Source organism: Spinacia oleracea, chromosome 3 (assembly GCF_020520425.1).
Source record: "Spinacia oleracea cultivar Varoflay chromosome 3, BTI_SOV_V1, whole genome shotgun sequence".
Classification (NCBI taxonomy): domain Eukaryota; kingdom Viridiplantae; phylum Streptophyta; class Magnoliopsida; order Caryophyllales; family Amaranthaceae; genus Spinacia; species Spinacia oleracea.
Window position 1 is genome coordinate 68,992,485 of NC_079489.1, and position 144,179 is coordinate 69,136,663.

Sequence of the window (144,179 nt, forward strand, 5' to 3'; positions counted from 1 at the left end):
TTAAATAAACTTTATCTATTAGGATTAGAATTTAATCATATGTCGAATCCCGATAGCTTTAAGATTCGTATAGCACGCACACGAGCATCGCACGAGCACCGTACACCCGCGCGCAGGCCTTGCGGCCCACGCAGAGCGCACAGCGCCTCGGCCAAGCTCGCTGCCTGTGATCCGCGCGCGCGCCCAAGGCCTTGGCTGGGCCTGGCCTTGCGCTGGGCCTGGTCGAGGCTTGGCGTGTGGTTTGTTGCGTGTGGCTTGCTAGGCGACGACCTGGCTTCGTGCTGGGCCTTCGTCTAGCGAGCCTCGTCCGATGCTAATTCGTACGATACGCTTCCAATTAAATTCCCGATTCCGGAATTCATTTCCGATACGAACAATATTTAATATTTCCGATTCCGGAATTAATTTCCGTTTCAAACAAATATTTAATATTTCCGTTTGCGGAATTATTTTCCGATTTCGATAATATTTCCGTTTCTGGCAATATTTCCGATTCCGGCAATATTTCCATTTCCAATAATATTTTCCGATACGTACCATGTTTCCGTTTCCGGCAACATCTACGACTTGGATAATATTTATATTTCCGATACGATCCATATTTCCGTTTCCGGCAACATCATCGTTTCCGGAGTATTCATTTCTTACTTTTGACGATCTCAGCTCCACTGAAACCAAGATCCGTCGATTCCGAATATCCATAGATGGAGTATTTAATGCCATTAAATACTTGATCCGTTTACGTACTATTTGTGTGACCCTACGGGTTCAGTCAAGAGTAAGTTGTGGATTAATATCATTAATTCCACTTGAACTGAGGCGGCCTCTAGCTAGGCATTCAGCTCACTTGATCTCACTGAATTATTAACTTGTTTAATTAATACTGAACCGCATTTATTAGACTTAACATTAAATGCATACTTGGACCAAGGGCATTATTTCCTTCAGTCTCCCACTTGTCCTTAGGGACAAGTGTGCATTTCCCAATTCCTTTGTCGCTTGATGCTTGCTCTTGAAGGTAAGAGTTGTCATCCTTATTACGTCCAGAGGTGTTTGTCGGTTTCAGAGTTCAACTGATCAAATAAACAGATCATCATAGCCTATGATTCATCTGAGCACGGCCATGCATTTTACAGTTTCTAGCTCTCCGAGTGGCCTTGTACAACTTTCAGCATCTCATCCCGATTTATGGGAGGACAATCCCAATCTTGCGATCTTGAGATTAGACTTTGTTTGATAGGTGATTACCTGAGCATTGCCTTTATATCCTCCTTTTACGGTGCGACGGTTGGTCAACGTCAAAGTAAGCAGTTCTCAAACTAGTAATCTCAAATCACTCAGGTATTGAGGATTTAGTGTCTAATAATTTTAATGAAATTTACTTATGACAGATTTTCATCTCTTAGAGAAAAGTTTCATAGGTCTATCCGATACTAGTCTTCCCAAAGTAAGTATCTATGCAAATGATTACGACATTGCCATGTCTACATAGTTCAAGAAACAGAACTACTAGTCATCTTGCATTCTAGTCGTCTAACGTTTTCTATGCGTCCATCTTTATAGAAAACTCCGACCAGGGACCATTTTCAAGTTTTTACATTCAAGTTCACTTGATAGACATTTCTTAGTCACAGGACTGGTCCTGACAGTCTATCTTGAATATTTCGTCAAATTGAAGGGACTCATCATTTAATAAACCACAAATTAAATGGAAAAATGAATTCTATTCATTTATTGTAAATGATTAACCAATAATGTTTTACAAAGAATTAACTCTAAAACTTTAAAACATTAAACAAGGACATCAAAGCCATTCTCCAATATGCTTGATTCCCATAGCTGCAGTGTGCGAGTTGTGCTTCGCTTGCGGCAGAGGTTTAGTAAATGGATTTGAGATATTGTCATCAGTTCCAATCTTGCTTATCTCGACTTCTTTTCTTTCAACGAACTCTCGTAGAAGGTGAAATCTACGAAGTACATGCTTGACTCTTTGGTGGTGTCTAGGCTCCTTTGCCTGTGCAATAGCTCCGTTATTATCACAATATAGGGCTATTGGTCCTTTAATGGAGGGGACTACACCAAGTTCACCTATGAACTTCCTTAGCCATATAGCTTCCTTTGCTGCTTCATGTGCAGCAATGTACTCCGCTTCAGTTGTAGAGTCCGCAATGGTACTTTGCTTAGCACTTTTCCAGCTTACTGCACCTCCGTTGAGGCAGAAGACAAACCCAGACTGTGATCTGAAATCATCTTTGTCGGTTTGGAAACTTGCGTCCGTATAGCCTTTAACAATTAATTCATCATCTCCACCATAGACCAGGAAGTCATCTTTGTGCCTTTTCAGGTACTTCAGAGTATTCTTGGCAGCAGTCCAATGTGCCTCTCCTGGGTCTGACTGGTATCTGCTCGTAGCACTGAGTGCGTACGCAACATCCGGGCGTGTACATATCATAGCATACATTATTGAACCAATCAACGATGCATATGGAATCCCATTCATTCGTCTACGCTCATCAAGTGTTTTTGGGCATTGAGTCTTGCTTATAGTCATTCCATGAGACATGGGTAGGTAGCCTCGCTTGTAGTCTTCCATCTTGAACCTTTCAAGCACCTTATTGATATAAGTGCTTTGACTAAGTCCAATCATCCTTTTAGATCTATCTCTGTAAATCTTGATTCCCAGTATGTACTGTGCTTCTACTAGATCCTTCATCGAAAAACATTTCCCAAGCCAAATCTTGACAGAGTTCAACATAGGAATGTCATTTTCGATAAGTAATATGTCGTCGACATATAGTACTAGAAAAGCAATTTTGCTCCCACTGACCTTCTTGTATACACAAGATTCGTCTGCGTTCTTGATGAAACCAAAGTCACTGACTGCTTCAATCCGTAGATTGATTTCTTAAGCTTGCATACCTTTTTAGCATTCTTTGGATCCTCAAAACCTTTTTAGCGGTTTTGACATCCATCTGCCATATTTCGTAATCGTAATATGCAGCGATTGCTAATATTATCCGAATAGACTTTAGCATTGCAACTGGTGAAAAGGTTTCATCGTAATCCACACCGTGGACTTACCTGTAACCTTTTGCAACCAATCTAGCTTTGAAAACTTCAAGTTTCCCATCCTTGTCCTTTTTCAGTTTGAAAACCCATTTGCTTCCTATGGCTTGGTAGCCATCTGGCAAATCGACCAAATCCCATACTTGGTTTTCTGACATGGAGTCTAATTCAGATTGCATGGCTTCTTGCCATTGCTTGGAGCTAGGGCTCGTCATAGCTTATTTATAAGTCGCAGGTTCATCACTTTCAAGTAATAGAACATCACAGCTCTCGTTCGTCAAAATACCTAAGTACCTTTCCGGTTGAGATCTATATCTCTGCGATCTACGCGGGGTTACATCTCTAGATTGTCCATGATTCTCACCAGATACTTCTAAAGATCTCTGAGTTTCATCCTGAATGTCATCTTGAGCATTCTTTAGAGTTTGTTGTTCGACTCGAATTTCTTCGAGGTCTACTTTTCTCCCACTTGTCATTTTGGAAATGTGATTCTTTTCCAAAAAGATACCATCTCGAGCAACAAACACCTTGTTCTCAGATGTATTGTAGAAGTAATACCCCTTTGTTTCCTTTGGATAGCCCACAAGGATACATTTGTCAGATTTTGGATGAAGTTTGTCTGAAATTAATCGTTTGACGTATACTTCACATCCCCAAATCTTAAGAAAAGACACATTTGGAGGCTTTCCAAACCATAATTTATATGGAGTCTTTTCAACAGCTTTAGACGGAGCTCTATTTATAGTGAGTGTAGCTGTATTTAGTGCATGTCCCCAAAATTCTATTGGAAGTTCGACCTGACCCATCATTGATCTAACCATGTCTAGCAAGGTTCTGTTCCTCCGTTCCGACACACCGTTCCATTGTGGTGTTCCACGAGGAGTCAATTCTGATAGAATTCCACATTCTTTCAGATGGTCATCAAATTCATAGCTCAGATATTCACCGCCTCTATCAGACCGCAGTGCCTTAATCTTCTTGCCTAATTGATTCTCTACTTCACTCTGAAATTCCTTGAATTTGTCAAAGGATTCAGACTTATGCTTCATTAGGTAGACATAACCATATCTATTGAAGTCATCAGTGAAAGTGATAAAGTAGCTGAAACCACCTCTAGCATTTGTAATCATTGGTCCACATACATCTGTATGGATTAAACCCAATAGTTCAGTTGCTCTTTCTCCAACTTTAGAGAAAGGTTGCTTTGTCATTTTTCCAAGTAAACATGATTCGCATTTACCATAATCCTCTAAGTCAAATGGTTCTAGAATTCCTTCCTTTTGAAGTCTTTCTATGCGTTTCAAGTTAATATGGCCTAATCGACAATGCCACAGATAGGTGAGATCTAAATCATCCTTTTTGGCCTTTTTGGTATTTATGTTATAAACTTGTTTGTCGTGATCTAATAAATAAAGTCCATTGACTAATCTAGCAGATCCATAAAACATCTCTTTAAAATAAAACGAACAACTATTGTCTTTTATTAAAAAGGAAAATCCCTTAGCATCTAAGCAAGAAACAGAAATGATGTTTTTAGTAAGACTTGGAACATGGAAACACTCTTCCAGTTCCAAAACTAGCCCAGAGGGCAACGACAAATAATAAGTTCCTACAAGTGGGAAATGGAGCACGGATTGCTGCATTATTATGAAAATAATAAGAGGTCTGCAATCCGTGCTCCATTTCCCACTCGTAGGTCGACTTCACCCTTTCTTAACCTTCTACTTCTTCTTATTCCCTGTGGATTGGAACATAAGTGTGAGCCACAACCTGTATCTAATACCCAAGAAGTTGAATTAGCAAGTATACAGTCTATAACGAAAATACCTGAAGATGGAACGACTGTTCCGTTCTTCTGATCTTCCTTTAGCTTCAAGCAATCTCTCTTCCAATGCCCCTTCTTCTTGCAATAGAAGCATTCAGATTTAGAAGTGGGTTGACTGACCTTCCTCTTTTCAGACTTGGCGCCAGTTTGCTTAGTTGGGCTGGCCTTGTTGCCACCTTTCTTAGCATTCCTCTTCTTTCCAGATTTCTTGAACTTGCCCCCACGCACCATAAGCACATCTTGCCTATCACTTTTGAGCGTCTTTTCAGCGGTCTTCAGCATACCGTGAAGCTCAGTGAGCGTTTTTTCCAGACTATTCATACTGTAGTTCAGCTTGAACTGATCATACCCGCTATGAAGAGAATGGAGGATGGTGTCTACAGCCATTTCCTGAGAGAACTGCTGATCCAGCCGACTCATATTCTCAATGAGTCCAATCATTTTTTATGGTGGATTTTAATCATGGATACCTAATTCGTACGCGCTTGGCTTGATTTTAATATGTGTGTTGGGCGCTTGGCTTGTTGGGCGCGGGCCTGGCTTCGTGCTGGGCCTTCGTCTAGCAAGTCTCGTCCGATGCTAATTCGTACAATGGGCTTCCGATTAAATTCCCGAATCCGGAATTCATTTCCCATACGAACAATATTTAACATTTCCGATTCCGGAATTAATTTCCGTTTCGAACAAATATTTAATATTTCCGTTACCGGAATTATTTTCCGATTTCGATAATATTTCCGATTCTGACAATATTTCCGTTTCCGGCAATATTTCCGATTCCGGCAATATTTCCATTTCCGATAATATTTTCCGATACGTACCATGTTTCCGTTTCTGGCAACATCTACGACTTGGATAATATTTATATTTCCGATACGATCCATATTTCCGTTTCCGGTAATATCATCGTTTCCGGAGTATTCATTTCTTGCCTTTGACGATCTCAGCTCCCACTGAAACCAAGATCCGTCGATTCCGAATATCCATAGATGGAGTATTTAATGCCATTAAATACTTGATCCGTTTAAGTACTATTTGTGTGACCCTACGGGTTCAGTCAAGAGTAAGCTGTGGATTAATATCATTAATTCCACTTGAACTGAAGCGGCCTCTAGCTAGGCATTTAGCTCACTTGATCTCACTGAATTATTAACTTGTTAATTAATACTAAACCGCATTTATTAGACTTAACATTAAATGCATACTTGGACCAAGGGCATTATTTCCTTCAGTCTCCCACTTGTCCTTAGGGACAAGTGTGCATTTCCTAATTCCTTTGTCGCTCGATGCTTGCTTTTGAACATAAGGTATTAGTTGTCATCCTTATTATGTCTAGAGGTATTTCTCGGTTTCAGAGTTCAACTTATCAAATAAACAGATAATCATAGCCTATGATTCATCTGAGCACGGCCATGCATTTTACAGTTTCTAGCTCTCCGAGTGGCCTTGTACAACTTTCAGCATCTCATCCCGATTTATGGGAGGACAATCCCAATCTTGCGATCTTGAGATTAGACTTCGTTTGATAGGTGATTACCTGAGCGTTGCCTTTATAGCCTCCTTTTACGGTGCGATGGTTGGTCAACGTCAAAGTAAGCAGTTCTCAAACAAGTAATCTCAAATCACTCAGGTATTGAGGATTTAGTGTCTAATAATTTTAATGAAATTTACTTATGACAGATTTTCATCTCTTACAGTAAAGTTTCATAGGTCTGTCCGATACTAGTCTTCCCAAAGTAAGTATCTATGCAAATGATTACGACATTGCCATGTCCACATAGTTCAAGAAACAGAACTACTAGTCATCTTGCATTCTAGTCGTCTAACGTTTTCTATGCGTCCATCTTTATAGAAAACTCCGACCAGGGACCATTCTCAATCTTTTGACATTCAAGTTCACTTGATAGACATTTCTTAGTCACAGGACTGGTCCTGACAGTCTATCTTGAATATGTCGTCAAATTGAAGGGACTCATCATTTAATACTAAACCAAGATTAAATGGAATATGAAAATACATTTCATATATGATAAATGTTCAACCCTAATGTTTTACAACGATGGGCCTCAAACCCATCTTTAAAACAGTTCATGGAATTCAAAGCTATGCTTGATTTCCAATGCTACAATGTGAGTCTTGCTTCTCACTTGTTGCATAGGTTTAGTTATCATGCTTTGCCAATCTTAATATCCTTTTCATCGAATGTTCTTCAAGATAGGATGATAAGATCTTTTGAGTATGTTTATTTTGTGATCTAGTCTTTCTTGCTACAATAGTGGTTCTACATATTTCGCAATGAAGAACCATCAAGTCAGCAGACATGTGATTCACCCAAGTTCAATGAAGAACTCTTAATGTAAACATCCCTGTTTTATTGCTTCTTAGGCAATAAGTACTTTTACTTCAACTGTTTGGGTTGCTTGTGATGCTTTGTTTGGATTTACTTATCCAAGCAGTTCACAAATATGTGGAAGACTTTCCAGCTGTATCTTAGAACATAGAAATTAATATTTAATTTCCCACGCAACAACTCATGGTCTCCAATCCATGTTGCCATTTCAAAACACGATGCTCTATAGCTCATCCTTGCCAATGGTTAACTCCAAAGGGATCTTGCTTGATCCTTTGCCAGTGTTTATGCGTGTAGCATCAACTATTTAGCATATCTTTATTTCCTTGAATCAAGAACTATTCCTATGTACCTTTTTAAGTACCATAAGTTTTTCTTGATCTCAATCTAGTTGATCTTCACTTAGATCAATAGAGATTGGTATATGTTCGTTATGCCTAAAGCGATACGATACATTTTTGGCGATCCTCATACTATATCATACATGATAAATTCTTTTGCAGAATTATTCTCAATTGAATTCTATTCATGTAACTTTAGCTCATTCAATTTCAGTAGATACTGAATCTAGCTAAATTCTTTGACATATAATATAGGTTTAAGAATCTCACTTGGATCCTTTGATGTTTAACTTAGTAAATTCTTATACATAGTTCAAACATTCTTTACTTAGATTTATTCATATGGATCGAATATCTCCAATGGAGTCTTTCGTGTTTGATTTAGTAAATGCCATTACTTAATCCAAAACAATATCATAAGATCTTTGTAAATAGATCTTAATACCCAGTATGTACTAAGTTTCGCCATGGTCCATCATTGATGAATAATTTCAAATCTAAGTCATTAGCATTTGAATGTTTTTTCACAATAGAGAGATATGTGTGCGATACACATAGGACCAATTAAGTTTTATGTACTCCCACTAAACTTCTTATATATCTATAAGAATCATGTACATTTTATGAAACTAAAATACTTATTAGCTTCACTAAAATACAATTCCAATTACTAATTTCTTGCTTAAATCTGTACTTAGATTTGATAAGCTAGCTTTCCTTTTCAAGCATTTATTTGGATCCACACATCCTATGACATGCCACGTACATAGTTTCTTCCAACATTTGATTGAGGAATACGTTTTGTCATCCAATTGCCATATGTACCAATATGCAATCATTGCTTAAATTATAGACTTGAGCATTACGATTATGCATGAGGTTTCAACACAATCCACGCCGTGAATTTGCTTGTAACTTTTAGCAACTAATCTAGCTTTGTGTGTGAACACAATTCCATGTTTGACGATTTTTATCTTTAAAACCAATTTGCAACCAATAGATGTAAATCATTCTTGCAAATCAACAAAATTTCAATTTTGTCATCAGAACGTTGAGTATGTTTTTATGGCATTTAACCAATTAAACATTAAGTCTATAATATATGGCCTCTAACCATTTTAGGGAATCTATATTTCGTCATAGCTTTCTTACAAGTCACATACTCATTATTTTCTTGATAATAGTTTGACTGTAAGTTGTAGGTTTCTTCACTATCTAATAGAAGAATCTCATAGTTTCAGTGACCTGAACTCTATGTCTACTTGGGTATAGAACATCAAACAATAGAAAATCAACAGGCACTTCGAGAGTCCTTTGAATATTCTGTTCTCCTTGATGCACTTGTAAAGTCTTCTAAGAGATGTCTTTTCTTTAAAGCCACTTCTAAAGTCCTTAAAGAATACGTGTTCGGATTTTCTAAAGAACTTCGAAAAGCCTCCGGAATGTCCGTTTATGTTTGTTGTTCGCCTTGATTACTTTCGAGGTCTATTTTCTCCCACTTGTCATTTTGGAAACGAATCTCCAAAAGGACATTATTTCGAGCAAACAAACATTATGTTCTCAAAAAATTCATGGTAGAAACAATACCCTTGTGTCTCATTTGAATAAATCACAATGAAACATATATCTATAGTTGGGCCTTAGTTTGTCGAATGACAAATACTAAGCTCCCACTGAGTTTAGGAACTCTTTAGATATATTATGAAAAGATATTCTGAAATTACTTTTCAATAGCTTTGACGAATTTGGTTTAGTTTGGTAGTAGTTGAGCATTTTGTTTTAGAATTTATAGGAAAAGTCATATGATTCATCATTGATCGAATCAAGTACTAATTGACTTTGATCATTCCAACTTAGATATTCCATATCTTATGGAGCTAGATCGTGAATACACAATCATTGATGATCATTTTTGGTCTCAAGTAATCATTAACATGATCTATCCTAGATCTTTATGATTTCTTACCAAGTGGATTTTATACTTCTAAATCTTTGAACTAGCCAAACAAATTCAAACTTATATCACTTTGAGTAAATAAATCCATATTAACTCAAATCCAGGTGAAATAATAAAGTCATAAAATCTTTCTTTAGCTTTGAACTCTATTGTCTAGGCGTTCTAACAATAGTTCATATCTTTTGTTACTTTCAACAAGTAAGACTAGCTTGTCTTGAATGATCTAGAAATCAATCAACTTTCAAAAGTCCATCGAAATAGAGCTTGTGAATGTTAACTTGTTGATATGGTCTAAGCATCAATGCCAAAGATTAGTGGAACACAAATCAAGAGATTGATTTGAACCCAGTAAAGGTTTTATTGTTAAAGAGTTGTTTGTTTTAATCAAGAAAATTGACCCAACCCGTAATTGACCATTTCATTCAAATAAACAAACAAACATTGTTTTTGTTTTTCTTGAATGTGAGTCTTTCTGTGTTTGAAAACAGAAATTTAGGTATGCTGATTATGGAACAAAATAGCCATTAAGTTCTAGCCTTTGAAAGGACTTAAAACAAACCAGATGACCCTACAACTAATGCAGCATTGCCATGCTTCATTTCCCACTTGTAGGTCATTAGTGTAGCCTAGCTTCCATTGTTTGAGTTATTACCGAAGTAAGAACCTCAAGCGGTATATGATACCAAGGAAGTTTGATTGCTAGGTCACTTCTCTTTAAACATAAACTTATAGGTAGAAACGGAATTGTAAATTCCTTTCATTTGTTCCTTTGTTTTCCTATTTCTTGTACCTTTTCTAATAGCCTTAAGAATTGAATTCCCTAGTGTTGACTTTTATACTTTGTTTAGACATGTCCACTGTCATTCCAACAAAGTTCTTACCATTTATGTTGAATATTTTTGTTTCAACTAGATGATCTTACCAGAAGCTTCTAAAGTTCTCTGAGCATCGATCTATTCGAATGTCTAGGGTCTAGACTCATTCGAGAATTAAATGGAAAAAGATTTTAGGTTGTTAACCATTGGTAAAGCTGTGCGTTTAAACTCAATGCTTTATGATCTCAAAACTACAGTGTATTTTGAATTCACAAGCACCAATCGGTTTGCCATTCGACTTTGATACTCGAAAACAACCATAAAAGTCGCTAAAAGAAACGTACATTTAAATTGCTCATTTTCTCTCATTTCCGTGAATTGTTCTTGGATTCATTACCAATCGAGGAAATTTACTGCTACCTTTCTAAAAGGATTTACTGCACTGCAAGATATTTAATTATAAACAATAATTAAAACATACATTGAAGCATGCAAAGTCTAAACATTTATCATGAGTAATAACTTGAAAATTAAAGCAATCATGCAATTTGAACACGTTATTGGCATTTTATTCGAATTTATTGTTCCGGCGGGTGTGAATAAAATGATTCCAAGACCCTAAAACCATTAAACAATTAAGCACATTATGTATTTAGACTCAATTCTAAAATCTTTTAGGTAAGCAAAAGCCTTTTGCTAATAGTCTAGAAACTACTCTTGGTTAATAGGTACGTCTAAGAACTTATTAGGTAAACCTATCAATTTTGCCACGACATAAAAGGACTCCTTACTTATATTGTTGAGTTTCACCAAAACTAACATGTACTCACAATTATTTGTGTACCTTACCCCTTTAGGATCAATAAGTAACACCTCGCTATGGCGGAAAGTTTGGAACTCAATCAATAAGTAAACTCAATTTTTAAAGTTTGGAACTTAAGGCTCTTACTATGTTGGTTAGATTTTAAGTGAACTAAAATCCTTAATCATGCAACATAATCAAGCCATAATCTCATGCATAATTAAGACATATTTAAAGCAATAAATAACTTAAAGCATGCATAAGATAAATGTGATCTAGTATGGCCCGACTTCATCTTGAAGCTTCAACTTCAAAGTCCGTCTTGAAAAATGGATTGGAAACTCTGTCTTGAATTTCACCACAGGAGGCGCCATTTTCTTCAAATAGGATAAGCTATAATTAAACTAATTACAACTATTTGATGGTACGCAGACCATATTTGAATTGAAAAACAAACTTTGGTGCATTAGACCAATTACATTCAAATTAATGGTACGCGGACCATATTTTCTATCCTATTTGGGCCATACTAGTCACTTTCAATAACCTGCAAAACAGTACAAACCCATTCATGATATAGCTGGTTAGTAAAACACATTGTTATGCATCACATCAATATTTGCAGCATTTAATCAAGGGCACCAATAATCTACCAATTATTCTGTCCTTATTAATTCTAATCAAGTTGTTTTAACCTTAAAGGATTTGTAGACCTAATCAAGAGTTTATGACTAAAAATTCTCCCACTTAAACCAATAACTTTATATGCTTTACTAATTTTAAACATAAAAATGTATTTCTAGTCTAACCGGAAACATACAAGTTTAATTAAAATTTAAAGCTCATATAAAATTATAATCGAATCCATTTAATTTATTTTCAGTTGAATTAAACGAATTTAAATTAATTCAATGTTTAATTTTAGTAAAATAATTAGTATAAATTAAAATTTATAATAATTATAATAATCAAAATTAAATCCCGAGAAAACAATTTAAATTATTAATTTTAAAATTAATTAAAATTATTTCCGAACTGAAAATTCAAAATTAAAAAACAAAACGTATCAATCGTCCAAGACGAGGAACTTGGGCTTGCGCCCAAGCCCCATCGAGCCACGAGGCAGCTACGCCCTGCTCGATCGATCGTTGCACGAGGCACACACAGCCATACGCCACACGCAACCACACGCCACACGCACACGCAGCCATCGCTGGCCACGCTGCGCGCAACCTCTGTGCTGTGTCGCGTCTGCTGCTGCTTTCCCTCGCGAGGCATCACTCGCTGCACGCGAGTCATCGCTCGCTGGCGCGAGGCAGTGCGCGCTGTGGCGCAACACGCTTGCTGCCCACACGCGACTGCTCGCAGTGCCTTGCCCATTGCCCACGCCCATCGCATAGCACACACGGCCAGCACCTTTGCCTCGCGCGCGCGCCATGCTATGTTGCTCGCTGCATTCCTACCGCACGGGCGACGAGCTCCCTTGCTCGTCGTCGCGTGCCCGCACTATACAACACCCCTTTAGGGTAACACGTAGCGTCCATTGCTTTGTGCGTGCAACATTTATGAGCGTTTTTCATAAAATTTAAAATTTTTAATTCAAAGTTAATGACAAATTAATAAATCATATTAATTTCATAATTTTAGGGCGTAAAATCGAAAATTTATTAATCAATTAATTTCCGATTAACTTGGATTCAAATCTAGGTCATAAAAATTTAAAATTTATCATAAGTTAACAATTTTTATGGTGGTTTTTAATCATGGATACCTAATTAAATCATTAATTAATTATGAAAATCAAATCAATTCTAAATTATTCGAATTTCAACAAATTAATCATAATTACAAATTAGGTTGTATAACTAACAAGTCTAGGCATTCAAATTTGTTAAACATATACAGTAGGTCAATCAAAACTTCAAGATTTATCAACAAGAATCGCAAATATTCAATTTAACATCTTAAATTTACAAACTTTTGCGTTCGAAAAACTAAAACCTTCGAAAAGTCATAGTTAGGCTTCGAATTTGGGAATTTCGTCAAAAGTTTAGAATGCCTTTTACATGCGGAATTGACACAAAAATCACTCGATTTGGATGAGTAACGAAGAAACTGCCGAAAAACTGCGTACATATAATTAAATAAACGCAATTTGCAATTAATTAACAATTACGAAAATTAATCACCCCTTTTAATTCTTTGCAAATTTGTAAAATTTAACCATGTTAAGCAATAATAGATTATGCAAATAATAAGAGGCTCGTGATACCACAGTTAGGTTATGATACATATGAACAACATAAATCATGCGGGAAAACCTTAATGCCAGGAATCATATTAATTGCACATAATCATATAATTAGTCTAGGATGCATACACTTTGTAGCGTGCCCTCCCTAGCTACGCCCGAACCGAACAAGAACAAGTCTTTAGGACTCCAAGTGTCGTCCCTCCGTAGAAAGTCCACAGCACGTCCGGATCCGCCTTAAGCTTGACCAACTAGAATCGCCCTTAAGGTTCTTAGAATTTTCGGCTATTAGGGTGCAAGTGTTTGGCTGATTTTTGCTTAAAAATCCTAGCTTTGAATACTTGAAATCTTCTATATAAATTTGTGCACCTAGGCACATATTTATAGAGTCATGGAAAAGGATTTAGAATCCTATTAGAATACCAATTAGTTTAATTAGAATCCCTTTAGAACTCTATTAAATAGATTCTATCTACTAGGATTATGATTTAATCATAAAACGAATTCCAATAGCTTTAGGATTCATATCGCACACAACCGCACACGAGCACGAGCACCACACAGCCCGCGCAAGCCTTGCGGCCCACGCGAGCTGCACAGCTCGCAGCCCATGAGTTTTGCTCGCAGCCCACGATGCGCGCGCGCCATGCCTTGCTGGGCCTGGCCTTGCGCTGGGCCTGGCGAGGCTTTGGCAGCGTGTGTGTTGGGCGCTTGGTTTGCTGGGCGCGGGCCTGGCTTCGTGCTGGGCCTTCGTCTAGCAAGTCTCGTCCGATGCTAATTCGTACGATGCGCTTCCGATTAAATTCCCGAATCCGGAATTCATTTCCGATACGAACAATATTTAACATTTCCGATTCCTGGATTAATTTCCGTTTCGAACAAATATTTAATATTTCCGTTATCGGAATTATTTTCCGATTCCGATAATATTTCCGATTCTGACAATATTTCCGTTTCCGGCAATATTTCCGATTCCGGCAATATTTCCATTTCCGATAATATTTTCCGATACGTACCATGTTTCCGTTTCCGGCAACATCTACGACTTGGATAATATTTATATTTCCGATACGATCCATATTTCCGTTTCCGGTAATATCATCGTTTCCGGAGTATTCATTTCTTGCCTTTGACGATCTCAGCTCCCACTGAAACCAAGATCCGTCGATTCCGAATATCCATAGATGGAGTATTTAATGCCATTAAATACTTGACCCGTTTACGTACTATTTGTGTGACCCTACGGGTTCAGTCAAGAGTAAGTTGTGGATTAATATCATTAATTCCACTTGAACTGAAGCGGCCTCTAGCTAGGCATTCAGCTCACTTGATCTCACTGAATTATTAACTTGTTAATTAATACTAAACCACATTTATTAGACTTAACATTAAATGCATACTTGGACCAAGGGCATTATTTCCTTCATGTGGACATGGCAATGTCGCAATCATTTGCATAAATACTTACTTGAGAAGATTAGTATCGGACAGACCTATGAAACTTTACTGTAAGAGATGAAAATCTGTCATAAGTAAATTTCATTACATTATTAGACACTAATCCTCAATACTTGAGTGATTTGAGATTACTTGTTTGAGAACTGGTTACTTTGACGTTGTCAAGCGTCGCACCGTAAAAGGAGACTATAACGGCAACACTCAGGTAATCACCTATATATCAAACGAAGTCTAACCTCAAGATCACAAGATTGGGATTGTCCTCCCATAAATCGGGATGAGATGCTGAAAGTTGTACAAGGCCACTCGGAGAGCTAGAAACCGAAAAATGCATGGCCGTGCACAGATGATACATAGGCTATGATTATCTGTTTATTTGATCAGGTTGAACTCTGAAACCGAGAAATACCTCTGGACATAATAAGGATGACTACTCTTACCTTATGTTCATGAGCAAGCATCACGCGACAAAGGAATTAGGCAATACATACTTGTCCCTAAGGACAAGTGGGAGACTGAAGGAAATAATGCCCTTGGTCCAAGTATGCATTCAATGCTAAAGTCTAATAAATGCGGTTCAGTATTAATTAATTAAACAAGTTAATAATTCAATGAGATCAAGTGAGCTGAATGCCTAGCTAAAGGCCGCTTCGGTTCAAGTGAAATTAATAATATTAATCCACAGCTTACTATTGACTGAACCCGTAGGGTCACACAAATAGTACGTGAACGGGTCAAGTATTTAAGTGAATTAAATACTCTATTTATGAACATTCGGAAACAACGGATCTCGGTTCCAGTGGTAGCTGAAAACGTCAAAAGGAAAAATAAAGAATGCTCCAGAAATGATGATATTGCCGGAAACGGAAATATGGATCATGATGGAAATATAAATATTATCCAAGTCGTAGATATTGCCGGAAACAGAAACATGGTACGTATTGGAAAATATTATCGGAAATAGAAATATTGCCGGAATCGGAAATATTGCCGGAAACGGAAATATTACCAGAATCGGAAATATTGTCGGAATCGGAAATATTAAATATTTGTTCGAATCGGTAATAAATTCCGGAATCGGAAATATTAAATATTTGTTCGAATCGGAAATGAATTCCGGAATCGGAAAACAAATCAGAAGCGCATCGTGCGAACAATCGACGAACGAGCTTGCAAAACGCAAGGCCCAACGCTAGCGCCAGGCCCAGCGCCCAGCAAGCCCACGCGCCAAAGCACCGAGAAAAGAGGCCGAGCAGCAGCAGCGCCCAAGTGGGCCGCATGCATGCTCCCAGCTCCTTTGGGCCAGCGAGCAAGCATCAACGCCACTTGTGGGCCTACGGGCTGCGCGTGGCTGCGGGATGTGTGAGCTACACGGCCATTACCTTGGCCGGTTAGGATTACTTCATTGTCAAGTAATTGTGTTTTCCTAATTCTATTCAAATTGGATATTTTAGTTAAAACTGAAATACTTAGGTATTTGATTAAACGTAAAATTCTAATGATATTATTTAACTAGAATCCTAATGGATTTAGTTATTCAAATCCTAGTAGAATTCTAACTCCGTTATTTCCACCCTATAAATATGTGGTTCACGATCACAATTTATAATGCAATTCATAAGTATTCCAATACATTAAGTTCAAGAGAGAATTTAATATTTGCCTAATTTTATTGTGAGTTTCCCGAGTGCACATAATACCTTAGAGAATATTCTAGTTGGTTGAATCTAAGGCGGATCTGAACGTGTTGTGGACTATCTACGGAGGGGCGACATTTGGAGTCCTAAACTTGTTCTTGTTCGGTTCGGGAGCAGCTAGGGAAGGCACGCATCACAATGTATGTATCCTAATTATGCTAATTTGACTATGTGGCAATTAATTTGGATTCCTGGCTTTATGGTTTTTTCGCATGAAATATATTGTTTATATTTTTCATAACCTAACAGAAATCACAATTAAGTAATTTAAGTAAACATAGGAAAAACAATTGCCTACCAAATAATTAAAAATTTACTAAAAAAGGAAAGGAGAGGTGAACTTTAATGCATTTATTTCTTTATTGGTGTTTTTATCGCAATTCCTATGTCCTTTGAGGGCTTAAGGGACTGGATATAACAATTAAGTTAACGACTTGAAGTCCTATGAGAAAACATCGAGTAATTGGCAGAAGGTGGAATCTTTTAAGGACAAAGGAAAATTCCCTCAAATGAAAGGTAATAATTCCTAATTGAAACGTGATTAATGGATAAAGGTGTTAGGTGTTAGGTGGAAGAAATCAACCCTAAAGGTACGCAATATAAAAAATCAAAAGTAACTTTTTTATGCTTTAACAAGTAAATTGAGGTGAAATCTTTAGTTTTAATGTGATTGATTTGATAAGGAATATTTTTGATGAACCTATTTTAGTATCTCTCTAATGGTTATGAACTGGAGTTTGGACTCTTTTGCATTTTTCTTGAAGCTTATTGTTATGGGGATGAACTTATGGTTGTACAGTCAAAGTAAATGGAATGTGCAGGTTTTTTTACAAGAGCATGAATGCATGATACACATTGCATGATCTTTATTTTCAAAATAAAATTATATTGTGCGCGCATTTCCCATTACCTTGGAACAACAACATTCAGAATAAGCTTATTACTATATTAAACAATTATACTTTGTTTCAAGCTGTTTTTTTTAGAGGATTTGTTTAAAAATTCAGAATGTCTTAGATAGCTAGCAATACCTTGGGAAATTTGGATATCACATAAGCTTTGAAGTTTGAACTCAGTTCTTAGGAACTTTGGATATCACATAATTTTATGAGCTTTATGCCTTTATCAACCATATGACCATATCACAAAATTTAGAGTTTGGTAAATAGTGTAACTAACAATGATAAGTTGTAGCTAGAACAACTTTACATGCTCATTTTATTTTGAATGATTAAAATTAAATAGTTCTCCTTTCCAAGGTTCTCGGCCTTTCAAGCGCCTAAAGCACCTCTTTAGGGAGACTTCGATGGCGTTATCCAGTCTCGTAGGTCTAATTAGTGATATGAACTCTTGACGAATCACCAAGAAATATTTTTCAAGTTTCTACTAAGTATGTGAATATGTTTGAAAGAACACTCCACTAGGGAAGATAAGTTATGGTGATCTTTCAAGTTTCAACCTAGGCTTCACCTGTTGTTTTCCACTTATGAGTTATGTGGTAAGAGTGTCTAACCTCAAAATGGAATTATGGATGAGTGTCTAGGATGATATTGCTATATTCATTCTCTACTTATCGCCTACCCACTTTATGTTCGTTAATTTTTCTGTGTGGTCTTCTAAGTAATAGTTAAAGAAGTATCACGGAGAAGAAATCAAACTTTTAGTTGTTCTTTTGAGTTCGGTCATCTAGAAATTGAATGAATTAGGTGATCTTGTACTTCTGTTGGCAATATTAATTAACATATTAATTAATAGCCACAAATATAAACAAAGTAAAAATTAAATATGAATGAAATATACACGGGAGTTTTGTGCTTATACACCAGGCTACACTTTCAAATAATAGTGAGTAGTAGGTCAAAAACAGTAAATTACGCTTATTACACAATACGCAAGTTGTAGACACCTAATATGTGTCTCCCCTTAGGGCCGATGACGATCCTAATCAACCTAATTTAAAGTTGGCGCAACTCCGAGCTGAAGCACCAATTGCAAAAATTCAATGAACTTGTTCCAATTTCAAAAATCCAAAGTCCAATTCCCAAGTCCGTTCCCATCCCGGAACTTGGTAAAAAAATCAATTCCAAACACAATCTCGCGAAAAGGAAACCACGATCAGTCTCTGAGGCACGTTTCCACTCAAAATTCCATTAAGAAAATAAAATTCGGGCGCCGACCCACAAAACCGAGCATCATGATTGCCAACCCACAAAACCGAGCAAAAATTAGAACAAATCAGCAAACTCGAGAAACAACTCAAAAGTGTTGCTTTCATGTACGAAATTTAAGGAGGATTGCTTAACCTCCAAGACAAATATAAACAAAAGTATGCTTGTCCTTTAAGGTCACATACGCGTTTAAAGGACAAGCGCATATGTCCTACTGACAGTAGGGATGGAGCCTGACGCCAAGTTGGTCTAGCGCCCAGCGGTGGTCCAGCGTCCGGCACTGTCCCTACTGGCAGTATTCCAACATTTTTCTATAAATAATCCACCTTTTCTGCAAAATAGAGGAGGAGAAAATCAGCAAAATAGTGCTGAAAGCTCTGCACAAATCCTCCCACAAAGTACAACTCCTCAAAATACGAATCTCTTCCAAAAATTCCATTAAAATTCAAGTTCTACAATTTAGCAATTGGAGTCCAAGCTCGGAATCCTCAACCTAGAAAATATAGGTAATCCCCAGGGTATAATATCTCAATCTATTCTTCTACCTTTCTGATTTCAAATTTACAAATTATCCACGGATGTTCATGTGAGTTCATACTCACATGAACTAGGAAATGCAATAAAAGAGTAATCTTTGAAGGGATTTCACTCTTGAAATTCCCTTCAAATGATCTTCCATACTCTCATTAATTTCAAGTTCAAATTTTAAATCTTTACTACTTATTTTCGAAAATAATGGTTAGTAAATGAGATTTCACTCTTGAAAACACTCTTAACAACAATCATCAAACAATTTTACAAAAATCCTAACTTTTGCAAATGTTTAAGGATGTTTGAAAAAGTGCAAACCCTTCTTCAATCTAGAACTTATGAACTTCAAAGTTTCATGTTCAATATTCAAGTTCAATATTCAATGTTAAAGGATGTTTAAATAATAGAAAACTCACTTTAAATTAGAACACTTTCAAGTCTTCGAGCATATTAAAGATGAGATTTTTCTAGAATGAATCTTCTGGTCTTTGAATATTTAGCCTCCTAACTTTAAGATTCAATATTCAAGATTTAATATTTTATTTCAAGTTCCAAAATCATTGATACTTTTAAATGAGTAACCTCATTTTAAAGTTAGATTCATACAAATTGGATTCAAGGGAAAACATGTCACACTAAACAAAGTTTTTCCCCTTTTAATTCAAGAACGCGCCTTTCAATTGTTTATTGCAATTTCGATTATTTATGCGCTCTAGCTTTCTTATTTAATTGCTTATTTTAATTTCGCACCTTTACAATTCACTAGTTGTTGGATCGTGCGCTAGCGCGCAAGACCCCCGAGATATAAAAAACTATACCCCGAGATGAATGCTTTGGTCCAATAATTTCTGATTATCCGCGGCACAAAACCACCAGATCAGAGAAAGAAAAGAATGGAATTAATAAAGTTTCAGGCCTTTGCTAATTTTTTTTAGAGGGAGACTAATATTAATATTTTTCTCCTATAACACCCCTTATGCCTACACTACACTTCCTAGTCTCTAAGATGTCTCTCACAACAGTCACAAGTTCAATAAACGGTAAACAAACAGTTCATCTTCAACCTGACAATCTGCAATCATTGATGTTGATGTTGATGCTGGAAATATCATTTAAAAAAGGAAACAATTCAACGGCAAGAAGCACAACATTAGTTGCTTGAAACATGTATAAAACTTGCTCATGGAAATTTTCTCTATACTCGACAAGATACATGTCACTCTGGAATTACAAGAGTAACCATTTATAAGCAAAAAGTACATTCAAGACAAGCATAAGAGGATTTTTCAGGATGAGACCATTGTGTTCGATGTCACCCTTTTGGCTACACCATTGGTAAATCTATTTGAAACCCTAAGAAGCTCCATTAGCGTTATGTAAAGTTGCCAATAACTGAAATTACCCTTATAATTAAAGGACTAATAGTGGTGGTGCCGATAGTAGATGCGGTGCTCGTGAGCTACATGATTGGAAGGGAAGATAACATATCCTCGGGGACTGCACCTAAAACACCCCTTGTGATAAGAATTTCCATCAATTGCCACCCAAAAGCCGAAATAAATTTACCAGAAAGTTCAATGCTCAGCAAGCGATAAAGATGATTCAAAAATGTAGAAATTACATATTAGATTAGAGTCTCACCTTTTCATTTGGGTAATGGTTAATAATGTGAGGCCTAGACCCCACATTGGTAGCACGGGGTCTCTTGGATTGAGGTTTAGTAACTTTAGCTGTTCGTATTTTATCTACTTTTGCCTTCTTGAGCCGGAGTACACGTTTTTCCTGTGTCTCCACGTGAAGTGTTCTTTCCACACATTTTATTATACCCTTTAGGGCACTGAGGTCTCGTTCATTCACATCGTTGTTCTGAACAAATGATACAACTTAGTAACTCATCAGGTAAAAGGGAAAATTGAGTTAAAAGTTTGCAGTAAAAGATTTTTATACTATCAAGTTTTGTGATCATATACCCTACATGCCTTCATCATATCTTAACATGCTCAGTTGACTTTTAGTTTTTCACCAGTGCATGGCTTAGTATGAGCCATTACAAGTGAAAGCCCACGGCAAAATGGATATATACAAGAGTACCCATGGAAAATCTAACTCTGATATGCATCAAAAAGTTCAAAGTTCATGCAATTATACGTGCTTGTAGTTAATCCATCCATATGTACTCCCTCTGTTTTTATATGATTTACACATGTACCCCACTTTTTATTAACCATAGCTAAACATAATGTAAACAACAGAATGAGATGAAAACCTGTTCATCGGGAGATGAAGGAGATACCTTTCCAGGTTTAGCTGGTAAAAGAACTTTTTCCGCTTCCTTCACATAGGATTGCAGTAGAGGCACAAGGGGAAATAGCTTCGTCTTCTTAAATTGAAAGGTCAAATTAACTGCATCAATTTGCCTGCCAATATTAATCAACACTTCAATTACACTTGTAGACTCTAACTTGAAATCAACAGCAGAACTACAAAGATAAAAGACTAAGGCTATTTGTTGACATACACTGTAAAACACATAAAAAGGAGATAAGATCACGAAGGTGATGCAAAGTGCAAGTTTACAATTACCAAAACAAATGCGCTTTTACAAGCCTTTGTAAGTTGGCTTGTAAGTTTCCTATACCATAACCAAGGAGCCAATATGTTCTCCCTGGTAACAAATGGCTAATGAATCTCTCTTTAAAAAAACAGTACTGGAAAAAATTCTAACCTAAGAGTGAGAAATGCCAGATCTTAGAATACATCGGGTAAGATTATGTTAAATCTAGAGTAAAGGGAATCTCTTAAGTTAGGTTAGTTTTAATTCTCAACTAAAGAGGTGTCCACAATTAAATAACAAAGCTAGACACCCCACTTATATCCTAGTTTTCTTACAGTAGAAAGTTCTACAGATATCTAATTTCAAGCACTATCTCAATAAAAGCAATTAACAATCCAACAGAAAAAGCGGAATTTCAATTACGCCCATGAGATAATCTTAAATGGATGGAAAAAAACATGCACAGAGTCATGCAAACGTAAGCCAAATGCAAGAACTCATTACCTAATCAGAGCAAGCAATAGTTCCTTGATCTGATGCTGATTCTGATACGAACTGTGAGGATACAATCAAAACCTCACGATAATCAGCAGTTACTTCAACCTCATTATTCAAAGATAGGTCATTCCCTTCATACCCATAAACCCTATTCAATTTCCACACTTAAAAAAAATCAAACATTAACTAGAAGTTTGAGCCTCTAAGGCTAATTAGTATGGAATATTACCTTCAAGCATCTTATCAAATGAATATACAATTTGATTGGGTTCCACGGTACCACTTTCATCAGCCGTTTCCCTGCCTTCTTTGGAAAGAAGTAACAATTAGAATCTAAATAATGCTCTGAAATTGCAGAAATTGAAACAAAGAATGGAAGAACGATAGTAAAACCCCTAGAAAATCAAAATTTAAATACTTATACCTAGAAATTTTAGAAATTGGAGAAGATAAGAATCTGAAGAAAAAAATCTCCTAGACTTAGAAAATTCAGAAATTGATAGAAGTTAGGAATCTGAAATACTTAAAACCCCTAAAAATCAAATTTAAAATACCAAGACCTAGAAAATGCAGAGATTGAGAGAATATAAGAACTTGAAACACCAAAAAAACACTAAAAAAATCGAACTTTTTGAGAATAAACTGACCGAAAGAAGCACCATCGTCGCTGATTTATCATCCTCTAGTGCTAAAAGTATTTCACAGTAGAATACCGTTGCAACCGAACAAACCCCTCCCTGAGCATGAGATATAAAATTATCCAAAATCATATTCAAGTTAAACCCCAAATTACCGGAAAGAAAACCCTAATCCAAAATTAAATTCATCGAAAATTTTCAATCACTAATTCAAGAATGGAACAACTTGTATAAATTCTACCAAAATAACAGAAAAAGAAGTGTGTAAAATTTGAAGAACTTACCTACACATGACATACAGTGAGAGGCTGAGAGCATAGATGTGAGAAGGAGAGAAGAAATCATAAAGAAACCCTAAATGGGGAGAGAGAAAGAAGTTCGTATGAGGAGGAACTAAGGGCATGATATTGGAGAGGATACATATATCCTCTCTTCTACTCTCTCTCCTCTTCTCCTTTTGACACATCATATTCTCTTTATTCCACGTCATTTTCCATTGTCTCCTTACTCTTCCTATTTCTATTTTTTTTTTCACACATCAAAGATGATCTCTCTTATTTCCTCTCTCCTACTTTACATACCCCACCACGTATTATATTTCTTATTAAAACATTTGATTTAAAAATAATGATAATTTCAAGTGTTTAAAAAATAAATTAGCCTAATTAATTATTTTTTCATTAATTGATAAAATAAATCGATTTGTAACCTTGGCAAAAATAAAATTTGTTAAAATAACATTAATAATAATTAAAAATATTACAATATAATGACAGTAATTAACTAACAATGACAAGAACAAACCCTAAGAATGACCATAATAAAAACATTACTACTAACATTAATCAATACAATACACTGACTGTAATTAAAAAACAGTGACAGTATATTAAAAAACAATGACAATGATAAACCCTAACAGTGACAATAAAATAAAAATTGCAGTTACTACTAATAATTCAAAGCAAAAACCTACTACTCAACACATCTCTTAGTTTCAGGTTCATCATGAAAAAGATGAGATGTATGAAATATGGTTAAAATTAGGTTCATTTTATATGTATAATCGTTGGTGCTTTTTTTTTACAAATAAGTTATCGTTTTTTATTTATTACTGTTATAAAATTATAACCGTATGTAAAATTTTTTAAAAGTACCCAATTATTAAGTGACATGTGGCTTAATATGTCCTCTCCCAAATACAATATATCCTCTTCACATGGAGGATATATTGCATTCCTCTAACAAGGTAGTATCCTCTCCTCCATTTCTACATCAAAGAGGATACTACTTTAGAGGAGAGAGAGTGAAGGGAGGATGATATATTCTCTCCAATGTTCATGTTCTGAGGAAGGCATCAGCGAAATAAGGAGAGGATAGAAAAAGGAAAACCCATAATGGCAAAATAGAGTTTTTATTGTTCTTAAGGAAAATGAAAAAAATAAAACATGAAGGAAAGTGAGGAGAATCTGGTTTTTCACTATTGTGTAAATAGTATACCTCCACTCCTTGCTTTTTAAAGGGCGTAGGATTCAAGTTTACACCTAGTCCATTCTTGGTGGTGTATGATTTTACTTTTATGCATCCTATACTATATGCTTATGATGATTTTCTTTACTTGTTTGTTGCTTTCATCACCTCAAATGTTGAACAACAACGTACAAAGTTTAATCACGCTTAAAGCAAAATAATTTTTGAACAACCAGCCCAGGTTCCCTAAATTTGATTAAAGCGAAGCGGTCACCAACATCTTAGTAAATTCAATGTTCTAAATGCATGCCAACCCAGCCTAAATTAGTATCATGCTAGGATTTTCTATACAAAAATGACCCTTGTCTTGGATTCTCCAAAGTTTGCGATCTTTCTAAATAAGTGCCTCGTTCCCGAATGCGGATCTCTATTTGGTTTTCGAAATCCAATGCCTTATCCGAGTCATGGTCTTTCAAACCGACCCTTAAAAAGTTTAGTGGCGACTCCGCCGAAATTCAATGTTCAAAGTCGTAGGGGCCCTACTCTCTATCTTGAATTTAATTTTTTAATGTTCAAAAACCGGTTAACGTCATTAGCATGAATCTTGAAATTGGCTTCCCTTGTTGGTTGGATTGTCAAAAAATCAAGACAACTCTCGTAGTCACATCTCTCGATAAAACGGTCTAAGTTTAGTGTGTTTAGCAAAAATCAATCGGATTTTGCCAAGCCTCTAAAACTTGTATTCAAAATACAAATATATAAGGTACGAAAAATTATCCCCCTACACAAGCCACATAATACTTTCAGTTCATATAATACTAGACTAAACTTGATCACTAACATATTGTGTAGTCATATCTTGTTGCAGCAAGCTCGACTTCATTTTATAACTTTTGTACAGTTGCTTTTGCTAGGTTATGAAAAATCTAATTGACATGCAGAAAAACCATAATTGCCAGAATCCATGTAAATCACATAATCAATTAGCATAATTTAGGAATACATACAATCTTTGATGCGTGCCTTCCCTTAGCTGCTCCTAAACCGAACAAGAACAAGTCAGGACTCCAAGTGTCGTCCCTCCGTAGATAGTCCAGAACAGGTTCGGATCCGCCTTAAATTTGACCAACTAGAATCTCAGTATAAGGTGTTTAGGATTTCGCGATCTGACTTTTAGGTGATTGTCAAAGTCACAATTCTCTCTGGAACTATATGACACACGTTTGAAATTGTGTGTATTGACATTGTGTATAAATATTTCACCATAAGGTTGTAACACCCCTACAATTCCCTTTTTCTAAAACAACCCTTTTATAAATATAACTATAGAGAATTATCAAGGCATTATCGCCCGTGTGAAAACGTACGGCTTATTCAGAATTTTGCAGCGGAAAACATAAAACTAACTTTTAGGTTCATAAATAATCGATTACATATTAAGTCCAAAACCAATTAACGGAAATAAGGAAATACGAATAGTACGACAACTTTCAAATATAAGTTAACAAACCAAATCACTTAATAAAACAAATATAACTACAAGCTCTCTAATCCTGATCCCAATGATGCATCATCTTCAAACCTGTAGATGGGCAATGCTTATTGATCCTTAGAGACTGCTCACCAAAGTTGGGTCATCACAGGATCAATAAGGCATAGCCATGATCAACACACACAAACAAAGCACGTAATTAGCAAAGCTGAGTACTACATACTAAATGCAATAATAACCCTAACATGATACTACCAAACGAATCATCCTAACATGATACTAATGAACATAAATAAGGGCAGACAAACATGATAATTTGACGACCATACTTGACTAGACTAGGCTAGACTTATAACAATAATATTATTTTAGTTGAAATAGACAATGGACCGAGTTTTCTAGCTAGAGGCTTCACTAAGGAAGACAAGGTACGGGCGCGACTCCGTAACCTCAGTGACCTGCGATATCGAGGAACGTTTGAATATAAATAGGACACGGTGATCAATCCGGTCCGAATTAAAGGCCATGGGCTACCACCATGAACCCCAACTCCTGTTTGTCCGTCACTTTAGACGTGCACAGTCTAAAGCTATTGCTACTCGGTTTCACTTTACATGATTTACAAATTGAAACTCTGTTATGACTTAACAATCACATAAGGCATACAAACCACATGTATTCACAACTGTTTTTATCTTGGAATTAAGTAAGTATCAAAAGGGATCAAACAAGACTCATTCCAATTAAATCCAACCTTTCCTTTAATACTGATTAACCCCTCTATATGGGTATAAGGTTTCAACTTACTAAACAAGGTCCTCGGCCCTCATAAAGTAGTGAAAAGCTAAAAGGGAACAACAATCAACTGATCTGAATCAATATATACAAAGTAATCTAGTGTTCCCAATCAAACATGTTTGCATCAATCATCCATACTAACATGTTATAATTCTCATTATGCAATATAGGTTCAATATGTCCATGCAACAGTATTAAACATGCAATTTCAACCTGACTAAGTTCGTCAATAATATCAACATCACCAAGTTCAACAATACTATCAACATAGCCAAGTTCAACAACAAATTCAACATGGTTTCAACAATTAGCACACATTCCAAGCACACAGGTATGTACGTACCTTGTGTAAACAAAATGCGAGACCACTTTAAAAATTCAAAAGTCGCCTAGAGAGAATTCTCCGCCTAAAACAACCAACAAATAATCCCAATCAATTTCTAATCATTGGCAACCATAATAAAGCATTCTAAATACATCCTAAACATATTTAGAACCTTCCCTAAAATCCAAACTTGAATGTTTGATTTCCTAGCATCATAATTATTGAATTAGTGATTGAAATTCGTTGAAAACTTTTTGCAAACATCGTACTTTAACTTCCAGCAATATAAATAATTTAAAACTTGCTCAAAATATATTCAACATCTTTAAAATCATAAAAATAATAACTTTAATAATATATAATCATTTTATTATGATTTAAAGCCATTAAAACCTTAAAAAAATCACACTTTAACACTTAAAGGCACTAATTTAAACAATACTTCGTATAATATAATCTGAAAATTAGTACTTTATTATATAATTCATATAATCTGAAATCTATAATTTAAATCATAAAAACTATAACTTTAATTCAATAAATCGGACACGTTCTTGGAATAGGTCACTCACTCACATCTTGAATCTTAGCAGGATCTACAGAGACTCCTTCTGGTCAACTTTCCCTTTTTATCGACCTCATTGCACCTTTCATTTATGTATAACTTTTCGGCACAACTCTTAGCTCTTTCACCAATTCATGTATTTCCTTTAATCTTTTCAAGACAACAAATGATTTTTAACGATCCTGGACCACTTTAATCTTCTCTTAAATTTATTCCTTTACGTAATGTAGTTCTCAATCAATTTAGTCATTCACTTTTCCGCCAGTGTCACTTATACCCACATGACTTCAAGATTTGTATACTTCATTCATATAAAACTAGATTCTTTCTAAGCGTCTCCAAAATAACTCTCAAGTGTTTACCATGCTCTTTCTCATTCCTTGCTATACGGTGTTTCAGATATAGGTGTCGTTTCAGGATTTAACTCTATAGTGAACTCAAATGCTCTAGTTGGTGACATACTGGCAATTCCACTCGGAAACACATCAATGAATTCATTCACACTGGGAACATCCTCGATCTTCACTCCAATTTATTTACTCCCAACTAGCACACTACAGAGAAATAGCTCACACTCTCTATTCATCCATTTCCTCACTCGCATTACAGAAATAACTAAAGGTTCTTGGTCTTCTCAAAACATCTACATGAGGTCAATTTCCCAACAAGGTTCCTTAAAATTACTCTCTAAATTTCACAGTCCATCTTAGCCTTGTAAAAACTTAGTCAATCCGTCCCTGGAATTACATCTCGATCCCTAAAATTAAACTTTTGTCAAATCAGAAGGGAAAACGCAATCTTTTGTCTTCAAAGGCAAGTTCTTAAATAATCTTATACACCTTATGGTTACACCGGTGGGCATAATAACAGGTAAATGAAACATTCAAAATCTACTAATTTCAGACTTTTAATAACAAATGACAAAATGAAAGAATAAGTTGCTACCGAATCAAATAATGTTTAACTAGCACAAAATTAATTAAAAAAAAAAGGTACCATGAACTACGTCTGCAGAACGTTCAGCTTCATTTCTACTCATCACGAATAGTTTGCCCGGAGCCTTATCCTGGTTGTTGTTATCATTTGCAGGCTTATTATAGTTCTCTTGATTGTTTTGTGCCCCTCCAGGCTTTGAATTTTGATCTCCAGACTGGTTAAACCTATCTTGGTTCCCACCTCCATTACTATTTTGTTCCTTTCTGTGCTTAGTGAAGCACGCAAACTCTCTATGCCCCCTTTTCTGACAATAGTGGAAATTCACCAATTTTCCTTTACAGTCCTTCCCAGGGTGGTTATTGTTGCACCTCTTGCAGTGATACACTCTCTCTGATTCACTCCTATTGTTGTGCCCCTGACTGTTCCTCCTCGAAAATTTCCATTTCCATTTTCATTCCTATTCTCATTCATATTCCTCTTGAAATTCCCTTGGTTTTCCTGGACATTAAACTCTTTTCTTTTCTCCCCAACAACATTTTTCTCGTCCCTTATGGACTGCAAACCGTAAATATGAGCGGTTCTCTCATACACATTATCTAAAGAGGTAAAGGTTTCTCCACCTAATCCCAACTGGATCTCATCGGTCAACACTTGCTCAAACCTCTGAGCCTTTATCTCTTCTCTGACTACAACCTCAGGTGCGATCCTCGACATCGCTATAAATTTGCTATAATATTCAGCGATGGTCATACTCCCCATCCCAAGGTTTATGAATTCCGCTTTTCGTTTTATTATAAAAGGAGGATAAAACTTTTCCCTCAATGCAACAACAAATGAGTCCCAATTAAATCCTTCAACAACACTTAGCTTAGTTCTATTTTCTTTCCACCATAGATCGGCCTCATCTTTTAGGTAAAGGACAGCTTGGCCTACTTTCATATTTTCAGGACAATTTACCGCCCAAAATAGTTTTTCAAACTCCCTAATCCAGTTTTCTAGGAAGGTCAGGTCTGCTTGCCCCTTGAAGTTTGGTGGCTTAACTTTCGCAAACCTTTCAAACATGTCCCCTGCATAATCGGGGCGCTCAGTTCTTTCCTGGGCTAGTTTTTCCGCCAAGAGGCGAATAGCAGCAGCTAGGTCATTATTGTTGGCCATCCTAAAGCGCGACCTGTAAGTAATATATTCTATTTTAGGTTCGAAACTTCACTTAACATTATCCTAGCAATGTAATATCACACCAGCATCCAGAATTCACATACATAAACAATCATTTATGAATGATATTCGCATACATGACATTCAACTGAGAAACAAGGAACAAATTCAATCATCACGAATAATAAGGCAGAATAAAAGAAGAAAACATTCTCTTTGCGTGCCCAAAATAAACTCTTGATCCTTTGGATAATCAACGATCTAACTCTATTCCTCAAAAGAATGTTAATAACAATCCTAAATATCCACAACACACCTGTCCTCAAAATAAAATTAAAAGTTCTATGATATAAACATAAACTATTGTTGGCAAATTATGGAATTCTCACATTGGAAACGAATACTTTAACTTTTATTGTTAATTCTATAAAGGTTTAATACATCCTTGAAAAGAATAAAGAATAACTCAAACTCTTATTGCTTTAACATTAAACTGTTGTAGCTTTGCTACTTATTCTCCAAAACATTCAAGAACAAACTAACTATTACAACTTCAAATGTTTAAGGTATCTTGTCTATCTATTCTTTCCTTGGAAATTTGTGAAGTGAAATCTAGATCCTCAGTATTCGTCGATCTTCTCAAAGGATCCTATGTTGGTGTACTTGGAAAGAAGCGTTTTATTCATGAAACAAACAACTTAAGATCTTACTAACGATTTACCAACCAAAGCATAATCAGAATTCAATAAAACAATGAGTTTGGTGGAATCAAACAATTTCTATGCACATTTACATGCAACACTTAAACATTTAACACATGCACATAGCAATTAACTTCTTAAGCTAGCAATTAACTACTAATGCACATATAATTCTATCCTATATGCCCTTTCCTATATTACCCATCTCTCATAATAAATCATAATAGGTCAAACATTGAAGAATTTAAAGAATAAAACAAGAACGATTAGTAAGAAAAAAGTTTATTAAACGAATTAATAATAAACGAATAAATAAAATAAAGAAATTTTATTATTTTTTTTTTAAAACGAATAATTAATAAGAAATTTTTATTAAACGAATAAATAATAAACGAATAAATATTAAACGAATAAATATACTTAAGGAATAAGATTTTTATTTTATTTTTTTCGAATATATTTAATTTAATTTCGAAAATAAAGAAAGAAAAAACGTACTTAATTCACATAAACGAAAAGTTTCGAATAAATAAGAATTTCGAACTTAAATAAGAAATATTAATATACTTTCAAACAAAATAAAATGAATTTGGTCCCCCCAAAAAAAGTACGCATTTTTGAACACTATAATACGTAGAAGCTCGATTTTTAAGAAATTATTTTAAATAACTAGATAGTTAGGCGCCTAAAAATTTATTAAAGTAAAACCTTAGCTTCTAGATACCACTTTGTAACACCCCGACAATTCCCTTTTTCTAAAAGAACCCTTTTCTAAATATAACTATAGAGAATTATCAAGGCATTATCGCCCGTGTGAAAACGTAAGGCTTATTCAGAATTTTGCAGCGGAAAACATAAAACTAACTTTTAGGTTCATAAATAATCGATTACATATTAAGTCCAAAACCAATTAACGGAAATAAGGAAATACGAATAGTACGACAACTTTCAAATATAAGTTAACAAACCAAATCACTTAATAAAACAAATATAACTACAAGCTCTCTAATCCCGATCCCAATGATGCATCATCTTCAAACCTGTAGATGGGCAACGCTTATTGATCCTTAGAGACTGCTCACCAAAGTTGGGTCATCACAGGATCAATAAGGCATAGCCATGATCAACACACACAAACAAAGCACATAATCAGCAAAGCTGAGTACTACATACTAAAAGCAATAATAACCCTAACATGATACTACCAAACGAATCATCCTAACATGATACTAATGAACATAAATAAGGGCAGACAAACATGATAATTTGACGACCATACTTGACTAGACTAGGCTAGACTTATAACAATAATATTATTTTAGTTGAAATAGACAATGGACCGAGTTTTCTAGCTAGAGGCTTCACTAAGGAAGACGAGGTACGGGCGCGACTCCGTAACCTCAGTGACCTGCGATATCGAGGAACGTTTGAATAAAAATAGGACACGGTGATCAATCCGGTCCGAATTAAAGGCCATGGGCTACCACCATGAACCCCAACTCCTGTTTGTCCGTCACTTTAGACGTGCACAGTCTAAAGCTATTGCTACTCGGTTTCACTTTACATGATTTACAAATTGAAACTCTGTTATGACTTAACAATCACATAAGGCATACAAACCACATGTATTCACAACTGTTTTTATCTTGGAATTAAGTAAGTATCAAAAGGGATCAAACAAGACTCATTCCAATTAAATCCAACCTTTCCTTTAATACTGATTAACCCCTCTATATGGGTATAAGGTTTCAACTTACTAAACAAGGTCCTCGGCCCTCATAAAGTAGTGAAAAGCTAAAAGGGAACAACAATCAACTGATCTGAATCAATATATACAAAGTAATCTAGTGTTCCCAATCAAACATGTTTGCATCAATCATCCATACTAACATGTTATAATTCTCATTATGCAATATAGGTTCAATATGTCCATGCAACAGTATTAAACATGCAATTTCAACCTGACTAAGTTCGTCAATAATATCAACATCACCAAGTTCAACAATACTATCAACATAGCCAAGTTCAACAAAAAATTCAACATGGTTTCAACAATTAGCACACATTCCAAGCACACAGGTATGTACGTACCTTGTGTAAACAAAATGCGAGACCGCTTTAAAAATTCAAAAGTCGCCTAGAGAGAATTCTCCGCCTAAAACAACCAACAAATAATCCCAATCAATTTCTAATCATTGGCAACCATAATAAAGCATTCTAAATACATCCTAAACATATTTAGAACCTTCCCTAAAATCCAAACTTGAATGTTTGATTTCCTAGCATCACAATTATTGAATTAGTGATTGAAATTCGTTGAAAACTTTTTGCAAACATCGTACTTTAACTTCCAGCAATATAAATAATTTAAAACTTGCTCAAAATATATTCAACATCTTTAAAATCATAAAAATAATAACTTTAATAATATATAATCATTTTATTATGATTTAAAGCCATTAAAACCTTAAAAAAATCACACTTTAACACTTAAAGGCACTAATTTAAACAATACTTCGTATAATATAATCTGAAAATTAGTACTTTATTATATAATTCATATAATCTGAAATCTATAATTTAAATCATAAAAACTATAACTTTAATTCAATAAAACATAAATCGAATTGACAAATAAAATCCTAACTTAAACATGATTAATAAATCTGAAATAAACTAATTTATAATATCAACATATAATCTGAATTCTAAGTACATCATCAAAACTAATAATTTAAATCATGCAAATTAACATTAATTAATTTATTAAAAGATAAATAATAATTAAGTTCATTGAAGGGGGAAAATAACCAAAAAAGAAGAAGGATGAGGTGCTGGCCGGCGTTAGTGCAGGCGCGGCAACGAGTAGGCGGCGAGGTGGGGCACGGTGGTTGAGTGTGGCTGCCGCAACAATGAAAATGAGTGAGAGGGAAGCAAACACGAAACCAAATAGAGGAGGGGACGAAAGAGAGAAAGAAAGACGGGGAGGAGAGAGAGTCTTACCGGCGGAGGAGACCGGTATCGAGTGGTGGCTTGGTCGCCGGCAGGAAACAATGGTGGCAGCTGTGAGAACCGAAACAGGTGAGGAGGAGAAGGACAAGAAATTCTAAAGAAGAAAGAAGAAACAGAGGGGAGAGAAAGAAGAGTTACCGAGCGAAGGAGGAGGTGTATGCCGACGGTGGTGGCGGCTGGTTGCGCGTGCACTGGTGGTGTGGCGGTGAGAGATGTCGGTTGACGGCTCAGCAAAGCCACGAGCGTGAGAATGCCGGCAAGGAGAGAGATGAGTTTTGCCATTTTTGTTTTCACGTGAAGTAAGAATAGAGGGGTTTGGTGTTTGGTGTTTTGTGTTTTACATGGAGTAGAAGTATGGGTTATGGGTTTATAATGTTGGGCTTTATTCAATTGGGCTAGACTTAGGAGTTTAGTTTTAGGATTCGAATTCAAAACCGGATAGGATCGTTTTCTAAATTCGATCAATTTTCGTAATTCCATTTCTTTTGAACGAAAAATTCTAAAATTACTTTTGATTTCATAAATCATTAAAAATATTAAAAATGTAATAAAATAAATATACGTTGATTATATATTTATTTCTAAAATTCGTAAGTTCTTATTTAAATATAATTAACTATACGTTAAAATATATAAATAATATTTCTAAATTTGCGGGGGATTACAATCTACCCCTCTTAAAAGAAGTTTCGTCCCGAAAATTGACACGAAAATTCACACCCTTTTCAAAAGTTTTCAACTTATTCTTACGTAAAGAAGTACTTGTGCCATTCATGTGCACTTTTTGCCAACTTAAAGTTGCTTGTGTTACTCATGAACACATTTTTCTTATGCGGAGAATCTATTTACTTTGCACCAACATGTATAAGTTGCTAAAAATGAGCATAAATGCATAAATTTGGTATAAAAATAGGTAAAAAGCGCGAATTTCTTTCGCATTCTACCCCCCTTAAAGAAAACGAGTTACGCCCTCGTAACTCATCTCAGGAAATAACTTTAGATATTTCCACTTCAACGAATTCTGTCCCCAATACAATATTTTCACTCAAATCATTCCAGCAAATAGACTTCTACACTTTTTCCCACACAATGCCTCAACATGTGACATCGTAATGCTCGCATGGTAACTATTGATGCACGAAAATTCAATAAAATCTAGATGATCTCCCAACTTCTCTTTAAAGCCAATAGCACATGCTCCCAACATATATTCCATAGTTTGGTTAGTCCTCTCAGGCTGACCATCAATTGCAGGGTGGAAGGCAGTACTCTTTTTCAATGTTGTCCCCAAGATTCAACTAGACCTTATTGCCAAAATTTCAGACCTTTGTGCTCGGTAAGGATCTTACATGTTGTCCTATAAAGGTAATGTCTCCAAATATTTGTAGGTAACACAATAGCAGCTAGCTTTAGGTCATGAGTAGGTTAATTAGCCTCGTAAGGTTTCAACTGACGCGACAACAAGTGCGGAGGTCAAATGCTCCTTTAAAATATGAAAAGCTTCCTTACATTTCTCACTCCACTTGAATTTCTATTCCTTTTCGACAAGTTGGTCATTGGTTTTGTTTTCTTCCAAAAGTTTTTTTTTTTTTTTTTTACAACCTCCTATAATGGTCATCTAAGCCTAGAAAACTTTAGATATCGGACACGTTCTTGGAATAGGTCACTCACTCACATCTTGAATCTTAGCAGGATCTACAGAGACTCCTTCTGGTCAACTTTCCCTTTTTACCGACCTCATTGCACCTTTCATTTATGTATAACTTTTCAGCACAACTCTTAGCTCTTTCACCAATTCATGTATTTCCTTTAATCTTTTCAAGACAACAAATGATTTTTAACGATCCTGGACCACTCGAATCTTCACTTAAATTTATTCCTTTATGTAATGTAGTTCTCAATCAATTTAGTCATTCACTTTTCCGCCAGTGTCACTTATACCCACATGACTTCAAGATTTGTATACTTCATTCATATAAAACTAGATTCTTTCTAAGCGTCTCCAAAATAACTCTCAAGTGTTTACCATGCTCTTTCTCATTCCTTGCTATACGGTGTTTCAGATATAGGTGTCGTTTCAGGATTTAACTCTATAGTGAACTCAAATGCTCTAGTTGGTGACATACTGGCAATTCCACTCGGAAACACATCAATGAATTCATTCACACTGGGAACATCCTCGATCTTCACTCCAATTTATTTACTCCCAACTAGCACACTACAGAGAAATAGCTCACACTCTCTATTCATCCATTTCCTCACTCGCATTACAGAAATAACTAAAGGTTCTTGGACTTCTCAAAACATCTACATGAGGTCAATTTCCCAATAAGGTTCCTTAAAATTACTCTCTAAATTTCACAGTCCATCTTAGCCTTGTAAAAACTTAGTCAATCCGTCCCTGGAATTACATCTCGATCCCTAAAATTAAACTTTTGTCAAATCAGAAGGGAAAACGCAATCTTTTGTCTTCAAAGGCAAGTTCTTAAATAATCTTATACACCTTATGGTTACACCGGTGGGCATAATAACAGGTAAATGAAACATTCAAAATCTACTAATTTCAGACTTTTAATAACAAATGACAAAATGAAAGAATAAGTTGCTACCGAATCAAATAATGTTTAACTAGCACAAAATTAATTAAAAAAAAAAGGTACCATGAACTACGTCTGCAGAACGTTCAGCTTTATTTCTACTCATCACGAATAGTTTGCCCAGAGCCTTATCCTGGTTGTTGTTATCATTTGCAGGCTTATTATAGTTCTCTTGATTGTTTTGTGCCCCTCCAGGCTTTGAATTTTGATCTCCAGACTGGTTAAACCTCTCTTGGTTCCCACCTCCATTACTATTTTGTTCCTTTCTGTGCTTAGTGAAGCACTCAAACTCTCTATGCCCCCTTTTCTGACAATAGTGGCAATTCACCAATTTTCCTTTACAGTCCTTCCCAGGGTGGTTATTGTTGCACCTCTTGCAGTGATACACTCTCTCGGATTTACTCCTATTGTTGTGCCCCTGACTGTTTCCTCCTCGAAAATTTCCATTTCCACTTTCATTCCTATTCTCATTCATATTCCTCTTGAAATTCCCTTGGTTTTCCTGGACATTAAACTCTTTTCTTTTCTCCCCAACAACATTTTTCTCGTCCCTTATGGACTGCAAACCGTAAATATGAGCGGTTCTCTCATACACATTATCTAAAGAGGTAAAGGTTTCTCCACCTAATCCCAACTGGATCTCATCGGTCAACCCTTGCTCAAACCTCTGAGCCTTTATCTCTTCTGTGACTACAACCTCAGGTGCGATCCTCGACATCGCTATAAATTTGCTATAATATTCAGCGATGGTCATACTCCCCATCCCAAGGTTTATGAATTCCTGCGCTTTTCGTTTTGTTATAAAAGGAGTATAAAACTTTCCCCTCAATGCAACAACAAATGAGTCCCAATTAAATCCTTCAACAACACTTAGCTTAGTTCTATTTTCTTTCCACCATAGATCGGCCTCATCTTTTAGGTAAAGGACAGCTTGGCCTACTTTCATATTTTCAGGACAATTTACCGCCCAAAATAGTTTTTCAAACTCCCTAATCCAGTTTTCTAGGAAGGTCGGGTCTGCTTGCCCCTTGAAGTATGGTGGCTTAACTTTCGCAAACCTTTCAAACATGTCCCCTGCATAATCGGGGCGCTCAGTTCTTTCCTGGGCTAGTTTTTCCGCCAAGAGGCGAATAGCAGCAGCTAGGTCATTATTGTTGGCCATCCTAAAGCGCGACCTGTAAGTAATATATTCTATTTTAGGTTCGAAACTTCACTTAACATTATCCTAGAAATGTAATATCACACCAGCATCTAGAATTCACATACATAAACAATCATTTATGAATGATATTCGCATACATGACATTCAACTGAGAAACAAGGAACAAATTCAATCATCACGAATAATAAGGCAGAATAAAAGAAGAAAACATTCTCTTTGCGTGCCCAAAATAAACTCTTGATCCTTTGGATAATCAATGATCTAACTCTATTCCTCAAAAGAATGTTAATAACAATCCTAAATGTCCACAACACACCTGTCCTCAAAATAAAATTAAAAGTTCTATGATATAAACATAAACTATTGTTGGCGAATTATGGAATTCTCACATTGGAAACGAATACTTTAACTTTTATGGCTAATTCTATAAAGGTTTAATACATCCTTGAAAAGAATAAAGAATAACTCAAACTCTTATTGCTTTAACTTTAAACTGTTGTAGCTTTGCTACTTATTCTCCAAAACATTCAAGAACAAACTAACTATTACAACTTCAAATGTTTAAGGCATCTTGTCTATCTGTTCTTTCCTTGGAAATTTGTGAAGTTAAATCTAGATCCTCAGTATTCGTCGATCTTCTCAAAGGATCCTATGTTGGTGTACTTGGAAAGAAGCGTTTTATTCATGAAACAAACAACTTAAGATCTTACTAACGATTTCCCAACCAAAGCATAATCAGAATTCAATAAAACAATGAGTTTGGTGGAATCAAACAATTTCTATGCACATTTACATGCAACACTTAAACATTTAACACATGCACATAGCAATTAACTTCTTATGCTAGCAATTAACTACTAATGCATATATAATTCTATCCTATATGCCCTTTCCTATATTACCCATCTCTCATAAGAAATCATAATAGGTCAAACATTGAAGAATTTAAAGAATAAAACAAGAATGATTTGTAAGAAAAAAGTTTATTAAACGAATTAATAATAAACGAATAAATAAAATAAAGAAATTTTATTATTATTTTTTTAAAACGAATAATTAATAAGAAATTTTTATTAAACGAATAAATAATAAACGAATAAATATTAAACGACTAAATATACTTAAGGAATAAGATTTTTATTTTATTTTTTTCGAATATATTTAATTTAATTTCGAAAATAAAGAAAGAAAAAACGTACTTAATTCACATAATCGAAAAGTTTTGAATAAATAAGAATTTCGAACTTAAATAAGAAATATTAATATACTTTCAAACAAAATAAAATGAATTTGGTCCCCCAAAAAAAAGTACGCATTTTTGAACACTATAATACGTAGAAGCTCGATTTTTAAGAAATTATTTTAAATAACTAGATAGTTAGGCGCCTAAAAATTTATTAAAGTAAAACCTTAGCTTCTAGATACCACTTTGTAACACCCCGACAATTCCCTTTTTCTAAAACAACCGTTTTATAAATATAACTATAGAGAATTATCAAGGCATTATCGCCCGTGTCAAAACGTACGGCTTATTCAGAATTTTGCAGCGGAAAACATAAAACTAACTTTTAGGTTCATAAATAATCGATTACATATTAAGTCCAAAACCAATTAACGGAAATAAGGAAATACGAATAGTACGACAACTTTCAAATATAAGTTAACAAACCAAATCACTTAATAAAACAAATATAACTACAAGCTCTCTAATCCCGATCCCAATGATGCATCATCTTCAAACCTGTAGATGGGCAACACTTATTGATCCTTAGAGACTGCTCACCAAAGTTGGGTCATCACAGGATCAATAAGGCATAGCCATGATCAACATACACAAACAAAGCACGTAATCAGCAAAGCTGAGTACTACATACTAAAAGCAATAATAACCCTAACATGATACTACCAAACGAATCATCCTAACATGATACTAATGAACATAAATAAGGGCAGACAAACATGATAATTTGACGACCATACTTGACTAGACTAGGCTAGACTTATAACAATAATATTATTTTAGTTGAAATAGACAATGGACCGAGTTTTCTAGCTAGAGGCTTCACTAAGGAAGACGAGGTACGGGCGCGACTCCGTAACCTCAGTGACCTGCGATATCGAGGAACGTTTGAATAAAAATAGGACACGGTGATCAATCCGGTCCGAATTAAAGGCCATGGGCTACCACCATGAACCCCAACTCCTGTTTGTCCGTCACTTTAGACGTGCACAGTCTAAAGCTATTGCTACTCGGTTTCACTTTACATGATTTACAAATTGAAACTCTGTTATGACTTAACAATCACATAAGGCATACAAACCACATGTATTCACAACTGTTTTTATCTTGGAATTAAGTAAGTATCAAAAGGGATCAAACAAGACTCATTCCAATTAAATCCAACCTTTCCTTTAATACTGATTAACCCCTCTATATGGGTATAAGGTTTCAACTTACTAAACAAGGTCCTCGGCCCTCATAAAGTAGTGAAAAGCTAAAAGGGAACAACAATCAACTGATCTGAATCAATATATACAAAGTAATCTAGTGTTCCCAATCAAACATGTTTGCATCAATCATCCATACTAACATGTTATAATTCTCATTATGCAATATAGGTTCAATATGTCCATGCAACAGTATTAAACATGCAATTTCAACCTGACTAAGTTCGTCAATAATATCAACATCACCAAGTTCAACAATACTATCAACATAGCCAAGTTCAACAACAAATTCAACATGGTTTCAACAATTAGCACACATTCCAAGCACACAGGTATGTACGTACCTTGTGTAAACAAAATGCGAGACCACTTTAAAAATTCAAAAGTCGCCTAGAGAGAATTCTCCGCCTAAAACAACCAACAAATAATCCCAATCAATTTCTAATCATTGGCAACCATAATAAATCATTCTAAATACATCCTAAACATATTTAGAACCTTCCCTAAAATCCAAACTTGAATGTTTGATTTCCTAGCATCACAATTATTGAATTAGTGATTGAAATTCGTTGAAAACTTTTTGCAAACATCGTACTTTAACTTCCAGCAATATAAATAATTTAAAACTTGCTCAAAATATATTCAACATCTTTAAAATCATAAAAATAATAACTTTAATAATATATAATCATTTTATTATGATTTAAAACCATTAAAACCTTAAAAAAATCACACTTTAACACTTAAAGGCACTAATTTAAATAATACTTCGTATAATATAATCTGAAAATTAGTACTTTATTATATAATTCATATAATCTGAAATCTATAATTTAAATCATAAAAACTATAACTTTAATTCAATAAAACATAAATCGAATTGACAAATAAAATCCTAACTTAAACATGATTAATAAATCTGAAATAAACTAATTTATAATATCAACATATAATCTGAATTCTAAGTACATCATCAAAACTAATAATTTAAATCATGTAAATTAACATTAATTAATTTATTAAAAGATAAATAATAATTAAGTTCATTGAAGGGGGAAAATAACCAAAAAAGAAGAAGGAGGAGGTACTGGCCGGCGTTAGTGCATGCGCGGCAGCGAGTAGGCGGCGAGGTGGGGCATGGCGGCGCACGCTGGTTGAGTGTGGCTGCCGCAACAATGAAAATGAGTGAGAGGGAAGAAAACACGAAACCAAATAGAGGAGGGGACGAAAGAGAGAAAGAAAGACGGGGAGGAGAGAGAGCCTTACCGGCGGAGGAGACCGGTATCGAGTGGTGGCTTGGTCGCCGGCAGGAAACAATGGTGGCAGCTGTGAGAACCGAAACAGGTGAGGAGGAGACGGACAAGAAATTCGAAAGAAGAAAGAAAAACAGAGGGGAGAGAAAGAAGAGTTACCGAGCAAAGGAGGAGGTGTATGCCGACGGTGGTGGCGGCTGGTTGGGCGTGCACTGGTGGTGCGGCGGTGAGAGATGCCGGTTGACGGCTCAGCAAAGCCACGAGTGTGAGAATGCCGGCAAGGAGAGAGATGAGTTTTGCCCTTTTTGTTTTCACGTGAAGTAGGAATAGAGGGGTTTGGTGTTTGGTGTTTGGTGTTTTGTGTTTTACATGGAGTAGAAGTATGGGTTGTGGGTTTATAATGTTGGGCTTTATTCAATTGGGCTAGACTTAGGAGTTTAGTTTTAGGATTCGAATTCAAAACCGGATAGGATCGTTTTCTAAATTCGATCAATTTTCGTAATTCGATTTGTTTTCAACGAAACATTCTAAAATTACTCTTGATTTCATAAATCATTAAAAATATTAAAAATGTAATAAAATAAATATACGTTGATTATATATTTATTTCTAAAATTCGTAAGTTCTTATTTAAATATAATTAACTATACGTTAAAATGTATAAATAATATTTCTAAATTTGCGGGGGATTACAAAGGTCATATTTATAGTGTATGTAATATTCTAGAATTTCCTTAACCCAATTGTATTAGGATTAGGATACTAGAACTAGGGTAGGACTAGGAAACTAATAACTTCATAATCTAATACTTAAGAATCCAAATCCCAATAAAAGTTACCTTGGTGCCTAAGAAACCATGGCTGTCAAGGCGCAAGGCCCATGAGGCACATCCCATGCGCGACACACTTGTCTGCTTGCTTGCGGGATGGGGCTGCTGCCATGGTGTTGGGTTGCTGTCACGCTGGTTGTAACACCCTAATAATTCCTTGCTTTTATAAAACCATTTTCCAACTTAAAATAAAAGAATTACTAAGATATTACCGCCACCGTGGTAACGGTTAAGGCTATTACCAGAATTTCACAGCGGAATTAACTATCTTTCAAAACATTAAATAATAATTAATGGCCTCCATATAAATCGGAACCATTACGACCCAAACCAAAACATTTAAAATCCATTAACTAGCAAATGAAATAGTTTAAGTAGTCATGACTAGTAAAAATAATAGAGTTTATTATGCAGGAGAAAAACATTTCTCAAACTCAATCTCATGCTTGATAACTTCTCCCACAAGTACTCTCTACCAACCGGTTATATAAAATCTACAATCCAACAACACAAATGCAATGATGGATCATCATAGGGTCATTAAGGAAAAGGCCATGACCAAAGGAAACATGAAGCACGAAGTCAGCAAAAGCTGAGTACGAACAAGCTAGAATAGAATCCTAGTCTAACATGCTTCACTCAACAATATAACGATCCACATGCAAAAGCCATTTAATAACAATTCATCGTGGAGGCAAGACTCTACACTTGACACGACTCTTAACTCGTAGATTATTTGAGAATAAGCTTCGAACGGGCCAAAAGAAAATATCCATAAAAGGAAGGATGTTGGCCGGGAGCCCACCAAACACCAAAATAATAATATATATATATATATATACATATATATATATATATATATATATATATATATATATACATATATACATATATATATATATATACATATATATATATATATATACATATATATGTATATATATATATATATATATATATGTATATATATATATATATATATATATATATATATATATATATATATATATATATAAAATGTCGGACCATACCGACGGAATTCCAGCGCATAAAAAGAAAGAATGAAACAACGTCTTGTATCATTGTAGGAGTACAAGTTTTCCGGCAAGACTCCCCCCATTGTTCATACTCAAGTATATACGTTCCAAGAGTTTTGAAGCTTTTCCGGTTGCACTTTATGTTAATTAATATTTTATTCAAAAGGTGAACTCAAGACACCACACATAACATAAAATAAGCAACCAAACAAACCATTTTTAATCCATTAGGACTTGTGATCAACATACAAGACTCAAGTGATATTACTTCCATAGTTCCTTCTCAAAATACCATTGAGATAACTCGACATTGCCAGTTAACAAGCGGGATGTGCACAAGGCACGAAAAATCCTTAATTCAATTCACATAGACTTCCCAAGAATACCCTACAACGGGGTAGAATAAATTGTACAACAAGCTAGGCACGAATTCTTGGCTCAAAGTATGCTAGACATTACGTACAATAGCATAAACATAATCCCTTGCATGTGAAACACCCATACATGCATAATAATACTTGAACAACATGCTTGACATTAAGTTCCACACTTATAAATAATCACAACATGCTTGTCCACATAAAATTCATAATTCAATAATAATCCATAACATGTTTGTTCATAACATCAAACATGAATCCAATAATAATCCAAGTCACATGATTCATAATAATAAAGTATCACATAGTCCTTATGTAAACGATGGTCACCCTAGACATGTACGTTCCTTGAATATTTAAGTACGGGGGCCACTTTGTGAATCACGGCTCAAGATTAGAAATCACCTCCTATAATTAAAATAATAAAACTTAGTTATTATCCATGCTTACTAAATTTCCAGCAACTTTTATAAATTCTAAAACCCTTGAATTAGTTAGAAATTAATTGTTCATAATTAAAATAATAGGCTCAATTGAAACTAATGTCCTAGTATGAAAACATTAATTTTTCACCTTTAAATCATCAAAGTCGACACTTTTAGGCCTTGAAACAAATCTGAAAATTACATTTGATTTTCATAATTGAAATTAACAATAAATTATGTAAATCAATCAATCATTAATTTGGGATTAAAACCCTACCCTAATTAACCATAAAAATCACTTTAAAATATTAAAAATCCACAATTTATTGAATAAACTAATCTGAAAATTATTGTACTTCAAAATAAAGTGTTCCTCGATCATCTAAACACATAAATCCTCGACTTCGGTGTTCATAACCGATCCCAGCAGTTTAATAATTCAAAATCAATAATAATAATACGAATTAAAATATGGAATTGAGATAGAATAGGCAAGGAAGAAGAGAATTATACCGAACCGGCCTATAGCACGGTACAATCACGATTTGAATGTGACTGGGAGCAAAAAGAATCAATGGAACAAAGTATAATACACACACAACACACGATTTGTGCGTGTGTGTGTGGTGTGTGCGGTGGCGTACGATGCAAGTAGGGGCAGAAAGGCAACATCAGTGCTCGGCAAGGGCACGAGTAAGGGAGAGAGCGCACAAGGGTGTGCGAGTGTGTGGGCTGGGCGAAGAGGGCCACATGCAGCAACAACAACTACAAGCAACAACAACATAACAGCAACACTCGGCGTGAGACGCGAGTGCTGTGCGACAAAGGGAGCGAGAGGTGAGGGAGTGTGTGGGCGTGTGGGACGCGTGCTGTGCAAGAGACAACAACATCGTGCAACAAGAGAGGCGAGGGAACGAGTGGTGCACGAAGGCACGGTGCAGAGACGAGCACAAGGGTGCTCGGCTGTGCGGATAAGGAGACGAGCAAGAGAGGAGAGGGCCAAAGAAAGAGAGAGTGTAAGGGAGGAGAGAGAAAATCAATGATGGGAAGTGGGGATCAACTAATGAAGTGGGTTATATTTATAGGTTCCCCAAATCCCTAATGGGCTAGGCTTAGGAATTGAATATTGGGCTTTGCACATTTAGGTAATTGGGTTTGAATTGGGATTTGAGCTTAGAAACTCAGTTGGGTTCAACAACTGGACGAGTTAGGCTTAGAATTAATTCAAACCGTTTAAAATACGACCCAATAAATTTCCGGATTCAAATTATAAATTCGTTCCGGATTTAATAAAATAATAATTATTTTATTTAAATAAAAATACATTTAAATCTAATTGAATGCAATTTAAATTTTAAAATTCGTAAAAGTACTTTATAAATACAATAAAAATATATTTATAAATTCCGAAAAATATGAGGTATTACACTGCTGGCCCAAGGGCGCTAGCCTAGCGCTAGCACTAGGCTGGCTTGCGCTGGCCCAGGCGCTGGCGCTTGGCCGACCTTTGTGCTTTTCTATGGGACGTGTTATAAGCGGCCCTTCTGCCCATGCTTCCGGCTCATGGATCGAGCTTCGTGTTTCTGATTCGATTTTCGATTCCGGTAATATTTCCGACTCGAGCAATATTTCCATTTCCGGTAATATTTCCGATTCCGACAATATTTCCATTTTCGACATTATTTTTTATTCGAAAAACATTTCCGTTTCCGGTAATATTTCGATTGTGGTAATATTTCCATTTCCGATAATATTTACGATATGAACCATATATCTATTTTCGGCAATATCTTCACTTCAAACAAATATTCTTGTCTTTGCCTTTTGATGGTATGTTTAGCTCCCACTGAATCCAACATCCATCATTTCCGATTTTCCATTATTTGAGTATTTATTGAATATTATATTCACCTAAATACTTGATCCGTCCAGCACTATTTGTGTGACCCTACGGGTTCGGTCAAGAGTAAGTTGTGGCATTAATATTATTAATTCCACTGGAATTGAAGCAGCCTCTAGCTAGGCATTCAGATCACTTGTTCTCACTAAATAATTAACTTGTTTAATTAATACTGAACCGCATTTATTAGACTTTGCATTAAATGCATAAAATGAAAACTTGGACCAAGCTAGGGCATATTTCCTTAAGCGTTTAGGCATGTTTTCGTACACTCCTCACATCATTTTGTTACAAGTTGATGCACAAACCTACTAGGTGATGAATCATATTTATATAGGGTATTTTAGGCTCAATTAGGTTGCATTTCTAGGCATTTCTCTCATTTTTGTTGCATTTAGAGTTATTATTGCATAAGTCGTCGTTATCGTACTCTATTACGCTCCGTTTGTGTTTTTTTTGATATTTCAGGTGATTTTACAATCATTTGGATGTTTCTGGAGATTTAGAGGTGGGTCGAATGGCTATCGGATGGTTCGTATTGAAAACGTCGTGTTTGATCGGAAAATGAAGTTTTCGGAAATGATTTGCGGAAGTTCCGGTTCACTTAGCTTGAGTTATTCGGCCATCGAGGCAATTCGTTATTTTGGATGACATGAAGCTAGTTTCTGATGCTCGCCATAAAATCTTGGTGATGGGGGAAGCATTGTCGCAACATCGTACTTGAATCGTGCAATGTGGCCACATCGAAGTGTTTTATGCCCATATCTAGAGCTTTGTGGCCGCACCCAGCCCGCAGCACCCCGTCGCTTCACTAAACATCGTCTGCCATGCTCACAGCGAAGTGTTGCGCCCACAGCGAAGTGCTGCGCCCACAGCAAGAAGTGCTGCGCCCACAGCAAGGGTTGCTGCGCCCACATCTCACTCACGCTTCACTGAGCAGTTGCTGGCTTGCCCACAGCGAAGTGCTGCGCCCACAGTGCGTCCAGGCCGACGAATCCATATTGTGTATGTCTCTCATGCCATCGACCAATCGTTGACGACTTCTATTTGTATTTTCTCATTTATTTATTTATTTATTATTTCAGAAATAGGAAGCCTATAAATATTGAAGGGAATTATATTCCTAGGGCTCTTATCTTATGTTATTTTTCTTCCTTAGAATTCTTTGAACGTTTATTATTATTTTTCTCTTTACATTGTCGAACGCTTTTCTGAATTCATTCATTCATCAATCTAAGGTAATTTCATAATTTCTTTTTCTCTAATTCAAATTTATTATTTTTCGTTCCTTAGATTAATTCGTTCGTTGATTATGAATTCCATTATTATTATTCGTTTCATGATTGTCAAATTAATTATGAGCGAGTAGTCTTTTTCTAGGGCTAAGTACGGGAAGCCATGTTTATACCATAATCGTTATGCATTAAAGTTCGTTAATTTATAGATTATGATTGAGTAACTCCAATTGATTTGTTCTTAATCGTTGATTCATGTTATCGGCCAATTTCATGGATTAATTATCTAGCTAATAGGAATTAGAATCGAAAGATCTTGTTTTTAAAGGCTTTGTACAATTGGCAATTCTGATTATGTTAGCGATCGTACTGCATATGTTGAATTGAAAGTGTTAAGACCCGACCGTAGGATTAGCATGTACTTTAATTACTTGGCCTAGTTTATTCGTTGTCGAATTGAATTGTGTTATTGGATTGGTATAAGCATGGTGAACCGAACAGACGCCCTAGACCTTTAATTCATTGATAAATTACGCGTTTTTATTATTGCTTTAGTTAATACTGAAACTCAACTTTCGTTAGTGAAATAGTTCGTATAATTGGGCAAAAACTAATAGAACTTGTCTCCCTGTGGGATCGACCCGTATTTGCTAAGTATCTGCTAACAACAGACACCGTGCACTTGCGGTATCACTTTTTAACTCATCAAGTTTTTGGCGCCGTTGCCGGGGAGACGGCTATATTCTATTAGTTTTAGTTTGATTATTTGAACTGTTTCCATTGTCTCATTGGAACTCTCAGTTCCAATTGAGGCAAATCTCACTGCGTTTTCTTTCGTTGTTGTTTATGCCCAGGTCTGCCAGAACGGGTACCTTGGTTCCTCCCGATCCCGATCTTGGAAAGACCCTTCGTCAACTAAAAAAGCAACAGAAAAAGAAGAAGCAGTCAGGGTCCCAAGACTCACAGACTCCACCGAGTCACACGATGTCTAAATCCCTGAAATCATATGGGGTTCCTTCCTCGAATAGTGTTTCGACTGGGCTCACAATGCCAACTATTGATGCAGTCAACTTTGAGATCAAGCCCGCTCTATATCTCCATGGTCTCACAAAGTCAATTTGGTGGCCATCCATCTGAGGAACCCACCAACCATTTGCAGAGGTTCAACCAACTGTGTGGTACTATCAAGCATCAAGGGGTCACTCAAGACCAATTGAGAGTCATGTTGTTTGGTTTTAGCCTTCGTGATAAGGCTCAGACATGGTTGAATGATGTCAAGGAGACAGAGTGGAGTGCTATTTCACAGGCCTTTCTAGAAGAATTCTTTCCACCCACCAAGACTGCTGAAATAAGGCATAAGCTGACTACATTCACTCAAGAACCTGGCGAATCACTTCGAGAAGCCTGGGATAGATTCAAGGCTTTGCAGCGGTCGTGTCCGCATCACAACATTGAAAAATGGTTCTTGGTTCAGATTTTCTACCACGGTTTGCAAGATGAAACAAAGAACACGGTTGATTCTGCTGCTGGGGGTGTTTTTCTTGACAAAGAAGTGGATGCAGATTATGATTTTCTTGCCAATTTAGCTGCCAACCATTACAGCACCACCAGATCCACATCTAAGAAGGGAAAATTGGATGTCGATGCTTATGCTCTATTGTCCTCACAAGTGGCAGCCTTGAACCTGAAGATCGATTCTTTGAAGGCTCCTCAGTCTAGCACTCCCCCAATGAGTATCAATGCTATGTCTAGTGTAGCTCCAGTGACAACTTCTTACTGCGAAGTATGTGGCATCCAAGGTCACTTTGGTCATGAGTGCTCTTATAGTTTACAGGATACTACGCAATTGGAGCAAGTGAATGCTTTTCAACAGAGACAACCCAATGACCCATATTCCAATTCATTTAATCCGGGTTGGAGGAATCATCCAAATTTCTCATATCGGGGCAACAATGTTCAGAATCCTCAACCCCAACAACAATGGTCGCAACCACAGTTCCATCCACCTCAACCACATGTTGCTAGGCCTCCATTTCAACAAGGAGCCTCACATAATGCTCCCCCGGGGTTTAATAGGCCCCCGCATCAAGGATATCAACAACCCCCTCAGAGCAGTGCTACTCCAGAGCCTAACATGGGTGATCTGTATAAGCTTATTGCAAATATGCAGAAGACCGCAGAGATAGCTCAAAAGAACCATGATGAGAGCATCAAAGAGTTGAAGAATCAGAATAGAATGTTGGAGAATCAAGTTGCTCAACTTGCTGACACTCTATCTCAAAGGCAACCGGGTACACTACCAGGGCAACCTACTCCGCCCCAAAACAGAGAAAGTGCCAATGCTATCACTCTTAGAAGTGGCACTAAATATAATGGACCCCCGATGCCCACTGATGATGCAACTCTTGCTAAGGAGAACACAGATGGACCAGGGAAAGCAATTGATGCAGAGCCTCAAATCCTGGAAGTTGATAATGCTGATGATGTTGGTGCAAATAAGGGGAAAGAGAAGATTTCTGATTCTCTCCCTATTGTGCCTAAGTTACCTTTCCCTCACCGGATGTAGAAAACTAAGGTCGATCAACAGCTTGGTAAGTTCTTGGCAATGGTCAAGAATCTTGAGGTAACGGTCCCTTTTACTGATTTAATATCTCAAGTTCCTGTTTATGCAAAAATTTTGAAAGAGATGATCACTAAGAAAAGGGATTATGGTGGTGTGGAGAGAGTCGCTCTAACTGAAGAGTGTAGTGCCATATTGCAAAATAAGTCTCCACCCAAACTTAAGGATCCGGGTAGTTTTTCCATCCCCTGTCATGTAGGTGCATTGTTCATTGATAAAGCATTATGTGATTTAGGTGCAAGTGTGTCTATCATGCCCCTTTCTGTCTGTAATAGGTTGGATATGGGAAAACTAAAATGCACACAAATCACTTTGCAAATGGCAGATCGTTCTATAAAATATCCTTTAGGTATTTTGGAGGATGTTCCTGTCCGGGTGGGAAAATTCTACATTCCTGTTGATTTTGTGGTGCTAGATATGGAGGAGGATAGTCAAATCCCCATAATTTTGGGTAGGCCATTTTTATGTACTGCAGGTGCCGTTATTGATGTCAAGTCTGGGTCTCTTACTTTGAGTGTTGGTGATGATACTGTTACTTTTAATCTAACCAATGCTGTGAAGTCTCCTATGCTTGAGAATACTTGTTGCAGGATTGATATTGCAGAAGAAATTTCTCTAGACAACATTCCTAGAATGTTGTATGATGATCTATTGCTGGCGACTCTCACCTTGGAAGCCCATAAAGGAGAAGGAGATTGTGAGATTGATTCCTTGATCTCGGATTTAGATGGAATTGAAGCTGAGAAGGTCGATGGTTTTGAGGTATTGGAAACTATTTGCTCTATTTCCGAGCCACAGGTAACGAAGGTAGAACTAAAACCATTACCATCTCACCTTAAATATGCATTTCTTGATGATAATGAGGATTTTCCTGTGATCGTTAATGCTGTACTCGACGATAGCCAGCTTTCTAAGCTTCTGACCGTGCTCCGTATGCACAAAAAGGCAATCGGGTATAGCATTGACGATCTCAAGGGAATTAGTCCTGACTTTTGTATGCATAGAATTAACTTGGAAGCAGATCACCGCCCTCGCATACAGCCACAACGTCGTTTGAATCTTAATATGCAAGATGTGGTGAGAAAAGAGGTAGTGAAACTACTTGATGCGGGCATCATCTATCCCATTTCAGATTCTAAATGGGTGAGCCCGGTGCAAGTCGTTCCTAAGAAGGGGCGGACAACGGTCGTTAAGAATGATAAGGATGAGCTTATCCCTACTCGTGTTGTCACAGGTTGGCGTATGTGTATAGATTATAGAATGTTGAATACGGCCACCTTGAAGGATCACTTTCCCCTCCCCTTTATTGACCAGATGCTAGAAAGATTAGCAAAACACAACTTTTTCTGTTATTTGGATGGATATTCAGGTTTCTTTCAGATTCACATTCACCCGGACGACCAGGAGAAGACGACGTTCACCTGTCCATATGGAACTTTTGCATACCGCAGAATGCCGTTTGGTTTGTGCAACGCCCCTGCTACATTTCAAAGGTGTATGATGGCCATTTTTTCTGACTTCATCGAGGATATCACGGAGGTATTTATGGATGATTTTAGTGTTTATGGTTCTGACTTTGATGTATGCTTGCATAATCTTTCTAAAGTGCTTAAACGTTGTTCTGAAGTGAATTTGGTATTGAACTGGGAAAAGTGCCACTTTATGGTCAATGAAGGAGTGGTACTTGGTCATCTTATTTCTGAGCGTGGCATCCAAGTTGACCGAGCAAAAATTGAGGTGATCGAGAAACTTCCCCCTCCCGTGAATGTCAAGGGAGTGAGGAGTTTTCTCGGTCATGCGGGTTTCTATCGCCGTTTCATAAAAGATTTTTCTTAAATTGCGAAACCCCTCACTCAATTACTGCTCAAGGATGCCACGTTTGAGTTCACTAATGCTTGTTTGGAGTCTTTTGACAGGATCAAGAAAGCATTGATAACTGCTCCGATCATTCAGCCTCCGGATTGGGATTTGCCGTTCGAAATTATGTGTGATGCGAGTGATTATGCTGTTGGAGCAGTGCTTGGCCAAAGAAAGAACAAGATGTTGCATGCCATCTATTATGCAAGCAAAACCTTGGATGGAGCTCAGATGAATTATGCTACTACTGAGAAAGAGCTCCTTGCGGTTGTTTATGCTCTTGACAAATTTCGGACGTATCTTGTTGGTTCGAAAGTCATTGTACACACTGATCATGCCGCCCTAAAGTATTTGTTGGCCAAGAAAGAGGCCAAACCGAGACTTATTCGATGGATTCTTCTTCTCCAGGAATTTGATTTGGAGATTCGGGATAAGAAGGGTGCAGAGAATGTTGTTGCAGATCATCTCTCTCGGTTGAAATTTCAATCTAGCACAGACGGGCCTATCAATGATTCGTTTCCTGACGATCATCTATTCTCTGTGTCTACTCAATCCCCATGGTATGCGGACTTTGCAAACTATTGTGTTGGTGGCTCCCATCCTCCGGAGTTGACATATCAACAACGTAAGAGATTCTACCATGATGTTAAGCGGTATTTTTGGGATGATCCACATTTGTATCGGAAGTGTGTCGATGGTATGTTTCGTAGGTGTGTAGCGGATTGGGATACCCACGGGGTTCTTAAGCATTGCCACAGTTTACCTTCTAGTGGTCATCTTGGTGCTATTCCGACCGCCCATCGAACTCTTCAAAGTGGTTTCTATTGGCCTTCTATATTCAAGGATGCTCGTTTCTTTTGCAATGCATGTGACGAATGTCAACGAACTGGCAACGTTTCGAAAAGGCAAGAGCTACCACAAACCGGAATTCTTGAGGTTGAGCCATTCGATGTATGGGGCATTGATTTTATGGGACCGTTCCCTTCTTCATGTGGGAATCGATACATCTTAGTTGCCATTGATTATGTTACAAAGTGGGTGGAAGCTATTACATCGCCAACCAACGACTCTAACGTCGTAAAGAAGCTTTTCAAGAAAATCATCTTTCCGCGCTTCGGAGTCCCAAGGGTCGTGATTAGTGATGGGGGTTCACATTTTCATCAACGGACTTTCAAGGCTCTTCTGAAGAAGCACGGAGTTACTCAAAAGGTTGGCATGGCTTATCATCCTCAAACGAGTGGCCAAGTCGAAGTTTCTAATCGACAGATCAAGAGAATTCTCGAAAAAGTGGTCAACAAGTCTCGAAAGGATTGGTCGTTGAAGTTGGATGACACATTGTGGGCGTTGCGCACGGCCTACAAGACTCCGTTAGGGACAACTCCGTATCGGTTGGTGTACGGCAAAGCTTGTCATTTACCGGTTGAAATGGAATATCTCTCCAAATGGGCCGTCAAGGAGATCAATATGGATTTAGAAGCGGCCGGTGAAGCGAGACTTCTTCAATTGAATGAGCTAGATGAACTTCGGTTTGAAGCTTACGAGAATCATAGGCTCTATAAGGAGCAAACGAAGAAGTTTCATGATAAGATGATCCAGAAACGAGAGTTCAACATCGGTGATAAGGTCTTGCTTTATAATTCACGATTACGGCTTTTCCCAGGAAAGCTTAAGTCTAGATGGTCCGGACCCTTTACTGTCACCGACGTCAAGGAACATGGAGCTATTGAGGTTGCTAGTGACAATGGCACCAAATTTAAAGTGAATGGTCAACGTTTGAAGCTATACAGTGAAGGAGCGTTTATCGGAAAATTGGAGACAATCTATCTCTCCGATCCTCCCATCGACGCTTGATTTTTGAGGTTTGGAGTCAAGCTAATGACTTAAAACGAGCGCTTATCGGGAGGCAACCCGATCTCTAACTCTCTCTCATTTCAATTTTTTTTTTTTTTTTTTCAATTATTTCTATTTTTTTTTTTTTTTTTTTTTTTTTTTCATTTATCTGGTTAATTTATTTTTAGTTTATTTTATTATTAGTTTAGTTTTTCGTTCATCGTTTTTATTTATTTATTTTGTTTGTTTAATTTACTAACAAAACTAACATTTGTGTCTAGTGATGTTTGGGTCTATTTTGAAGGTTTTGTAGGCACGAGATCAAGTTTTTAGTGTTCAATTCAGGTAATTCCGGAGTTTCAATGCATCGATAAGCCACGCTAGGAGCAAGTGGCAACGAGCATTGTGGGCACAGCCCACCCTCGCAGCTCCCAACGTCGAGCTCGCGCGCAGCCCACCCTCGTTGTGGGCGCAGCTACCCCGCAGCCAACCAACTCCATCCCTCGCCCACATTCTGCCCGGGTCGCAGCATTTTGCTGTGGCCGCAGCGCAAGGCGCGCATCTCGCTCTCGCTGTGGGCGCAGCCTACCCCGCAGCCAGCTTACCTCCCCTCCCTCGCCCATTCTGCCTTGCTCGCAGCAGCTAGCTGTGCCCGCAGCTCGTACTCCCCTTCGCATAAAAAAAAAAAAAAAATCATCACAACAACCGTCCACTGCCTCTCTCCCTCTTCGAACCGCGACCCTGCGCACACCACTCAGCCAAACCCTCAACCACCCCACACTACCACCATCAGAGAGCCACCGCCGGCGCTGCACCGGTGGTCGGATTAACACCGCCCAACCTCCACTCCGTCCACCCTCTCTCTCTCTCTCCCTTCGAACCCACGACCCACGACCCATCACCCTACTCCCCTCCTTCTCCGACCCCTCAACCACCCCTACTAACCGTCACCACGCCCAACACCCGTCGCTGGCCGCCTGCAACACGGTGGTCGGCGCACCTTCGCATCACCAGACCCCCTTTCACCCCACAACTATCCCACCTTCAATAATATTTGGTTCATGAATTCCAAACCCTAACTTTTGAAATCAATTTGGGGGTTTTTGCTATTCTATTAATTGATGCAATTGGGTGACATTTGGGCATTATTGGAGCATACCACAATTGGTTTTCAATCATCTAATTGAATCCCTTGCTTGGAATAGGTGTAAGTGAAAATTTTTCTCCAATTAATTTCACTTTTGCCTCTACTTTGCCATATTTGGGAGATCTTGTTGCTTCATTGTTGGTGTTGGAGATTAATTGATTGATTATTGTGAGTTTATTGTGGCAAATTGTTCATTGATAATAATTGATCGAATACTTGATTGTTCTTGTCACAATTGTGGATTAGAATTGGTGAATTTTATGCTTGAATTTGGTGAACTTGTGTTGTGGTTGCCTCTACATTGTTGTCTTTGGTGAATTGGAGTGAGCATCATGATCCCTACCAAAAGAAATATACCAAAGGCTAAGGCGAATTCCACCGCCCTTGAGCCTAAGAAATCTATTGAGAAAAAGAAGCCCACATCAAAGCCTAAACCCGCACCCAAATCTAAAGACAAATCCAAGCATCGTGCATCCACTTCCACTACACCCCCACCGTCACCCCCTACAAATGACCCCACCCCTCCTCCATCGTCTCATCAATTCACATTCCCTTGGCTTAGCGAAAGGCAACAAGCCTTTTGCATTGATTTGCAAAAGAAGCCGGTAAAACCTACTCTTTTATACTCACCGAAAGATGCAAAATTAATTGGTGTTGATGATTGCCTTCAAGGGATTGCAAGAAAATATGGATGGACCAAGGTGTTGAATATGCAATATGATACTTATCCGAAATTGACATATGAGTTCCTATCCTCCTTTGTTGTTGGTTCGGGTGAAGGTGATGTCGTTTTTTATCTAGGTGGTGTGAAAAGAGTTATGTCTTGGAGCGAGTTCAACAATGTTTTCGGGTGGCCAAAGGATGGTGATATTGGCCCGGATGAATTTGGCGAATTTGATGCGGACTGGGAAGATGGTTATTTTGACAAAGGCTCCTTTTGGGAGGAACTAACAGGTCGGGATGATTGGAAAGTGGGGCATAGCCGAGCATTATCTATAGTGAATCCTGCCATCCGACTCTTTCACAGGTTTTTACTACAGGTGCTTCACCCGAAAGGTGAAAAGGGTCAACCCACAGATCAAGATTTGAAGTTGCTTTGGTGGTTCCTTCGTGGGGATGTAGAGACCATGGGTCAATTGAACTTTGGCAAATTCCTAATGCAGGCGTTCCTTACCGAGAGGCTTAAAGCCGGTGGCAGCATAACCTTGGGTGCTTTTGTGACGGTTCTTGCCACCAAACTGAAAATCAACTTGAAAGGGAAGCGGAAGTCTCCCTCTACCAACCTCATCGACCTTGTTGCTATGAAAAGATTTGACTGGTTGAAAGCTCATGATGATTCTAAATATGCATGGTTTGTGAAGGGACTTGAACCAAAATCTGAAAGAATTCAACATGCCTTTTTGCCACACCCCCGAGCTCGTTTGGATCAACCTAACTCTTGGTTGTTTGGTCCTGACCCGCACCTCGGGAAGGGTGTTGCACCACGGATAACAAGGCCTTCTGTTTCTGCTCCCTTGCTCGAGCCGACTACTCCACTTGTGCCCATCGATCGTTCCATTTCTTTGGCTCTGGTACACCCTAGGAGTGTTGCAGCATTGTCCGTCGCCACCGATCCTCAGCCATCGGACTCTACCCCCGTGCCACTTGGGGAGTTTCGTAAGTTTCTCACCACCTTTGATACATTTGCCTCTGATGTTATTCGTTGTTTTGATACCCTTGGGCAGAGATTCACAGCTCTAGATTCGGAGGTCTCCACTCTTCGTCAACAGGTTGCAGCTTCTGGCTCCACCGCTGCACCTGTTAACACCACTACTGGACCAGCTTCGGTAGATGATGCTCATGCTGAGTGAGCTATCCCTCTCCTTTTTCAATTGTTTTATGTGTACACAGTAGGGACACTGTGTTCATTCTAGCTTGGGGGAGGGATATCTATCTTTATTGCTTTCTAGTATAGTTTTATTTTTGTAGGTGTTGTACGCTTTGTACCGTCCACTAGGGGTGGGAGTTTACGTGCAACGGAAAAAAATGTACTGCTTTCCTAGTATTATTGATTAGTTTAGTTGTTTTTCTTTACTTGCATTGCATTCATATTTCCTTATACCCTGCATAGTGAATTTGACTTTCAAACCATGTTCGGACTCTTTTTGACTCTTTGGAGCTTCTCTTGAACTTAGCTATGATTCTGAAATTCAGTCGGTTGTGCTATACATTGATAACTGCTTGGCATTGTGTGAACCAATTGAATGGTATGCGGTAAGATGTTGGTCTCGTATCAAGAATAGCTAGCCAATTATCTTGTAGGTCACCTTACTATGTGTTTGTGTGATTGATGTGACTTGTTATCGTATGATTTTGGCTTGAGATTCATTAGTAGTTTAGTTGCAACTCACGCATGCCGCGTATGACAGAGGCCATTCTCTTAGGAAGCCTTCAGACGAATTTAGAAACATCAGTTCCTGCCTTTCATACCCATGTTGTAGCTTTGTCCGTTTATTGTTTTAACTCCACAAATTGAGCCCTATTAGCCCCGTTGGTTACTTGTCCCGAGTCTAGCTTGGGGGAACTTCGGTGTTCGTAATGGTTTCGTTGATGTTGATTGATTGGCACACTAAGCCAATAGTTCGTGGTTCGAGGCTATGTTTGGATTTGTGGTTCGGAAATGATGTATATTATTGTCGGCACCCAAGCTTGTAACAGTTAGCATTAGATTTATTTATGTACTTTCGATTTTCATTCTTTAGTTTCATTCACAAAAAAAAAAAAAAAAAAAAAAAAAGAAAAGAAAAAAAAAAAAAAAAAAATAGAAATTTCAAAGAAAAATCAAAAATATGTTTTTCGTTTTTTGTATATAGTTTGAAGGCAAGGAAAGGGGATTGAACAAAGAAATTGACATTATATTATGTTTTTTTTCCCCTTGGTTATACTTCCTCCATTTTTTATTTATTATTGCACCATTTGGGTTGGGCACAAGATTTAAGAATGGGGGTTAAAAGGTGATAAATGACAAATATACCCATGTGATCTAAGTACAAATGTGATTTAACAAATGATGATAAGGATAGAAATGTCATTTTATGTGGATAAACTTACCAAAAAAAGGAAATGGTGCAATTAATATGCAACTTCCGAAAAAGGAAAACGGTGCAATTATAAAAAAATGGAGGAAGTATATAACTTGGTTGATTGTTCGGGTTTCATGGTTCGATGGAGTCACTACGGGAAAACACGGCATATTTTGACGCTTTTTCTGGAATATATTGACGCTCTAAAGCGTCTAAAATTATTATATCGACGCTTCTCAGGACAGTCGAAATTTTGATGGTCGATATTTTCCGACGGTTTAAAGCGTCGCTATTATTCCATTTTCCGCGCTTTAGAGCGTCGATATTTGCCAAATTGCAACAGTTTGTCCGGTCGAAATATTTCGACTATATATTCCGTCGCTATTTACTCCACTTTCGCGCAACACCAACGCATATTTCGACCCTTCACTCAGTCATTTCTAGTATAAACATTTTCGTTCCACCAAATCTAGACCCATCTGATGGTCACAATTTGATACTATATTTTTTTCCGCCAAACCAATTTAGACCCTTCTAAGAGTCACAATTTTATACTATATTTTTACCGCCAAACAAATTTAGAACCTCCTGATCACAGTTTCAAAGCATATATTGTTCTTCATTCCGGCCGACCTTTGCATAATAACATATATATATCCAAAAATATATATATATATATCTATATATAGTGAACAATAAAACTTAATCATTATCATAAAATAATAATTAATTAGCAACAATGTATTTTATAAAAAGTGCTAACAATCATCCACGCATTAATTTGTATTGTCAACTCAAACTGAAATAAAAGCAATACAAAAACAACTTTCTAGCATCATTTGTTCTACCCTGATCAACATAGTAAAAAACGAAAGAAAAACAACTTCCTAACTAAGTCTAATTAAGCAAATAAATCCTATCGCCATGATAGCTTAGCGCGCTTGAAGATAACTTGTTATCCCTCTAAGTTTCACCATTATAGCTTGAATCATCATTAATCTGCAAAGAAAATTTAATGTCAATTTTTTTTTGGTAAAAATCTATTATTACTAGTCACAACATCACCAATAACTCTCATCCATCTCAACGTCAGAAACCAGTAGAGCCGAAAAGAAAGGAAGCCAAAGGCAACCTTCAACCTACACACACACCAAAATCTATTGCACAAACCCACATCAGATAAAAGACTACAAATCCCACCCCATTAATCCAGACAATAACAAAGTCAACAAAAAAAATGCAGCAGTAACGGTTCTATGTATTTACGGTCCTGATGCATCACAACATGCAACAGAGAAACTGATGCAATCAGCAAAAAAACACAGTACCAGTACATTGCGATAAACTGTCAACAGGTGAGATCTGAAACTGAAGCTTACGATTACACCTAATAAACTGTAATCGTAATTGCTGTTATTAGGTGTCGTCCGATAAACTGTCAACAAAATTTAATCACTAAAGCAGCCAATGCATGCTGGACGAACGAAAATTCTACCAGATAGGATGATTCAAGATTCATTGAAGCTTGACTTGTTTAGTGAAAATGGCAGAGATCCAAAGTTCAAACTCCCCGTCTCAACGACCAAGATGCTAGTTTTTACCCCCAAATATTGCTTTATAATCACCCCAGTACCCTAGTAAAGAATAATGAATTGATAAACCGATTTTAATGGTCATCTTTGTCCTCTAGGTTTATTATATCCACGAAGAAAAGTATGAAAATCACAACAAATTTGACATTAGACTGATGTTTTAAATTAATCAATGAAAATGCATCACACTTCACAGCACAAAACTTATTTTAACATTCTGAGAGTTACCAATCGGATTCTAAATATTTCTTTAGTCCTTCCTATGTTAGAGTTCCTTTATTTTTTTATTATTATTGCTGCTTGTCTTTTCACCTATTCACTGTGCAGATAGTCTAAGAGCTTTTTTGTTATTTCAGGGGATCAGTCGGTTATAGAAGTGTTTTCTTCAGTGTCACACGGGGAACTGGATTCATGCACAGGGCATTCCAGGGTACAGATGTCTTGTTTACTCTCTGCTATGCGTCTTGTTTGCTGTAGTTACTAGATTCCTTTGACATTTACTATTGTATTTGTTATTTTATTTTGGCAGCTTATGGGAAGCACAGAGGCGGGCCCATTGGGGAATGTTAGGAAAGGAGTACTGGTAAATATTCCCTCGTTCAATTTTTCATAGAATTAATCTTAGTGCATTTCATTATCTCTTGGGATTACATTTGCAAACAACCACTATTTTGTTCACTATTGTGGTCAGCTTCAGATATTTAATGTTCTTAGTTTTGATCTTTCTTAACTTCTTGTGCTTTAGAAGTGGTGGAAGACCTGACAAACCTATTACGATCAACTATATCTGCTGGTGATGCACTAGCTTAACTAGAAGGAGGAACATTACTATTTTGTTTTGGGTGCTAAAACATAAGTTTTGGCAAGAAGCCTGTCCACACATCCCAAAATAAGTTAAAGGATATACAGTTAGATTTAATCCCATATTTTGGTCAGAGTTGTAAGTTTGTGTAACGTTTTGTTTAAGCTTCAAGTTCACAGATAACTTATATTTCAACGCGAAACACTCCTAAATTTTAGGCCTCCATTCTTCGAACTTCCTAGATCTCCTCTAATCTATGTTATCGAACACTAAACCTTAATCCCTCCAGATTTTGGATTAAAGAAAATTATAAAGTTATAAAAATCGCAGACATCAAAATGTTGTATGAACTTTGGCTAATTCATTTTCTAGGATAGTAGGTGTTTGAATTTGACTAGGTTTCCTACGTGTGTTATCACTAAAAATAATAACCTTGCCAAGACTTACAAAATTTAGGAAACTGAAGATCTTGCAAGCTAAGTTAAATAGCCCTGTCGCCCACTCAACCTATTGCCATTTGAGTTGTACGTCTGTGTCGTACACTATGTATGCAGAAATGGATGCAAATCATGCAATAAAATGACCAACATTGAGGATGACTCCTCGAGGGAGTCAACAGAGAGCTAGTACACTCCAAAATCAAGATAAAGACATTGTCTATCTAGATAATATTAAAGAAAAGCCAGTGCATCAGAGTTACTGGGACTATGAGGCTGCTACTTTATCTCAGAATGTAAAGGGTTTGGAGAAAAGAACAACACTTTGCTGTGACACTCACGCTTATCAGCCACTTTCCCGGAAACCTTCAAAGAAGGTAATGAAGAGAATAACCTTTTAGGAAATCCAGAGTACAAACTCAAGCATCAAGCAATATATGCCCAAAGTTATAATGGTAGGATGATACAGGATATGCAGCAAAACAAGAAAAGAGAATCAACCGGTTTCTTTGAAAGAGATGGAAGAAATGGAACTGGCTATTCATTATGCCATGTCCTGTATCATCCTACCATTATAACCAGTAGCAAAGTTCAGGTTTGCAGTTTTGGTGTGAGAGTAATTAGCTACATTCTGGTGGGGTTCTTATTTTGGTGCTGTTAAAAAACAGCAGCGAAACAAATGGAGCTTCAGTTAATACTTCATTACTTGGCCTATTAATTAATTCAGTACTTTAGTTAATTCTGATAACAATAGATTAGTGTCGATCACGATGCAGCAAATTCTTTTCTTAGCCAACATAGCCCAACAACTGACACCATAACCAAGTACAAAAACAAGGAAAAAAGGAACAAAAATGTAATGATAGAAAGTAGTGCAATCAATAAGTTCTTGCACACGCTCAATCAGAGCTTTATACAGGTTCAATAAAGTTACAGAACAGCAAACAAATTCAAACGGTATGGAAATCTGGCTTGTAGGTTCAGAATGTGTCCACAGAAACATAGGGTTATAAATCATGTTTATGGTAACAAATCGCAAAAAAAATCAAGCTTAGCAACATAGTTAAGTCCATATAAGTTTACCTTGCTTTTGGCAATAGTGTCCACATCTCATGTCTCGGCCTATTTTTCACCACTGCCACCAGAATCATCATTAATCTACAAAAACCATTTTAATAAGCCACATCGAATACATTTTACATTGAGTATACTAAAACAAATATTCAAATACTTAATCGGTAAGACATGCATGTTTCTAAAGCAAAATGACTAACCATATGTATTGCTGATTCCGCACCATCTAAAAGGTCTGATGAAACATTTCCTTTGCGTACTTCCTTCAAAACTTGTCCTAAGAAAGAAGCAATCATTTTAAATGACTGCGTTGTTTCATCAAACTTCGTGCTTAGAGCTTTATTTTGTTGTGCAAGTTCCTGATTTTGCTTCTTTACAGCTGATAGTTCACCTTTTATGTTCTCCACTTCCACGGCACCATTGTTAACATAGCTTGACCCTTCTTTCCTTAGCAAACCTTCCACTCCAAAGATGTCACTTTGTTTCACTCCAAACCCATAATTCAGAGGACGTTTAGGTATTTCACCTTTATACATAAGCCTATTAAAGACCTCATTCTCAATTTCAACCCTAGACAAGGAAGAAGAGGAACTCGCAAGGTTTTCTTGGACCTCATCGTTTGCTTCCTCCTGTTAGATAATATGAGAAGCGAATATCAGAAGTGTAAGCTCTAGAAGATAAAAGATCGGAGGCCTTGTTACATTTGTTAATGCTAATGAAATATATACATATATAGATATCAGAGGCCTTGTTTTAACTGATCTGATCAGCACGGATCTGATCAAAACTGATCTGATCGGAACAGAAATATTCAGAACTGATCAGTTCTGTTCAGATCAAATCAGTTCTGATCAGAACAGTGCTGATCAGATCAGTTCAACTACTGAGTGTATGAACTCGCCAGAGTGACACTATTTACCGATCCTGTTAAACTAAAGTGCAGAGTAGGATTCAACTGAGAAAATAAGCAAATAAGAATTTGGCCACTTTTCAAAAATTGAAATGTCTTCACATATCATGTTGGATACTATAAAAAAGAGAAATATTGAATTAAGGAGTTCGCATAGATTAGAGAAAGATTGAATAAGCTCAACGCAATGGATACCATAAATTGATGAGAGGGTGTGCCCTCTTCAAAGCTTCCATCTTTGGCATAAACTGATTTGTAAAATGCCAATTCGCTAAACTCCCCTTTCTTTTTCTGCAATTATAGGAAACAAATAAATAAACAAACTTGTGGAGTAGGGCTGATTATAGTATCTTTGTGTTTTATGTTCCTATCTACTTAGAATCTATAGTAACTAAAATGCAACAACTCAAAGAAGGTAGAAAATCATACCAAATCAGCTCTTCGATTAGCAAAGCTTGTAGCACCACTCTTGTGATTACGGTCTTGTAATGCTCGAGCATTTTTTCCAAGTTCAGATTTTTCCTAGTTTCAAGAAATCAATGTTAGCATGAATAAAATAAATTAAACTTACTAAATTTAGGATCTTTCGAGGTAACAAACCATGGCCTTTGGTGTAAACCAATATGTAACCAAATCCGACCAACTCTTAGAGGAGACTCCATCAGGCAGATTGGCAAAGTTCTGTTCTGGAGTTTTCACTGGATCGAAATGTTTTTTCTTCAATGTGTATCTATGCTGCTTCCATGGTCTGTCCATGCGGTTTAAAAGTGATGTGTTAACTAGCTCCCCATCAGGTATCACAAAATGTTTCTTCAAAGAAAAAGGACTCAATGTAAGTGTTAAACTGTGTGAAAAAGTATGTTGCAAGTATATAAAACGGAAGAAGTGCCAAATTATGTTGCAAGTATATAAAACGGAAGAAGTGCCAAACTTACCGTCAATCATGCAAACTAATTTAGACTACTTTGACCAATCAGTGATCAATTACAATCAAATGGAATTGATTCCAATCAAAAGATATTATATTTACAATTGCTCACCTGTCATTCTTTCTATTTTTTTTTCTGATTTCGTTTCATTTCTGCGACTGTGAGAAATAATAGAGATAATAATATGAGGGAGTTGTTTCAAAAAGATGAGCTGCTCTCGGCTGGGTTGAGTATACAGGAAGCTGACATCTTTTTTAAGGTTCTATTGGGTAGGAAGTTAGAGCAAGAGAGCTCTCGAGTCCTCTATTGATGCCAGTCATGTCACTACTCATTACTAAATTGGCAATCTAGAATATAGTAAATTGGCCTTAATTCAAACATCGTATATGTATTAAGGCTAAGAAATAGTATTAAGGCTAAGAATTGTTTAAATACAAGGCTCAAAATATTTAGTTAACTTTTTAAACTATTAAATTCCCGTGTAACTAAATAAATTAGAAAGTGTAACTTAGAAGTCTAACCATGGCCAATTGACAATAATTATTTAAGCTAGAAAGTGTTAAGATATATAGTGAAATATAGTACGGTAGTTCCTCGAATAATCGATGACACTCTTATGCTTTGAGATGTTAAACTTATGTAGTTACAGATGTACATTTCCCAAGGTGACTCTTTTGATGCATTTTTGTTACTTTATTTCTAATTTGGTGGTTTTTTTATTTGAATTTCTATGAATAATGGATATTGTTAATTATTTTGAAGTGAGTATTAACAGGAATTTTATCTTATTTGTCGATTAGAAAGATACTAGCATTCAAAGTAGTGCATTAGAGACGTGTAAAATGCAACTGAGTATGAGTAGTTCTCTTTGGAATGGAAGAATTTCATTGAGAATAATATGTTTTGATGATTTTGTTTCCATTTTATCCCCAAATGTGAACTCTTTAGGATTTATTGTTATAATTAATGTAAGTGTAAGAAGGATAAATCCACATACCCGAATAGCTTTAACTATATTAGCTCTTAAGTTAGCGTCCAGATCACGCCAACTATCCAATCCCACTGGACACATATCATCTATTTTTGCAATATCTCCAAGGAAACTCACAAGGATTTTACCACCTTTTCGAAGAGGTTGGTTGAATTCATTGAACTTAACAATGTATCTGAATCCCGGTGTATCAAGCCAAACGTCTCGAGGCATAACCGAACCTTTCACAAGGTGGTGTATTCCTTCAGCATCTGCCAGAGATATGGAGTTAAATGAGATAGAAAAAATCACCAATATAATTCACAGTTTCCATATTTAAATTAAGTAGAGACATGTTTACCTATAGCTATAACCTCGTTCTTCTCATCAAACTCCCTCTGATACGGCCAATTTTGAACAATAACTCGATGTCGAGGTATTGATTTTTTCACAGTAGTATCACTTCCTTCATTTTCATCCAATTCTTCATCACTCTCTGGAGCTGATTCTTCAGATTCCTCCCAGTTATAAGTTGGCATAACTTCAGCCTCAATATGATTGGATGGAGGAGATTGATTTTGAAATGCATTTTCACTCACATGCATGTAAGTTGGAGGCACCTGACCAGAAGCAAGCTTCCCGGCTCGATCTTTCCCTGACATGGTGATTGGTGGTGTAGGAGGTCGTGACATCACAGATTTTGTTGCCCTCATGGGTGCAACAAACGCTCTTTTTTCCAATTGTGGTTTGGTACCTGTGAGTGAAGCTTTTTCAGGCTGATGTCTAACTTTATGAAGTTGTTGGGCAGCTTTGTCCCGCTCCAGAGAAGGCTGTCGGGTAACTATGACAGGCTTCACAGTAGCTTGAGTAGTAGGCTGCATAGGAGGCTTGAGGATAGGCTTCACAGTAGGCTGAGTAGTACTCTGCAGGTTAGGCTTCACAGTAGGTTGGTGTGAGGCTGCAAGATTCGTTGTTGCTGTTTTTTGTGCTGCTATTTCAATGAGGTTGGGAAACAAAGGTCCTTTTGACCATCTACTTTGTGCAACCTTTGTTTGCGGTTGTGATGCTCCTGTAAGAGTTGGCGAAATTGATTGTGGTAATGGGTTAGAGGATGGTTTTGACTGGGTAACAGCTAGTTTTGATGATGTCTTAAGTTTTTGCTTTGAAATCATGGAAGTAGACCGAGGCATGGATGATTGTGATGCAATCATTGAAGGAGATGATGTAGAAAGGGTGGGTTTTTTAGCAGTTGTGGGTTGTTTGATGGGTTGTGAAACAGACCCAAATGATTGTGATACTCCAAGTGTTGGAGGGGTGAACGGTCCCCAGTTTTGGATGGATGGATCAGAAGATTTGGGTGATGGATTAGAAGGTTTGGGTGACTTCGATGCACCAAGGCTTGATCTGTCATCGGTAGCTAAAAATGTTCTTTTAGTACTGTAAGTCATGACTTTTAGTTCCTGTTCAGCAAGTAAGAAACACAATCAGCCATGAATAAAAAAAAATGATGAAACCAACAAATATAAGAATGAAACACTAAATAGTAAATAGGATATAAGCAAGCTGCATATCTGGGATTAATTAATACTTTGTCTAATCAAGATGATAGTGTAATTTGAACTAGTAAGGCCACAACTAAATACACAGCTCAAAATTCTTATGGACTACCGTAAAAAATCTAGCAGTGCAGTCAGCCAATAAGTTCGATTATGAACATAGAGACTCAATAATCAAAGAATGCAGAACCTAATAACATGGAATACACCATGACTTGGATTAAATAGAATATTTATCTTTACAAAACCATTATTCTTTCAGAAAAGAATTTGCTCCATAAAACAAAAAATACACTCTGTAAACATAATACTTGACAGGTTTGTGTTTCTTGAAAACAAGAAACTTATTTTTATCAATCAATATTAGGATACTATTAGTATTAGTAGTACGGTACTACATCTTTTTTCTTTTTTTAAGGGTACTATAACTCTATCTTAACATATAGTATATATATATACAATGGCGTTATCAGGAAATTTGGTGGCATTGTTTTCGTTCTTATGTCAGAGTTGGAATTCAGAATGTAGGTAAGCATGTTCAGCCCTATCTTTCTAGACTTAGGACATTATCTACCATCAACTAAAGAAGGAACAAAATAAGCAACCAACTCAAAAACCTTGTTATAAACAGATGGAAGCAGAAAACACTAACAAAATCCTAGATGGAACCACAGATTAGCAGTAAATTGACTCATACTTCTTTTGTCTAGAAATTCACTGATCTATAAACCAAGAGACAACTTCTCCTATAGAGAGAACTCCTGGCATATCAGCAAATGCAGCCAGGCTGCAATCTTACTAGCCAAGGACAAACTGAGACTGAATCCCGATGCACACCAAGTTTACTCTGGGACCCTTGGACAAGAACAAATCCAAAAACAGTACATCAATCTAGAAAACTGTTATCTTTACAAGACTGTCATCTTGATTAAACGAAATTTGACAAAGAAAACGAACCTGTTCTTGCAAATGATCAAAGTACTAGTAAGGGTGTTAAATCTGCTGGTAAATTAGCTGGGAAGAAGAGGCGTGGTGGTACTCTGGTGTTAAACAAGTCTGAGGTGCAAGTCAATGAGGGCGATGCAAATAAAACGAATGTTGATGGTGGAAAGCAGATCAGTACTAAGTCCAATTTGACAATCAATGAGAGTGATGCAGTTAGTAAGGGTGGAAAACATGCTGGTAAAATAGCGGGGAAAAAGAGGCGTGGCACACTAGTGTTAAACAAGACTGATGAGGTGCAAGACAATGATGAATGTATCAGAAGTAAGCTGTTTGTTGATAATAATGAAGATGTAAGTAAAGATGGAACCAGTAAGTCGAATTTGACAGCAAATGAGAGCGATGCAGCAACTTCAAGTTCCTTAAACATTATTCCTGAGTTGGAAAAGGTTAAAAATAAACAAACGGCACACTTCATACTTTATGGACATAGACTACAGAGAAAGGAGTTCCAACAACTCATCAAGCGTCTCAAAGGAAAACTTTGCAGAGATTCTCATCAATGGTCATATCAGGCTTCACATTTTGTTGTTCCAGAACCGATCCGCAGAACAGAGAAGTTCTTTGCTGCTGCAGCATCTGGGAGGTGAAATTCCTATCTAAGCTTAGTTTTCTTTAAGTAAAATTAGTTACAAATAAGGAACGTGAAAGGTAAGGTGACTTGGTATATCCCACAAAGCTGCCTACACAACCAGATTTACTGTCTATTTCAAAGCAACGCATCGAAGCATCCCCCGTCACACACACACACATCTATCCATTCTATCACAAAGACAAGAGAAACAATACATGAGACTTATCCTTTGGTTCATAGTCGACCAATTAACTCCACGTCTATATTAAGCTTCTAAATAGTAAGTTGCCTGCTACTGAGTTGCAAAAGCAATCTACTCATAAATATTAGCATAGCAGGCGGGAAGTCAACACAACAGGAAGCTGAAACACTTAAGAAGCCAGCCAACACAGAAGAATCAACTGTAACGTAAAAAGATAGTAGCAGACCTCAACCGATAAGTCGCCTGCAACCAGACTGCAAGAGAAAAGAACCAAAATGCAAGAGAAAAAAAACCAGCCCCTGCATACATCAGAACAGAACATCAGAACAGATTAGAGAACCCTACCCAGAACAACTTGAAGAAAAGGCTGAACTCAGCTTGAAACCAGCAGCACAGATGCAGATGCTCAGCCTTTAGTTAGTTTTATTTTGAATAAAATTTCAGTAATTTGCTACAAACTTCAGCCATGCTACATTGTGAAGACATTCATAGGGGTGAAACCGTCAATAGGCTCACCACTATATATGGGTGTACAGAGAAATAAATGTGTTAATCTGCAAACCTAATTAAGGTGAATGATATAAGATTAAACGTTGTTTCAAACATTAAACTAAATTCAGATATCATATTGCTGAATTGCAGATTTATCCACAATCCATCATCCCAGTCTTTCCTTTTAATCTTTCCCTTCATTAGTCACTCACCTCAATCCTTACTTTATTATGCAATAATCCCAATAACCAAGAGACAATACAAGAGAGTAACCCAAGAGCTTCCGGAAAAGAGCATGATATAACTAGTACATTGAAAATAAAAGATAATAAGTCCATAGATCGAATCAATAGAATACAAATACAAAGAATAACGGCATAAAATAAATAAGCATGGTCAATCGGCCCCACCCTCTTCCGCTACTGGTAAAGAATCACCTAAATCAAACAAATCTCTAGGCTTATTCTTAACAACATGGAACCATCCTTTTTGTATCTCATCTTCTATGTAAAAAACTTGTTTTACTTGAGATGAGAAGACAAATGGATCATCTTGCAATAATCGTCCAGTATGCATCAATTTAGAGAAATTGACACATACTCCGCCGTTTGGATATGTTCTTACACCCCTACGAATGTCTACCCAATCACAACGAAACAATACAACTTTATAATCTCCATAGTAATTTAATTCATAGATATCCATCACTTTTCCGTAGTATGCCACTCCATCCGCTTCAACCATAACTCCAGAATTTTGTGTCAAAAGACGACAATCGCGATCAGTGGAAAGGAATTTGTATCCATTGATTATGTATCCTTTTAATTTTCTACCATAAGAATGCAAACCACCCGCCAAAGCTTTTCTTAGTTTCCCATCTTCGGTGGTTGCATCTATGAAATGTACCTACGATAATACTTAATTATATCAAATAAAGTTTATTTTTTCAAAAACAGAAGTATGTATTAACATTAAAAGAACTTAAGTAACCTTGTTTCGCAGCCACCCTCCAAATTCATTGATGATCCATTTACTTTCATCACTCTCCGCGACGGAAATTTCTAAGTTCATTTGACGCTTCTCGGTTAAAAATTCACTTCGTGGAAGAAGAAAAAACATAAGAGTGATTTATTACAAAATTTGTTATTCAAAAGAAAACCAACATAATACTTACTCTAGATCCCCTTTGATCTCATCAGAGTGAAGTAAAACGTAGCGATGGGCTTGTTTTAAGCTTTGACCATCAAGGCGAATGCTGACCTCCTTTCCAATGACTCGACCGCCGGAATTAAATAAGTAATCATCAGAATTTGAAATGTCATCATCCATCCTTTTAGGCATGTTGAAGATGGTCTTAACACCTTGAAGATATCTCGAGCAAAACCTAATTGTCTCCTCTAAAAGGTAGCCTTCCGCAATAGATCCTTCAGGTTGGGCTTTATTGGTTACATGTGACTTCAAATGGGACAAGTACCTTTCAAATAAAATATTTGTATATAATAAATGTAAATTATTTAATAAAAAAATATATAATTCACATAGGTAAGATATAAACCTTTCAATGGGATACATCCATCTGTATTGCACTGGTCCACCAAGTTTAACCTCCTCCACTAAGTGAATCAACAAATGGACCATGATTGTGAAAAATGAAGGCAAAAACTCCATTTCCAACTGACAAAGAGTTAAAACAATTCCATCTTGAAGACCATCTAAATCATCTGGATCAATACTGGTGGAGCACAACTTCTTGAAAAACGAAGACAATCTAGCCAACAAGTCAATCACCTTTGTAGCATTAGAAGCTCTTAAGGCGACGGGGAGGATATCTTGCATTAGAACATGGTTGTCATGACTCTTGAGGTTAATCAACTTCCTTTGCTTCATATTCACACAACTAGAAAGGTTGGATCCATATCCATCCGGAACTTTAAGTTTCTGCAAAACAGTTAAGAATCTCTCTTTTTCCTCCCTAGACATAGAATAGGAAGCTGGAGGCATGTATTCATTTCCATTATGATCAGCACTAAGCCAAAGGTGAGTCTTTATTCTCCATGCTTCAAGGGCTTCTCGATCATCCCTATTATCTCTACTCTTATCCATACTAAGAAGTGTTCCCAAAAGATTCTCAGACACATTTTTCTCAATGTGCATAACGTCTAAATTATGCCTTAGAAGATTATGCTCCCAATACACCAAATCAAAGAATATGCTTCTCTTGGTACCAAAGACAATTTCATCTTGGACATCATTGTTATCAGTATGTCCTCTTTGTCTCTTTTTCGGTGGTGCCTTTGACTTTCCATAAACATACTCGACCTTTTCTTGTTGCCTCAATATATCAGTGCCGCTAGGACGAGATGGGGCTTCACCCAACTCATTAGTTCCAAACTTCTCACAAAACTTTTCACCCTGACGTCGATATGGGTGATCTGCGGGTAACCATTTTCTATAGCTACAATAACAAATCTTGTTCCCAAATCTATCAGAAGGTGTGGAATCCATGCATATAGGACATGCATTGTAACCTTTTGTGCTCAAACCAGAGAGCATTGCATAGCCAGGAAAGTCATTAATAGTCCAAAGCAGAGCCGCGCGCAAATTAAATTTCACTCCGTCAAAAGCATCAAAAGCTTCAACCCCTCCCCACAGCAATTTTAACTCATGAACTAATGGTTGCAAATACACGTCAATATCATTTCCAGGACTTGCTTTTCCGGGAATAAGTGTGGACAAAATGAAAGAAGATGGTTTCATACATAGCCATGGTGGAAGATTATAAGGAATCAACACCACTGGCCATGTACTATAAGTAGTGTTCATTAAACGGTATGGATTAAACCCATCGCTCGCAAGACCTAATCGAACACTACGAGGGTCTAATGCAAAATCTCTATAACGCTCATCAAATGCCTTCCACGCTAAGGCATCGGAAGGATGCCTCAAAATATTCTTATCATCTTCACCCAATCGCTCTGTATCATGCCATCTCATATCTTCTGCTGTTTCTGATGACATGTAGATTCTTTTTAGTCTTGGGATAAGAGGAAAATATCGCATTACCTTAGCTGGCACACCTTTCTTACAAGTATTCGTACCTTGATCACTTACATCGTCACCCTTCTTACCCTTGGTTGTTTTCCACCTCGATTTACCACAAACATGACATTTGTCTTTCTCTAAAAATTCACCCCAATACAGCATACAATCATTAGGACAAGCATCAATTTTTTCATACCCAAGGCCCAAGTCTTTTATCATTTTCTTACTGTAATAATAAGACGAGGGAAAATCAAGTATTTGAGGAAATGCATCTAAAATCAGCTTCAAGAGCATATTGAAAGATTCAATGGACCAGTGATGCATACACTTCAAGTGAAATAAGTGTAGAAGAAAAGATAACTTTGAAAAATTAATACACCCCTCATATAATTTCTCCTCAGAAGCTTGAAGTAGCTTCTTATATGTCGCATCTTCTTCTATTGTAGAATCATCATATTCAACATCTGTGTCGTATGACACGGGCTCCTCAGTCCATTCACCATCCTCTCTTGCTTCAAAAGTTGGAAAATTGGGTGGCACATTAACACTAAAAGCTGATCTTAATAGTCCTCCCATATTATCTCGACCTACAAACCCACTTTGATTACCAAGGGATCCTTCACTAGTACTCCCTCCATCACTCCCTAACATACGTTGAACCATATCCCCTTTACCATGAAAGATCCAATTTCTATACGACTTATAAAACCCCTTAAACAAAATATGTCGCTCTACATCATTAACCGGGAACCATTTATCCACCTTACAGTTCTTACATGGACATCTAATTTTTCCTTCGAATAGACCTTGATTGGCAAACGCAATGAATTGCATACAACCATCGATATATTCAGGGTGGCCAGTGGGTAGATCTATCCAACTTGTATCCATATCTATACGAAAAATAGTATAGTAATAAGATATATAATTAGTAATATGCGTTGTATAATATGAAATTTTATAGGTAAACGTTATGATCATTCTTATAACCTTGATATAACATATAATTTATAACATAACTTTATGCTTTCTTTTTTTGGCAATTAACAATGATTTTATTAACAACAAAAGAGACCTTGAAACATCAAGGTTACATTAATCGAGGGCCACCAAACAAAATCACCTCTAACAGAGGCACCTATCCAACCTAAGATATTACCAATAATCTAATTAGTGCTTCTACAAGAGGCCTTAAACAATATCTCTTTTACAAAAGCATTTACTGATTTAAAAGCCTTCTTAAAAACAACAGGATTTCTACAAAACCAAATGTTATAAATTGATTCTGAAAAGCACATGACATAACTTTATGTTTCTTCTTTAATTCTTCTTCACTAGTGACTAATATTTGGTACCTATATTCGTCTTCTCACTAGAACTTCATTTCCATTAACTCCATATTATATTTTTTTAGCATAGAAGGTCATACTTTCAACTGCACGTGAATTCAACAAGGAAAACAAAGCATGCGAGTTTCACTCATTTATGAGCACAAAATTTCAACATAATGAATAAGATGGTAAAAGCTAAAAGAAAATATCCAAGGCAGGAGTCTAATAATTGCACTCAAATTTTTTGTTTGATAATATGTATGATTTAATCTTTTTATCACTTACACACAACCACAAGTTGATTAGAAAAATGAAGGCAAATTCTTCATAATAATAAGAATGTCAAATTTAACACTAAGCACCTGTAAAACGCTTGGGAGAGAGATGTTGGGATAAAGTAGATCCCAAATTCCACGAAGAAGCTTAAAACCGGCGGCCACTTGAACTAAAGTCCAAAGCTTCCAATGCTTCTATGTAAGATACATATTTGAAATGGTAAGTAAAAATACAAATTTGAAATGGTAAGTAAAAATATATTAACCAAAAAAATATAATTAAGTACAAGTATAAGAAAGGCAAATAATATTTAGTTAACTTTTTAAAATCTTAAGTTCCCGTGCATTAGCACGGGCACATACTAGTGTCAAATAATAAGCAAATAGGTGTTGAAACTAACGAAGAATATTACAATTTACAACCCTTATAAAGAAAAAACAAAAAATCTATAAGGTGACAATAAGCGACAATAAATATGGTAGATGTGTTGATTAGTGGTGATAGTGATTTGAATATTCTTATTCTCTATAAACTTATCAAGAATAGAGAGAATGGTTTCATGTATTTAAATACCTAGCTAGCACAATAAGAGAAAAAAAATTCAGTAGAAGATATTTGGATCTACAGAATGTGAAGTAGAAGCAGCTCTATGAACAGGTTGAAACTGAAATCCTTAAGACAGAACGGATCTGAACAAACTGGTCAGAACTGAACCGATAAAAACTGATCTGATCAGAACTGATCAGAACTGAACTCATCTGATCAGAACTGATCAGAACAGAACTGATCTGATCTGAACTGATCAGAACAGAACTGATCTGATCTGAACTGATCAGAACAGAACTGATCTGATCAGAACGGAACATCATAACTGATCAGAACTAATCTGACCAGAACACATCTAATATGGGAGAAAACAACAAGGATACTATTACTGGAGCTGATCAGAGCAGAATGATCTGATCAGAACTGATCAGAACAGAACTATCTGATCAGAACTAACAGAACTGATCTGATCAGAACGGATCAGAACAGAACATCATAATTGATCAGAACTGATCTGATTAGAATAAACCTAATATGGGAGAAAACAACAAGGATATTTTATTGTGAAAATTTTAATCTTTGATATAATAATTTCTTGTTTCTGATTTAGTAATTTTACTTCTTTGTGCTCTAAACCCGTGTTCGTTGGATCATTTTGATAGGTACATACTGATAACCCAGACGGACTCTTCAAAATTCTTTCTTCTTCATTTGAGGGGTTCACAACCTAACTCAGGAATGGTTTTAGATCATGTCTCAAGTCTCAACTGTCAACTCTTAAGTCTCATGTCGTGTCCTGATTATGTTTCGACACATCACTAACTTAAACCCAGGTATTTAATGTTATTGATTGGTTACTGTAGGTGATATGGCATAATCATAGAGAATGGAAAACAAGATGATACGCATTATAGGATAGAAGCGAGGGCAACCAGACCCAACGCAGAAGCGGAGTATGAAAAAGGGCGACAATGATACGCCCATTAAAAAGGAAGACATAATGTACATTACTAGTTGAGTTTAACAGGATAACATTTATTTGACTCTCAAAACACAACTACGAATCTGGGACAGGTCCTATCCAAGATGCCAAACTACAGGTTGGTGTTCAGAGTTCAGACCTAAAACTCGGGGGTGGTGCTTTCTTTCAGTTCCATGCTTTGCTGAATGTAGATTCTTATCTGCATTTCAGACAGTTATGAATGCAGTAGGCAATAAAGCAGCAAGTAATCTTATCTGGGTAGACATACAAAGAGACGCATTGTTCTCCTTTAGTAGAAAAGATTTCTCTCTAGTAAAATATCCCAAATGGAATCACCACACTAAAGCGTCTCACCTCATACATTTGTCGAATAATAACATAACAGGAAGCATTACCGTATTCCATAAGCAATCTCCCTAAATTACAGTCCTTATTCCTAAACCATTAACAAACTCACTGGACCAATACAAATTTTCTGTAAGTAAACTTTCTCAATTCCCGGATTTACATCTGAACCATAACAAAACTACTGGAATCAGTTACTGAACCATAATTTTTGGGAGTTCATTTAGGTCTGTTTGATGCAGTTCTTGTTGATATCCATTCCATGTTATCATTTCTCAAGTTATTGGTGGTTGATATCGTATTAAAGGTCTCTTGCAGCCAATATACATGCCAAAATAACATTAAGTGAAAAACAAATCCATCAGGTATGATCACCAATCCTGCTGACTCCTGGAAGCCAACAGAAAAAGGATAGAAAAAAAGCCAATCATCATGTAAAAAAGCCAATAGCTCTTGGTATTTTCTGGAATAATTAAATCCAGATTTTTGTTTTTACATCCACACTATCAAGCCTAACCTAGACAGCTAAACACATAACCCAAGTTTAAAGAAAATACATCAACAAATACACGAATTGAAGCAAAAATTCCAAAAAAACTCTTTTCGATCAAGATGTTGAGACAATTATTTCACAAAATACAGCTACAAAAACTAAATAACCATACAATTTGTATATATATTTCCTGAAAATATTTTAAATATGTAGAGAAGAACTTAAAAGTTAAAACATACAATTTCAGCAACAAAAGTAAAAATAAAAAAAATAAAAAAACAAGAAAACTAACCTGGAAGATCGAATTACAGTCAAGAATTGAGCGGATTTATCAGATACACCAAGGAAGCAGCAACTCAAAACCCAGATGATGCTCGAATTTCTCCAACAAAAAAACAGAGGAAGCAGCGAATTTATCTTGAATTTTTTGGGCGAATTTCGAATTCAATTGCGATTTCCTTGAAAATATAGGATGAGAAGTGAGATAAAAGTGGGATGAACTGAGAGAATTGAGGGATTTGATTCTGCTAACGGTATAGGTTGAAGACGAAATCCAAGGGCGCTAACGGTGTTGAACGTGATGATAGAGGACGGATTCGTCGGATTCGTCGGAGGGTGGTTAGGTTTTGGAGCTAGCTAGCAAGGTCGGTGATGGAGGAGTTGAGAGAAACGTGGAAGTTGCAGCCCAGTAAAGCGGGATTGCGAAAGTTTCAGTTAGGCGGGAATTTTTGTGAAAAATAAATTCTTTATGCAACACGTGTTACCCACGTGTCTTTTTATGCACATATCGACGCTCCGGAAAGTCGAAATTTGTTTCGACTGTACAAACCGTCGAAATATGCAGATTATATATTCGCGCCCCCCTTACCCATGCGACCCTTTCCAACAGCGTCGAAACTGATCGGTCTAAATATGCACCCTATTTTTGTAGTGAGTTGGATTTTCGGCATTATCACGCCGATGCATATAGTTCACATTTGCTCCCCAAGTTGGACCTTACTCTCACTTTTCCCCAAATTATATCCTACCCTTCCTTTTCACCTAGCCCCATTACAAGCTTATTATAAAGACCTCTTGATCGGCATATTTGTTTTGTGAATGAGCGAAAATTGTTTCTTGCAATTGTCATCTTACCCCGCGTTGCATCATATATTCATATTCTACAAGGTATGCGGCGACGACTAGCTTAATTGAGAACGGTTTGTGGCTAAGCTTGGTTGTTTCAACTGTGGATCATGATGCTTTGCGGTTCTATTTGTATCCGAGCTAAATTTCTGTCTTAATAACTTTGTTTGATTGTTTGCCCGAGAGTTGAGTAGGTTTGTTCAGGTTCAATGAAAGTCATGTGCGTCTCATTTCTCTGTGTTCGGCTTCGGTCTAGTGTTGCTTGGGGACAAGAACAGTTTAGCTTGGGGGAATTTGATGAATCATATTTATATAGGGTATTTTAGGCTCAATTAGGTTGCATTTCTAGGCATTTCTCTCATTTTTGTTGCATTTAGAGTTATTATTGCATAAGTCGTCGTTATCGTACTCTATTACGCTCCGTTTGTGTTTTTTTTGATATTTCAGGTGATTTTACAATCATTTGGATGTTTCTGGAGATTTAGAGGTGGGTCGAATGGCTATCGGATGGTTCGTATTGAAAACGTCGTGTTTGATCGGAAAATGAAGTTTTCGGAAATGATTTGCGGAAGTTCCGGTTCACTTAGCTTGAGTTATTCGGCCATCGAGGCAATTCGTTATTTTGGATGACATGAAGCTAGTTTCTGATGCTCGCCATAAAATCTTGGTGATGTGGGAAGCATCGTCGCAACATCGTACTTGAATCGTGCAATATTATGTGGCCACATCGAAGTGCTTTATGCCCATATCTAGAGCTTTGTGGCCGCACCCAGCCCGCAGCACCCCGTCGCTTCACCAAACATCGTCTGCCATGCTCACAGCGAAGTGCTGCGCCCACAGCGAAGTGCTGCGCCCACAACAAGAAGTGTTGCGCCCACATCTCACTCACGCTTCACTGAGCAGTTGCTGGCTTGCCCACAGCGAAGTGCTGCGCCCACAGTGCGTCCAGGCCGACGAATCCATATTGTGTATGTCTCTCATGCCATCGACCAATCGTTGACGACTTCTATTTTTATTTTCTCATTTATTTATTTATTATTATTTCAGAAATAGGAAGCCTATAAATATTGAAGGGAATTATATTCCTAGGGCTCTTATCTTATGTTATTTTTCTTCCTTAGAATTCTTTGAACGTTTATTATTATTTTTCTCTTTTCATTGTCGAACGCTTTTCTGAATTCATTCATTCATCAATCTAAGGTAATTTCATAATTTCTTTTTCTCTAATTCAAATTTATTATTTTTCGTTCCTTAGATTAATTCGTTCGTTGATTATGAATTCCATTATTATTATTCGTTTCATGATTGTCAAATTAATTATGAGCGAGTAGTCTTTTTCTAGGGCTAAGTAAGGGAAGCCATGTTTATACCATAATCTTTATGCATTAAAGTTCGTTAATTTATAGATTATGATTGAGTAACTCCAATTGATTTGTTCTTAATCGTTGATTCATGTTATCGGCCAATTTCATGGATTAATTATCTAGCTAATAGGAATTAGAATCGAAAGATCTTGTTTTTAAAGGCTTTGTACAATTGGCAATTCTGATTATGTTAGCGATCGTACTGCATATGTTGAATTGAAAGTGTTAAGACCCGACCGTAGGATTAGCATGTACTTTAATTACTTGGCCTAGTTTATTCGTTGTCAAATTGAATTGTGTTATTGGATTGGTATAAGCATGGTGAACCGAACAGACGCCCTAGACCTTTAATTCATTGATAAATTACGCATTTTTATTATTGCTTTAGCTTTAGTAGTTAATACTCAAACTCAACTTTCGTTATTGAAATAGTTCGTATAATTGGGCAAAAACTAATAGAACTTGTCTCCCTGTGGGATCGACCCGTATTTGCTAAGTATCTGCTAACAACAGACACCGTGCACTTGCGGTATCACTTTTTAACTCATCACTAGGCCGCGTAGGAGCTTCTTCGTGCCAAGCATGTTCTGATGGAGGTTTCAAGCATTAACAAAAATGTGTTTCATGACTATATGTGTATGCCTTTTTGCAAGCAAGCTTTAGTTATGTCCATTGCTTCCAAAAACTTGTTATCGTCGTGTTAACTCTATGTATTGTTGTTGAGGTTTTCTTGAGGACACAAGGAGTTTAAAATCTCATTTTTCTTGGAAATACTCATACAGGCATACACCTTTTGGCTTGCTATTCTCCCTTCTAACTATCAATGACACATACACTGTACACGTTTTATTGTTTCGTATTGTGTATTAAATGTAAATTGAAATTTAACATAGTTCTTAGCATTACCATTAATTTATAAATTCCTCTCTTTTATATAACATTTTTACAAAATACATTTGTATATGTTGGGTGATTGTGCGCGCTAGCGCACGGTCCTACACCTAGTTTATTAAAATCACTCAAATGGTTAAGCTAGTAGCTTGAAACTTTTGTTAATTACAAGCAAGTCCCTAGCTACAACCATTGTAGTTTCTCTAAGCACTATCCGTATTACTCCGGAGTATGAATAAACGTAGAGTTAAACACACGTTTGGGGTACGTATAGCATTTGAGATTTTTCACCTTTAGGGATTTCATATGTTTTTTCACCCTTAAGGACCTCATTCTACTTTTTAAAAGACATTAAATAAAATAAACGGGTGGACAAATTGATCGAGTGATGGACACCCGTATCCGACCCGATCTGCCACCTTATCCATCCATGCATCGCCCGTTTATAATCCGCGATTCGTCGTGTTTTCATCCATATAATCGGGTTGGGTAGTTCAGTTATCCACATGTTTGAGTAAGATTGTCATCCCTAATAGTGATGGATTTTTTGTTGAGGAATATGCTCATGCTCTGAGCCTTTCTAATAACCGGACAAGGGGGGGGGGTGTTTCAGGGGGGTGAAACAGTAGTTAGGATATCTGATTTGTAGAAAACTAGATGGTGAAGGAAGAATTCCATCTTACTTACCTAGCTAGGGTGTCGCTCCTTTGGAGAGGAAGTCTTGGAAAACAACAACGAGCGCGTATTTTGGACACTAACAACGTTTATCAGTACCGATTGGTATGTTATTGGTAATGATTAGTACCAATAAGGATTTTGTCAGTATCATTGTACCAATAAGCAGAAAGTTTAATTGGCAGTGATTAATAGTGTATTGTTAGATCAATAACATGCATATAAATTCATACTAATAACATACTGAATTTGTACCCATACAAGTTGTTTGCGTCCTAATTCCTAAGTGAACGCCACATGTTCTTGATTTAGCCAACCCTTCCTTTTGGCGATGGAGAAGGGTTAAACTCCAACAAACTCTCTTTTAGAGATAGAAGCTCCCAAACATAAGGAAAAAAAAGAGTTAAATAACCTGAAACTTATTTTTTTGAAGGCGAAATAATACTCCTTTGTTTCACTAATTGCCAATTTCCAGGTGATTATAAATCAATAACTGTTATTGATGAATAGTACAAATTACATGATGTAATCATTTTCTACACATGGATCCAGATCCAAATCCGCGAGTCCAAAATTTTTGATCCAAATCCGCCGTATCCAACGGACCCGCGGGTAGGATCGATCCACGTGTAATTTTTCCCTTCAAAAATTATTTTTTTACGCTAATTTTTACAAAATTAAAATAAAATTATGCATTCACCTTATGATGCAAAATATATCTAATGGGAAAAAGAAAATAAATATCAAAATAATGAAAAAAATTAAAGTTCAAATTATTTGTATACATGTTTTATAGATCTTATTCGCTATAAACAGATTTGGATCCGGATCCAAATCTTATCCGTTAGAAACGGATCTGGATCCGGGTCCAAAATTTGAAGATCTAGATCCCGTAAACAAATTTGGGTCCACCGAATCTGGACCGGATCTGAAATCATTACCATCTCTATGCGTCCATCATACCAAACGTAAAGAATAAGAATGGAGGGAGGGAACCGTTTCAATTCCCCCAAATTTTCATTTGGACATCACAAAATGACGATATTAACCGGGTTGGGAAATGGTGGGGAAAAGCGGCGTTAGGTTTGGGAAATACCTCTCTTTCTCCTTCGTTATCCCAGCTACTGGTACGGGCTTAGCTCCGGTCATCCTACACCCTCCGCAACCTTCATTATCTCTCTCCTCACCCCTCTCCGTCCGTTTGTATATCCGTTAATTTCTAAAAATAAAAACCCCTCCTTTCCACCTTCCTGTGGCGGGAAAATGAACTACAAAATCCGATCATTCAAAATTTGAGTTAAAATGAAGCTGAAAAATCAAATTAAAATCACGGATTTGGGTATCTGAGGTGAGATTATTGATGGGATTGTAAGATTATAGCGGGATATGGAAACTAGGGTTTCAGTTCATAATTATACCAGCGCTGATAATGATGAAAACAACACCAACCATAACACCAATGATATCAATTTAAGATCAGCTGATTCTTACATTGATGAGAGTAATTTGGATGAAGTGAAAGAGGGTGGTGAAATCGACCGAATTAGTGATGGCGATTGTGATGCCGTCACTGTAGATAGTTTAGATCACGACGAGGGCTCTAATAATATTGTAAGTTTGTTTTTTAAGTTAATCTTTGGTTTCTATGACTGCAATTTTATGAGTTATTTCTGCGATTAACTGCTTACTACGTTGTGATTATCTGGCATAACTGCATACTTTTTTTTGAAGGGAAACCGCTGATTATATTGTGATTATGCTGATTATATTAATTTATATATGTGCCTAATTGACTAATTTTTCTGGGTTATTCTTAGAGAAAGGGGCAAAATTTGACCACAATGATAGAATATATTTATTTATTTCATAAATATTATGTACAAATTAGTTTCCTAATTAGCAGCTATGTATTACGTTAATTTAGCCTTGCATTACGCTAGTTTGTAACTGATAGGTTGTATATATACACATTACACAATGAATAATAATCAGGGGATTATTTCTCACATGGTATCAGATTAGGTTAGCATCCTTAACCTAGCAGTTGGCCTCTTCTTCTCCTCCTCTTTCATTCTTCTTCTCTTCTTTGACCTCCGTAGCCATGGCAGAAGCTTCAAAGTTTCACTCTGCCCTCACTGTAACCAACGTGAAATCCCTCATACCGATTACGTTGGACATGGAAACTGGCAAATATCATTCGTGGGCGACTCTCTTCAAGGTACAAGCCAACATCCATGCTGTCCTTGAACATATTATCCCACCCACCGAAACCGCAGCCGCCAAGGCATACCTCGCCGCAAAGAAAGCTGATTTACCCCTATGGACACGTTTCGACAACGTAGTTCTTCAATGGTTTTATGCCACCTTATCAACTGACATACTGGACACCATTCTTGTCCAAGATGATGTTGCGCCAAAAGCATGGAAAAGGGTGGAAAACATGTTCCATGACAACAAGAACACAAGAGCAGTGTTCCTAGAGACTCAATTCACCACCCGTCATGGCGGATTTTCCCTCCTTCACCGCCTATACAAACAGGCTGCAGTCCCTCGCAACCTTGCTCGGCAATGTGGGAGCTCCGGTGTCAGAACACCGACTGGTTCTTCGTCTTCTTGCGGGCCTTTCCGAAGCCTATCGTAACTTTGTCACCAATTTGCAATAGAAAGAATCTCCCAGGTTTTGTTGAAATGTGCTCAAGGTTAAACATGGAAGACACTACCAACAAAGAGAGGGCCGCACGTGATAACGGTGGGGCAGCCCTCCTGGACGTTGATAATTACACACCGCCTCCCCAACCTCATGGTAGCTCACACAACGGTGGCAGAAACAATCATTATAAGGGTAAGAAAAATTACAAGGGCAAAGGTAATAACTACCACCACCACCACCTCGGCGGCAACAACGGTGGTGGAGGCGGCGGCAACCACTCAGGCAACAACAACAACAATGGGGTCGGGGCAGGTAGTGGTCGTAGCCAATACACCAACAATGTAACCCACAATAGTGGTAATTCCTCTACTAATTCCTCTACTGGGCCATATTGGCAATTCCCTGGCCATATTGGCAATTCCCACCACAGTGGGACTGGGCTCCTCCTCAATGTCCTCCTCAATGGGCTGTCCCTCCCTGCCCATATCCCACAATGCCTTGGCAGCCGCCACAACGACCCAACAATAATGCAGGACCACAACGACCCAACAATCATGTGCAGACACTTCTCTGGTATACTCCTACAGATATAGAAACTGTCATGCATACCTTCTCTCTCCATCAACCGGATGATAATAGGTATATGGACACCGGAGCGACCTCTCACATGACTGCAAATTTAGGTAGTCTCACGTCTTATTTTAAATTGAGCAAAAATACTGGCATTGTTGTTGGTAATGGTAGCACTATTCCAATTAATGGTTATGGTCATAAAACTCTCACTTCGTCTAACCCCTCCTTAATCCTTTCAAATGTTTTACATGCTGCTTAACTCATTAAAAATCTTATTTCCGTTAGAAAATTCACTAATGACAATATAGTTTCAGTTGAATTTGATCCTTTTGGATTTTCTGTAAAGGATTTCCGGACGGGGAGACGCCTAATGAGATGTGAGAGCTCAGGGGAACTTTATCCTTTCACCAACAACACTCAAGCCATCCAACCTCAATCCACTTTCCTAGCAGCTGCCTCCTCCAATCTTTGGCACTCTCGATTGGGTCATCCAGGAGATGTCATACTTAATTCTTTTTGTAGTAATGATTATATTCAATGTAATAAGTCTCGGGATTTTTGCAACACATGTCCTTTGGGAAAACACATTAAGTTACCTTTTCATGACTCTTTGAATGTTACTGCTATGCCTTTTGATATAATTCACAGTGATTTGTGGACATCACCTATCATGAGTTCTAGCGGACACCGATATTATGTTTTTTTTTCTGGATAATATTAGTAATTTTTTGTGGACTTTTCCAATATCTAAAAAGTCCCAAGTTTACTCAATCTTCCAATCCTTTAAGGCATTAATTCGAACGAGATATCAAAACCATTTAACGTGACAATGGCCGGGAATTTGACAATGGTCTATTTCAAGCATTTTGCAATAATAATGGCTTGCAGTTTCGTTTTTCTTGTCCCCATACCTCACCTCAAAACGGTAAAGCAGAAAGAAAAATCAAGTCAATTAATAATATTGCAAGGACATTACTTGTCCACTCCTCTATGCCACCTTCTTTGTGGCATCATGCTCTACAAATGGCCACATATCTCTTCAACATTCTCCCTACCAAAGTCCTCGGGTTCAAATCCCCTACCACGTCTTATTCCACCCAATGTATAAAAAGGCTCAGGCGCAACAAGGCGATTTGGAGTTCCTAGCGTCTTAGGCGCGCCTCGGTGCGCCTCATTGAAGTGAGGCGCCCTAATAAAAAGTAAAAAAAAAAGTGAAAAATTGGTGTGTGCCTTAGTAGGTGCGCCTTTTTTGCGCCTCAAAGTGCGCCTTGGTGCGCCTTTTTGCGCCTTAGGTGCATCGAAATCGCCTCGTCCAGACAATAAAAGGCGCTGGCTCCAATCGCCTTGCGCCTCAGAGCCTAAGGCGCGCCTTTTTATACACTGATTCCACCGACATCCCTCCTATTCACATCTTCGAGTTTACGGTTGTCTTTGCTATCCGTTATTCCCCTCTACCACAATCAACAAGCTACAAGCTCGTTCAACGCCTTGCGTATTTTTGGGATATCCTACCAATCATGGGGGATGTTATATTTGATGAAGCACAATTCCATTCTCAAATGCCTAGATTTATCGAATAATAAAATCATTATTTCACGTCATGTTATATTTGATGAAACACAATTCCATTCTCAAATCTACATAAACCACATCAAAATACTTGTGAATTCCTTGAAAATGGCCTTTCACCTCATTTCCTATATAATTTGCCAAATAATGCTCCTGCCATTGTTCCAGCAAATCCACCAAGTGGTCCAGCTACATTCATGGATCCCACGACCCAGGTGGATTCCCCAAGTCTAGCTTCTCCTCTTGGGCCAGCTGGCAATTTGTCCTAACACAATTCTCATCAGATTGGCACCACAACAAGCCCAATCTCGCTGATCCCAACTCAGCAACTTCAATCCACAACCACACAAACAACACCATCTTCTGCTCCTCGGTCCATTGTACAGCAGCCCACCCGTATGGCTACTAGAAGCCAACACGGCATATTCAAGCCTAAACGTCAATTCAACTTGAGCACTTCCACTACCACCACCATCTCACCCATCCCTCGAAATCCAGTGAGTGCTCTAAATGACCATAATTAGAAATCTGCAATGCAAGAATAATATGATGCTTTAGCTCAAAATAAGACGTGGGACTTGGTTCCACGCCTTCCTAATGTGAATTTAATTCGTTCAATGTGGATATTTTGTCATAAAAAGAAATCTGATAGTTCTTTTGAGAGGCATAAAGCCCGTCTTGTAGGTGACGGAAGTGGTCAACAGGTTGGCGTGGATTGTGAAGAAACATTCAATCCGGTTGTTAAACCGACATCTATTTAGACTGTGTTGTGTATTGCTCTATCCAAATCTTGGCCCATTCATCAGTTGGACGTCAAGAATGCTTTCCTTCATGGTAATCTCCATGAAACAGTTTACATGCATCAACCCATGGGATTTAAAGATCCCATTCATCCTGATTATGTCTGTCTCTTGAGGAAATTTCTATATGGGTTGAAACAAGCTCCTCGGGCATGGTATCAACGGTTTGCTGATTATGTAGCCAACATTGGTTTTATACACAGTCGTTCAGATTATTATCATTTTACTTATTCTCGTGGCTCTGACATTGCTTACATTCTTCTGTATGTTGATGACATTATTCTCACAGCTGCCTCAGATGCTCTCCGCAAGTCCATTATGTCTCGTCTTAGCGCCGAATTTACCATGAAAGACTTAATCTAAGTTACTTCTTGGGTATTGCCGTTACACGACATAAAAATGGTATGTTCCTCCCTCAAAAGAAGTATGCGGAAGAAATTATTGAGCGTGCGGGCATGACTCATTGCAAACCGTGTCATACTCTCGTGGCGCACTACAATACCTTACATTTACTAGACCAGACATTTCATATGCCGTTCAACAAATTTGTCTATACATGCATGATCCAAAAGTTGAGCATATGAATGCACTCAAGCGTATTATCTGCTATATTCAAGGTACTATTTCTCATGGAATACATCTGTATAAATCTTCTCTTGGATCACTCACATCATATACAGATGCAGATTGCGGTGGATGCCAGGATACTCGTCGATCCACCTCCAGTTACTGTGTTTTTCTTGGTGGTAACTTGATTTCATCGTCTGCCAAACGACAGCCTACACTTTCAAAGTCAAGTGCAGAAGCCGAGTATCGGGGTGTAGCTAATGTTATTTCAGAATCTTGTTGGCTTCGTAATCTACTCTTAGAGCTACTTTGCCTAATCCAAAAAGCAACATTGGTCTACTGCGATAATGTTAGTGCCATTTACCTCATAGGTAACCCAGTTCAGCATCAACGCACTAAACATATTGAAATGGATATTCACTTCGTCCGTGAAAAGGTAGCACGAGGTGAAGTCCGTGTATTGCATGTTTCGTCCCGTTACCAGATTGACGATATCTTTACAAAAGGACTTCCGCGCGTACTATTTGATGATTTTCGGGACAGTCTCAGCGTACGACAACCTACCGCTTCGACTACGGGGGTTGTGATAGAATATACTCCCTCTGTCCTTTAATACTCGCATCGGTTTGACTGGTGCGGAGTTTAAGACATTTGAATTGACTTATTAATTTAATGGGTGTTAGTTGATAGTGGTGTATTTTTTTAATATAGTTAGTGGGAAATGTGTAAGCGGTGGGGAGTGGTGAGTGGAGGTGTGGATTTTTAAATGATTTTTTGTAGAGAATAGGGGTGTATGTGGGGTTAGTAAGTAAGTGTGAGAAATAATATAATATTGGTATAAATTTCCATTTATAGAAGCGGTGCAAGTATTAAGGGACGGCCCGAAAAGGAAAGCGGTGCGAGTATTAAGGGACGGAGGGAGTATTTATTTATTTCATAAATATTATGTACAAATTAGTTTCCTAATTAGCAGCTATGTATTACGTTAATTTAGCCTTGCATTACGCTAGTTTGTAACTGATAGATTGTATGTATACACATTACACAATGAATAATAATCAGGGAATTATTTCTCACACATAATTCAAAAAGTTGGGTTTTCTAGAAATAGCGACTTTACTGCAATTCACGTCTTTTCGTCTTAGTTAATGTATTGAATGTTGGAAATTGTAATGATGAACATGTTTTGGATATTCTTATACCTGCAACCGTCCACTTTTGTGTTCTATATGTAGGTGCTTGATTTTGTTTTTCATGTGGTTTTTTTTGACGTTCAGATTTTTAATTTCCGTTACTGAGTTTTTAAATGTGTTTTGCGTTTATCCAGGAGTGCTTAGATGAGGCATACAAAAGCCCTATTCAGATTCCGCACATTGGTGTCGAAGATGATCGGTCTAGTCTAGGAAGTAGTGGGTCTCTAAGAAATTCCTTCAATGCGCTAACAACGAAGGGTAATTTTTCTTTTTCAACATATTATTTATGTAAGATGTCTTTGTTTGCCTTAATATTTGCATTTCCAAAGTGATTTTTCATTTCCTTTTCACTTGCTCATCTACTTGTATGAAATTACATTTTTGTTAGATGTTTTGCCAATTGAAACTGCAAGAGCAAGGTTCTTGCAAATTGTTTTGGATAATTTCATCACTGAGCATATTATGGAGAAACGGGGTACTTGTATGAATAATATTGTTGAGCTCGGAGATGATAAATCAAACAAGAGAAAATCAACAGACGTTCAGTATGAAGGAGACCCAAGGTTTGTTTTGCCGCTGATGTATGTGGCTAACTTGTACGAAACTATGGTCACTGAAGCGAACATGAGAATTGCCTTGTTAAATGGTTTGCGTGAAAAGACTATTGGAGTTGCTCTTGAAGCATCCGGCGGGCTGTATAGAAAGTTGACTCAGAAATATCCTAAAACAGGTAGCGTGTGTTATCTTTTTTGTTGGCTTTATTCATTGTCCATTCATTGCTTTTTAGTGACGGCATTGCATAACAAAGCTTAATTTGCTTTGGACATCTCATGCTAGTGAGATTGATTGATTGATTGGCCTGAGACAGTGTAGAGAACCAAACCCTTACCTTCTAAAAAGTATTAAGAACATATATACTTAACTTGATAAACTCCACGAGCTTAACAAACTTATTGTTTTCCATCGTCCATCGGTGTGCCACATGTGCATTTCCTAGACCATAGAAAAACAAGTCTCTACTAGCGAACTGGATGGGCTACACATCGTGTGCTTTCCCCAACTATGGTACTACTCCATGTGCTTACCTAACAACATGATTCCTTGGTGCTAAAGATACCTTCTATTAGATATGCACACTCCCTCGGTGCCTAGCTAGCAAGTTACGACGCTCCTTGGTTGTAGATTAGTGAACACACGAGCAATCATTCGTTGCTAATGTGCCCGATCACTCACTTGGCACGCCCCGTGTCTTAGTTTCTTACTACACTCTTACCAAGGCTTCATTTGGTTCAATATTCGTAAAGGAAGGGAAGTGATGAGAAAGGAAGGGAAGAGAAATGAAGAGAAAGGAAAGGAAATAAAATATATTTTCTCATGTTTGGTATGATGAAAGGAAGTGATAGGAATCCAATGTTTGGTACAACAATAGTAAAGGAAGGGGAGAGAAGGGAAGGGAAAATGTGGGTATAAAATTTAATATTTTGTTTGACAGATTTTAATTCCCTTCCTTTCCTTCCACTTCCCATATAATTTTCGGAACCAAACACAATACAACAACAACAACAACAAAGCCTTAGTCCCAAAATGATTAGGGGTCGGCTAACATGAATCGTCGTAGAATATCATCATTGTCACCAATCAAACAAAAAAGGAGCAAGAAGTAATAAGAAAAACAAGGAAGAGAAAGTGGAATTAATGAAAGTAAGAAAGGGGAAAATGTATATATATTATAGAAGAAATATTGTAAGAGATAAAAAAAAAAAAAGTAAAGTTTAAAATAAATGAATAAGTAAAATAAGTATATTTCAAATAGCATGTAAATTAAAAAAATTTAAAAGAATTCCAAAAATAAATAAAAATAAAAAAAAAAGTAAAAAAAATAGAAAGAAACAAAAACATGAAAGCTGTATAAATCAACTGAAGTCATCAATGTATATTCTCTCCCTCCACACTGTCCTATCCAACGCCATATTTTCCTCAATCCCAAGAAAGCTCATATCGTGCTCAATCACCTTCCTCCAAGTTTTCTTAGGTCTTCCCCTACCCCTTGGAGTTCTATCACTTTGCCACCCTTCTATCCTCCTAACTGGGGCATCACTTGATCTTCTGCTTACATGTCCAAACCATCTTAAACGATTTTCCATCATCTTAAACTCAATCGGTGCAACCCCTACTTTCTTCCTAATAATCTCATTCCTCAAACGATCCTTTATTGTATGCCCACACATCCAACGTAACATGCGCATCTCCGCCACATTCATCTTGTGCACGTGACAATGTTTCACTGCCCAACATTCTGTGCCGTATAACAAAGCCGGTCGAATTGCCGTGCGGTAAAATTTTCCCTTCAATCTTTGGGGCATGCCTGAATCACATAGAAACCCCGTGGCACCTTTCCACTTCAACCCCGTGGCACCTTTCCACATCGCCATCCAATTCTCCATCCTTTTGGATAATAGATCCTAAATAACGGAACGTTTCAGAGCCTTGGACAATTTTCACATCTAAGGTAATCTCCCGTGTCCCTCTACCTTGGACTCCACTAAACTTAAACTCCATATATTTCGTCTTGTTTCTACTTAGCCTTAAAACCCCGAGATTCCAAAGTTTGTCTCCATAACTCCAACTTACTTTCCACTCCTTCTTTTGTTTCATCAATCAACACAATATCATCTGCAAACATCATGCACCAGGGAATACCATCTTGGATTGACCTCGTCAATTTGTCCATGACTATAGCAAAAAGAAACGGGCTAAGTGCGGAACCTTGATGTACTCCAATCGTAATGGGGAATTATTCGGTCTTACCAACACTAGTTTTCACACTCGTGCTAATCCCTCATACATGTCCTTGATGATATCAATATACTTCCTCGGAATTCCTTTCTTACTTAATGCCCATCAAAGGATTTCCCTTGGTACCTTATCATACGCCTTCTCCAAATCTATGAAAACCAGATGTAAGTCCTTCTTATCTCGATAATTCTCCATTAGTTGCCTTATAAGATGAATAGCCTCCATAGTCGATCTCCCAGGCATAAATCCAAACTGGTTCTCCGAAATTTTCACAGTTGTCCTCAGTCTTTGCTCAATAATCCGCTCCCAAAGTTTCATAGTATGACTCATTAGTTTGATTCCTCGATAGTTGGCACAATCCTGGACATCACCCTTATTCTTGTACAAGGGGATGATGGTACTCTTCCTCCACTCTAATGGCATCTTATTACTTCCCCAAATCTTGTTGAAAAGAGTTGTTAACCATACAACCCCTCTCTCTCCCAAACATCTCCAGACTTCGATAGGTATACCAAACACAATAAACGTTATTTTTCCTTTCCTTTCTTTTCTTTTCCTTACAATTCCTCCCAACCAAATAAGGCCTAAAGAAAGAAGGTTGAGTTGGAAGAGAACATGAGTGCTTTGAGAATGCTTTCTTGTATTAAACTCTCAATGTACAAGTGAGCCATGGTTCCTATTTATAGACCACCATCACCTAAGGTACCGTTTTATTCACCTGAATTTCACTTATCTCATCTTATTGGCCTGAAATTATCTTATATTATCTTATTACCCCTTATCTTATCTTATCTTATCTTATATTATTGTTGACTCCTATTGGGAGTTAAAAAAAACGTGACATTTGAACTTATTGACCTATTTTCTTAACTTATTGACCCTTATTATCTTATATTGTCTTTTCTTATTAGACCTTAGATAAGTGAAAATAAGGTGAATATAACACAACCTTAGTCTAGAATATTCACACCCTAGAGTATTCTACGACATTCTTACAGAAGAAGTCCTACACATTTTCTAGAATGTTCCTACCTCCAAGGGAACCTTACATACAAGGAGGTACCTAGACTCTTCTATATACAAAATCAGGAGCCGTTTCAGACGCATCAAATGAAGAATCAGAATTTTTCCTTTCATCTGACAATGTTCTAGATTTCCCTGTCTAGAACCTTCAACACCCATTCATGCTAGAATGCCAGCACTAGAGAAGCTTCCAGGACCGTCCAAGACTGATCTGTTGCAGACGCGCCTTTCTGGGATTTTATGTGGGATATCTGGCCCCACCATCATCTTCAGTGGGTCAAAATTGGTGGGAGTGTGGGACCCCAAGTTTCAGCCCAAACGGATACCATTTGGTCGACCAAATGGTTCACTATAGAGTTACTGTAAATGTGGTGATAACTAGTAATTCATAGCCTTCCAAAATAATCATCTGTAAGGAGAGTGCTTCCATGGGCGCCCGCTAGGCCATGTGGAAGGAACTAACAAGTTCTTCCTGCAACCTGCCAAATACTCACACAGAATTATAGAAGAGAAGAGCTTGTCTTTAATTAACACCAACAACAGTACGGATACAATATGCCCGGCTACAACTCTCAAAGTAAGTGACTTTAGGTCACCAATCTCCTACTCAATACAAAACAGCTCAATGCCTATTCTCACTCTCTCTTCCCCTATTTAAGCATTACATAGTACGCTTCATTAATGACTCTTCTTGTCTGCAGGGTGATAACGGCTCTTTCCTCCAGCCTTATGTTGCCAGTGTTGCTATGGCTTTTGTCTGCTCTGCTACTCTGGTGTTGTCTCTGGTGGCTTTTGTTTCTTTCTCCTGGTGTACACAATAGCAGGTGGTGTGTTAGTGGTGTAGTTCATCACATCACCCCGCCCCCAAAGACTCACCTTGTCCTCAAGGTGGAAGTATGGGAAGCGATCATTAACCAGTGCAGCCTCTTCCCAAGTTGCCTCAAAGGATGGAAGATCTTTCCACTTGATGAGAACTTCAGTCACTGCCATATCATCCCCTTTCGGCCGTACATCAAGTAGCTCCTCTGGTTCCACTAGCAGCTCCAATTCCCCTGTCAACTGATCCGGAATGGTGGAAGATGCCACTTGATCGCCTATGGCCCTTTTTAGTTTGGAAACATGGAAAACTGGATGAATCTTGCTTGTAGAAGGCAACTGTAGTTTGTAAGCTACTGCACCTATTTTCTGAATTATCTTGTAAGGTCCATAAAAACGAGCGGCTAATTTTTCATAAGGTCTTTTAGCTAGTGACCTTTGCCTATAGGGCTGTAATTTCAAGAAGACAGTATCTCCTATTTCGAATTCTTCCTCTCGCCTTTTCTGATCTGCATTTCTTTTCATGGTCTGTTGTGCCTTCAATAGGTTCAGTTTCAGCTCGTCCAAAACAAAATCCCTCTCCTGCAACAGTTCTTCAGTGTTTGGCCCTTGCCCACTCGTAACAGCTTAGGGGGGTCTCGCCCATACACAACTTTAAAAGGGGTCATACCTGTGGACGAGTATGAGAATTCAGCCCATGCAAGCCATGTTGCCCATCCCTTAGGTCTGTCACCCACAAAACATCTCAGGTACGTCTCCATCCCCTTGTTGACGTTTTCTGTTTGCCCATCCGTTTGAGGATGGTATGCTGTGCTGCGCTTCAAGACCGTACCATGGAGTTTGAAAAGTTCCCGCCAAAAAACATAAGGAAGATGCGATCCCGATCTGAAACAATCGAGGCCGGAAACCCATGCAATCTCACTACTTCCTTGATGAACAGGTTGGCTACAGATAGGGCGGTGAACGGATGTTTCAACCCGATAAAATGTGCAAACTTAGACAGCCGATCGACCACTACCATAATCGTGTCCACCCCTTTAGATAAGGGCAGACCCTCCACAAAGTCCATGGAGATATCCTCCCATACCAAGGTTGGAATGGGTAGTGGCTGCAATAATCCTGCCGGTAACTGTTGTGAGTGTTTGTTTCTCTGGCAGACAACGCACCCTCGCACATAATTGGTGATTACCTTGCGCATTCCTTGCCAAAACCACTCCGCGGCCAACCTCAGATATGTCTTCACCTCTCCCGAATGCCCCCCTGTAGGTGAGTCGTGATACTCACGCAACAACAAGGGAATAAAAGCAGAATCTTTGGCAAAAAACATGCGGCCCTTGTATAGTAATCTACCTTCAGCTATGGCAAACCCAAGGCCTGCCCTCCCCTCTTCCACACTCTGCCCTGTTGCAGCCCCTCATCACCTTGCACCTCCTTCTCCAGCTCACTCCAATCAATTCCCTGGGCTTTTAGCAATGCCCCCAACTCCATTCTTCCCAATTCTAACTCGCCATTTCCTTTCCTAGAAAGCGCATCCGCCACCCGATTTGCCGTACCTGGTTTGTACTGAATTTCAAAGTCAAACCCAATGAGCTTACGTACCCACTTTTGGTAATCCGCCCCGATTTCCCGTTGCTGAGTTATGTAACGGAGGCTTTGTTGATCGGTGCGAATCACGAAGTGTCTACCTAAGAGGTAGTGCTTCCACTTTTGAACCGACAGGCACACCGCCATGAGCTCTTTTTCGTATATTGACTTTCCCCTAGCTCGTGGGCCAAGAATCCTGCTGTAGTAGGCTATGGGTCGTGTATCTTGCATCAAAACAGCACCAAGCCCATACCCCGAAGCATCTGTTTCGAGTATGAATAGCTTTTGAAAATCGGGCATAGCCAATACCGGTGCGGTTATCATTGCCTCCTTCAACCTTTCTAGCGCATAACTAGCCTCTATTGTCCACCCAAAACAATCTTTTCTCAACTGGTCAGTAAGTGGTTGAGCAATTTGCGCATAGTTTGCAAGAAATTTCCGGTAGTAACCAGTCAAACCCAAGAACCCCCTGAGTTCCCGTAGATTGCGTGGTGCCTCCCACTCTCGAATCGCCTGTACCTTCTCTTGGTCTACTGCTACACCCAAATCAGAAATCACATGACCCAAATAGGCCACCTCCTTCTTCCCAAACTCACATTTTTTAAAATTAGCAAATAATTTGTGTCTTTTCAAGGTACCCAGGACTACATTCAAGTGTTTAATATGGTCTGCCTCACAAGAACTATAAACAAGTATGTCATCAAAAAACACCAAAACAAATTTTCTCAAGAAGGAACGTAATACCTCGTTCATTAATGATTGGAATGTGGCCGGGGCGTTGGTGAGTCCGAACGGCATTACTAAAAACTCGTAGTGCCCCTCGTGAGTTCGGAATGCCGTCTTGTGAGTATCTTCCGGTCGTACCAAAATCTGATGATATCCTGCCTTAAGATCCAATTTAGAGAATATGCGTGACCCATGTAGCTCATCCAGGAGTTCATCAATGACAGGGATAGGGTACTTATCGGGAATGGTTTCCTTGTTCAAGGCTCGGTAATCTACGCAGAATCTCCAAGACCCATCTTTTTTCTTGACTAACAAAACCGGGCTTGAGAATGGGCTGCTAGATGGTTTGATGATACCTGCTTCTAGCATTTCTCTGATTAAACGTTCTATCTCATCCTTTTGAATTTGCGGGTAACGATAGGGGCGTACTCCAACGGGGTTGCTGCCTTCCTTTAGGACAATGGCATGTTCATGCCCTCTACGCGGTGGCAATCCTTGTGGCTGCTCGAAAACCTCCCCAAACTCCTCAAGTAACTCGCACAAAAATAGGGGCTGCTCTGCTTTTGTCAGTTCTGCCCTAGCCATGTGGTTGTATTCCACCAAAATTCCCCCACCGTGCTTCCTTAAAACTCTCAGCATTGACTTAAGTGAAATTTTCGAACGTGTCAGTGAAGGATCCCCTCTAAGGGTGACTGTTTCTTCTCCTACCTTGTAATTCATTACTTGAGTTTTCCAATTCGTTACCACAGACCCCAACTTTTCTAGCCACTGCACCCCCAGAATAACATCAGAATTCCCAAGTTCAAGGGGTAAGAAATCTTCAGTCACCATTACCTCGTCATTGAACCTCAATTTGACGTCCCTGCAAATGCCAGTGCCCCGAATTGCCTCGCCGTTCCCCAGTGACACCCCAAAACCACCTGATTTCTGTACTGGAATTCCCAAGTGCTCCACCGCCTTCAACGAAATAAAGTTATGGGTAGCTCCGGGATCCACCATAACCACCACTTCCCCGCCCCCAATTGTTCCGATCAGTTTCATAGTTCTCGGGTTTGAGAGCCCCACAATCGAGTTCATAGAGACTGTGGTGGGGATCTCCTCCTCCTCCGGTATCTCAATGGCCTGAAATTCACCGTCCTCGCCGTCGTTCTCTCCTTCTTCTTCATCAACCAACAATACGCTCACTTCTCGCCTCTTACATTGGTGACCCACTCCCCATCGCTCATCACAACGAAAACACAATCCCTTCGCCCTCTTTTCTTGCAACTCGCGATCGGTGAGACGTTTAACCTCGCCGGAAAATCTCGACGAAGTCGCCGTCGATCTGGGTGGAGCCACTGAATTGGAGCCCTGTGATCCCGTGGAGTTTACAGTAGGAGTATGTTTGAGTAGTGGCCCACCTTTTGCTACTGGATTATAATTGTTGGAGGTTAAAACGTTGGTTTGGGCTTTTGAATTCCCTGGAGTTGCTGAGTTTGTTGTAGCATTAAATGGGCTCTTGCTAAAATATGAGAACGACCCGGTTCTTCCTGACCCATATCCACCTCGTAACAACGCATTCACCCGATTCCTCTCCTCGACCCGACTTGCTAGGTCCATTGTGTCGTTTAGGGTATACGGATTTAAGAGTCGAACCTCTGCTTTAATCTCTTCCCTCAAACCATTTACAAACTGCCCTATCATTATACTACTCGGTACATCGTCAAGCGGCGACGCCAACTCAATAAACTTTTTCTGGTATTCTGCTACAGTGGTGGTTTGCGTGGTAGCCAGCCATTGTTCATGTAGGCTGCCTGCGTTGGTTGGACGATACTTCAGTAACACCTTAGCCTTCAACTCTGCCCAAGTCCTCATCGGATTCCGCTTGGACTCGAAGGTAAACCATCTCAAGGCATCACCTTCCATGGCGACCACAGCGGCATCCAATTTTTCGCTCTCTGTTAGACGGTAGAAGGCGAAATACTTCTCCCCTCTAAGAATCCAACCATTCGGGTCAGTCCCTTCAAAAAGTGGCATATCCAATTTCCGGTATTTCCAGTGGTCACCCCCACTTCCGTCATCTCCTCCCCTGCCTCTCTCCGAGAAACGCCGCCTGTTTTCAGAAAACCCAGCCTCATCTTCTCCCTGTTTGGTCGCAGCAGCCACCAAGGTTTTCATTTCTTCTTGAAACTGGGCTTGGTTGCTCAATATTATCCCCATCTGTGCATTCTGGTCCTCCCTGAAGCGCTCAAATCACTCCTCTAGGCGGGTCGTGGCTGTTGCCATGGCTTCCTGAATTTTGTGAGTGTCTTCTTCACTCTTGTTCCCAAAATTCTCGGCTACCGTTTTCTGAAAGGCTGCCATTCCTTCCGTCAAAAGCCGTTGGATGTTGCCTTCTATCCCCTCCACCAGCTGTCTGACTTCTGTCAAACTTGCCTCCATGCCGTCCATTCTCAGTGAGTTGGACAGAACCATGGCTGTTTTGCTTCTCAGAATCGTCCGCTCTGATACCAAATGGAAGGAACTAACAAGTTCTTCCTGCAACCTGCCAAATACTCACACAGAATTATAGAAGAGAAGAGCTTGTCTTTAATTAACACCAACAACAGTACGGATACAATATGCCCGGCTACAACTCTCAAAGTAAGTGACTTTAGGTCACCAATCTCCTACTCAATACAAAACAGCTCAATGCCTATTCTCACTCTCTCTTCCCCTATTTAAGCATTACATAGTACGCTTCATTAATGACTCTTCTTGTCTGCAGGGTGATAACGGCTCTTTCCTCCAGCCTTATGTTGCCAGTGTTGCTATGGCTTTTGTCTGCTCTGCTACTCTGGTGTTGTCTCTGGTGGCTTTTGTTTCTTTCTCCTGGTGTACACAATAGCAGGTGGTGTGTTAGTGGTGTAGTTCATCACATCACCCCGCCCCCAAAGACTCACCTTGTCCTCAAGGTGGAAGTATGGGAAGCGATCATTAACCAGTGCAGCCTCTTCCCAAGTTGCCTCAAAGGATGGAAGATCTTTCCACTTGATGAGAACTTCAGTCACTGCCATATCATCCCCTTTCGGCCGTACATCAAGTAGCTCCTCTGGTTCCACTAGCAGCTCCAATTCCCCTGTCAACTGATCCGGAATGGTGGAAGATGCCACTTGATCGCCTATGGCCCTTTTTAGTTTGGAAACATGGAAAACTGGATGAATCTTGCTTGTAGAAGGCAACTGTAGTTTGTAAGCTACTGCACCTATTTTCTGAATTATCTTGTAAGGTCCATAAAAACGAGCGGCTAATTTTTCATAAGGTCTTTTAGCTAGTGACCTTTGCCTATAGGGCTGTAATTTCAAGAAGACAGTATCTCCTATTTCGAATTCTTCCTCTCGCCTTTTCTGATCTGCATTTCTTTTCATGGTCTGTTGTGCCTTCAATAGGTTCAGTTTCAGCTCGTCCAAAACAAAATCCCTCTCCTGCAACAGTTCTTCAGTGTTTGGCCCTTGCCCACTCGTAACAGCTTAGGGGGGTCTCGCCCATACACAACTTTAAAAGGGGTCATACCTGTGGACGAGTATGAGAATTCAGCCCATGCAAGCCATGTTGCCCATCCCTTAGGTCTGTCACCCACAAAACATCTCAGGTACGTCTCCATCCCCTTGTTGACGTTTTCTGTTTGCCCATCCGTTTGAGGATGGTATGCTGTGCTGCGCTTCAAGACCGTACCATGGAGTTTGAAAAGTTCCCGCCAAAAAACATAAGGAAGATGCGATCCCGATCTGAAACAATCGAGGCCGGAAACCCATGCAATCTCACTACTTCCTTGATGAACAGGTTGGCTACAGATAGGGCGGTGAACGGATGTTTCAACCCGATAAAATGTGCAAACTTAGACAGCCGATCGACCACTACCATAATCGTGTCCACCCCTTTAGATAAGGGCAGACCCTCCACAAAGTCCATGGAGATATCCTCCCATACCAAGGTTGGAATGGGTAGTGGCTGCAATAATCCTGCCGGTAACTGTTGTGAGTGTTTGTTTCTCTGGCAGACAACGCACCCTCGCACATAATTGGTGATTACCTTGCGCATTCCTTGCCAAAACCACTCCGCGGCCAACCTCAGATATGTCTTCACCTCTCCCGAATGCCCCCCTGTAGGTGAGTCGTGATACTCACGCAACAACAAGGGAATAAAAGCAGAATCTTTGGCAAAAAACATGCGGCCCTTGTATAGTAATCTACCTTCAGCTATGGCAAACCCAAGGCCTGCCCTCCCCTCTTCCACACTCTGCCCTGTTGCAGCCCCTCATCACCTTGCACCTCCTTCTCCAGCTCACTCCAATCAATTCCCTGGGCTTTTAGCAATGCCCCCAACTCCATTCTTCCCAATTCTAACTCGCCATTTCCTTTCCTAGAAAGCGCATCCGCCACCCGATTTGCCGTACCTGGTTTGTACTGAATTTCAAAGTCAAACCCAATGAGCTTACGTACCCACTTTTGGTAATCCGCCCCGATTTCCCGTTGCTGAGTTATGTAACGGAGGCTTTGTTGATCGGTGCGAATCACGAAGTGTCTACCTAAGAGGTAGTGCTTCCACTTTTGAACCGACAGGCACACCGCCATGAGCTCTTTTTCGTATATTGACTTTCCCCTAGCTCGTGGGCCAAGAATCCTGCTGTAGTAGGCTATGGGTCGTGTATCTTGCATCAAAACAGCACCAAGCCCATACCCCGAAGCATCTGTTTCGAGTATGAATAGCTTTTGAAAATCGGGCATAGCCAATACCGGTGCGGTTATCATTGCCTCCTTCAACCTTTCTAGCGCATAACTAGCCTCTATTGTCCACCCAAAACAATCTTTTCTCAACTGGTCAGTAAGTGGTTGAGCAATTTGCGCATAGTTTGCAAGAAATTTCCGGTAGTAACCAGTCAAACCCAAGAACCCCCTGAGTTCCCGTAGATTGCGTGGTGCCTCCCACTCTCGAATCGCCTGTACCTTCTCTTGGTCTACTGCTACACCCAAATCAGAAATCACATGACCCAAATAGGCCACCTCCTTCTTCCCAAACTCACATTTTTTAAAATTAGCAAATAATTTGTGTCTTTTCAAGGTACCCAGGACTACATTCAAGTGTTTAATATGGTCTGCCTCACAAGAACTATAAACAAGTATGTCATCAAAAAACACCAAAACAAATTTTCTCAAGAAGGAACGTAATACCTCGTTCATTAATGATTGGAATGTGGCCGGGGCGTTGGTGAGTCCGAACGGCATTACTAAAAACTCGTAGTGCCCCTCGTGAGTTCGGAATGCCGTCTTGTGAGTATCTTCCGGTCGTACCAAAATCTGATGATATCCTGCCTTAAGATCCAATTTAGAGAATATGCGTGACCCATGTAGCTCATCCAGGAGTTCATCAATGACAGGGATAGGGTACTTATCGGGAATGGTTTCCTTGTTCAAGGCTCGGTAATCTACGCAGAATCTCCAAGACCCATCTTTTTTCTTGACTAACAAAACCGGGCTTGAGAATGGGCTGCTAGATGGTTTGATGATACCTGCTTCTAGCATTTCTCTGATTAAACGTTCTATCTCATCCTTTTGAATTTGCGGGTAACGATAGGGGCGTACTCCAACGGGGTTGCTGCCTTCCTTTAGGACAATGGCATGTTCATGCCCTCTACGCGGTGGCAATCCTTGTGGCTGCTCGAAAACCTCCCCAAACTCCTCAAGTAACTCGCACAAAAATAGGGGCTGCTCTGCTTTTGTCAGTTCTGCCCTAGCCATGTGGTTGTATTCCACCAAAATTCCCCCACCGTGCTTCCTTAAAACTCTCAGCATTGACTTAAGTGAAATTTTCGAACGTGTCAGTGAAGGATCCCCTCTAAGGGTGACTGTTTCTTCTCCTACCTTGTAATTCATTACTTGAGTTTTCCAATTCGTTACCACAGACCCCAACTTTTCTAGCCACTGCACCCCCAGAATAACATCAGAATTCCCAAGTTCAAGGGGTAAGAAATCTTCAGTCACCATTACCTCGTCATTGAACCTCAATTTGACGTCCCTGCAAATGCCAGTGCCCCGAATTGCCTCGCCGTTCCCCAGTGACACCCCAAAACCACCTGATTTCTGTACTGGAATTCCCAAGTGCTCCACCGCCTTCAACGAAATAAAGTTATGGGTAGCTCCGGGATCCACCATAACCACCACTTCCCCGCCCCCAATTGTTCCGATCAGTTTCATAGTTCTCGGGTTTGAGAGCCCCACAATCGAGTTCATAGAGACTGTGGTGGGGATCTCCTCCTCCTCCGGTATCTCAATGGCCTGAAATTCACCGTCCTCGCCGTCGTTCTCTCCTTCTTCATCAACCAACAATACGCTCACTTCTCGCCTCTTACATTGGTGACCCACTCCCCATCGCTCATCACAACGAAAACACAATCCCTTCGCCCTCTTTTCTTGCAACTCGCGATCGGTGAGACGTTTAACCTCGCCGGAAAATCTCGACGAAGTCGCCGTCGATCTGGGTGGAGCCACTGAATTGGAGCCCTGTGATCCCGTGGAGTTTACAGTAGGAGTATGTTTGAGTAGTGGCCCACCTTTTGCTACTGGATTATAATTGTTGGAGGTTAAAACGTTGGTTTGGGCTTTTGAATTCCCTGGAGTTGCTGAGTTTGTTGTAGCATTAAATGGGCTCTTGCTAAAATATGAGAACGACCCGGTTCTTCCTGACCCATATCCACCTCGTAACAACGCATTCACCCGATTCCTCTCCTCGACCCGACTTGCTAGGTCCATTGTGTCGTTTAGGGTATACGGATTTAAGAGTCGAACCTCTGCTTTAATCTCTTCCCTCAAACCATTTACAAACTGCCCTATCATTATACTACTCGGTACATCGTCAAGCGGCGACGCCAACTCAATAAACTTTTTCTGGTATTCTGCTACAGTGGTGGTTTGCGTGGTAGCCAGCCATTGTTCATGTAGGCTGCCTGCGTTGGTTGGACGATACTTCAGTAACACCTTAGCCTTCAACTCTGCCCAAGTCCTCATCGGATTCCGCTTGGACTCGAAGGTAAACCATCTCAAGGCATCACCTTCCATGGCGACCACAGCGGCATCCAATTTTTCGCTCTCTGTTAGACGGTAGAAGGCGAAATACTTCTCCCCTCTAAGAATCCAACCATCCGGGTCAGTCCCTTCAAAAAGTGGCATATCCAATTTCCGGTATTTCCAGTGGTCACCCCCACTTCCGTCATCTCCTCCCCTGCCTCTCTCCGAGAAACGCCGCCTGTTTTCAGAAAACCCAGCCTCATCTTCTCCCTGTTTGGTCGCAGCAGCCACCAAGGTTTTCATTTCTTCTTGAAACTGGGCTTGGTTGCTCAATATTATCCCCATCTGTGCATTCTGGTCCTCCCTGAAGCGCTCAAATCGCTCCTCTAGGCGGGTCGTGGCTGTTGCCATGGCTTCCTGAATTTTGTGAGTGTCTTCTTCACTCTTGTTCCCAAAATTCTCGGCTACCGTTTTCTGAAAGGCTGCCATTCCTTCCGTCAAAAGCCGTTGGATGTTGCCTTCTATCCCCTCCACCAGCTGTCTGACTTCTGTCAAACTTGCCTCCATGCCGTCCATTCTCAGTGAGTTGGACAGAACCATGGCTGTTTTGCTTCTCAGAATCGTCCGCTCTGATACCAAATGGAAGGAACTAACAAGTTCTTCCTGCAACCTGCCAAATACTCACACAGAATTATAGAAGAGAAGAGCTTGTCTTTAATTAACACCAACAACAGTACGGATACAATATGCAGTAGCTTGAGGCTACAACTCTCAAAGTAAGTGACTTTAGGTCACCAATCTCCTACTCAATACAAAACAGCTCAATGCCTATTCTCACTCTCTCTTCCCCTATTTAAGCATTACATAGTACGCTTCATTAATGACTCTTCTTGTCTGCTAGCAGGGTGATAACGGCTCTTTCCTCCAGCCTTATGTTGCCAGTGTTGCTATGGCTTTTGTCTGCTCTGCTACTCTGGTGTTGTCTCTGGTGGCTTTTGTTTCTTTCTCCTGGTGTACACAATAGCAGGTGGTGTGTTAGTGGTGTAGTTCATCACACCATGATGCTGCCTGCCTTCCCAACAATGTCCAGCAACCCACATGACCTTGTGATGGTGCAGGGAGACGACCCATGAGAAGCGGCTCTAGTTTCATGTTTGTTGCAGGGCTAACAAACACATTTTTAAGGAAAATAATAATTTAATATCAATTTGTTTCTGCGCATCTGCTTTCCACTTCGAATGTTATAAAACTTCTCTACCCCCTGAGTAGTTTTGATTCCCAGCTCAAGACGATTAGTTGTTGCTACTTGTCACAATTCCCTTCACTGAATGGTTGTATACCCGCTTCAGGTCCTTTCACCCTTGCAAATTCTATAGTTCAAGGGTATTACTGTTGAAATCATGTTATCAATCCTTATAATTCGTTCTTTATTGTGCTCGACTCATATTCATGTGGCAATAGATCTACAACTCCTAGCTCAGAGGCCAGCCAGACCAAGGTTTGAGTAACGAATGGAGCTGGTCAGATTTCCCCTTTGTCTCTCCAGAGGTTGACAGCCTCATGGGTCCCCATCTTTACTTGGTTAAGGAAAGGGGTCTGCACCTCACTAATGATTTTGGTTATACTTTTTAGCTTTTAAAATTATAGAGTTGTGTGCTTTAAAATGGTGTAAATTATTCTGTACTTTCTTGAAGAAACATTACTTTTGTGTTATTGTTGTTTCAGTCCTTAAAAGCATAGCTTAAGTGGAAGTCTTTTGGGATAGCAATGTCATAAAATTGTATACTTCTCCTGGATGTTTCTTTCATCTGAATCATCTAGATTAGTTTCTTGTCTAACATTTTATGCATCCCACAAAATGCAGGTTCTTATTCTTTTAAAAGACGGGAATTGGCTACTTCTCTCGAAACAAGGACTAGGTTCCCAGAATTAGTTGTACAAGAAGAGAAGCGGGTTCGATTTGTAGTGGCCAATGGCTTAGATATTGTTGAGAGACCAAATAGTGTTCCTGATGATGATGCAGAATGGTTAGTTTCAATCATTTATACATATTTGCAGTAGCTTTTTGTTCTTACTCTTTGAATATTTTATTTATTGATTTCCTTGCCCAAGAGTAAGTGCAGCGACTATTTATCTCTAATTCTTCATTTGGAATTATCTATTCATTAGATGAAAGAGAAATTTTTGTATACAGTCAGAGGTGCCTTAACTTATTATGATGATTTGATAGTATTATGATATACTAAATTTGAGTATTTGAGGCATCTTCCCATTCAGTTTATATACTTCTTATTAAGAACATCTTATTCAGATTTAGTTGTCTTTTATGTTCTAAAGAATGTTGGGATAACTCTTATCGTCTTAAGATCATATTATGTGCTGATATGTGAATATCACTAGTAGAAAAAGTTCCAAAGAGAGCTAAGAGCTTAAATCATCTATGTTAGGTACAAGTGGTTGATCATCTCCGTTAATATTAAGCTTTGTTGCTGCTACAGGTTCAAGCGTTTGACCGGTCGGACTGAAATAGCAATTACTGCCAGGGACTACAAGTTCTACAACCCAAGGCATAAAGTTAGGCGTGCCTTATCAAACACTTCACCCAATATCCCTTGTTTGCTTGTAAGCTCACTTCTCATCTTTTACATGGGTTGTTTCTGCAATATTGAAACGTGTTGAAAAAACTTGATCTCTTTTGTCAGTCATACCCCAGCAACAGTGACCACGAGTTCCAGTCTGCAACAGAGGTATGCTATCAGTGTACAAGCTTATTGAGTCAAATTAACTTTTTCTGAATCTTCTGCTGATGCTGATTGCTTCTTTAGCATCTTCCTTTTTCTGGAGGGTGGACCGGAGGAGTGGAAGACAATGTGGATAATTTTCCTTTATGGTGGAAATTCCTGTTTTTGAATATTGAATTGTAGTATCATCATACGCATCTTGTTTATATTCTGCTACATTGGAGCAGCGAAGTTTTCTATTAGCTACACATGGCTGCATTTAAAACTTGTTACTTTTATTAATAAGTTGGTCTAAGACGGGGATGGGGGCAGGGAATGGGGTTTGTTTTAATGAAAACTAGATTAGGTCCTGGCATGCATAGATATTCTAAATTTATTATTTGGCCATTTTTTTTTAATAATTTGACTGAAACGTTTCTTCCGCTAAAGCTATCGCATAATTAAATCTTGAATATACCATTTGATCATCTAATATGCAATTTTTATCCTACAATGTACGAAATGCTGTATTACTTACATATTTTATATGTTTAATATGTTAATTCAACCAAACTATTGAGCAAGTATATTTTCCCATTCATATAGCGATTTGACTACATTTTGCGTTGTACCCAAAATCATTTTTAACAAATTATTTTTGTATACATAAACAATTAATAAAAAGAGGGTAGATAGATAATGAAAAAATAAATAAAGTTTAAATTTTATTTTAAGAAAAGGATTTTTGGAGGGAAAATATTGCATCAAGAGGTAACATGTGTCATTCCTGGTGTGCTGTTTTAGTAGAAACTAGAAAGTAATATATTTTGTTGCCTTAAGCCCTTAGCTATACAAATGCATTGTGGCTTGGCTGTTGATAGACTCTGAGTGTGTTTATTTTGCAGTTTTCTCATCTATTATATTTAAAACTAGATTAGATCCCGTGCACGCACGGATTTTGATAATTTTTTTCACAAAATATTTAACTGATTATCTCCCAAACTATTGCATAGTTATAACATTTTTAACTTACTCGTTTAAATTTATTCATCTAATCTGCATATTTAAAATGCTAATATGGTAATTTTACTAAAATATTGAGTGATATATTTTCCATTATTAATATAGCGATTTGACTAAAATATTACCCATTTAAAATAATAATTATTACGTCGTATCTATTATTGTCATAATTTATAAACTAAATTTTGTTTCCATGCATAAATAGTTTATAAAAAAAAGGTAGAGAATAAAATAAAATAAAACAGATACATTTTTTTGGGAAAGTGGTTTCTGGCGGGGAAAAATCGCACCAGGAATTGACACGTGTCATTCCTGGTGTCTCTTTTAGTATATAGTAATAGAAGTTAGAATTCAAGCTTTGTTGGAACTTAATGTCATTGAGGTTGATTAATGCCCTTAAAGGACATGGTAATTTCATGATGGTATGTCCTCTGTAATTAATACCGTGCAGTGCTTTACTGCATATGGCAGAATCCAAGGGATTTTGCAGTTTTCTCATCTATTATATTTAAAAAGTTAGAATTCAAGCTTTGTTGGAACTTAATGTCATTGAGGTTGATTAATGCCCTTAAAGGACATGGTAATTTCATGATGGTATGTCCTCTGTAATTAATACCGTGCAGTGCTTTACTGCATATGGCAGAATCCAAGGGAGCAGCAGACACCATCAAAACATCCTTTGGTGACGTTGGCTCGCCAGCCACAATTTGAAGCCGTTATCGTGAACAATCATCAGTCTCTTGACCAGAATCAACAGACTATGCGTATACCTTGCACTCATGAAAGTGGGCAATCTTCCCATGGCCATGAATCTCCAATTCTTTCTCAGAACATGGCATCATTAGAGTCTCTTGGAGGAAGCCACATAGTAGGTCGTTTGCATATGATGGTAAGTTCCTTATGCCTATTCAAATTATTTGTTGCCAGATGGGCCAGATATCAATATTTCATCTTACGCTGATGCAATTTTCCTTGCTAATTCATTCACTAATGGCTGACTTATGGGGGGCCGGATGCTATTATTCATGTCTAGTTCTAACAAGTCTAAGCAGGTGGAAATTCAGGGGACTGATTTTCACACACCACCAAAACAAATTCCCACAGAATATCTAACCAAACTAGTCATGGTTAATGCTTTTTACTTTTTTTTATTTTTTTCATTTTTTCCTTCTTCATCCTTTCGTTACAGGTGGACAATAATTCATACAAATGACCTAAAAGTGAATATCAATTTCCCCATTCCTCTAAAAAAAATCAATTTCCCAAATTCCTATATGAAAATTTTCTTCGGCAGAAGAATATCTTCCGCCAATTATTTTTAATTTAGCTTTGTAATTCTCAGTACCAAAATCATAAACAAAAGGTCTTGCATGCACAAGGTGTACAATCAATTTATTGTGCACCAACATAACTTTTACCCAGTTTTCTCTAACTTTAACTCAGTGTTCTCTAACTTCTATATTATTAAAAAAAAGTTAATAAATAAACATTTTAAAGTGTTAAATGATTAATTTTATACATTATTAGTGATTTTAATGAAATATTTTTTATTAAAATGAAAAATTGTATTACTAAAAAGTAGATAACTTTTACATATATAAGGGTAACTTTTAAGCGTTTTACATAAACTTTAACTTCGGTGTACAATATTTATCGTACACCCCATGTAAATAAGAATTTGTGTATCATAAAACAAAAACAATACCAACATCTTACTCCACATAATTTTAAAATTATGAACGAATAATCAAAATGCAATATGATTGGATTCTCATTGAATTGACAATTTATTTGCTGTTAACATCCTCTCCCTCCAATTACAAATAAAATAAATACATTCATCAAAATTTTCAATTTCTATCTATTGGGTTTAACAAATTATTCTTGGAATATTAGGATAGATTGATTCAAATTTAATTGAAACCAACAAAAAGAAAGAGAACAAAGAAGATGAGTGTTGACAGTAGAAAACTAGAAGAAGGAAGAAGATTTTTTTTTTTTTGAGGGGATGAAGAAGGAAGAAGACTTTTTTTTTGGTTGAATAACAATAAAATTCAACACCTAGTCCAAATTGCAACAATAACTTGGCGCGATTTCACTTTAAAATGGAAAAAAGCTAGTTTTTCATCTTTGAATGAGATTTACTTTATTACAATAATTGCCACTGAATAAATAGCACACAAAGACAATAATATAAAAAGGAACATCGTTATTATGCTATTATATATTTATATACGAAGGAATTAATTAAGCCTCAAGTCTAAGAAACATGCAACTATAAATCTATAAAAGTGGAGTATAAAAATACATTACTAGAAGTATATATCTTATGAGAATTACAAAATATTTTTGAAGAAAAAATAACATTACTATTTTTTTGTATTTTCATAAAAGCAAAATCATGAATCATTATAGGAAAAAGAAAAGCGATGAAGGAAAAACAACTTGCAAAGGGAAAAGGATAAAAAATAAACATGAAAAATTTAGATGATTAACGAAGAACAAGTAAAAGACAAAACGAAGGGAAAAAAAATCATATTTAACATCCTTTTAGGAGGATTCAAACCCACATATTGTTCAAGCAACCATTATGCTACGAGTATATATTTCATTGTCATTAATGTAAGTTAATTACACATAAATTTACTATTTCAAGTGCAATTAATTACCTCAATATCAATTTTACAGTTTTCAAAAAAATAATGGGGTCCCTTTGGACCCCTCCGGACTTATATATGTCCGCCCCTGCAGGATTAATAAGTTAATATGACACGTGTCTCAGTGTAATCGGTCTATATTCATATCTTTTTTTTACAAAACTCTCCTTTTTTACCTCCCATCTTTCATGGCTGTCATCCTCTCTCCTCCTTAGCTTCCTCCACCTCTGCTTTCTCTACCTCTGCTTTCTCTCTCTTCTGAAATCCCACCACCAACACCACTTTGTCTTTCCCCAGCCCCACTTCCTGTCTCCTTTGAAATACCACCACCAATGTGTCATTTTATCCCTCATTCCCCTTCACCAACGTAGTGCCAGGCTCAAAACAAGAATCCATCACCATTGTAATCCCACTTACCTATACACCCCCATTACTGCCCTATTAAAGCCCTTCCCAAATAACCTAATTCTCTTGTATTCCCCACTCTGGCCATTGCCGTTCTTGTTGTTCCAACCTCAACCCTTTTTTTGTCATTGATTTAGCCGCCAAAATCTGCACTTTCGCTTACGCCTGTGATCACTTCCCCTAACACCACACTCCTATTTCAGACTATAATCTCCTAGACAGTCTCTTCCCGGAATACGCCACCATCGAGAATGAACCCCCACCTGAATTGCACCCCTAGAGTGTGACTCCATCCATTTATTTGTTCGTTGTTAAGGCTGGCAATGGATTGGAAGTGGGGTGGAGCTCAATCCGCTTCCACCCGCGAAGAATCCATCCATCATCCACCCGATCCATCACCCTAATTTTTCTCATCCATATCCAACCCACCCATCATCCACGGGTGAATCGGGTGGATCGGATCCTTTGCGGGTGACAGTTATAGCTTATTCACGCTTAAAAAAATATGAAGAATATTCATTAAAACTGAAAAGAAGTACATGAAATAGATATCGTTTTTACAAGCAGTGCCTATGCTTCAAAGAAAAATAATAATAACTTTCAGAAATAAATAAAGTTACTTGCAAATTACATGCCACTTCTAATTTTAGTCCCTAATTAGAGCAGCAAGCAACAACAAACAAAACAACCCAGCAGCAATAAGCAACAACCTAACATCAGCAAGCAACAGAAGAAAAGTCAGCAGCGCTCAACAGCTCTTCATATCACATCCATGTACTCTTCTCCATCCTGCCATTAATGCAATAAAAATACATAAAAAACCTGGTATAGGTACAGACTAAAACAATAAACATATCCACTGTTCACTAACACCAAGAGTAGTCTAAATTTTATTACAACTATACTACAATGTCTCCTGTTTATACACAACTGGTGGTTGAGATAGAGAATGATACTACAGAATAAAAAAATGTGACCTTGATCCACCGAAATTCCTACCTAATTAATCACATGCCCCCAAATTCTAAATAGTAATACAAAATCTTTAAGCAAAACGACCAAAAGCATGGAGACAAGTAGACAACTATAATAATTTCGTTATTTCCTACAACTACTATTGTGTTAATTTTCATCATAATTTCCAATTCGTTATTGATACAGATATCCATCAACTACTAATACATATCTAATACTCATATTAGCACAAGCAATACATTATAACAGTAATTGACGCAACATTAAGGTACAACTTTAAGCGTTGAACCATGGACATTATTAGACAATCACAAATGCGTCAAAGACTAATTAAAATCGATAAATTAGAGAAATTAAATGGAAAATTAGAAGGGGAAGAGAGAATAGAACTTACAAGTTGTAGATCTACTCGCCGACGACGATGGTTGACCTCCGCGACTCCGCCTTAGTGAGCGACTGATAGAGAAGGAGCTGTTGACCTCCGCGGATCCGACGTAGTGAGTGATTGAGAGAGAAGGAGTCGTTGATCTCTGTCGGAGTGAGAGCCAAGGAGATACACCGAGTGACCGACGACGACTATGTGAGAGAGGCTAAGAGAGTGGTGAGTGACTGCGAGAGTGCAAGTAACCTAAAAACTCAAACCCTAATTTCCTGATTTTTATATGAACATAATTTCAGTTTTTCTTAAAATAAAACGGGTGGATGGGTGGATCGGGTGGTGGGTTGGATTTACCTCAACCCGAATTTGACCCGATCCACCCGATCCACTTGTCACCCGTTTCAAATCCGCTTGCCGTCGGGTTTTCATCCATTATATCGGGTCGAGTGGACCGGGTATCCATCGGGTTAGGGTGAGATTGCCGGCCCTATTCGTTGTTGTTAATTGTTTGATTCATGATGCAATTGGGTATTTGAAATCAGTGTTGTTGCAGGATTGAATTTCAGTTTTTCTTAAAATAAAACGGGTGGATGGGTGGATCGGGTGGATGGGTTTTCATCGTGAAGGTTTCATTTGGTTTAGGTTTCATTTGGTTTAGGTTTCATTTGGTTTATTAGGTAAGTTTGGGAGTTTTGGTTAAAGCTAAGGCCAGGGAGTTGAGCTTTTGTGACCTGAAAGTGTTATGGTCCTTATGGATGTGTTGTCACCGAAGAGGTTGCGCGTATGAGTCTGCCGGAGAAAATGTTGGAGGAGGGGAGGAAGGGAGGAGGTGGTTTTTTTTAATAAATTGAAATAATTAAATAACATAGACTAATAAGAAAGTGACATGTAGCATGCTTACCATTTAACAAAAAAACACTGACCTACTATTACGGTTGTAGGTAAAGTGACTCATTTAGAGAAGATACTCTCTAAAACTTGGATTATTCTTGAATAAAATCAACGGTTTTTTCATGAAATGCCCATGAGTTTTCACGAAACGCACCAAATACACCTGCGTGTTTCAAATCACATAATATACCCCTATTTTTCCTTCCTCTTCACCAAATACCCCTGATTTGACCTTCCGTTAGTCCTCTGTTACATCATGTTTATAATTCACCAAATACACCTATTTATAAACTTTTTGCGCAATATACACCTATTTGTAAACTTATTTACACCAGAATTTGAATCTAACGGCTATTTTTATTAAACCTATTGATCAAAATATAGCCGTTATGTTCTTGTTGTTATAAATCGAAAGAATGAAGTAATGAAGCTATGAGGGCGTGGGGTTTTTCATCTTTATGTGAGCAAACCACCAATCACCCCTCTTATACGAGTTAGTTAAAGAATGGAGTTTCAAGGTATCATTATACAATTATACAAGTGCCAAAAAATGAATCTCGTAGTTTTTGCAAAAGCTTAGCAATAATTAAGAAAATGATGGATTTCAAAGAGTATTTGACTCGCTTGTTATCACAAAGACTCATCAACCAAAGACTCATCAACCAAACAAGTGAAACAACCCGTATAAGCATGGAAGTCTAAGCATCTTGATGTACTCTTTCTCAAATGTATATCATCCTGGACACCCACAGAAGGAATTACAATGGTGCTGAAAGTAATCATAGTACATTGATAGGTACACAACCCCGCTACAATTTCTCCATTGACAACTCCTAGCAACTTGAACTATTACTGCATACATCACGAACCACACCAGACCTATTTCAATTGTGAAACTGATAAATTACAATGTGCCTTTTATAGTTAAAGCTAAAGTGGGATTAGTCGGATAACGCCCTTCTTTTAGCATTGGAGTTAGTAGCCTTCGACGACCCTCTCACTAAAACAGAAGGTGCCACCCTCGTGCCCATACTCAACAACCTCCTCAATTGATAGTGCATCTATTCCCCTCGGAGAAGCATAATCAAAGCCATCATCGGAATCTGAATTCAATCGGCTAATCGTACACCCGAAGGCGCATTTTCACAAACACTTAGTGTTCATTCTCCGCCGAACAAAGTCTTGCACCGCCCTTCTCCCCAAATGGCTCAATATCAAACTGAGCAACAAACATGACATCATTAACAGTAAGAACCGGAACTATGATTTAATTTTGAAATATGCAGTAGAATTTTGCTGTTGTGCTTCTTTGCTTGTACGACTTCAAAAACCAGTTAAGTACCCATAAAACCACCGGAAAACACTAACAAAAAACGCCACAATAGCAAACCCCAAAAGAATATGAGTAAGATCAAAATTACGAGCAATGTATTGAAGAATTCGTCAGTAAACAATTTGTGTATCACCAATTTCGCCATTTTCTTGTGAAATTTCTCCTTTTTGAAAAGATAGAGAAAGGCCGACGAAGCGATTGTTGAGGAGCTTCATGGCGGCGACTCGGCGAGGGCGGAGATCCAGCGCAATTGAGAAGGGGATCTTTCGAGAGTTTGGAAGAACCGTCGCCGGAAATGGATCGGAGAGTTGACCAGGACGGTGCAACCGAGGAAGTCGAACACTGGGTCTAGGTTGGCGACGGTAGCGAGGGCGAAGGTGGTGACGGCGGTGATGAGTAGTGTTGGTTCAGTGGGGAGGGTTGGGTCGGTTGAGTGGGAGGAAAGTGAAAGTTTGCAGATGAATGGGGTTTAAGTGAAAAACAACACATAAGGGCAAAAACGTAAACTCTTGCTATGATTAACGGATGTTAAGTCCAAGTGCATTTGGTGAAGAGTACGGGAAAATAGGGGTATATTATGTGATTTGAAACACACGGCTGTATTTGGTGCATTTCGTTAAACCTCAGGGGCATTTCATGAAAAAACCGTAAAATCAAATGTTGAAGACCAGATAAAAAATAGATTATTTTTTACAAATATTCCACTATAAAATTAAAGGATTTTTGTTTCCTGGCACTTGACTGCTTACCAACTCTTGGGATCCGAAGAGAAAATCCTTAATCTTCTAGTAGTCGAACAGTCTGTATGGAGGAGGTGGTGCTTTGGTAAATGCCCAAGGACCTGTGTTTCACATTTATGCTTGAACCACTTACATAGGCTGATAGGCATAGCTAAATCTGCTGATATTTGTAATTGCTTAATCACCAAACGGATCCCTTTGGCCTTCAGACGGTATTTGAACATATGGCTAAATTTTCTGATTTGCCTCTGGCTATATACATCTTGACCTTCCCAGACCCTACCAAGGCTGAGATCTCTAGTGTGTTAAAGTGTTAAAGTAATGCGGAGTATTTAGGATGAAGAATTCCTATTTTGGTTTCCTAAAAAAGTTGGCACCTTTAAATTCTTCGTCCTATATGCTAGAGAATTTCCTGAGCTCTATGGTTTTTGTTTTCTGCCATTTTCAGCCAACTAGTCCTGCAAAGTTCTGTGATGAATGTGGGTCTCCGTACCTGAGACCAACTTCCAAGTTCTGCTCAGAATGTGGTACAAAGAGGTTTGGGATTTGAGTCGCTCCTACTAAACTATGTACTTCATGAATCTTCGATTATTATCTTGTTATGTTCATACTGTATGATTGAATTCAAGTTATACCTTTCATTAGCACCAGAATAATGGCCTTGTTCCTAGGCTTTAGTCTATTTATTTGCGGGAGAATATCTCCATGCAACTACTCCAAAAGTCCAAATCCCCTATACTACTACTGTTTGTATAACAAATAGACCAAAAGTTACATAGTGTTGTATGTAATCCATGTATTAAGACGATAGTGCAAAAGTCATAACAGTGTTGTATGTAATCCATGTATTTAGAAATGAAGTTAGTGATACATGTTAATTTTTTTGTGTTGTTTACCAACAACTTTTTAAGTTTCAACTTTTAACTTTTTAAGTTTCAATATTATTATTTCATATTGACCATCTTACCTTGAAAAATATGGCACCATTAAAAGAGTGACATATAGGATTTTGATGCATTTTAATTATCCCAACTTGTGATTTTTATCGTATAAGGAAATTTACTGAAAGATAGAACATTAGACATAAATAAAACAAAAATTTCAAAGTACTCCATATGTACGAAGATGAAGCTAGTAAACAGCAAAAGCATAATTGTAAATTGCATTCTTAGAACCAAATAAAAATAAAAAGAAGAGATGTTTCTTGAACTTTGTAAGTTAACAAAAATGCGGAGAATTTAAGTAACAAAAAAAAAATAACAGAGAAATGGAGTGCAAGCTAAGAAGTGGTAAGCTATGATGCATGGACATTGCAAAAATATGACTCCAACCTTTTTCAAAACGTGTTGGACACGCGACACTCCGACGCGGCGAAACGCATTTCCAGGCTTATCGCCCTATAGTGCCAATATTTGATTTTCGTTGCAACCTAGATGGTAAGAAAGCGTTTCAAATCCTGGTCGAAAACATCGAGATATTTAGTCATAATACCATTGGTTAGCAACCTCTCTCTCAAGGTAGTGTGGTTGTCCTTGAGTAAGGCCGCGAGCTCACTCTCCCCATCCATCACAGACTTGATGGCTTCACACATTCTCCGCTTCGACACCCACCCGTTATCCTCATCTTCTCTCTCCACCATAACACCCACCTTGAGCTTCTCTGCCAGCAATTGAGCCATCATTAACTGGTGAGGAAGTTGTGGTAATAACACTAGCTGGTTGTCACTCAACAACCCTTCCCACATTGACCCGAACCCGCAATGACAAATAAAGCAACCCACTGATGGGTGACCTAGTATTTGTAGCTGTTGCACCCATCCCCCGTGAACTACTCCTCGCTCCTTCACTCGCTCTAACAACCCTTCTGGCAGCGCCTCTTCTACCGTGGCGCATTCCGTGGGTGGCTTCACGGACATTAGGAAGGGAAGACCAGTGTTCTCAAGGGCAAGGGCAAACTCCTGGAGTTGGGCCTTTTCAGGGACGTACTGACTCCCAAAGCAACAGAATACCACAGACTTAGGATCAAACTTGGCTAGCCACTCAGCCCAGAAAGTCTCCAAGGGGGATAGGACCTCCGGTAACACCGGACCTGTTAGGAAGACTGGCTTGTTATATTGCACAATTTCTTATTTAAAGCTGGTGTACAATAAATATTGCACATCGAAGTAAAACTTAAAAATGCTTAAAATTTGTCCATTTAATGAGATCAAAAGATCAAGCTTATGACATGTTTCAAGTTTAGAAACAAAAAAATGCAAGAAATTGAAAATCTTGAGAATCGATAGAGGTAGGGAATATTTCCCTACTGAATTTACTTGATTTAGTGAAGACAATGGCGTAGTTCACCAAGTAAGTGCACATTATAGACATCAACGGAATGAATTGAATATATATATGTGAAAGTAATCTAATTTTTAGTGATAAGTTCCTTCAAAATCACAATAATGCAACTATTTAACCCTTTGTAATGTTTATCTATCATATCAATTTTTTATCTCATAATATAAAAGTTATCAAAAGTTATCTCGATGTAAAATATTGTACACCTTATGTAAGACCATACCTGTTAGAAAGACTGGCTTGTTATATTGGGTGGCCAGGAGATTGCAGGATTCCCCTTCGATTTCGTGGCAAGTGCGTAAGGCGAGGGCATCGCAAGAATTGAGACCCTTGCGCACACGCTGGAAAAAGGTGACCTGATCTTCTCCATAGTTTGCTATGTCTCCTGTCACTTTAGGCTTGAGCACCCACGGGGGTAAGGCGTAAAGCATGGCACTAGGCTGCTTGAAGCCCGTGAGTGAAGGAATTATGTCCTTAGACATTTCCGGCAATTACTAAATATAAATAGGAATTAATTATGAAGATAATAAATTAATTATTTTAGTAATCATATTTGCTTGCTAGAGAATAAATGTGATTAGTAGGACAATATTAATTGGACCTACAACTAAAATATATTAATTCTATAAGGTCACACATATAAGCACTAATTGGAATTGGCCCAAAAGGTCATATGGCAACCGGCCTGCTAAGAGAAATAAGGTTGGGCTTTGTGTTAACTTAAAAGCCCTAAACATTATAATAGTTATAATGTCAGGGATTCAGTAACTACGTTGATTGAATATCAGACACAAAAAGGAAACACAAAAAACCCTAACTGTGATTCTCTAAACGCCGTACATCCCAAACAAAGCAAGAGACAGATTGTGATCGTTCTCTTCCGTACTAGCATACGTGGGATTCAATTCGTGCTTGTGGACTGAGTAGAGGAGCAACAAGTGGGGCTCTAAGATCTTCGAAACTTGCATGACGGGAGAACACGCTTCAAAGGTGATTATTCTTTCGACTTAATCTGATCTATACTATTGTTATGCATGAGATCCTGTGATAGATGTTAGGAAATTGTTTCCTGAAATTCCGCTTTATGCATCTATATGTTCCTACAGTGGTATCAGTTTTAGCCTCTTGCATAATATTTTATGATCATGATTGTATGCAACATTATTATTTTGATTCAATTAAGGGAAGATTTATTTATGGCTTTGATTTGCAAAATTAATATATGATATTAATTGATTGGAATCATTAAATCGTGATTTAAATAATTTTTGCTCAAAATAATTTATAAAATTCCGAAATTTTTAATCACGGGGTCGAAATTAACAGTTAATATCACATAAAATTTTTCGGATTTTTTAAAATTAAATTCGTCAGATTTTAAATTATTTATTGGTTAATAAGATTAATCATGGAAATAATTTGTTAAGAATTAAATATTTGATTTTTAATTTGTTAAATAAACCTACAGATTATCCCCTCATTTTTATACAACAGCCGAAATTTTTTGGTAATTTTTTAACTAATTTTCGGAATTTTTGTATATTAATTATTGAATTTGGTTAATTTTTATGTTTAATTCGATTAATCATAAAATTTAAGGATAACAATTAAAATTGTTGATTTTATTTGTTAAGAAAATTCAATAGAACAGCCTAATAATTTAATTCGAATTTTTCGGATTATAATTGTTATTTTTCTGAATTATTTGAATAAAAATGAGATAATTATGCCCTAAATTTTGAATTCTTGTTAGATTTAATTTGAATAAAGATTTTAATTGAAATCTAACTTTTAACAAACCTAAAATTCAGTTTTAATTTTGTTAATTTATTCAAATTTTCTGCCATAATTTTCGGATTATCACACCTAATTAAATTTCATAATCTTTAAACAAAATTGGATAAAGATTAATTAAATTTGGGTAATTGTTGCACAAATTTAAAGAATTACCCACCATGGCTGGGTGGCCCCACCTGTGACGGTGGAGCCACGGTGGAGGGTGAATTAGGGTCGTGTGCCGGCGGTAACAAGGACGGGGGTCGTGGTTTTCGCGGCGGAAGAGCAGCCCTGCTGCTCTGTTAACTGTGATGGCCACGCTGCTGGTCTTAGTGCCGGAAATTGCTGTTGGTCGGCCGGCGTGTCTGGGTCACGTACGTGGAAGATGACCGGTGGCTTTGAAAGCTTTTGGCCGGCGTCAAAAGTTGTGCGTCGAAGGTTCTGAGGGTTGTGCGTCGGGAGCTTAAAATCTTGGTTGATATCCAGGGTTTTAATTTGGAAATCGCATCCCTGCTGCATTTTTAAACCATTTTGGCAGTTTCATTAAAAACAAAATCTGATTTTCCTAAATAAGTTTTTTTTTTTTTGAGAATATTTTCCTAAATAAGTTTGGAAAAGTGCCAAAGTGGATTGTTACAAATTTAATCGGAAAATCAGATTTTCTATTTGAGCATAATTCCTAATTTCCAATAAATGCAAATTCTTGATTAATGAGATTATTCTAGCCATATTTAAATAGTAATTGAATTAAAATAATAAAGTTTCCTAAATAACGTTAAACTTAAATTGTTTAAGTTTTTATAATTATTTTGGAAATGTTATTTGCTTATTAATAGTTAATAAGTAAATAATTTGTGTTTAATATTGTTTGATATTATATGCGTGTATGGAATATATATGATATTTTGTTACAGGCGAGTGACTAGTATGGCCCAAAATAGGATAGAAAATACGATATGCGTATCGTTTTGTATTCTTGTAAATTTTGAAATACGATCTGCGCATCGTTCTGTATTGTTGTAATTTAATTTAAAAAGTTTAAATTAGATTAAAAAGTTCGTATTATAAGCTCGATGGAGTAAGAAGGTTCAATCAGAAATTCAAGGATGGAGATCCAAGAAAGATGAACAGGAATCCAAGAAGATTTGAGCTTATTTTTTAGGGGCCATACTAGGATCACATTTAATTTTTATGCATTTTATATTGCCTTAAAATGCTTATTGAGTTTATGTATGTGGTTATTTAAAGCAATGTGTTCACATTTAATTAACCAACATAGTAAACTTAGGTCCCAAAATAATATTGAGTTTATGTGCTTTTCCATACAACACCTATAAAGCCTTAGATCATGAGTAATAGGTTCTGCCAAAGCAGGGTGTTGCTTATAATTTCGGGGATAGTAGGGTAGGTTTTTTGAAACTTACATGTTAATGTTTGGTTTAACTCAACAAAACTATCAAAAGACAAAGTTTTGGGTTTTGAAGCTAAGAGATAGGAAAATACAAAGAGTTGTTAACCTGTCTACCAAGAGTTATAATTAGTTATAATTAGTAAAATGTTTACTTACCTCGAATACTATAAATTAAAGTAGCAGGGCCAAAGTCCGTTTGATTGTAGTGGGAGGGGATCTTGGTTAATTCTTTATTCAATGGGGACTTCTAATTTTGAATAAAGGGTAATAGTGAATTGAATTTGTTTAATTGCTACTTTTGATAAACATTATATTGAATCTTGCTTTACTTTTTATTGTAGTTATCATGTCTGGTGCAAACAACTCTACTTTTAACTTGCGCCCTCTAATTGAAAAAGACAAACTGAATGCTACCAACTTCCTACAATGGCAAATGGCTGTGAGAATTGTTCTCAGAGCGGAAGGAAAAGAAAGTGTTCTTGACAATCCTCTCCCTGAACCCCTGCCAGAAAATGCTACTGCAGCTCAAAGGCGAGCTAGACAAACTCTAGAGGATAACTCCTTGCAAGTAACATGCTTGATGCTTGCTTGCATGGAACCAGAGTATCAAAAACGTTTTGATGGTCTGGATGCCTTCAGCATAATCCAGCAACCAGCATAAACGTTTTGATGGTCTGGATTCAATTCGTGCTTGTGGACTGAGTAGAGGAGCAACAAGTGGGGCTCTAAGATATTCGAAACTTGCATACGAACGGGAGAACACGCTTCAAAGGTGATTATTCTTTCGACTTAATCTGATCTATACTATTGTTATGCATGAGATCCTGTGATAGATGTTAGGAAATTGTTTCCTGAAATTCCGCTTTATGCATCTATATGTTCCTACAGTGAGAGATAAAGCACATGCAATGTTGTAAAACACAGACTTCATCCCCAGCTTTACGGCTATCTCCGACACCCAGTAAGCAACGTCATAGAACAAGAGATCAGGTTTAGGCTCGATGGCTGATATGATGGTCTCGACCTCAGGCCGAGCCCTATCCATTGCGATGGCGAGGAAGTGTTGTAGTTCGATGGGGACGTCCGAGCATGTCTCGGCCCCCGAAGGGAGGGGTTCAACATGAGGGATAGTGAATGTATGGAAGGAGATTAAGGAAGGATAAAGGCTCTTTGGCTCTAAATCAAGTTGACTTTGTTAGGAAGTAACAAGGTGATCTTGTGGCCTTTCTCAACAAGTTTATTAGAAAGTTCAAAATATGGAAGAATGTGCAAACCATGGGAACATTACTATGTGTAATTGCTCTTTAGCTGCTACCATTGTGCCCATGGTTGTGTGCATTCATTGTATAAGACTATATCATGTATTTATACTATAGTACATTAGTACGTACATCTTCCATTTCGATCTTCCCCCTTTATCACCTAATATTATTATATAGATTTTGTTCTGTTCGACTTTTTATTATTTTTTTATTTTTTAGAGAAATTCTCATTAGTGACCTCCTACTTTTGTACTTTTTCAATGGTAGTCAAAAAGGGTTTTGACTAATCTTGGTAGCCCTGCTTTGTTAATTACTACTCTCTCCGTCCCGGAATATTTGAACCGGTTTGATCGGCACAGGGTTTAGTACAAAGTATTGACTTATTATTAAATAGATGTGGTTGTTGATAGTGGGGTAATTTTAAATATAGATGGGAGGTATGTGTTAACTTTTTAAAGGGGTAAGGGGTAGAGTGCATGGGACCACAAAATAACATGTGAAAAGAGTAGTTGATATAATATTAATAAAAATTTACCATTTATAGAAACGGTGCAAGTAATCCGGGACGACTTTATAAAGAAAACGGTGCAAGTATTCCGGGACAGAGGGAGTATCTAATATAGCATTGCTAGTCTAAATTCGACAAAATTATACACTTAAAGCCTAACCATGCGTTAACCTATGGTTAATCACACCCACCTTCAACTTCGTGGACTATTGAATTATGATGCATATGTTTGACTACGTGCTTTTTTCTTTTTTCTTTTTTTAACCGGAATGAAGTGGTTTTTGTGCGAGTTGTGGGATATATGTAGTATTCTGTTATCACGATTTGTGTTTTTTAATGTGTTATATAGCTATACTACTTCCGTTCTTTAATACTCGCACCTTTTTGACTGGATACGTTTATCAATGTACAACTTTGACCATCAATATCTTTAACTACATATTATAAAAACTTATAAAAATATTAGTATTTTGAAAATATATATTAATATAAATCCAACAATATATTATATACTAGAAATAAATTATGGTCAAAGTGAATTATGTGAATAGTTACAAAAGTTAAAACGGTGCGAGTGTTAAGGGACAGAAGGAGTATTGAGCTTTTTCGTAAACATGTGGACACGAGAACGTGCCCAAGTCCCCATTTCATACCCAAGTATGTGTCCAAGTCCCGAGTCATACCCGAGGATCAAACTTGGGTACGTGTCAAAGTCCTTGAGAGTGCTGAGAATCAAACAAATTAGAACAAGAAATTACTCTTCATTAGATACTGCAACTATATTCATGATTTCATTGATTCTTCACATTATAATCATATTAATTGGAAAAGGCATGGTGTACGAGATTCTTTTATACACCATCATTAATGTGTTGACACATCATCAAAGCCACTAAAAAATGAGAATGAAAGACAATAAATATGTCATTTCAACCAATAAAAAAGCATAGTGTACGAGATGTCTTGTATAATAGGTGTTCATGTAACTAGTCACTTATGCACTAAAGTAGAAGCATATTTGCTTTTTATTTCATCAGCTCGGAATTACATAAAGAACAAGGAAGCAAATCTTATCCTATACCACTTGTCCTCCATGGAAACATCTGAACAACAACAAAACAGAGAAAATGAGTGGTCAAAGAAGAAAAAAAAGGGAAAGATAAAGATAAAGAGGAATGAAAGGGGAAATGCGAGGTCGGTAGCTATTTCTTTTGATAATTTGTGACTGTTTTAATGAGGGTAGATGGCAATTGCCATTAAAACAGCCTCTGTCATTTTGGCCCAATAATTAAAAGGCCCATATTACAGTTTGATTATGAGACATGGACAGATTTCACTCGATTACAACCACGGTACAAAATCATCCATTCGACGGAGTCCTTGTTTGGCCAATGCGTCGGCCACTGTGTTGGAGGCTCTACTTTTGTACTTATTTACATGATACAGTTGAGTTATTGACACTATTCATATATGCTACTTTAACTTCATTTTATGATTCATTTTATTTACATGACACAATTGAGTTTTTGACACTTTTCATACATGCTACATTAACTTCATTTTGTGATTTATACTTATGAAAATACATAATCGTATGGGGTCTTATTAGATTCATCTAAATAAATATTTTTTAAATATCAACTTTTTATAATTTTTTCTTATCCATAATTGAAGATATTAATGTTTAAAATCGTGCATTAACAAACATGCCTATATAATTGCGTCATATAAAAAATAACAGATGAAGTGTATGATTGAGATTCCATTCCCCCTTTTCAATGACTCTCTGATATAGTTGATAATGAAGTTTAGATTATAGGGGCACTGGATACTGCCATTGCACCATTTAACCGCGTTGGCCGAGTCCAATGCAATGACTGAGAAGCGATCATGTGATAGGAAAATCTTGATGGCTCTTGATGCACACTATGGTTTACGCACCCGGGTGCACAATGCTCACTGTGCACCCTGTTTTACAAAGAACATATAGTTTAAATACAAAGAACATATTGTTCATACCCAAAGAACATATAGCCAATGAACATATAGTTCAAATCCATAGAACATATAGTTTAAATATTTCACTAGTACATGTACACTGAAGTCGTTCTCAATGTTCATTAGATTTTCAATAAATGTTCAATAGGGTGCACAATGAGCACTATGCACCCTGGTGTATAATCCAAATTGCGCTCTTGATGGATCTTGATACGTTGGTAGCTATTAATAACCAAGTTTTGGATAATTGGTGGGAAATTTCTTTGTATTTTTTGGGTAATGCTAAGGAGTAAGGACAAATTGATTTTAACGTCACAAAAATCGAAAATTGGTTTTTCACCAGCTAAAAACTACTCCCCCCGTTTCTTTTTGTTTGCTACGTTTGGACTTTTGCACGTTTATTAACGTATAATAAAGATTCTCTTTCTTTTTTATTAAAAAAAAAAATAAACCCACCTAAAACCTCAATCCACTTATCGTTACAACAACCAATAAGATTGTTTTATTTATCAAAATGAACGAATAATGGAAAAGCACAAAGATTGATAACTTAACATACTTGGAAAATTGCAAAGATATTTAATGAGTTGAGAAAATTGAACCAATTAAAATTAAAAGATGACACAAAAAATGATAGTATAATAAGTTTATAAAAGGAAAGATTCTCCCACGTAACAAACATTGTGAAACACTCTAAAAGGAATACGTAACAAACAAAAAGAAACGGAGGGAGTAAAATTTTTGTTGTACTCCCTCCGTATTTTTTTAAGAGATACACTTGGTTGGGCACGGATCTTAAGAAGAATAAAAGAAGTGGGGTTGGAGTAGATATTTTAATAAATAAGTACTGTGGGGACCATGTCCTTTTGAACAAGTTGGGGTGGGGGTGGGGTGAGTGTAGTTGTAAAATTATTTTTTTAATTGGATGGTGGCCCATAAGGTGTAGTATATATATTATTTAATTAGGTGGTGGTGTTGATAAGTTACCAAAAAAGGCAAGTGTATCTCTTAAAAAATACGGCGGGAAAAGGCAAGTGTATCTCTTAAAAAAATACGGAGGGAGTACCACCTTAAAAAATAAAATTTAAACTTATTTTTTACCATTCGAAAACGAAAAAATAGATGAAAAAATTATATGTGGCTACCTAATTCAATTTTCCTTCAACTTTTTACATTCCATGTATGATTTTCTTTAACTCTTTCCTACTTCTCTCTTTACTTCCATTAAATTTTATCAATTTTGTGAATTAATGGTGGTGAAAAATTATGCGAACTCAGAGAAGATAGGGAAGGGGAAAGAAAAGAGAGTTAAATACATGAAATTTGGAAGAAGAGAATATATCTCTATTCTATAAAGGAACAGCTGAGGGCGTTTCGGTAATAACACTTTTCGTGTCCCCCTTTGAAATGACTAAAACACCCCTGCTTTTGACTCGCAAACAAACCAGCCGTTCACTCTCTCGCCGGTTGCTGAGCCTATCGTCCCAATCGCGATTTGTATCCTCTCTCCCCCTCTCACTCTTCTCTCTCGGTCTCTCCTTACTTTTCCCTCACCAAATTGCCGTCGTTTCTAGGTTACCTTCCTCGCCCCGTCGTTCTAGGGGTGCCTTCATCGCCGTTGTTTCTAGGGTTGCGTTCCTCGCCGTCGTCCGTCACCAAATCGCGTCCCAAAGCAGCGTTAAAGGTATTTTTTCTGTGTTTTCTCCCTCTCTCTCTTTAGCTGAAGAATCACGAGTTTGAATTAGTTCGTTTCTACCAAATTTCTGTCAAATTCGAGATCTAATTAAAAAAATTCTACCAATGAAATGCAAAGATTTCTACCAAAAAAATTCGAGACCTAATATTTGTTCATCCCCAATTTCTCTATTTTGGGAAATCCCCAATTCGATTTGTTAATTTTGGCGAAATTTGAACGCGACTTGAAGTGGGGTTTGGGTCAGATTTTGAGATGGGTTCGTCATCTTCGTCGAATGTTGCAGGTTTAATTTTGGATGACGGTTCAACGTTTGTTGATTCATTGCCGATTTATGTCAGAGAATTGATCGCCGGCGGCGCTGCTGGCGCTTTTTGCTAAGAACATGGCTGCTCCCCTTGGGAGAATTACGATTCTTTTTTCAGGTTCTTTTTCATTTTAATTTGAAAAGTCTGAACATCTTTCGTGTTAATTCCATTGCCAATTGCATTGTGTTCTTAGTTGATTGATGAATTGGTTTTGAATGATTTTTGAATTGTTCCAATGCAAATTCATATTCATATTATCCTTTTCGATATGATTCTCATACGATTGATTAGGGTTATGTTTAGAGTTGTTGGCTCAGGGACGGTCCTGATGGATGGATGGAGTTGTTTGAAATAGATGTTCTATCTGGATGGAGTGTTTCTTGAAATGAATATTCTGTCTGCATTGTTAGTTGATCTTTTTAGCCTTTTACGTTGAAATTGAATCTGGGCATGTTTGTTTTTGTGTTTTTGATCAGTAATTATAATCTGGTGTCAAGTTTATTACAATGCGTTCGTTTGAGTTTTAGTAGAAATCTTTGCATTTCATTCTATTGATTTGATTTGACCCTAATTTCTGACGATTTAATTTGACCAAAACCCTTGAATTTGTTTTTTAAAAAACCCCTTGAATCCGTGATTTGATTAATTGATTAGCACAATTAATTTTATCATTACTGAAGTATTAGGTTTAGATTTATTTTACCTATTTCGAGGAGGGGATCCTACTATAATGTTCTATCTTCAATTCTTACTCTTATAATGAATAATACTCCGTACTTGGTATTAGGTTTAGAAAAATAAATATGTTTATAGTTTTTGACTTAAGTCTTTTATACTCGATCAGTATAGATTAGAGTTCATCTTCAATTTCCCTCTCTTTTTTCTGGTTAATTAAATTAAACTTTATTGGGTGGAATTTAAATCGGAGGGTGTTGGAATGATGATCATATCTCAGTGACTTATGATTCATCATTATTCATCTGTACCAGTTTTGCATTTAAACAGTCCTTTATTTTGCTGTACAAATTGAAAATGTTTTTTTATTTTTTATTTTTATTTTACTGCCTTAGGGTTAATATTTGTCTTTCTTTTGTACTAGGAATATAATAGAGATCTTCAAATACATATACGATCTCTCTTTTTTCCGATAGATTCATCATGATTCTCTCTTTTTGATAAAAAATGAGTCATACCGTTTTCTCTTTACTTTACTTTTTCATGACTTTATGAGGGGAGAAGCGGGGAGATGTCAGGGATTGGGAACCAAGAATGGCAGCAAAAATGGATACAGAAATCTTTTTTAGGGTTGTCTTTTTTCATATTGTTCCGCATATAACTTTATACCAAGCATATATACTAGAAACTTCAAGTTCTTTAGTAATTAAAATTACTTTGCAATGTGTGTTTGTCCTCATACTCCCTTATTTCAACGTAATTGATTACTATCTTCTATTGACTGTTGTTGTTGCTATGTACTTTGTATAACACAGCGGTGATGATGATTATCGGTCATACCTACTTGATGAAATTACAGGTGTATTTTTCTGACGGGGCAACATAAATGATATGTACGCCTTATAGGACAGGATTGTTCTTGCAATATTCTCACTTTATCAGTTTTATTTATTTGATCATTCTGGCAATTAGCGGGATTGCTAAAAATTTTGAACTTCTACACTGAATACTGATCCTTGAAGCTGATTTAATTTCAACTTTGTGCGGATTATAATTAATACAGGTGCATAACCTGTATATTTGATTCTTCGGCGCCGGCGATCAAATTCCTTAGTGCGATCCTGATACTATTTAACCTTTTTTGGGCATTGCTTTAATTTTTCTGGGTTTGTTCATTTTAATTAATATGAAATTAATAATTACAGAGTATTTCTTTGAATTATTTTAGTTTGTTAATTAATCACCAATTTTGGAAATTTTCGACATGATGATAATGTTAATTTTGATGACGATGAGCAGTCTGTTTTTAGTTACGAGGTTTGTTTCTTACATTTCTGTGTTTTGTCAATTAGACTAATAGCTTTTTATATATTTTCTGTAGCATAAAGAAGTCATTTGAGATTGATGAACTGAAACATGCACTTGAATTGGCATAAACTGGTTTTAAAACAGGTCTATCTTTCTTTCTCTACTCCACTATTTTGGTCTATTGCAATTGTTTATCTGCTTTATATTTTTATTAGCTTATTCCACTGCAATTCTTATGCAGTGTGTGCCATTGCAGCTATTCTTAGAGACGTCTGTATTGTATTGCTGAGGTAACTCCTTCTATTGGACAATCAGTCTGATAATCAGTCTTGGTTTATTGGCAATCCTTTTGATGGAAGAATTTCCTTTATATTGATAAAGAGTGTAGATAAATTAGGATTTCATGCAACATGAGAAACTGGATTCAAAAGGAAAATTCTGACGTCTTTGCGTTTAATATTTTTTTTTTTTTTTGAATCCAGTTTGCGTTTAAAATTCTGTTGTCTTTGCAAAAGACTAATATTCAACAGCAAAGCCAAATACTAATATTCATGCAACATGAATCAATACAACAGAATATTAGTCTAATATTTCTTCTGAAAGTCTTGATATTACTCTTGATATTGATATTAACTCTTGACAGTATCTTGATATTCTATGCATGGTCTTTCAACAGACTGTCAAGACTGTCTTTTATATTTCTTCTGAAACAATGGTTTCTTACCGTTATAGTTTGCAGGCTGTGTTTATGAAGGAAATGTTTTGGTGTTATACATGAGCAAACCACCTGCTTTTACGCCACGCTGGACTAAACTGATATTATGGCTAATCACGAACTTGGTCTGATTGCCCAAGATATTATCGAGCTACTGGGAAGAAATTGGGAAGTAAAATTCTAAGTCACAAGAAGTGAAGCCAATGAACTTTCCCATAACATTACTGCTCTAGCCTTCGAGCTAGAAATCGATCATTAGGTTCAATGTGAACCAGTTCGATCTCAATGGTTTCAAACATCTTACTATGTCAACTGCTCATTTCCTTTTCATGCTTTTACTTTGTTTATTTTCTAAAAAACTCCATTGTACTTTGTTGGACTGATGTCCCTTGAGGCTTCGAGGGCCTATGATTGAATGAATGAAGTTCTCCTTTTCTCTTTAAAAAAAGGTTATAATTTCTGCTATGACTCTGCATTAAACTAGCTATATGTTATAAGTTTGGTTGCTAGGATGAGAAGTTACAAAGTAAAGACCAAAAATATTGCAACAGTTGGTTATATATAAAACTTATATATATATATACTCCCGCACGCATCGCGTGCATATAAGACTAGTAAGAAATATTACAATTATTGTGGCCCTCCACATACCATTTTCATCTATTTTTTCATTTTACAGGTGGTTAAAAACAAATTTTAATTTTTTTAGGTGGTAAAATACAAGTTTTAATTTATTAGGTGGTAAAAGTACAAATTTTCAAATTTTTAAGGTGATAAAAACAATGTCTTTAAAGCCACAATGTTTTTTTTTTGTTGTTGTGATCACCCACCCACCTAATTTTTTCTTTTTAAAGCCATAATGTGTTTTTGCCATTTTGGTGGTACCATCCGCTAATCCAGATTCGTGGCTACAATGTGTCCTCATGTGTCACATGACCCAACATTAAATTTAGTTACAAATGGACAAAATTATGCCAGTGATCGTGCTCATTTCCCCAATAATTATTAATGGCTAGATAGGTATCCACGCATCTCTAGATGCATACTAGATGAAACGGGGACGTTTTAAATAAAATGGAACACACGCGCTGCACATGTTTCGTACAAGCAAACAGTCCTCGCCATTTCTCTCTCCTCTAAACTCTCGCCATTTTCTCTCTCCTCTAAACCCTCGCCATTTTCTCTCTCGCTCCAGACTCCATTTTTTACTGGCGGAATCGCATCATTGAATGCCTCGTCTCCTATTTCCAAAGGTGTTTCTAATTCTACAAAGGATTCTATGAAGCAGACGACTTCTACAATGCTCGGACTATTGCCGTCTGTTCGGAGCGATGTTCTGTTAGGGTTTCGAAGGTTCCTTTTCATCACCTCCTCGCCTCTTCCTGTATTTTCTCTTGCTCAACGATTTTTTAAAAATATTTTAATGTTTTGATTTTTGATTGTTGAATCGACTATTTCGGATTAGCAAATAGCATGTGTTGATTATTTAATCAGCGAAATTCGAATTGCTAGTTGTTGATTTGGACTTAGGAGTACATATTAAAAGCTGAAATTATCAGTTATATATGTTTTTTATCGTGGAATTGTGCATTTGGATAGATAATGATACTTTTTAAGATTATTTTGAGTAATTTTGTGACTTTTGTTGTGTATTTTGTTGGATTTCTGGATGTGGTGTATATCCAGTTTGATTTTTGTACAGAAATGCGAAGAGTCGAGTGTGTCTAGTCCTGTATTATGAGTGATTTTAAATGTTGAAATCGTTTTATGAGTAATTTAGAAGTTGTGTGTGAATTCAAATGTAGTTTAGTTTAGATGAAATTTAATAATGTTCAGATGTTATAAGCAGATGTTCATTATTCTTTACTTAATGATCTAAAGTGGTGTTGTATAAAATTTGTCATGTTTAAATTGTAACTGTAGATGTTCAAATCAATATTGCTGATGATATTAATAATAATACTTTTGAGTGATGTTCAGTTTTTCAACTCTCTTATTCAACCTACGAAGAATCATGTCCAACTAAATTCAACTAATAAAACTAGTATATTTTCAATACTTTTGTGTGATGTTCAGTTTCTCCACTTTTATGTTCAACTTATATAAAATGATGTTCAACTAACTTTAACTTAAAAAATTAATATATGTTCAATACTTTTGTATGATGTTCAGTTTTTCAAGTCTCATGTTCAACTTATAAAGAGTTATGTACAGAATCATGTTCAACTAAAAGACAAGCAATAATAGTAATTAGTTGATGTTCATTATTCTTTACTAAAAGATCAAAAGAGGCATTGTCTAAATATTGTCATGTTCAGTTTATAATTTACCATATTCAATTTATAAAATATGATGTTCACAAATAAGAATACTTTTGTGTCATGTTCAGTTTCTCAAGTTTCATGTTCAACATATATAGAACCATATTCAACTTATAAAACTATATATGATATCTTCATAAATAAGAACACTTTTGTTTCATGTTCAGTTTCTCAATTCTTATGTTCAACTTATACAGAATAATGTTCATATATTTGCCACCTCCTTGTATATAAGACAACAGTTAATATATTTGCTTCTTAATCTTTTGGAATCGTTTCGTTGTTGCGAGCTTTTGGTTAGTTGATTGGAATGCGGAAAACTAATATTTTTTTTTAAAAAAAAAAAACTAAATACATGTTCAATACTTTTGTATGATTTTCATTTTCTTACATATCATATTCAATTTATAAAGAATTATGTACACATTCATGTTCACTTTACTGAAAAATCAAAAGTAGCGATGTCTAAATATTGTCATGTTCAGTTTATAGTTCATAATGTTCAACTTCTAAAATATGATGTTCATTTAGTTTCTAAAGTCTCATGTTCAACTTATAAAGAATCATGTTCAACTAAATCCAAATTACTAAACTATGATATGTTCATAAATAAGAACATTTTTGTGTGATGTTCAGTTTCTCAAGCCTTATGTTCAACTTATACAGAATCATGTTCAACTAAATTCAACTTATAAAATTGCTATATGTTCAATAATTTTGTGTGATATTCAGTTTCTTAAGTCTTATGTTCATAAATAAGGATATATATATGTTCGATTTCTGGGTTTGTAAATTTGAATTACTGTTAAAATATTTAATACTCAATTCTGGAATAATATGTTTAAGTGAATAATAGATTATTTTTTTTAGTTTCTAAAAAAAATCACTTAATTATTCTTAGTTATGTTCAATTTTTAAAACTCAATGTTCAGTTTTAGAATGTTCATACTATGTTTGATATCCTTTGAAGTTCATTTTTAATTAAAAAGGTTCTATGTTCAATTTTCAGAATTTAACAAGGAGGAAAAAAGACAGAGTCGAAGAAGAAGTGGAGGAGAAGTTGGTGAACTCAATCTGTTTGCAATTGGTGGTAGAAAATTTATCGACGAGGAAGGCAAATAAGAACTATTAAGATGGAGAAAAGTTGCAGATAAGAGATAAAGAAACATAGAGGAAAGAGGAACATGGAAGAAGAAAAAGATTAATCAATGTTCATATTTTTTATTTGTTTATTTTCCGAATGATAATTTTCTACCGAAATGTAGCGTAGTGATTAAACTTGTGCAGACGTACTAGAGTTTCTGGTATATTAATTAATATTACTTAATTAGTCTAAATTATTAAATGACAAGTATGAAGAAGGATATTTCATGTTCATTTTTTTTATCACCGTGTTCAATTTTAACTGTTTCACGATGTTTAAAAAAACCTCATATGCACACAGCTCTGCATGCATAGGTATGCAGCCAAAATTTTGGGATTTCCCCAACAACTACGGAGTAGTTTTAACCCATTTAAAAAAAAAATCCTATCAAAAAAAAAATTTGACATTAAAAAAGAAAAAAATAAAAATAAAGAGGAGTTTTAACACGCGGCAAATTAGGTAATAGTAAAAGAAGAAAAAAAAAAAAGGGATAGTAAATAGATGGAGGAGGGATCAATATCTGATATGTATTTCAAGATATAATCACCCACTAAACGATAAAATAGAGATAAGACAAAAATTAAAGCATGTGACATTTTTCAAAGAACAAATGCCATTTTGGAAAAATTGATGTCATTTTTCAAAAACCGATGCCATTTTCCAAACACGGATGCCATTCTAAAAAAAATTAATTTTGTCCTTTAGCGTTTGTCTTATCCCTATTTTGTCGTTTAGTTGGTGATATGTATTTGTGAAATACATATCAGATATTGATTTATACTTTCTCTAGTAGATGAGGGCGATTAAGTACATGACAAATTAGGTGGCATTAAAAGAAAACATAAAGAGTATAGTAAATGAGGGCAATTAAGTACACGGATTATTTCGTTTTGGGTGTCCCATTTTGTTCTTTACTAGATTAGATTCCCTGCATATTTAAAAATTAGTACTCGAACATCTTTTATAAAATACTTCATATTTAACTGAAATAATATTTATCCCTTAAAGTTAATGGATAGTTAATAAGTCAATAACATATTAATTTAATGATCTAATATGAAAGTTCCTCCCTATTACATATTATTTTTAAAATATATTTTGAAACTATCCTACTAGGTATTATATATTTTACATGTTTAATAAGATAGTTTGACCAAAATATTCGATAGGCTTAATATGTTAATTTTACCTATTTCGAATAAATATTTTTTTATTAGTATGACGATTTGACTAAAATATTAACAAAATCTTCTAATACTGACATATATATATATACTATAATCGTATATTTTTTTCCCTTACATAAAGAGTTTTTATAAAAGGAAATAAAATAAAAGAGAGAGTTTTTTTAGGAAAATAACTTTCGGCGGAAAAATATTGCATCAGGAAGTGACATGTGTCATTCCTGTTGTCTGTTTTAGTATAATGTAATAGATATTTAATTTTATATTATCACACATCAAAATTTGTGTACACGGATTATTTTAACCAATTAAATTAATTGGAGCATTTAATGTTTCACAATTTTCTATTGGGGCATTAAATCTTTCTCATATTCCAAACGTCATGTTTTTTATAAAGTGAAAATATTATAAATAAATGTAATTTACCTTGTTTAAATAAAAAATAAAATAATCTCAATACACATTAATTAGTCATTAAATCGCGTGTATAATAACAAATCTCTATTCTATAAGCCAAGAGCTGAGGGTATTGTAGTAAATTAACTTTTCGTGTCCACTTGCCAAAATACAATTACACCCTCCCCCGTTAACCAGTTATTCACGCGATGCGTTACATTGAGAGAGAAAACTGAGGAGCGTTACATTGATTCAGGCCTTCCTCCCCGTATTCCTCCCGTTTTCTCTCTCCTTCGATCTTCTTCATCTTCCTCAAATCCTCTCCTTCCTCAATCCTTTCATTAAAAAAGGAAAAGAAACGCTCCTCATACCTCTCTCAGAAATTAATTCCAGTCTCTTTCTCTCTCCTCATAAACCCTCTCTCACAAAATGGGGAATGAGAAATCGAAACCGAGGTGGTGTCGCCCCCGTCAACGATGAAAAGGGCGTCCAATTCCATGTACATCGTCTTCTTCCGTGTTCTCCAATTCCCAATCTAAAGATCTGAAATGGGCATCCTTCGAATTTCAGCATCAAACTTTTTCCCAGAAAATCGAATTGCAAATTCACTCGCGCGCGCTCTCTTTCTCTCTCCCAGGTAACTCACTCAATTTCTTTCAATTCTCAGTTCTTTCGATTTCAATTTTTTAAGATTTGGGGAAGAAATCGAGTTCCAGGATCACTCTCTTTCTCAATATTTAGGTTGCTTAGCTAAATTTTTTAAGATTTGGGTAATTTTTAGGATTTCGGCAAGAAACTCTCCAATTTGAATTTTTATTTTTCGATTTTTGTTTTCAGTTGCATGTAATTTGTTTGATCTTGGTCAGTCAATTGAGTTTTTTGATTTAACAGGCGAATAGGTCGGTGAATTTGAAGCAGTGTAAGCTTGATGCTCGCCGTGAACAATGGCTTTCTCAAGGTACTGCATTCATTTTTTATTTAATTTCTTAATTTTTTTGATTTTGTACAATTCTGTATTTTTCTTTATATGTTAGTTATCGGTTAGTGTTTGATGTTTATGTTATGGGGTTTTGAAGGAAAAGATTGTTTGCAGAGAGGGGTTCTGAAAAATTATTTGAGTATATTTTGGAGTCACATTGGCCTTATTTGGATCTTTTCACATTCAAATTTGTTGTAAATGAGTTTTTTTTATTATTGTCGGGTCAGTTTGGGTCACTTCTTGCTTCAATTTGGTTTTTTATAATCCCTATTTGGATAAGTTTGGAGACTTGGAGTGTGACACGAACCTCTGTTGTATTCTCTTTGTATTTCAGTAAAATTTGATTTGGTGTGTCTAAATTACAGTTTTGATACAAATGATTAGTTATTTCGAACCAAGCCAGTATCTAAATTTGATTTGGTGTGTCTAAATTATAGTTTTGATACAAAGCACTCTTACGTGCCATTGATTCTTTAATAGTGGTGAACTGTCATGGTGATTTTTTGGCTACTAGCGCTCTTAGATAATGTGCTAGGGTCAAAAGGTTATTAATTTGGTGCCTTGGAAGCTCAGATTTTACAAATGATACCTGAAGTTTAGGCTTTACTATCTTTCTTAATTTCAATCTTGCTACTAAAGCCAATACTATAGCCCGTGCATTTATTTTGTTTTTGGGTAATCACCCCTCTGACTTCTTATTAATCAAACATAGTTTGTGGGTGGTTTCATTGGATTGGATTTATTTTATATTTTACTCATGTTAATAACATCTGATTATCTCTGAGGGTTTGGAAAATGAAATTGGATCTGGATAAAACAATTTATCTAAATATGAACTAATATGTATGCAGGGGGTTTGGAGAGCTATGCTTCTGATTGTTATTGCTGCTGCTTTCTCTACAGGCTGCCGCTATGGCTCCTCTACTTACAGGCTGGTTCTATTACTCTTGGAGTGTGGTTGTTTCAGGCACCTTCTTCGTGTTTGCAGTGTGTTTCTGCTCTTATGTGGGATGGGGAGGGAGAGGAGAGAGAGAGTGTGTTCAAGAAAGTAGGACGTGTACAAAAATTATGGAGTATTACTATATGTACTTTGCATTTATGAAAAACTATGTGTGGTTTCTTTTACTGTTTTCCTTTCATTCTGGCATTTAAGGTTTATAAGCCTGAGTTCTACGAATTTTGTGCTTAATATTGTTAGCTTTATTTTTTGTAATTTGATCCATTGGAGAAACGAAACAATCTCTTCACTTATTTAATAGAGATTTGAATTTATACTTGAGTTGGTTGATTGAAATTGGCGAATACATATTCCGGGTTTGATTTGATCAAGCAGTTTGGTGTTCTGTATTATGAGGTTCATTTAGATGTTGATTTAATTTTTCTGAATTTTTTGGGATTATTTCTGATTATTTGATTTTTTCCAAGTTCGATCAAAAGTGGAGATGCATCAAAGGAGAAGAATCTGTGGCTGTTCGAAGGAAAAAGGATGGACCCTGTGCTAATTTGCAACAGAACCACAAACCTCTTAGGGGGGTTTGAAGCAGCGAAATTAAGGGACGGGGAAATCACTACCCAAGCTGCTGATACACAACGATGGGATGCCCCTCCACAGGGGACCTTCAAGATCAACACGGATGCAGCAACAGCAAGTGAAACAACGGGGTTTGGGATGGTTGTACGGGACCATACAGGCGATGTGGTAATGGCAGGGACAAAAAGAATTGAGAAATGCAGTGCCAGCTCCTATGGCGGAAGCAGAAGCAGTAAGGTTTGGCATCAGTTATGCCTATGAAGCAGGCTACAGGAACGTGATGGTGGAAACAGACTGCCAAACGCTGGCTAAGATGTTGCAGGGTCAAATGAGAGAAAGAACCTACACCCAGGTTCTGGCTGATGTTATAGTAGCAATAGCAACACAATTTAACTCCATTTCTTTTCATTTTGTTCGTAGGAAATGTAATTGCGTGGCCCATTCAATAGCAAAACTCTCACTCTCCACTGCAGAGGTGAAAGTGTGGCTAGAAGAATGCCCAACAGATGCTCTTCCTTTTGTAATTTTGGACAACTCTCTAAATGAATGATAAACCCAAAAACTCTTTCCCGTCAAAAAAAAGAACAATTTGGGAAAAAATATCTACTAAAGAAGAAATGAAGTAATATATGCAAATTTTGAACTGTTTTAGTTGTTTTTTACTTTTTAGTACTGAATTTGAGTAAATTTTGTTCATTTCTTATTTTAAGGAAAATCGCCATGAAATATGTAATTTGGTCTGGTTTGTGACAATATATCCATCTATAATTTTAGTTTGTGTATAATTTCGCACGCATCGCGTGCATATAAGATCTATAATTTTAGTTTGTGTATAATCTCGCACGCATCGCGTGCATATAAGACTAGTGTAAATAACCAAAAGAGAACGAGGGAGGATTTAATTAGGCCATCATTGATATGAAGGAAAAAATAATATGATGGTCAATTGCATTTATTTCAATGATTTAATTTTACAAACTTTTTTTTTAAACGAAATCTTGATTATCTGAAACTATAAATCGTGTGATTACAATAAGTAAAGGGACGGAGTTTTATACTCTCAATCCCATTATACTGCTTCCTATCTACGAGGTGTCAAATCAGGTCATTCAATCATTGGATATAATTTAGATTGGCCAACGATGAGTTAGGTCTATTCAGATTGTGTCAAGTTCGAGTTAAATTTAGTTGGATCTGGTTAGATTGTGTCAAATTCGGATTAAATTTAGTTGGATCTGGACAGGCTGAGTCTGGGTTAGGTTATTACAATACATGTCGGATTCTAAACAGCTTTGGACGTGTCAATTTCAATTTGGAAAGATTTCAATTAGAGTACGTTGTCAGAAGCGTACTATAAATTGGAAGGTGATTCATATTGAATTATTGATATATCGATAACCAATTGTTTTACTAAAGTGAGAAAATGTAAATCTATAAGAACTCTTTAAATGGTCAGAAAATCAAATATGACTAAACAGTTGGTGATAATTGGCTATAATCTATATGTTACGTTATATAAGAACATAAGTCCTTAACTTACTCTACAAGTCGATAAGGATTATAAGTTTATCACTTTATGCAACGGTTAAAAGACTATGTAGATTTCGTTATTTGGCAGGGTTAGGGTCAAGTTAATAAGGCTTTTATTAGACAAACTCTTATTTGGAGATTGTTAGTATAGGGTCATATATCCTAATAATTTTGAAAATTAAAATAGTTATGATCTAAAAAAAATATACGTGTACAGTTTTTGTATTCACTTTTATTCTTGACTCCTTTTTCGTTTTTCCTTGTCGTTTATTGGCTTGTCTACTATCACCCAATATCGGCCGCGACCCATTTTGACCGACTAAAAATGATCCTTTTATTACCGACGCGCTCTTGACTTGCACAAATCATCAACAGGGGCAGACCTATGTGAAGGAATTATGTCCTTAGACATTTCCGGCAATTACTAAATATAAATAGGAATTAATTAAGAAGATAATAAGTTAATTATTTTAGTAATCATATTTTCTTGCTAGAGAATAAATGTGATTAGTAGGACAATATTGATTGGACCTACAACTAAAATATATTAATCCTATAAGGTCACACATATAAGCACTAATTGGAATGGGCCCAAAAGACCCGATGGCAATCGGTCTATTAAGGGAAAGAATGTTGGGCTTTGGTTTTGTGTTAACCTAAAACTCTCACATTATAATAGTTATAATGTCAGGGATTTAGAAATTACGTAATTCAATATCTGACAAAAAGGAAAACACAAAAACCCTAATTCTTATTTCTCTGAAACGCCGTTCTTCCCAAACAAAGCAAGAGATTGATCGTGATCGTTCTCTTCCGTACTAGCATACGTGGGTTTCAATTGGTGCTTGTGGACTAAGTAGAGGAGCAACAAGTGGGGCTCTAAGATCTTTGAAGCTTGCATACGAACGGGAGAACACGCTGCAAAGGTGATTATTCTTTCGACTTAATCTGATCTATATTATTGTTATGCATGTGATCCTGTGATAGATGTTAGGAAATTGTTTCCTGAAATTCCGCTTTATGCATCTATATGTTCTTACAGTGGTATCAGTTTTAGCCTCTTGCATAATATTTTATGATCATGATTGTATGCAACATTATTATTTTGATTCAATTAAGGGAAGATTTATTTATGGCTTTGATTTGCAAAATTAATATATGATATTAATTGATTGGAATCATTAAATCGTGATTTAAATAATTTTTGCTCAAAATAATTTATAAAATTCCGAAATTTTTAATCACGGGGTCGAAATTAACAGTTAATATCACATAAAATTTTTCGGATTTTTTAAAATTAAATTCGTCAGATTTTAAATTATTTATTTGTTAATAAGATTAATCATGGAAATAATTTGTTAACAATTAAAGATTTGATTTTTAATTTGTTAAATAAATCTACTGATTATCCCCTAATTTTTATACAATAGCCGAAATTTTTTGGTAATTTTTTAAACTATTTTTCGGAATTTTTGTATATTAATCATTGAATTTGGTTAATTTTTATGTTTAATTCGATTAATCATAAAATTTAAGGATAACAATAAAAAATTTTGATTTTATTTGTTAAGAAAATTCAATAGAACCTCCTAATAATTTAATTCGAATTTTTCGGATTATAATTGTTATTTTTCTGAATTATTTGAATAAAATGAGATAATTATGCCCTAAATTTGAATTCTTGTTAGATTTAATTTGAATAAAGATTCTAATTGAAATCTAACTTTTAACAAACCTAAATTTTTTTTTTAATTTTGTTAATTTATTCAAATTTTCTGCCATAATTTTCGGATTATCACACCTAATTAAATTTCTTAATCTTTAAACAAAATTGAATAAAGATTAATTAAATTTGGGTAATTGTTGCACAAATTTAAAGATTTACCCACCATGGCTGGGTGGCCCCACCTGCGACGGTGGAGCCACGGTGGAGGGTGGATTAGGGTCGTGTTCCGGCGGTACCTAGGACGGCGGTCGGGGGTTTTCGCGGCGGAAGAGCAGCCCCGCTGCTCTGTTATTACAGTGTTGGCCACCCTGCTGGTCTTACTGCCAGCAATTTGCTGGTGGTCGGGTCGGCCGGCGTGTCTGGGTCACGTCTGTGGAAGCTGACCGGTGGCTTTGACAGCTGCTGGCCGGCGTCAGGAGGTTGCGTCGAAGGTTTTGAGGGTTGTGCGTCAGGAATATTGCCTTAAGTTGATGTCGGGGTTTTGGTTGGGAAATTGCTGCTGCTGCAATTATCATTAAATAATAATAAATAATAAAAAAAATTGAAAACAGTTTCAAAATCAGTTTGACTTCTTCATTAAAAGGAAAAGTCTGATTTTCCTAAACAACAAGATTCGAATATGTTAGTTTGGAAAAAGTCAAAAGTTTATTTAATTTAGTTTTTATAAAGTTAAAATAATTTTATTTTGATAATTTTGGAAAATAAGATTTTCTAAGTTGAGCATAATAGATGAGTTTCTATTAAATGCAAATTCTTAAATAATGAGATTATTGCCATATTTAAATAAGTAATTGAATTAAAATATTAAAGTTTCCTAAGTAATATTGAACTTAAATTGTTTAAGTTTTTATAATTATTTTGGAAATGCTATTTGCTTATTAACAGTTAATAAGTAAATAATTTGTGTTTAATATAGTTTGATATTATATGCGTGTATGGAATATATATGATATTTTGTTACAGGCAAGTGACTAGTATGACCCAAAATAGGATAGAAAATACGATATGCGTATCGTTTTGTATTCTTGTAAATTTTGAAATACGATCTGCGCATCGTTCTGTATTATTGTAATTTAATTTAAAAGTTTAAATTAGATTATAAAGTTCGTATTATAAGCTCGATGGAGTAAGAAGGTTCAATCAGAAATTCAAGGATGGAGATCCAAGAAAGATGAATAGGAACCCAAGAAGATTTGAGCTTTTTTTTTAGGGGCCATACTAGGATCACATTTAATTTTTATGCATTTTATATTGCCTTAAAATGCTTATTGAGTTTATGTATGTGGTTATTTAAAGCAATGTGTTCACTTTTAATTAACCAACATAGTAAACTTAGGTCCCAAAATAATATTGAGTTTAAGTGCTTTTCCATACAACACCTATAAAGCCTTAGATCACGAGTAATAGGTTCTGCCAAAGCAGGGTGTTGCTTATAATTCCGGGGATAGTAGGGTAGGTTTTTGAAACTTACATGTTAATGTTTGGTTTAACTCAACAAAACTATCAAAAGACAAAGTTTTGGGTTTTGAAGCTAAGAGATAGGAAAATATAAAGAGTTGTTAACCTGTCTACCAAGAGTTATAATCAGTTATAATTAGTAAAATGTTTACTTACCTCGAATACTATAAATTAAAGTAGCAGGGCCAAAGTCCGTTTGATTGTAGTGGGAGGGGATCTTGGTTAATTCTTTATTCAATGGGGACTTCTAATTTTGAATAAAGGGTAGTAGTGAATTGAATTTGTTTAATTGCTACTTTTGATATAAACATTATATTGAATCTTGCTTTACTTTTTATTGTAGTTATCATGTCTGGTGCAAACAACTCTAGTTTTAACTTGCGCCCTCTAATTGAAAAAGACAAACTGAATGCTACCAACTTCCTACAATGGCAAATGGCTGTGAGAATTGTTCTCAGAGCGGAAGGAAAAGAAAGTGTTCTTGACAATCCTCTCCCTAAACCCTTGCCAGATTTTGCTACTGCAGCTCAAAGGCGAGCTAGACAAACTCTAGAGGATAACTCCTTGCAAGTAACATGCTTGATGCTTGCTTGCATGGAACCAGAGTATCAAAAACGTTTTGATGGTCTGGATGCCTACAACGTAATCCAGCAACTGAAAACTTTGTTTCAGAAAAATGCTAGATTGGAGAGATTTGAAGCAAACTACAAACTTCTGGATTCCAAGTTGGAAGAGGGGAAGCCCGTTGGTCCGCATGTGTTCGATTTGATTGGACATTTTCAGACCATGGAGAAATTGAGCTTCCCTTATCCTAAGGACCTGGCAACTGACATAGTCATCAGATCCTTGACTGAAGATTTTCATAACTTTAAGTTGAATTTCTACATGCAAGGAGGGGAGGCTACCCTGCAAGAGTTGCATGGTTCACTAATTCAAGCTGAGAGAAACATACCAAGTAAACCTAAACATAAGGATGTTCTAATGGTTAGTAACGGTAAGCAGTTCAAGAAGAAAGGGGCTCCCATGAAGAAGAACAAGGGCAAGGTGGTTGCCAATGAGAACTCTTCAACCAAGCCAAAGGCCACTCCCAAGGCTAAGGTAGCCGCTCAACATGAGTGCTACCACTGCCACAAGATTGGTCATTGGAAGAGGAACTGCCCCAAGTATCTGGAGGATAAGAAGACTGGTGCTTCAACTTCAGGTATCTATGTCATAGAAGTTAATTTAGCTACAACTGCTTCTTGGGTATTTGATACCGCTTGTGGATCTCACATTATTGGTAATGTGCAGGGACTAAAAATAAGTAGGAGCTTGAGCAAAGGCGAAGTGGCCGGATCTCCGAGTAGGCAATGGAGCAAGAGTTGCTGCTTTAGCTGTAGGAGATTATAGTTTACGCTTGCCTTCTGGTTTAATATTAGAACTTTATAATTGTTATTACGTTCCAGTTATTACCAAGAACATAATTTCTATTCCGATTTTGGATTCGGAAGGTTTTTCATTTCAAATTACGAATAATTGTTGTTCAGCATATTTGAATGGTATGTTCTATGTCTCTGCTAAATTATCAAATGGTTTATATGTACTAGACTTACAAAACCATATCTATCACATAGAAAACAAGAAACACAAACCAAATGATTTGAACTCTACTTACCTATGGCATTGTCGATTAGGCCATATAAGCTCAAAGCGCATAGAGAAACTTCATAAGGATGGAATTCTCAAATCATTTGATTTTGAATCATTTGAAGTTTGTGAGTTTTGCTTAATGGGGAAAATGACAAAGTCTCCTTTCACAGGCTCAAGTGAAAGGGCCAATGATCTTTTAGCCCTCATACATACTGATGTGTGCGGACCTATGAGTACCTTGGCTAGGGGAGGGTACGGGTATTTCATTACTTTTACTGATGATGTGAGCAGATTTGGATATGTTTACCTCATGCGGCATAAGTCGGAATCCTTTGAAAAGTTCAAGGAATTCCAAAATGAAGTACAAAACCAACTTGGAAAGAAAATTAAAGCATTGCGATCCGATCGTGGTGGTGAATATTTATCTCAAGAGTTTGGTGATCATTTGAAAGATTGTGGAATACTTTCGCAATTGACTCCACCAGGGACACCACAGTTGAATGGGGTTTCCGAAAGAAGGAACCGAACTCTATTAGATATGGTTCGGTCCATGATGAGTCTTGCTAACCTTCCTGCCTCATTTTGGGGATTTGCGCTTGAAACAGCGACATTCACACTCAACAGAGCTCCGTCCAAAGCAGTAGAAAAGACGCCATATGAGATGTGCACTGGAAAAGTTCCAAAATTGTCTCTTCTAAGGACATGGGGTTGTGAAGTTTATGTAAAACGTTTACTTTCTGATAAGCTTTCACCCAAGTCCGATAAGTGTCTTTTTGTGGGTTACCCAAAACAGACTAAGGGATACTACTTCTACAACCAAAGCGAAAACAAAGTGTTTGTTGCTCGCGATGGTGTCTTTCTGGAAAAGGAGTTTATTTCCAGAAAAACAAGTGGGAGTAATGTATATCTCGAAGAAATTCGAGATGAGCAACAAATGGATGAGGTTCACACCTCTTCAGAGACGACCCAGCATGAAAATGCTCAGGAGGCGGTGCATTCCATTCATGCGCCTTCTACCGTCCCACTTGGAGATAATCCATGCGAAGTCCCTCAACCTAATGAGGTGGAAACGTCTCCTTTTGTTCCCCAACGTAGGTCTAGTAGGACCGTCATTCCGTCAAAGAGATATATTGATTTCCTTTTGACTGAAAGTTCTGAAATAGATATTTTAGAACATGAGGAACCTACTAGCTAAACAAATGCTTTGACGAGTCAAGACTCCGAGAAATGGCTTGAAGACATGAGATCCGAAATGGATTCGATGTTTGAAAATCAAGTATGGGACTTGGTTGCTTTGCCTGATGGGGTTAAACCCATAGGTTGCAAATGGATTTTCAAACTGAAAAAGGACAAAGATGGAAACATTGATGTCTTTAAGGCAAGACTAGTGGCAAAAGGTTTTAGACAAATTCATGGTATTGACTATGATGAAACCTTCTCACCAGTAGCCATGCTGAAATCCATTAGGATAATTCTTGCGATTGCTGCCTTTCATGACTATGAGATCTGGCAGATGGACGTCAAAACTGCTTTCTTGAATGGGTTCTTGAAAGAGGATGTGTACATGACACAACCACAAGGTTTTGAAGATCCAAACAGTCCAAGAAAAGTTTTCAAGCTTAAGAAGTCCATTTATGGGCTTAAGCAAGCATCCCGGAGTTGGAACCTCAGATTTGACGAGGCAGTCAAATCTTTTGGCTTCCTTAGAAATGAAGAGGAATCTTGTATATACAAGAAGTTGAGTGGGAGTAGTATTGCTTTCCTAGTCTTGTATGTGGATGACATACTTCTCATAGGAAACGACAAGACCATGCTTGAGTCAGTCAAGGAATGGCTTAAAAGTTATTTTTCCATGAAAGACCTAGGAGAAGCTGAATACATCTTGGGAATAAGGATCCATAGAGATAGATCCAAAAGGATGATTGGACTTAGCCAAGAGACTTATATTGATAAGGTTCTTGCAAGGTTCAAGCTGGAAAACTCCAAAAGAGGTTTCATTCCCATGCAACATGGCATTTCACTTGGCAAGACTTAGTGTCCTTCGACACCTGATGAGGTCAAGCGCATGAGTAATGTTCCTTATGCCTCTGCAGTAGGGTCCATTATGTATGCCATGGTATGCACTCGATTGGATGTTGCATATGCTTTGAGTATGTGCAGAAGATACCAGTCAAACCCAGGAGAGGCGCACTGGATGGCAGCAAAGAATATCATTAAGTACTTAAGAAGGACTAAGGATAATTTCTTGGTCTATGGTAGAGATAATGAGTTGGTTGCCACTGGATACACCGATGCAAGCTTCCAAAGTGACAAAGATGATTTCCGATCACAATCTGGTTTCATATTTTGTCTCAATGGAGGGGCTGTGAGCTGGAAGAGTTCTAAGCAGAGTACCATCGCAGATTCTACAACAGAGGCTGAGTATATTGCAGCAAGTGATGCAGCAAAAGAAGCTGTTTGGATCAAAAAGTTCATTAATGAACTTGGTGTAGTTCCTAGCATTGAAAATGGCATTAAGTTGTATTGTGACAACAATGGTGCCATTTCCTAGTCCAAGAAACCTAGATCGCACCAAAAATCCAAACATGTGCTCAGAAGATTCCATCTTATTCGAGAGATCGTTGAAAGAGGGGATGTGAAAGTAAGCAAGGTTCATACTGAGGATAACGTGGCTGATCCTCTGACTAAACCGCTTGGTCAACCTAAGCATGAGAGTCATACTAGGTCTATGGGGCTTAGGCATATGGGAGAATGGCTTTAGTTTGCTTACTTTATGTTTACAATTGTAAAGACATTTATTATGCTTTGAATGTTTATCAATAAAAGTTCATTTTTATTTAATTGTTTGATTTAGTATTAAATAAAATATCCAAATAACTTGTGTTTTCAAATAGGATTATCGAAAACGTTTTGATAATGGAACCCTATAAAGTGAACTGAAATCACAACTTATTAAGTCCCTAGTCTAAATCACTAAATTGGACATAAGTGATTTATGAGAAGACTAGCATGTAATTAATTGATAGTGCAGTTCCATGGGCTATGGAGATATAGGGATGTCTAATTGATTATATGGATGTATACTTGATGCATTAAGACTTGACCTAACTAGATTCTAAAAGTAGAATCAAAATTCTATATTTAGTGGATTCCTTAGACATGAGTATGTCTTAATAACCATGAGACAATTAGTTTAACCTTGACTCTGTTAAACGCCGCGCCGTAAAAGGAGGTTAGAAAAGCAGTGATCAGGTGGGCTAAGAATTGAGTGGGAGTTATGGTCATATAAGAGTGAATAAGTCCTCCTATTTGATAGGAATGGTGTCCGGGCCTCTTGATGAGCGAGAACTGAAAATTGCATGGCCATGCCGAATGAGATTAAAATGTTAATCTTTATTTGAACAGTTCGAACTCGGCGATCAAGAAACTAGAATTTGAGAATAACAGTGTGTTATCAAATTTTGGCATTAAGAGACTTAAGGAATTTAGCATTGCGTTCTTGTCTTCGGACAAGTGGGAGATTGAAGGAATTATGTACTTAGACATTTCCGGCAATTACTAAATATAAATAGGAATTAATTATGAAGATAATAAGTTAATTATTTTAGTAATCATATTTGCTTGCTAGAGAATAAATGTGATTAGTAGGACAATATTGATTGGACCTACAACTAAAATATATTAATCCTATAAGGTCACACATATAAGCACTAATTGGAATGGGCCCAAAAGGCCCGATGGCAATCGGTCTATTAAGGGAAAGAATGTTGGGCTTTGGTTTTGTGTTAACCTAAAACTCTCACATTATAATAGTTATAATGTCAGGGATTTAGAAATTACGTAATTCAATATCTGACAAAAAGGAAAACACAAAAACCCTAATTCTTATTTCTCTGAAACGCCGTTCTTCCCAAACAAAGCAAGAGATTGATCGTGATCGTTCTCTTCCGTACTAGCATACGTGGGATTCAGTTGGTGCTTGTGGACTAAGTAGAGGAGCAACAAGTGGGGCTCTAAGATCTTTGAAGCTTGCATACGAACGGGAGAACACGCTGCAAAGGTGATTATTCTTTCGACTTAATCTGATCTATATTATTGTTATGCATGTGATCCTGTGATAGATGTTAGGAAATTGTTTCCTGAAATTCCGCTTTATGCATCTATATGTTCTTACACTATGAAGCCCTGGAGGGGTCCAAAGGGACCTCCACTATTTTTGAAAAAAAGTTGCTAAACTGATTTTGAGGTAATTAATTACACTTAAATAGTTAACATATATATAATTAACTTACAATAATCTTAATGAAATACGTTTTGCAGATGGTTGCTTGACTAATATTCTACCTAGGCTACTTGGGTTCAAATCCTCTTAAAGGACATTATAAGATTGTTTTTTTAATTTATTGAATGATGTTCCTTTTTCTTTTTATTATCGTTTGTGTGTGCTATTCTTTGAAAAACTCGTTTTCCATTTTAAATTGATATCGTGCCAATTTATTGTTATAATTTGGACTATTGTTATGAAAACCCATAATTAAAGGTCATAAATTCTCCACGTATTTCGTTACGACGTATACAATATTTACTACTAGAGTTTAGCCCGTGCAATATACACATATTTTAATAAATTGTTAATTTCAAATAAAACTCCTATTACAACTGCTATATTTTATATATTAGATTAGATTAGTGTTTGATTTTGAATTGATTTTTTTTATTTGTTTAATTATTAGGGTGTTTGATTTTGGATGAAGTTGTATATATTAGAAATCTTAAATTCCATTGGCCGAAACCATTAGATTTCTTAGTTGGCGTTATAATACTGGATTAGTGTTTGACTTTGGACAAAATTTTATTTATATTATTGTTTGATTTTGGATTAAATTTTATTTTAGATATTTTTTTTTTATTATTATTAGAGTATTTAATTTTGGATGGAGTTGTACATATTATTAATTAATTTTATTTATATTAGTGTTTAATTTTGGATTAAGTTTTATTTTAGATATATTTTTTTAATTATTAGAGTATTTGGTTTGGATGGAGTT

General features: G+C 37.0%; 3 protein-coding genes and 1 pseudogene across 4 annotated transcripts; 1 reads left to right on the forward strand and 3 right to left on the reverse strand.

Moving 5' to 3' along the window:
- Nucleotides 1-57,962: 57,962 nt before the first annotated feature.
- Nucleotides 57,963-62,808, reverse strand: LOC130469098 (uncharacterized). The gene is made up of 6 exons (XM_056838078.1): nucleotides 62,604-62,808; nucleotides 62,433-62,525; nucleotides 62,199-62,294; nucleotides 61,294-61,722; nucleotides 61,103-61,177; nucleotides 57,963-58,187 (listed from the first exon to the last, which is right to left on the reverse strand). The coding sequence occupies exons 1-5, from the start codon at nucleotides 62,757-62,759 to the stop codon at nucleotides 61,142-61,144; spliced, it is 810 nt and encodes a 269-aa protein (XP_056694056.1). The 5' UTR covers nucleotides 62,760-62,808; the 3' UTR covers nucleotides 57,963-58,187; nucleotides 61,103-61,141.
- A 5,316-nt stretch (nucleotides 62,809-68,124) lies between these two features.
- LOC130469762 (uncharacterized) lies at nucleotides 68,125-71,661 on the reverse strand. The gene is made up of 4 exons (XM_056839221.1): nucleotides 69,284-71,661; nucleotides 68,903-69,202; nucleotides 68,719-68,824; nucleotides 68,125-68,634 (listed from the first exon to the last, which is right to left on the reverse strand). The coding sequence occupies exons 1-4, from the start codon at nucleotides 71,659-71,661 to the stop codon at nucleotides 68,125-68,127; spliced, it is 3,294 nt and encodes a 1,097-aa protein (XP_056695199.1).
- An 8,158-nt stretch (nucleotides 71,662-79,819) lies between these two features.
- Nucleotides 79,820-112,142, forward strand: LOC110776830 (uncharacterized protein At2g02148). 2 transcript variants are annotated; one of them, XM_021981389.2, is made up of 8 exons: nucleotides 79,823-80,409; nucleotides 86,285-86,408; nucleotides 86,539-86,880; nucleotides 101,982-102,144; nucleotides 102,616-102,739; nucleotides 102,820-102,864; nucleotides 104,504-104,749; nucleotides 111,689-112,142. In XM_021981389.2, exons 1-8 carry the CDS (start codon nucleotides 80,185-80,187, stop codon nucleotides 111,788-111,790), a joined length of 1,371 nt encoding a protein of 456 aa, XP_021837081.2. In that variant the 5' UTR covers nucleotides 79,823-80,184; the 3' UTR covers nucleotides 111,791-112,142. The 2 variants fall into 2 exon arrangements, with proteins under 2 accessions (XP_056696434.1, XP_021837081.2); XM_056840456.1 differs by lacking the exons at nucleotides 104,504-104,749; nucleotides 111,689-112,142 and adding an exon at nucleotides 104,332-104,476 and having other exon boundaries at nucleotides 79,820-80,409.
- Nucleotides 112,143-112,449: 307 nt separating this feature from the next.
- On the reverse strand, nucleotides 112,450-118,084 carry LOC110776832 (anthocyanidin 3-O-glucoside 2'''-O-xylosyltransferase-like; annotated as a pseudogene).
- Nucleotides 118,085-144,179: the final 26,095 nt, after the last annotated feature.

What these genes read in the sequence shown, in the direction of transcription:
- LOC130469098 (XM_056838078.1), bottom strand. Translation starts at nt 62,759, where the DNA reads ATGGACAGACCATGGAAGCAGCATAGATACACATTGAAGAAAAAACAT. An exon ending in GGTTTACACCAAAGGCCATG is followed by an intron (nt 62,526 to 62,603) that starts GTTTGTTACCTC and finishes TCTTGAAACTAG; the next exon opens with GAAAAATCTGAACTTGGAAA. An exon ending in CACCCTCTCATCAATTTATG is followed by an intron (nt 61,723 to 62,198) that starts GTATCCATTGCG and finishes ATTATCTAACAG; the next exon opens with GAGGAAGCAAACGATGAGGT.
- LOC130469762 (XM_056839221.1), bottom strand. Translation starts at nt 71,661, where the DNA reads ATGGATACAAGTTGGATAGATCTACCCACTGGCCACCCTGAATATATC. An exon ending in TGGATGTATCCCATTGAAAG is followed by an intron (nt 69,203 to 69,283) that starts GTTTATATCTTA and finishes TTTATTTGAAAG; the next exon opens with GTACTTGTCCCATTTGAAGT. An exon ending in GAGGGTGGCTGCGAAACAAG is followed by an intron (nt 68,635 to 68,718) that starts GTTACTTAAGTT and finishes GTATTATCGTAG; the next exon opens with GTACATTTCATAGATGCAAC.
- LOC110776830 (XM_021981389.2), top strand. Translation starts at nt 80,185, where the DNA reads ATGGAAACTAGGGTTTCAGTTCATAATTATACCAGCGCTGATAATGAT. An exon ending in ACGAGGGCTCTAATAATATT is followed by an intron (nt 80,410 to 86,284) that starts GTAAGTTTGTTT and finishes GCGTTTATCCAG; the next exon opens with GAGTGCTTAGATGAGGCATA. An exon ending in CCTGATGATGATGCAGAATG is followed by an intron (nt 102,145 to 102,615) that starts GTTAGTTTCAAT and finishes TTGCTGCTACAG; the next exon opens with GTTCAAGCGTTTGACCGGTC.